This window comes from Saimiri boliviensis, chromosome 10 (genome assembly GCF_048565385.1).
Source record: "Saimiri boliviensis isolate mSaiBol1 chromosome 10, mSaiBol1.pri, whole genome shotgun sequence".
Taxonomy (NCBI): Eukaryota; Metazoa; Chordata; class Mammalia; order Primates; family Cebidae; genus Saimiri; species Saimiri boliviensis.
The window spans coordinates 33235233-33379411 of record NC_133458.1 but is presented as its reverse complement, the minus strand read 5'-3'; the positions used below and the strand labels follow the sequence as shown (position 1 = coordinate 33379411).

The 144179-nt window shown below is 36.7% G+C and overlaps 2 protein-coding genes and 1 long non-coding RNA gene across 3 annotated transcripts; 2 read left to right on the top strand and 1 right to left on the bottom strand.

The window, feature by feature from the left end:
* The first annotated feature begins 7585 nt into the window (after positions 1-7585).
* Positions 7586-15974, top strand: LMOD2 (leiomodin 2). Its single transcript, XM_003921032.4, has 3 exons — positions 7586-7972; positions 13624-14961; positions 15501-15974. Exons 1-3 carry the CDS (start codon positions 7700-7702, stop codon positions 15525-15527), a joined length of 1638 nt encoding a protein of 545 aa, XP_003921081.1. The 5' UTR covers positions 7586-7699; the 3' UTR covers positions 15528-15974.
* Positions 15975-28725: 12751 nt separating this feature from the next.
* On the bottom strand, positions 28726-96454 carry WASL (WASP like actin nucleation promoting factor). The gene is made up of 11 exons (XM_003921031.4): positions 96008-96454; positions 61439-61573; positions 58773-58859; positions 58310-58406; positions 54908-54931; positions 48244-48412; positions 47484-47526; positions 46394-46547; positions 43711-44237; positions 40135-40243; positions 28726-35777 (listed from the first exon to the last, which is right to left on the bottom strand). The coding sequence occupies exons 1-11, from the start codon at positions 96122-96124 to the stop codon at positions 35716-35718; spliced, it is 1524 nt and encodes a 507-aa protein (XP_003921080.1). The 5' UTR covers positions 96125-96454; the 3' UTR covers positions 28726-35715.
* Positions 96455-96518: 64 nt separating this feature from the next.
* Positions 96519-103042, top strand: LOC141580046 (uncharacterized). Its single transcript, XR_012512037.1, has 2 exons — positions 96519-97095; positions 99325-103042. It is a non-coding gene; the product is annotated as an uncharacterized LOC141580046 (long non-coding RNA).
* The last annotated feature ends 41137 nt before the right edge of the window (positions 103043-144179 follow it).

Sequence of the window (144179 nt, the reverse complement as noted above, 5' to 3'; positions counted from 1 at the left end):
ATTTGTGTTTTAAAAGGTTAACTCTGGCTGCATTGTGGTAAAGGGGAAAGATCATGCAGCAATGCATCAGGGAGACTGCTAGTCCATCATGACCATCATACAAGAAAATGAGGACAGCAGCTTAGATTCAAGCAGGGGGAACAGCAAGAAATGAAGTAAGATTCAAGAGCTGTCTAAAACATAAGAGCTTAGGCTTCCAGCAGAATACAATGATGTAGGTGAAGGCAGGAGACAAAGGTAGCACAAAGACTGCAGCCTTTGTGGATGAGGATACTATTTTCAGAAATGTGGAAGCTGATTACCTGAGTGACAAATTATCTGTACACCAAACCCCTGCAACATGCAATTTACCCATGTAGCAAACCTACACATGTACCCCTTGAACCTAAGATAAAAGTTGGAAAGAATAAAAAAATGACAACAGAAACAAAAAAAGGAAAAAAGGAAAGAAACATGGAAGGCTAGGAAAGTGGGTGGGGAAAGTATAAAGGGAAATGTAAATACTGGTTTGGGGCAGGTTGAGTTTTAGTTACCAGTGATATACTCAGATGGAGAGTCTCTTCCTCTCTCCCCACTCTTTCCTGTCATTGAAAATACATATATTAAATCTGTGAGTCATAAAAGGCTATAGGAGGCCAGGTGTGGTGGCTAACGTCTGTAATCCCAACACTTTAGGAGGCTGAAACAGGCAGATCACTAGAGGCCATGAGTTTGAGACCAGCCAACATGCAGAAACCCTGTCTCTACTAAAAATACAAAAATTAGTTGGCGTGGTGGCCGGCGCCTATAATCCCAGCTACTCGGGAGGCTGAGGCAGGAGAATCACTTGAACCTGGGAGGTACAGGCTGCGGTTAGCCGAGATCGCGCCACTGCATTCCAACTTGGGCAACAGAGTAGATTCTGTCTCAAAAAATAAAATGAAATAAAAGAAAAATATAAGACTATAGTAGAATAAAGCAGAGGATCAGTGGAAATGAGGATTTTAATTAAATACAAAATATATATTACATATGATATATTATATATAATTAAATATATTTGTATAATATATTCATTTAATTCTGTTTTGTAGATAATCTGTTTTGTGGATAATAGGAATGCCTAAACAAATATTTTAGGAATAGTTTCTGAAATTACCAAATTATTCTTCTTGAAATACGGGTATTAATAAAGTAAGAAAACAAAGAAATATTTGGTAGGGCCTCTCAGATCTTCTAAACATTAGCTGCCACAAGAGCATAGCTGCAAGCAAAGCGACTCATTTATAGGAAGTGGGAGTCTCCTTCCATAGAGAGTATTAGGCTGAAGTAGGAATTACATACATATATATTTAGAAGCTCTCTCTGATCACTCTATAAATACTCTTTGTGGAAATATAAGATCTGGTACTGCTGATTTTTGGAGGAACTGACGAGTTTTTGCCACTCTCTTAGTTGAGTCTCCATTAAATCAGGACACTTGCCAAAGTGAACAGTGTCCTATTAGGCAATTACAGCTAATTATGGCTATGAATGATGGCTACGGGGTAATGTTAGTGATGTCCACCTAACACTAGATGGTAAGAAAGTCTAAAAGTCTTTGGCACGGCCTAGGAAGCCCTTCAAATAAAGAAAAATTCAACATATATAAGTACCTACCACGTGAAGGGCATGATGCTGGTTGCTATTAAGAGGGAGGAGGGGGAGGCCGGGCGCGGTGGCTCAAGCCTGTAATCCCAGCACTTCGGGAGGCCGAGGCGGGTGGATCACGAGGTCAAGAGATCGAAACCATCCTGGTCAACATGGTGAAACCCCGTCTCTACTAAAAATACAAAAAATTAGCTGGGCATGGTGGCGCGTGCCTGTAATCCCAGCTACTCAGGAGGCTGAGGCAGGAGAATTGCCTGAGCCCGGGAGGCGGAGGTTGCAGTGAGCCGAGATCGCGCCATTGCACTCCAGCCTGGATAACAAGGGCGAAACTCTGTCTCAAAAAAAAAATAATAAATAAATAAATAAATAAATAAATAAAGAGGGAGGAGGGGTAGATATCCAAAGCCAGTTTAAAAAAATTGTACATGAATCAGGGCCAGTTTCTGCCTCCTCTCCACCTACTTTGTACCCCTATGCCAAACAAAGTCTGATTTTTGTTTTTGTTTTCATGCTCCTGCACGTTTGCTCAGGGGCTGCTCTTTTAGCCTGGAAAGTTCTATCGGATTCTGGACTTTCTCAGACTCCACTCACATAGGCAATATTGCTTCTTTATTATCTGTGCCTCAGGGTTCTTCCCTCCCTGGCGCCTGGCTAGCGGTGGCACTGCACTATGTCATTGTCAGCTGTCTGCCTCTCTCCCAGGAGTGTGAACTCCTTGAGGGCAGAGACTTGATCAATTTCCATTTTCTGTTTATAATCCCAGCTTCCAGCACAGACTTGTTCTATAGAAGGTAGTTGGTAAATGTGTGTTGAATAAAAAAACCAACAAACAAATGATAGTGTTTTCAGGAGGAAATCAAAAGGAAAAAAAGTTGAAAGGGAAGCTCTGATTTCACTAAAAAGGGAATTACCAATATACTGGGAGACAGTATGTATCTGAGTGTATCTGCATATATCTGATTGGGAAGCCAGAACTACGAAGAAATTCTTCACAGAATTTCTATGTAGAATTTTTTTTTCACAAAAAATGTTAATCTTCAAAAGACTTTTAATATTATTGACTGTAAAAACAATTCTATTCAAAAACAAGATGTGACCAAGTAAAAATCTCAAAATACAAAATGCTAATGCTTGGAACATATATGTGACTGGATTTTTTTCAATGTAGACAAGGTTCCAAAGAAATCTCAATTATTCACCATATTTAATTCTCGTCAAGGTCAGGTGGGTAGTGTTTGATCACTCAGCATAAGCATATCTAAGAGATTTAAAGTTTGCGAAGGATCCTTACAGGGGGAACCAGGAAATATCCAACCTATTTGAACCAACTAATAAGATCATTCATGAGTTATGATTATTATCATAATCGGAATGATTTGCCACAAATATAATAGGATATCTAAATGACCATTGTTTTTAAGACAGTGTGTTTGAGAGGCCATAATGCTTTTTTCCCGTGATGTTGCCACACGGCAAAGACACAAACAAACAAAAGGCATTAAGCCTTCTCTTTTGCAGCCATTTTCAGAGTCACTCATGGGACACATAAGATTTGGGAAAATAAATCGTTGTGAGACGATATTTATTCTGGGTTGTTCCAATGAGAAAATTTTAAATATGTGGATTTTTCAAGAGAATAGTTTCAAAACAATAAAACAAAATTCTGAAGATTTGAGTCATTCAACTATGAAATGAGCTTTTGAAAATGTGCTATTTTCACTAAAGATGTTTAAGCAAATACTAGATGATCATGTATAGAAGTGATAGAAAATTCAATGTATTTCAAAGTCTTTTTGAAATCTGAGAACCTATGATTCTAAAATATCTGAATAATTATTCTATAGCCACACTAAATGTATATTATAGTCTGCATGTATCAAGCCCAGGTCTGTGTTCAAATGTTACCTTAATACAGAGATCTTCCTAGATGAAATATTACTCCCATTATCTTCCTTCCCTTTTACGCTGCTCTATTTTTCTCCATAGAACTTTTCTCGAATGTGTTCTATATTTACATGTTTGTCTAGACATTGTCTGTCTCTCCCAACTAGAATGTAAGCTCTATGGAGGAAAGAACTTTGTTGATTGTGTTCACTTCTCTAACCCAAGCAACTAAATTAGAATCTAGCATGTAATATGTATTTAGTCAATTGTTTAATAAAAATCAGCAAAAAAAAAAAAAAAAAGATGTTAGAGAACAACTGCAAACATGACAGAGATACGATAAAACACAATTCTAGTGCTTTTTGCTCCTATTTATATGCCCTAAACTTGCACAGTAGTCAACATATCACATATGGCCAATATATAATTGTCAAAAGAATGAACTCGTGCTATCATTTATATGTCTTTTCTTCTTTTTTTCCCCCAAATCACATAGATTTTTACATGGTTGTAATCCTTATTCATTTTTTTACCTAAAATGTGATACCACAGCTGAATATCTCATTTCATGCATCAGATTTTGACTATCATGACTTGATGTCATTGCCAAAAATCAAACCCATTCAAATACAAAAGATGTGTCCTCACTGAGCTGAGGTTACACAAAAGCATATGCTACAGACTGTAAATAAATAAATAAACTCATTATTTCTTTTTTCTTTTTATTTTCTTTTTCTTTTTCTTTTTTTTTTTGTGACAGAGTTTTGCTCTTGTTACCCAGGCTGGAGTGCAATGGCGTGATCTCAGCTCACTGCAACCTCTGCCTCCTGGGTTCAGGCAATTCTCCTGCCTCAGCCTCCCGAGTAGCTGGGATTACAGGCACGCACCACGATGCCCAGCTAATTTTTTGTATTTTTAATAGAGACTGGGTTTCACCATGTTGACCAGGATGGTTTCGATCTCTTGACCTTGTGATCCGCCTGCCTCGGTCTCCCAAAGTGCTGGGATTACAGGCGTGAGCCACCGCGCCCAGCCCATAAACTCATTATTTCTAATTTGATCATCATCTTTCTCATTAGCATCAGTGAGAAGTGTCATAGTTATTTTTGGAGTAGAATATCCTACTGAGTTAAGATAAAAACAGCCAAAACATTCTTGCAAGAGAGCAAAATCAGAAAGACTTATACACATCCTGATTTCAAAACTTATTATAAAGCTATAGTAATTAAGACCATGTCATATTGGCATAAGGATAGATATATACAGATTAATAGAACAGAATTGACTGTCTAGAAATATTTATGGTCAGTTAATTTTCCACAAAGCTGCCAAGGTCATTCAATAGAAGAAAGGATAGTTTTTTCAACAAACGATATTAGGAGAATTGAATATCTGTGTGCAAAAAGAGAAATTTGGACCAGGTGTTGTCACTCATGCCTGTAGTCCCAGCATTTTGGGAGGCTGAGGCGGGGGGTACCACTTGAGTGCATGAGTTTGAATCCAACCTAGGCAACATGGCAAAACTGTGTCTCTACAAAAAATTTTAAAAAAGGAAGCAGATGGGGTGGCTTGCTGTCTATAGTCTCACTACTCCAAAGGTCGAGGTGGGAGGATCACCTGAGCCCCAAAGGTAGAGGCTACGGTGAGCTATGATGGTGTCATTGCACTCCAGCCTGGGCAACAGAGTCAGACCCTGCCTCAAGAAAAAAAAGATGATGAATATATACCTTTACCTTTACCTTACATATACACACGAATAAGTCAAAATGGGTAGGAAGCCTAAATAAACCTAAAACTATAAAACTTTTAGAAGAAAATAGAAGTAAATCTCTGTGGCCCTGGGTTGGAAAAAATTTTTTCTTTCTTGTTTTTTTGTGAGACAGAGTCTCGCTCTATCACCCAAGCTGGACAGCAATGGTGCCATCTCGGCTCACTGCAGCCTCCACATCCAGGATTCAAGTGATTTTCCCACTTCAGCCTCCTCAGTAGCTGGGATAACAGGTGCCTACCACCAGCCTCGGCTAATTTTTATATTTTTAGTAGAGACAGGGTTTTGCCATGTTGGCCAGGCTTGTCTCGAACTCCTGGCCTCAACTGATCTGCTCAACTCAGCTTCCCAAAGCACTGGGATTACAGGCGTGAGCCACTGTGCCTGGCCAGAAAATGACTTCTTAACTCTAACACCAAGCAGCACAAGAAAAAAAAAATTGTCAAACTGGACTTGGACTTCATCAAAATTTAAAAAGTTTGCTCTTCAAAATGAATCAAAAGACAAGCCCCAGAATACAAGAAAATATTATACACCTGAAAAAATAATTGTCTTCAGAATATATAAAGATTCTTACAATTCTATATAAAGAGACAGTTAACCCAATTTTAAAACGGGCATAAACAAGAGACTGAGGCTGCAGTGAGCTATGATTACTCCACTGCACTCCAGCCTGGGTGGCAGAGTAAGATCCTGTATTGAAAAAAGTTTTTTTTAAAGGGGGAGGTAAGATTTGAATAAATATTTCACCAAAGATGATGTAAGCTAGCCAAAAACACATGAAATGGTAAACATCATTAGTTACTAGGAAAATGAAAATTAAAACTTATCATTTGACACCCGCTAAAATGACTATAATAGAAAGACAAGCAATAATAGGTGAGAATGTCAAGAAACTGGAATTCTCATTCATTGTTGATTGGAATGTAAATTGGTGCAGCCATTTTGGAAAGCAGTTTTTTTTTACAGTTTCTTAAAATTTACCATATAACCCAGTAATTCCGCTCCTACATGCCTACTCAAAATAAATGAAAACCTGAGGTCACTCAAACACTTGCATGTAAATTCATAGAAAATTATTCATAGATAAAAGTTAGAAACCCAAAGCCAGAAACAACCCAAATATTCACCAGTTGCTGAAGGTATAATCAGAATATCATGTACTATACATGTATTGATAAATGTATTTTTGTATGCATATTTTAATAGATTTTACATATCTGTATGCTAAGATATATTTATTAAGTCCTATAAATTATGGATTTAACACATATATAATAATATGCTCATATATAATTTTTAAAAATTTATACAAATTTATGGAGTACATGAGAAAATCTGTTACATACACATAATACATAGTGATCATGTCATATATATAATTTCAAATTCACATCTCTTCCATTTTCAGGCTAGGTACAAATCTGGGCTCAGATTCTAGCTCTCTCACTTCTTAGCTCTGCACTTCCATGTTAGTGACTTAACCTCTCTGAGTGTGTGCTAGTAAAGTATGGGCACTAATGTCCACCTTACAGGATTGTGGAACTAAAGGAGATAATGCTTAACACTGAAATGGCATAATGTCAGTCTTTAACAAATTATATCCAGTACTACTGTTTGTCTTTTTTGAGTGTTACCTGGAAGTCTAGTTTTTTACTAATAATCATGGTGAGAAGGAGGAAGCATTGTGGTCAATGGAGAGACACCTCTCTGTACTTTCAGCTCTCCGACATCTGACTTTTCACTTAATCTCTGAGAGCCTCAGTTGCCAACATCTATAAATGAGAATCATGTTATTTATCTCACAGGATTTATGAATAGAAAAATTTATTAAAGTGCTTTGTAAACTGTGAAGTAAAACAAAATTATGAAACACTATATTACTATGACCTTCTGTCTCCATCAATACCACCCGCAGTATGTTTATAGAAGAACCAGAATAACTACCCATGGAGTATTGTGCAGACACTTCTCAACCCTAAGATTACAATGAAAGAATCTTTTCATGGCTGTGGTGGTGGCGGCAAAATAAATTTTATTCTCTGTTGTTTGAATACAAAGTGAGAACTGTGTACTCCTTATCTGAAACACTCTGCCTGTCCTCATGAGCTATCAGGCTCAGCTAAATATGGCCCTGGCCAGTATGTTAATAATCCCCACTGGTTCTGAGACCTCCATCCACCACCGATGTGACATTCTTTGTGTTCAAATGTCTAGCTGACGTCTGATGCTTAAAACAGCCCATGCCTTCACCCCTCTCTGCATTGTCACAGCCCTGTATCACCACTCTTAAAAGGCTCCCACAGGCACTCCTAGCACCAGTTGTTGACCAGCCTGCCACTTGCCTCCCTGCCTGCTTCTGGCTGCCTTGAATGCCTGGTCCTTCAAGCTCCTTCTGGGTCTGACAAAACAGGGACCATGTCCACCTTTGGCTACCGAAGAGGACTCAGTAAATATGAATCCATTGATGAGGATGAACTCCTCGCCTCCCTGTCAGCTGAGGAGCTGAAGGAGTTAGAGAGAGAGTTGGAAGACATTGAACCTGATCGCAACCTTCCCGTGGGGCTAAGGCAAAAGAGCCTGACGGAGAAAACCCCCACGGGGACATTCAGCAGAGAGGCACTGATGGCCTATTGGGAAAAGGAGTCCCAAAAACTCTTGGAGAAGGAGAGGCTGGGGGAGTGTGGAAAGGTAGGCTCTTGACTTTTTCTTGGCTAACCTCACCTCCCCATCACCCCACCACAAACCCAGATACTTGTTTTCCCTAATTTCTCAATTCTCATCACTTGAGTTTTCCTGTAACTCATTTATACTTGCTACTAAAACATTTTTCAGGCTGAAATAGTCATATAAATGCTACGGCCACCCAATGGATCATAATATGTAAAATTCTTAGTTGGAGCTAATTGATTAAAAATGGAAAGCTCAAGAGGAAAATAATTCACAACCAGGGTATGGAATTCAGTATTTTGCCAAACATAAGTCTTGTTTGAGCTATAAGCTGGGAATGTGGCATAATATTTATTCCTAAGATATATGTATATATATATAACATGTACACTTTTTTTTTTCATTTAAGTACATTTATTTTCTCCTATAAAGACATAAGTGGGAATGCTGGTTGCTTTGACTGTGATAGTAGCTATAGTGAAATAGGTTCTTTTTTGCCAACACCAAGAAGTATCGGGTGATGGGAAGTACATGACACTGTCACAGGGCCTTGTTACTAGTCCTTGCTCTGTTCCCACATAGTCAGGCCTTGAATAATCACTTCTACAGGGTTCTCTTTCTCTCTGGACTTGGAGGGAGTTAAGAGACAGTATTTCTTTTGTGAATCAAGAACCCCTTTGAGATTTTGATAAGTTATGGACCTTCTCCTTAAGAAAATATCTCTGGGCTTGTGCAAAATACACCTTTGGCATAGATTTTTCAAAATAACACATCCTGAAACCTATCTGAGGACTCATTGCAGCATAACTGTATAGACGATCTCTAAGATTTCTGTCTCCTTTACGATGATGATTCTGAGGTTAGGAAATGTGCTTATATCAGAGTTCAGGTCTGTAAAGCTCTTGTGTACTGCCTAGTAAACAGTTTCTTTGAATTTGCCAAATGAGTCATTATCAGAAGGAAGTCAAAAAGACTATTATTCTCTGGGAAAATAGTAATGATAATAAAGTTTCCATGTAACAACAAAAAAAAATTCTTCCTGAATTACGGAAGAATACAGGTCAGGAAAAACAGTTTAAAACCCTTGCATTCTGTTGGAATCATCTAAAATCAAAATGGCCTAAAGCCAATGGCAAGACTTCCACAGTACTAATCTAGGGCTGTTAGATGATCTTGATGATAGGGTTTTGTGGGCCACAGTTGCAGCAAGGTATGTGTGAACTTTGTCCATGTCAATCATTGCAGGAAGGGCCCCTGGGATCCGGCCAGAGTCTGCCAAGGCCACAGTATTGAGGAACTAGAAGGGGAGTTAGAAGGAAGGACACATACAAGTCAGTACTTGGGCAGGTCAATTCCTCCACAACCATCATTTTTAGAGGGATTTTGTTTTCTTTGATGTGATAATAAGTGTCAAAATAGTAATGAAATTATCACAATTATTTAAAACTCTCTTTAATAAAATAAAACTGGCCAGGTATGGTGGCTCATGCCTGTAATCCCAAAACTTTTTTGGGAGGCTGAGGCAGGAGAATCACTTGAGCCTAGGAGTTCGAGACCAGTTCTGGCAATATGGTGAGGAAAAAAGAATTAAATGGGTATGGTGGCACGTACCTGTAGTCCCAGCTGCTCAGGATGCTGAGGTGGGAGGACAACTTATGCATGGGAGGTTGAGGCTGCCGTGAGCCATGGTTGTGCTACTGCACTCAGTCTGAGCCACAAAGTGAGACTTTGTCTCATTAAAAAGAAAAAAGAATAAAACTGTCTCAGAATATCCAGGCTATACAATCAGTCTATCAGTATTAGAACAAATGCTTTTCAATGCCACAGAGACATGATAGTGGTGGGAACCAAGGGGCAAAACGTATCGTCAGCTGGACAGACCCACCATCCCTGCCAATGGCTTATCAGCTCAATTAGAGAGGCTGCTGTAATTATGGACTTCAGTTCCTTTCTTTCTTTCTTTTTTTTTAATAAGGAAAAGAGGTTTAATTGGCTCACAGTTCCACAGGCTGTACAGGAACCATGGCTGAGAGTGCCTCAGGAAACTTACAATCATGATGGAAGGTGAAGGGGAACCAGGCACATTTTATGTGGAAGGAGCAGTCTAGGCTAGTTAACTTTTCCCCCACCACACTTTTCCTGCTGGCCAACTGTCTGTAGTTGCACGGTGTGATGAGCAGAAGCTTGCTGATGGAGGGTGCAAATCCACTTTGCAGCACAGGAAAAATCTCCAAGCAGCTCTGGGGTGGTTGGGGGAGCAAGGGAGCTGTGTAAGTGAAGAGCCGCAGAGTAGGAACCCTGAGAAGGAGCCGAGGGTCTTGACTGATCATCAGGTGGCTGGCTCTGTAAAGGCTTATAAAGAGCAGATGCAGTACCTGTTGAATGCCAGTCTTTCTGCCCACCTGGGCTCACACAAACTTATGCCACACTGGAGCTCCCAGGGACACTAGAACCCCAAAGGTCTAGACCCTCTATTGAGCAGTGGCTAAATCTCAGCACAGGTGCCAATGAGTTTCTCCCCTTAACTCACTTCATTCTTTCTGCACTTGAGAACTGAGACAAGGTGAGGTCAAAAAACTCATTAGAGGTTAATAGCTTGTACATAGAAGTGAAAATTAAAGAACATATCAAATTTGTGGGCACCCAGTCAGCAGCATCAGCATTACCTGGGATCTTCTTAGAATTGCAAATTCTAGAGCTCCCCTCAATCTGAATGAGAAACCTGGGGATGGGACCTGACAATTGGTGCTCTCACAACTCCTGAACAACACGGGGGTCAGGCAAACCAACTCCTGCCCTGCAGCATCCAAAATTCATGTATAACTTTTGACTCCCCCAAACCTTAACTAATAAATAGACTACTGTGGATCAGAAACCTTAAGAATAACATAAACTGTCAATTAACACATACGTTGCATGTGCTATGTACATACATAACGTTAGGGAGGCGATCAGGAGAAATGAATGGCCACTCTTCTCATTACGTGATTCATTTTCCAAGTTTACTAACATTCCCCTTCTCCCTGTCCAGTACCTTGCCATCCTACCTCCCACCTCTTCATTCTACACCCTTCTTCCAACCTCCATTCTCCCAAGAATCAGGGTTAACGCTAACGCAGTGGCATATATCAAATCTGGAATAAAAGAGGCCCCTTAGCGACAGAATAATTTATAAAGTAAGCAAAGTCTGTTTTTTGCATCCTCTCACCTTGCCTCTATCGACACCTTTTCCCCTTTTATTGTTCTTCCCCCAGATGTCCCCCATCTAGAGTGACTAATCATCTCAGATTATTCAGGACTATCTAGGTTTCATAACTAAAAATCCTGGGAAACCCTTCAGGCTCAGGCAAACTGGGAGGGTTTGTCACCTTACCCCACCAGGCTTTATCAGTACTTTCTCCTGTGTCTAGTCCTAACTCTCAGTTGCTGTTAACCAATGTCAACTTAGAGCCATTCGGTAAACAAATATTTATTGAGTTCCAACTACATGTTAAGCACTGCGCCAGGTAAGCAAAGCAGACATGGTCCACTGCTCTCAACAGCTAACAACTAAGTCTGCTAGGAAAAACAAGTGACCAAAATAAAGTATGTGACAGGTATTTTATGGGTGGGGGGGTACAATGCTTTGGGAATGCATCGGAGGGATAATTGCGGGGGGGATGTCAAAGGCGGCTTTCTGGGAGAGCTATCATTTAGATGCTATACGACAACTCACAGTTTCAGGTATTATCTTTCCAGGTACATTATGAGGGGGAAAAGGGCTCTTGCAGATAGAGCCAGAGTGTCTTAAAAAAACCAAAAGGAATAAAAATACAACGGTGTCATACAAGGCTGTATACCTTGGATTTTGAGACAGGCCCCTTTCCTCCAAATACTAAAACAGGTAAAAAGAAAACCACACACACATAAACACATGAATACACACAGCTTTACAGGGGCTAGAATTATAAGGAATTTGGAATGGAATGGGGGTGAGGAGAAGTCAGGTTAATCCATTTGCTCCACTGCTGGGTAGGGAAGGCTTACTCTCTCCCCTCATATTTGCCAGGAGACTTGGCTAGAGCCTCATGCTTTCTTGGGTTGTTGCTTTGTGATTTGCAACCAGCTGCCACCAAACATTTCTCCCTCTCTCTCTCACACACACGCACGCACGCACGCACACGGACACACAGAGTATCCCTCTCTTTCCCTCCCTGTTCCCAAAGAAGTGAGTAAATTAAGACTGGACAAGTCATTCCAGGAGTGGCTGACCCCTTCCCCAGGCCATCGCTCGGTGCCTGCCACTCCAAACAGTGGATAACTGGAGACTATTTTGTGATACCAACTGGGCAAACAAACCTGGAGACAAGTGCAGTGTTTTCCAAAGCTAGATCCACATGCCTCAGGCGGCGGGTGCCCTTGGGGTTAAAAAAAAAAAAAAAGTTGCCAATATAGAGAAGAATCAGGGCTTGGAGGACAGGGCAGGGCCCCAGGTCTGCAGAGAAAATAAAGAGAAAGGACTACAAATACAGCAGGAGAAAAAAATAAGACTCTGTCAGCAATTTCTAGACTTTTATTATTTTTTTTAATCAGGAAAGACAGCAAGAAAAAGAGAAGGGATCGCTTGAGCTTCTTTGTACAGCAAATCTTGTAAATAGGAAAGACAAAGATAGAATGAAGTTGTGTTTGCCTGAAAGTCTTTCATAATTGATACATGCTAAATAATTTAAGACCATAAAGCTGGGCAATGGCTTACCTCAAGATTTTCTACTGTTCTCTGCTGTTCCATCCACGTTACTGGTTAGAAGCTAGTGGGTGCCAAGGGTGATTTTCTTTCCCACTTGGTCTTCTGCAGTCTGTCTCATTTAACCCTGAACTAGCTGGAGGTTTCAAGTTGATTTTCCCAAAAGGATGACTTGAATGTTTTCTCTGCATCACACTGGATTTTGACCTCCTACTGTCCTGAGCAGCAGCCCTGCCTCTAGGCTTCCCTTCCCCACGTCAGGGGCAGGTACAGAGGCAGCTTTCAGGTGATGCAGAGTCTCTGAATCCCTGTGCTGGCCACAGAAGCAGATACATGCTGGAGGAGCAAATTACAGGTCTGCTTCTGTCTACATGGAGGCAAGGCCTGGCAGAGAGCACTTGACTCCTGTCACATCTGCTATAAGGATGGCAATGTGGGAATGTCTGAACGTTAAAAAAGGGAACTCATAAACATATTGTATGTTTTTGTTGTCATTTGATTGCTTGAGATGGAGAAATAAAAAAGGACAGAGTGAGTCCAGAAGGGGGGGGCTGAATTTGCTACATTCTAAGTAAATGGAGAGTAATGCAGTTAAGAGTCCATCTTCAGGAGATGGACAAATTCATCAAGGGTTTTCTAAAGCCGAAGTTCTGACTTATTTGTTCAGATTGGCAAAATGATTATATATTTTTATTCGATAAGTTGAATTCTGGATATTCTGCAGAAAACAAGAGAAATTTCTATAGCAAAAGCTATTACTATTTATTGCAATATAATGCCAGCCTTGGTCATGAGAACTAGTGAAATCAGAAGCAGAGAATTGTTAAATTTTTTTTTTTTGTTATAAGGTTATATCACTTGCCAGTTGCTACTTTTGCAAGTTAAAAAAATGTAGTTAAAATTATGATACCATTTTTAAGATGCTTAATGATAATATAATACTCTTTAGGTTGCAGAAGAAGAAAAAGAGGAAAGTGAGGAAGAGCTTATCTTTACTGAAAGTAACAGTGAGGTTTCTGAGGAAGTGTATACAGAGGAGGAGGAGGAGGACTCCCAGGAGGAAGAGGAGGAAGAAGACAGCGAAGAAGAGGAAAGAACAATTGAAACTGCAAAAGGGATTAATGGAACTGTGAATTATGACAGTGTCAATTCTGATAACTCTAAGCCAAAGATATTTAAAAGTCAAATAGAGAACATAAATTTGACCAATGGCAGCAATGGGAGGAACACAGAGTCCCCAGCTGCCATTCACCCCTGTGGAAATCCTACAGTGATTGAGGACGCTTTGGACAAGATTAAAAGCAATGACCCTGACACGACAGAAATCAATTTGAACAACATTGAGAACATCACAACACAGACCCTTACCCGCTTTGCTGAAGCCCTCAAAGACAACACTGTGGTAAAGACTTTCAGTCTGGCCAATACACACGCTGATGACAGTGCAGCCATGGCCATTGCGGAGATGCTTAAAGTCAATAAGCACATCACCAACATAAACGTCGAGTCCAATTTCATAACGGGAAAGGGGATCCTGGCCATCATGAGAGCTCTGCAGCACAACACGGTGCTCACAGAGCTGCGTTTCCACAACCAGAGGCACATCATGGGCAGCCAGGTGGAGATGGAGATTGTCAAGCTGCTGAAGGAGAACACAACAGTGCTGAGGCTGGGGTACCATTTTGAGCTCCCAGGACCAAGAATGAGCATGACGAGCATTTTGACAAGAAATATGGATAAACAGAGGCAAAAACGTTTGCAGGAGCAAAAACTGCAGGAGGGATATGATGCAGGACACAATCTTAGGACCAAAGTCTGGCAAAAAGGAACACCTAGCTCTTCACCTTATGTGTCTCCCAGGCACTCACCCTGGTCATCCCCAAAACTCCCCAAAAAAGTCCGGACTGTGAGGAGCCGCCCTCTGTCTCCTGTGGCCATACCTCCTCCTCCTCCTCCTCCTCCCCCTCCTCCTCCCCAAAGGCTGCCACCACCACCTCCCCCTCCCCCTCCTCCACTCCCAGAGAAAAAGCTCATTACCAGAAACATCGCAGAAGTCATCAAACAACAGGAGAGTGCCCAACGGGCTTTACAAAATGGACAGAAAAAGAAAAAAGGGAAAAAGGTTAAGAAACAGCCAAACAATATCCTAAAGGAAATAAAAAATTCTCTGAGGTCAGTGCAAGAGAAGAAAATGGAAGATAGTTCCCGACCTTCTACCCCACAGAGATCAGCTCATGAGAATCTCATGGAAGCAATTCGGGGAAGCAGCATCAAACAGCTAAAGCGGGTAAGTAACCAGAGTACAGACACAGAGGCACAGATGTATTAACTGAGTTGTCCTCCATTGCATGATGCTACCAAAGTCACCTCTCACAATACTTACCAATACTTTCAATATTTTAGTGTGCGAGAGCAAACACACCAAGTTTGAAACATCAGGAGCAGGCACACAAGTGAACACATTTCCATTTGAGGGGAATGCCTGGGCCACTTTCCCAGCCTCTTAGTCATATAAGGGCCAGGACCATTTTAAGACACTCCAGGATATACATGTCCCAATTTCCTTAAGAAGAAAAGCAGGGAATATAATCTAAATTTCCCAAGGATTCATCAATGTCAAACATTTTGCCACAGAGTTGTGATGGATTTGATACCTAATTTATAACATAAAATGTATAACATGGTAACAAAAATTATTACCATGCAACAATAATCAGCCTATACTTGAGCTCTTCTCAGAGGATACTGCTAGAGACATATCCTATGGATATTTTTCACTTTATCATGTGTGTTGTTTCATTGAGAGAAAATCCCCTATTTTTGTAGGTGGAAGTTCCAGAAGCCCTGCGATAAAAACATGATCTTTAGAAGAGGATGTGCAACTGTTCACATTCACTGTGAGATGTTTCTAAAATACTTCTTCAATTCAAAATGATCCCTGACTTTAAAAATAATCTCACCCATTAATTCCAAAGAGAATTTTAAGAAACAATCAGCATCTTTCTTCTGTAAACATGAAAATAAACTTTTTTATGTTGTGAGATTTGTATTGGCAAGAAGCAGTTAATTTAAAGACGCTCTTTGTATCTATGGATGTATTGCTAACTCCAAGTTGTAATGAGTTCATGAAATGTGCTGTTATTTTTGTAATCTCAATAAATGTGGATTGAAGTTTTTTCCCTTTTTTAAAAAAGCCAAACTAATATTTTTCTGAGTTGATACATCTGTCAGGTGTGTATATAGCATTACTGGATATTAAAAAATATAATATTCTCACCCAAAAAGGGTTTGGGTCCTAAACATTTGCCTTTGTTTTCTTTTGTTCAAGAAAATCTGATCAGATCTCTTTCCAAAGGACTGGGAGCAAGAATTTTTTTTGTTTTGTTTTTGAGACAGAGTCTTGCTCTGTTACCCAGGAGTCCAGTGGCACAATCATAGCTCACTGCAGCCTCACACTCTGAGGCTCCACTGATTCTTCTGCCTCAGCCTCTGGAGTCCCTAGGACTACAGGCATTTACCACCACACCTGGATAACAATTTTTTTGTAGAGACGGGGTCTCACTGTGTTGCCTAGGCTGGTTTCCAACTCCTGGGCTCAAGAGATCCTCCCATCTGGGGTTCACAAACCACTGGGATTTCAGGCATGAGCCAGTGTGCCCAGTAAGAACTTTCTTAAAACTTTCCTTTGGTAGTGAGATAAAAGGTTGTGAAAAGATCCCCAATGTGGTCATTATCTAGATTCATTGATGCTAGCTAGACCCAGGATGGTAGCCGATGCTTCCATATTTCCATAAATCCTATAGGTACCCAGATGTCGATTCACTCATTTATTATAAAAATGAGTAATTTCTGAAAGTAATAAAATTGAAGTTTCTTGATAGGAAGGAAGTAAGTGCTAGAAGAATACTGGAAGATAAGACCCCTAAATTCAAAGCTACCTTTTGGCTGATGCTAAGGATGGACCACTCAAGTCTCTCTTTGAACTCCCCTTGGATAAGCCTTAGTCTAGTGGGTATCTATGCAAATCATGATGATGCCAACATTCACAAAATACACATGGGGACATAAGGCACATGCAGGTGAAATCTCCAGCTATCCTTCTATCCCTGTCACTCAAGAAGTGTCTGAATTCAAATAAGAAAAAGATATACTGAATTATCTTCACTCCACTCTAGTGCTCCACTAGAGCACTTTCTAATTTATGAAAGTTATAAATCCCTCTAAACTCCTTTGTATTAACTATGATTAGCGATATACCCTTTGTGTCCTACAGATTATAACAGTGGTCTTGGCAAACTCTTGAGAGTCACCCAGTAAATAATTGTTTGCTTCATATACAGAGCTTTGGATTGTCTCCAATCAAAAAGATTGTGTTTCACTAGAAAATCTTTCCCATAGTCCTTTGGCCTGGCTCTTTGAATCTGTTTCAACTGTTCAGCCATTCTCTTACAGAATAAGAACAACTGACATAATCACTTAAAGAGGATTCCAGTGGCCCATCAGTTAGTAGATACCCTGACTCCATGTGAGGGAGGGGAGGTGACTTGACATTTTCTGAACTAAGTTGTCTCATGTTTTCACAACAACATTAAAAGGTGCTATCACAATTTTATAGATGAATAAACTGAGGTACAGAGAGGGTAAGGCTGGTATCTCTGACTGCAAAGCCCATGCTCCTTCTGTGTCATTACACCTCTCTTCTTCCATCCAGACTCAACCTCCCAAAGGTTTGTTGTTCTTAGAACAATGGAGATCTTATTTCCTTTGGTAGAGACTTCACTATTTTCACCTCTTCACTATTTTCACTAGTGTTCAAAATTACACTCATTCTTGTTGTTCAAGGAAATAAAAGGTGACATGTAGGTTTTTAAAAGGCATATATGTGTGCATGTGTGTGAATTTAGAACAGAAAGCCAAGGCAGGTCTTCCCTTCTTCTGACCCCTGTGAGTGCATGAAGACAGGGCTTTTCTAAATCAAAGGGCTGTGGGAGGTGAACCCTCCAATATGATGAGGCAGAGGAGCAAAAGTTTGCCGATAAACAGGGTCATTGATTAAACCATGCAGAAATCCCAGGAGTAGGGTGTGGCAGCCCTCCTGAATAAAGAGGAAAAGGCTAGCAAGAGCATGACCAAGAGCGGATTGGGCTGGGGAGATGGGCCAACCCTTCTCACCAGAAGGGAGTGATGAGGAGACATGTTTTCTCCTTTGCATTTTAACAGGCTGCCTTACTGTGGCTTTCTGTGCCTTAAGAGAGAGCAACATGTACTTATTAGGCACTTCACAATGTTTAAATGGAGATACAGGCTCTCACATCAATCTAAGAAACAAAGTTATAAATCACTTAATAAGACAAGTATAATATGGTCAGATTCTAAGTGGATACATTTATCATTATAAAAATAAATTCTAGAATGCATTATTTCAGAATCCAGTACTGAAAACATGCAAAGTATTATGATGATCATTATTCAGCACAGGACGGGCACCCTGGTCCATCCTCCCTGGAAATTCATAGAGCTGATACGAAACTAATTAGTTCATCCTCTATTAAGAGCTTTCAACTCACTGTGAGAGAGACTGTCCAAGACCAGATGAAGTGTTTAGGCTATGATTAATGTGGGTATGTTAATCTCTGAAAGTACAGCTCACCCTGATTGAAACGGGGCCAGGATGCTGAGTCCCTCTGCTTCATGAGCCCTGCTGCCACAGGTATTTAATAACTCAGTGTCAGCAGGATCTTGATTTAATACCTGCCTTGAGATAGTTGTTACCACTGGGTGAAAGGAAGAGGTAATTACAGGCAGCAATGTCTATATACAGATGCACTAAAGACAGGGGTAAATCAACCTGCTCTTGAAAAGATCTCATAACTACTTCCCTTCTAGACACAGGTAAAGCTGCCTCTTTCTTGTTTATCTGGAGTTCTTAAAGTGGACTTCCACAAATTGCCAAATGTATGATGTAAAAGACTAAGAATTGATCTAAAACTTACAAAACTAAGAAATATGGTACCAATACTGGTGCACATAACATCCACAAATATTTTCTGAGTGCCTGCTATGTTCCAAATACTCTTCCAAACACTGGAGATAAACAATGAGCAAAGGCAATAGAACACCTGTCCTAATGTAACTTACATTCTAGTGTAAGGAGAAAGCTTACATCACTCCTTGCATTCTGCATTTATTTATTAAGTGGTTCCTATGGACAAGGTATTCTCCTCTAGGCTGGGGAGACCAAGCTGAATTAGAAAGTGTCCTCTGCCTCAGAGCAGTAGGAATTTTAAGGAAACCAACTCTTCCAGAAGAGTAAAAATTTTCTTAGTTTAGGCTGTACAAAAATAGGTGCTGGATGGCTTCGGCCTGTGAATCAAATTTCACCATACATCCCTGACCTACAGCAGACACTGGATCAAGGAAAGCTTTGCAGAGAATGTGACAATCAGAATTTTTAAACAATAGTTACCAGGCTAGAAAAAAAAGTTTCCTCGGTGTGAGGACTGGGAAAGACATTTCAATTTGAGGGAAAAGGCTAGTATAAAAAATGGTTGGAAACCATCGGATTTAATGTCATTGTGTAAAAAATAATTCTGTAAAAAGTTAATATTTTAGGTTTTTTTTTTCTAGTATTGATAATTTTGGTGGACTAAGAATATAAATATTGTATAGTTTCTGTATGGTCTTTTCTTTCTAGAAAAATGGTGTGTGATCATTAAGAAGAATCAGTACATACAGATAAACAGAAGAACACAAAGAACCCCATAATCCCATCCACACAAAACGAGTACTGGTAACTCTAGTGCATACCTTTTACTTAATTTTTTAATTTTTCTCTGAGAGTCTTTCTCTGTCACCCAGGCTAGAGTGCAGTGGCGCAATCTCACTGCAACCTAGGCCTTCCAGATTCAAAGATTCTCATGCCTCAGGCTCCCGAGTAGCTGGGATTACAGGCATGCGCCACTATGCCTGGCTAATTTTAAAAGTATTTTTAGTATAGACACAGTTTCTCTATGTTGGCTAGACTAATCTGGAACTCCTGGCCTCAAGTGATCTGCCCGCCTTCACCTCCCAAAGTGCTGGGATTACAGGCATGAGCCACTGTGCCTGGCCTAGCGCACATCTTTAAAAATTCTTCTTAATATATATTTGAACATACACATAACTTTTTTTCCTTCAAAAAGGGGAAGACAGTTTCATACCATTAAACTCCTGTTTTATTTAAGCAATTTCAAGAACTGTTGGATATTTAGATTATTTTTATTAGACCTGTCTCTGGTGTTATATAGTTTGTTTGTCCCAGCTCTTTCCTTACTATTTAGGTATTCTAACTTTTAATTTTTCCAGAAGCCCTTTGAAGAAGTGATTGGCTGACAAACCACAGCTAAAAAGCCATCCCCCAGACAGACTATAGGGTTGTGTGGCATCATTGTGGTACACCAAAACTGGAAATTAGGTTTCAACTAAACTGTCAAGTTTACCAAGTTTCTCTCAGACAAATTATACGACGATCTGAACCACAGAGCATGTATTTGTAAGATGCATTTTAAAAAGCCAGTACAGGGGCCGGGCGCGGGGGCTCACACCTGTAATCCCAGCACTCTGGGAGGCCGAGGCGGGTGGATCATGAGGTCAAGAGATCGAGACCATCCTGGTCAACATGGTGAAACCCTATCTCTACTAAAAATACAAAAAATTAGCTGGGCATGGTGGCACGTGCCTGTAATCCCAGCTACTCAGGAGGCTGAGGCAGGAGAATTGCCTGAACCCAGGAGGCCGAGGTTGTGGTGAGCCGAGATCGCGCCATTGCACTCCAGCCTGGGTAACAAGAGAGAAACTCCGTCTAAAAAAAATAAAAAAATAAAAATAAAAATAAAAAATAAAAAGCCAGTAAAGTTTTCTATATCTGAGTAAGAAGACTCGTATGGGCTGAGCATCACAGGAGTCTGTCCTGAGCAACTTAGTGTAAGCTAAGGAATGTGGACTTAATTAATTATGAAAAGCCAAGAGGAGCAACAAAGGAGTTCAAGAGGAGGAGTGACGTGATATTTACATAGGTTTTAAAAACATGACTTCTGTAACCAACATAAGAATGGATTCAGTGAGGCCTAGGCTGGTGGTAGGAAATCAGTTAGGAGACCCCTGTAATCATCTAAGAATGAAGTGATGCAGATTTGAACAATGAACTGTGTAGAAGTGAAGAGGCTAGAACTGAAAAGAGACCAAGAAAGCATAAACTTTCCAGAATTGTTACTAGTTAGCTGTAGGGGGCAGGTGGGGAGGCAAGAAAAGAGAGGGAGACTTGCATTCCTAGCTGGGCCATCTGGGCCAAATGCCATAAAATGGGGTAGGAAATATAAAAGGAGTAGGTATGGGAGGCGGGAAAGATGAGTTTAGCTTAAAACACATGGTCTGAGGTACTTGTCCATTTGAACGTGTGGGTCTAGAATTGTGGGGGTGGGATTTGTGCTGGAAGTAAGGATGTGCGGGTCATGTGTTATGCAGGGTAATTTAAGGCTAGGAGTTTGGAAGAGGTCACTCAGAAAGAGTGTAGAGAACGACAGAGGCTGAGTATGACCAGAGAGGGCAGAGTAGCCAGTCATGTTGCAAAGCAGAGTACTGCATTAAGAGAGGCGCGGTCAGCAGCATAAAATGCCTCAGTGAGTCCTAGAGCTAGAAAGCGTTTACCTGAATATTGACCTTGGTGACAGCAAGTTTATCGGACAGTAGAGGTGGAAATCAGATTGTAGGGTTGGTGTGGCAAAACTCACCAAGACGAAGAGGGTAGTGTAATCCTTCAAAAAATGAGTACACTGCTCTGCTGGAGAGTCAGAGGGACCCAAAGTCTCAGGATAAAAAAGGTGTATCTTCTAGTATGTCATTGTACTTGACATGAGAAAAAATATTTCTCATATAAAGGTATATAAACTTATATCTAAGATCCAAATAAATTTGACTGAAAACTTCATTCCCTCCATGATAGCTTAAAGTCTAATGCAAGATTTCTGAGAATTCCTGGATGGAGGGTGGGGGCTGAATGCTTGTATGCTCATAGTCCTCTTCAGCTTCACACTCCAAACATGCCTCTTGAAAACTTATGATTAATGCCACTATTCCAAACTACACTGACCACATTAGCCCTCATTCTTAACTTCCACAGATTCAATGCTACGTGAAATTTTGGGAAAAGAAGAGGAGGCTGACATTATAGCAACACAAACAACTTCAAATTGAATATTAGGTGCCCTGTGATAAAAAAAAATCCTCTGGCTAACTTATCACTAAAATTTATTCCCACTGGCTATTTTGTTTTCTTGTTTTATCCCTTCTTTCTTCTCATGATTCTGCTTCATTACCACCCTCCTAGATTACTCTTGAGAATCCTGAATTCTTTCACTCTTTCGTGTATTCCAAGTTCAGCTCTTTCCACCCTCCTCCCAAAGGCAGATCGGGCTCTATTGTTGCATACAGAAATGGGTAAATATGATCAGCAGATACATCTTTATTTAATAGGAGCCACGCTAAAGTTGTAGCTGTGAATAAAATTTTCTTCCCTTTGGAAAATGGTACACATCCTTGGTCACTACAAAAACTCTTGCAAAGTCACTCATAATCTGTTATCTGGACTACTGCATAGCTGTTGCTGCCTAACTGATTTCTCTATCTCCATCCTTTTCTTTTTTTTTTTTTTTCTTTTGAGACAGGGTCTTGCTCTGTTACCCAGGCTGCAGTGCAGGGGCATGATCACAGCTCACAGCAACTTCGAATTCCTGGGCTCAAGTGATCCTCCCCGATCAGCCTCCTGAGTAGCTAAGACCACAGGGACATAACATCACGCCCAGATAATTTTCAAATTTTTTGTAGAGAAGGGGGTCTCACTGTGTTGCCCAGGCTGGTTTTAAACTCCTACTAGACTCAATAAATCCTCCTCCCATGGCCTCCCAAACTGCTAAGATTACAGGCATTGGCCACTGCACTCAGTCTATCTCCATTTTTATTCACCCCCAATTTTTCTTCAACATGCCAGAGTGATATTTTTCCAAAATTCAACTCTGATCACATCAGTCAGTCACCTGCTTAAAATACTTCAATGGTAACTCATATTCTACAGAATAAAGTTCAGATTCTTTAGCATGGCAAATATGATCCTGATCATTTTTCTGCCTCATCTTCCATCGCTTGTCCTAATATACCTTGTACTTAAGCCATACTGAGTTACTTACAGTTCACTTAACAAGTGATAGTCCCTCTTGACACACATCTTTACATTTATCATCTACCTTTTTGGAATTCTCTTTCACTCTCCAAATCTGGTTAATGCCTACTCATCTTTCAAAAGGCACTTGGAAGGATGAGTATCTTACTGATTTAAGGAGATGGGGAAAAAGGAATGATTCAAAAGAGCCTGTGCTCTTCTCCACCCTCTCCCTCAGGTGACCTGATCCAGGCCTCTATCATGAAATACCATCTATCACATGACCCCCCAAGTCTTTACTCCAGCACGAAGTCTATCTCTACAATTCTACACCCACACACCCAAATGGAAAAGCACTTCAGACACAAAAATATATTTAAACTTGAACTCATCTTCCTCTTCCAAAATCTTCTGCTATATCCCAGTCTTACACATAACTCACTGTACAGCCTTCTCTATCCCTATCCCTCTGTCTTCCCACTGGACTTGTCTTTGATTTCCACACTCTCAGCATTGATGGAGTTTTAACAGAACATTTGCCACATAAGCTGTTTAGAGATATTAACTATGTCTGATCTTATTAGTGCTCCACGGCCAAATACCAAATACATTTGGTAAATGTTTGTTGAATAAATGGCTCCTAGAAAATGCACACTGCTCACATGGCAGTCTTACTGATAACGGAATTTTGTATTTCTGATATCATACAAAGGCTACAATTTGCCTGATAGAAAATGCCTTTAGTTCATTCAACACCTTTAGTTAGCATGAAACTCGGGTGTTGCTCTTCAAACACCATTCAGGCTTCCCCATCTCGTTTTTGTTCACAGTGTCTCTTCAATTCAGAATTTTCTTTTTAACATCTTGGGTCAATAAGCTACTCATCTTTTAAGGTTCACTTCTGTGAAATTTACCTGTTCCATTCTTCCCTCTGAGTCTTCTTTGTTCTTCCCTCAAACTTTTCTTTTGGTATCTACTATATTTTGCATTGCATTATACTATTTGCATACATGTCTTTTCTTCCTACTAACCTACTGGATTGATATCCTGGGGATCAGGCACTATATCTTATCTTTGCGCCTTAAAAACACAAGGTCTCAATACATATATTTGATTAGATGGAGATAATTAGCTACTTACCAACAACGAAGAGACATCATGACAGTACCCTTCACCACTCCTCCAGTATGGTCAACAGTGGTATGGGATGCTTTTCCATTGTGCAATCACTAGCTATTATATGAATGGTGCTGCTCAGCTATAAAGCCCCATCCTGTCACTCCTTTTGGAGCTTCATGATTGAGTGAAAATTCTTTACTTGGAAAATCACACAATTAGATGACACGTTGATATACTAAAACGTTTCCAAGCCAAAAACGGAGGATAGGTTTAAGTATTTTACCCTCAAACACTTTAAGTATAATATTACTGGACTCTGCAGTAACATGGTAAGTGCCCCAACAAAGTGAACTACTAGAATTGCTGTATTCCATGGCTTCTACCTCCTGAAGAAAGATACTGAGATCTGTAGATCAACCTATGATCAATGATGGGCAAGCCAGACAGAAATGCCCCTGAGTCAGAGAACCAACAGCCCATTTGGATGGTCAGATGTTGGGGGAAATCCGGTCAGCAAAGAATAATTCTTGTGTAGGTAGGAGAGTCATTACCACCTGGCCCTTGTCGTAGTGGTGGTGCTGGAGTTGGGTGAACGTGTGGGACATGTACCCATGGGGTCCAACCAGAGCAAGAAGTGACTCAGACTCTGGCAATGGGGCATAAGGCACTTGACTACACCCTCAACAGGGCAGGAAAGCTATATGTTAGCTTTCCTAAAGTTATACGGCAAGGGAAGCTATACTGCATATCTGAACTAAAGGACAGGCAAGGAGCTAAAGGAGTGGCTCAGAGTGGTATCTAGGAACAAGAGTACTAGTCACTGGTCCTGTCTGGACAGTTCAAAAGAAAAATGGCCTAGCGCTCCTTATAGAAACATGGCTCTCCCAGTGGAGGTGGAGGGATTGCAAAATGATGCAACAGGAAAGAAATGTATCGAAGTCTTGGCTTGCTGTGTATAACAAATCAGTTATCTTCAATTTTGCTTTTACTTACAAATATTTATTTTGATGCAGAATTTTTACATTGATCAAAAAGGATTGTGGTTGAGAAATGAGGTTCTAGAGGCAAGAGTGGCCTCAAGGTCTAGGACAGGGCAGGATCTACGCATGGAGGCTAAGGGGCTCCAGGGAGCATGTCAATAAGGAGCAGCCAATGTAGGCATTTTACTCTACCATCTTACTCTAACATTGGCACATTTTAGGGCCAGGTTCTAAGAATATCTGCATTCACTCGTGTTTACCCTCGTCCCTCAAAGACTCCACCCCTTTTCTATGTGTGATCTGGGGCAGAGGTCAGGCTGTGTAGTCAGGAGTTGCTGTGTGGGCTTCAGCTGGGAGAGTGTTTGGAAAAGCCGAGGTTGACAACTGGAAAATGGAAGTTTGGTTCTCTCAACAATCTAACCTGAGGTGCAATTATTATCTTTAAAACCTTAACTCTTGAGTTCATTAGACAAATTTGCAATCTACAGCTGAGGGTTTCATTTTGACATATCTGTACACTGACAATGCTGCATGAATTTTCAGATGACTAATCGCTTGTTCCAGAATGAAACACTGTGTGACCAGCTGTATAGCCTTTAGAACAAGTTAAACAGTTTGTTAGCAACACAGTTTTTTTTTTGGAACCATATACTTAGAATGTTTTAAAAATTAGGCATGTTATTGAAACGTGTATCAATCTTCTCGCATCACAATACTGTAGTCTTTAGACTAATTGCTAAATTTCTCCTTCTCCCTAAATAGAATCTCAAAGATCCATTAATCACTGTTACATAAACACAAAAACAAATTATCTAAAGCCACTCTCAGGTTACAGTTTGCAAGTTGTCCGTCCTTCCTGAATTTATCGTGAAATAATTCCCTGTCAAGCTGGGGTGGCTGGCGGCAGCACCCAGATTAAAAGCCAATACATTCCTGCAAACAAATTATCCAACAAATAGCAGCTCAAAGGGATGCTTCACACTGAGGCAAAATTGGAAAAATACAGCTTTTTTTTTTTTTCTTAAATTACATTTAAGGGGAAGAGTCAGAGGGAAAATATATTGATTGATACCTATTTGTGAACGTCTCTGGAAGTTAACACTGCAATCTTCTGCAGTTCTTGCTTTTTCAACATGTTACCAATTGGGAGTTGTGGTGACTATGCAGGAAACCAGCAGATAGTTGAAAATATCACATTCAAGACAAGTAAGGTAATACCAACTTTTTCTCTAAGTGCTGCCAAGAATTTCTGGTGACTCTGCAGAGACACTCATAGAAAACTTAATAGGACTCTTGACCTGTTAGAACTTGCTAGGATGGATTAAAATCCTTTTTGCCCCAGAAGCTGTCACTAATAAAAGGTGTTTTCAAAGAAATAGTTTTTTTTAAAAGCAACAAATCCAAGTTGTTCCTGACCTCCTTAAAACTCACCATTGGGTTCACTCATAAGTATGAAATAAATAGGAAATACTTAAGAAGACACATTGGCAGAGATTACTCTAAATTCACAGAGAAAACTCTGAGGTAATGCCAAATAAATTCTTATGTAATCATTTATTAAGCATGTGGGATTACTCAAACATACCAGTTACCTAATCTTTCAAGTGGAAAAAATACTTCATTGGTGATGAAGTAGGGAATGGGAATGAGGGATGAGCAAACCAGAGAAAATATTTTTAAAATTCTATTCATGTACTCCAAAAATCTGGGGCTATCCTAATCTCGAAACTTGCCTTAGTGACTACCAGTTTACTTGCATGATTATAATGTATTTTCCTTTCTGTTGCCTTTTTTTTTTTTTTAAATCAAAGCGTGATTTCATATTTTTCTGCATAAGCATAAAAATCCCAAGCCTTCCACATTTAAAGTAGATACTGGAGTAACCATTTTATTATTGCATCCAGATCATCTCTGGTGTCTTAATGCTAACTGGTAGGCAGGATACTATAGTGGTGAAGGGTTTGTATTAACACAGACTTGATTTTGAAGCCCATCTCTGCCATTTACTAGCTACTGAACTGTGTGCAAATTATTTAAGTTTCATTTGCCTTGGCTGAAATATTGGGATATTTTGCTCATATAAACCATTTCATGTAGTGCACAACACTTAATAAGCAACACTTAATAAGTGCTCCAATAAATACTAGTTAGTATAAGAATTCTTTTCACCATGATTTTCCTCAAAGGAAAAATATTTTGGTGACAAAAGGTCTGGGAGTGGAGTGAACAGCCATGGGGCTTTTGGAAGCCCCTCTAAATGGCTTCATCACTGTCATAAAAAAGTAGTCTAGTTTGAACCTAGGTGAGAGCCCATACAACCACCTCTGTAGAAAGGAGACAGGGCAAGAAGATGACACCCTGAGGAAATCAGAGAGCAGTCTACACTGGGAAATGCAAACTAAGTGGCTCAACTGTGCCCTCCGGAAAGTGTTATTAGAAAAACACCACTATGGACAGATACACACACATATTGCTACTGCAGAGCAGGACAAATATTTGAAGGTGTTCTTGTTATTACTAATAAGAAGTCCATGAAACTTTTACTGTGCTCCCCATCCTCCAATATCTATTCTCTTACAAGTTATAGAACCCACACACACAAATAAAACAAATCCTTCTCTGTGCATTTTATATCCCTCCCCACTACATTGCCCTCTTAATACCTGCACCTGAAAATTAGTACTCATTGTTGTAACAAGGGATGGAAGTAGGAGGGAATGGCAGGAACTATAAAACAAAATTGCATTGGATAAGCAGAATGAAGGTTATTCCCAGAATATTTAGAGAAAAAGCAAAGCAACGCTTTGAAGAGAGACAGTAACTGAAGACTGAGAAGCAATGCCGTAATTCTCTCAAACCTGTTGTTTCTTCTAGTTTTCTGTTCAACATCGTGCAGTTTCTATCTTTTGAGATGCTGCAGGGGGAAAAAATGCCATTAGAAATTTAGGCCTTGAAATCAAACACTTGAGAAAAAAAGTTTTCTACATTTTGAATTTTATAAAGCACTATTTATGTTCCTCCAGAATAGAGCCAGAACAGCTCTAGAAAGTTGACTGATCCTATTGCCAAAGTGCTTATTTAGTCAGGCAGGCCAGTTGTTCCAGAAGAAATAGATATTCATCTAAAATGCCACCTGTACCTACATTTCTCAGTAGCATGTTAGACACAGAGACTTCTGCACGTCCAAAATTCCATGGTTAATGGTCTCTTTTCTCAATTATAATAGATGATTTAGCTTTGACAAAAAGATTAAAGGATATGCAAATATTTCTTACATCAGTGACTTAAAACTCTCATATTTAGAAATAAATTATGTAGCAACTTGATATGAACCATCCTGCATAAAACAGCCTGTAGTCACCAAATCTTCCAGCTAGCCTGTTTACATCACTTAACCCATTATCAGTCTTGTGGGTAACAATTACAAATATAAATCTCCTCTTTACCCTTTTGTTTTACCAACATTTGCTCATTAGATTAGATGCTGAGTACAGTCACATAAACCTCACAAGAATCATGACCTATAGATAAAAAGCTATTTCTCTACCTAAATGGACTAAGCCACAGAATAATTTATGCACTAATTCCTTCTCTTTGTACTTAGCAAGTTGTTTTAAATCTCCACAGGTCATGGTGGTTCTATAAATATTTTATATACATCAATATACATAAATGTTCTTGCCCATGCATGCTAGGACAATTTCTAAATAATATCAAGTAGCTCCAAGACTGGTCTCTCCAGTGACCTGCTAATGCAGACTTTGTTTTTGCACATTTGGAAGTGGCCTCAGCTGTTGGTACACTCATCACTGTCTCTCTCCAACAGTGTGTCAAGCTTTTCCAGCTGTCCTTTACTTCTCCACCAACGCATGCCTTTTTGCCATTCTTTCATAACTGGTTGTGTGTACAACTTCTATCCCAAATCCTACTGTGTCAAGGGAACTTAATAAACCATAAAAACTTTCTAAGAAGTGACAGAAGAAAAAAAAAAAGCCTGATTTCTCATGGGACTTATGTACTCACATGATCTTAGAGATGTATTACTATGTAGAATGAGGTATTTGTTTTATTCTGGGGTCTATTTCCAACTTACAATAATAATCATTTAAAATAGTTTGCTTTAGTATAGGACATTAGACTAATACTTGCATTCAAGTTCATTTATCCATTGACTTTGAAAGTAAATCATACTTCTGGAAATTTCTGATGACTCAAGAATATATAGGAGAACATTTCCTTATGTTTCTTTCTTGCTTTAGTCACCATTTCCCATTAATATTTAAGAAACATGTATATTTAAAAGCTTTCTGGGGAAACCCCTCAAAAAATTCCTTTATAGTTTTTCAATGCCTTAGTCTCAATTTTGTGGAAAATCTTACCAATGTGAAGATACACTGATAGTTTTTCACAAGTTGAAAGACCCCAGGGTTTATTATGTCAAGTAGTTCTTATCTGGGATCATTACCGCAATCCTAGTATCACAAAGCAACAAGATTCAAAGATGAGGCTACACTTAAGTGTTAACCTGCTATGCAGTGGAAAGGGCAACTATCTTTTCCAACAACCTATTAAATACCATTTAATAGTAGTGATAATGGTTAGTGAAGTTGGCTTTGCAAAGTCTTTACAGAATCAAAACTGAACTCAAATGGACAATCTATTTGTTTTTCCTAAGCTGGTCTAATAATCTTGGTTAGTATGATTTAGATAGCTTGGAAACAAAAACACATGAAAAATAAGAGTGATTCCCATAACAAATCAGTTTTTCTGCTGCTTTGAGTTTTGGAAAACAAAGTGATAAAAGTGCTAAAGCAAACAGGGTGTTAAATTTGGGCTCTGGTAGTATGCAGAGACTCTCTCTCTTTGCACAGTCTAACTGGTCTAAACCATGTCAAGTTGGTGCAGCATGTTGGCTACAGAACTTTTGGGCACTGGTGCAGATTTAAAGCAACTATCTGGCTCAGAATCTATTTGAACTTCCTAAACATCTCTGGGCAGCAAGTCCATTATAAGCAGGTTCTATAGCACCCAGATATCAACCATGGCCAAAACAAAGCCACTTTAATAGAATCATGAGGTCCATTTACTGGTGGCTTGGAAAGGAAGTGATTGAAATACTAGGGCTATGCTTATATTTACAGCTAAGTTCAGAAAACTAAAAAAAAAAAAAAAAAACTAAAAAAAAAAAAAAAACAAAAGAAAGAAAAGAAAAATCCCTTACACTTGAATGATCGAGTGTAGTTTTGAGCTTTAGCTAATACAATTAAGAAAAAAGTTTGGTTCTTATGCATTCACATCCTTGCTCAATAAACAAACAAAAAACAAATATGAGTTTCTTCCTGTAGAACTAGTTTTCATTCCTAAAAATGGAGATTCAAATATATTTCTTAATTCTACTTGCTCAGCTTTCTCCCGATCACCAAAATATACTTATAAACACAAACTCTCTTTTCTGTTCTCTGCCTCCTTAGATTCCCAACCTAGCTTAAAAAAGTTTCTTTTTAGGTCAGACGCTGATTTAAGGAGTTAAATTATACTTGCCCTTAAGACAACTATAGAATTGAGACATGAACATCTTTGTTTTCCCATAAATGGACATGATAATGCCTTTTCATTTGTTTCTTTCAACATCACAAATACAAGATCCACGTTTTATTTTCCTGCCTCTTTTCCAGTAAGGCTGAAGTACATGGAACCCAATGAGGATCTCCCCCTCTCCCATCAATAATACAGCCAGGAAGCTGGATTTGAAGCATTGTTTGTCCTTGCGGTCCTTGGAAGAACTCCTGGTCTTTAAATTCACAGTGCAGCTGTTGATCAAAAAATTATTCAGAGAGATTAATATATTCTCAAACTAATATTCTGTCAGACAAGTTGATTGTGAAGACTTATAAAATACTTATGTCTAAGTAAAAACAATGCCTATTTACAACTGTAAGAAACTAACAAAAATAATTTAATGTAGAATGAAAAGCTCAACCTCATTTCAACTCTGTACTAGATGACAGAAGTGCTCTGTGATGACCAAATGCTTGGGCAATGTAGGGTGATTGCCGCCATTGAGCCAAAATACAATCACATGCATCAGAGTCAGAGGCTGGCTCCTCAAAGCAAGCCAGCTTTTCTGGCTAGAGATGGACACAGAATGTTAGGGGCTTCTTCAAACACCCAGATGATATGTGAGAAATGGTGACATTTGCAGCCATACACCTTTCAGAAACAAACTAAATCTGCAGTTTATCCTTAATTTAAGAAAAAGAAAGGAATACAATAGGATTAAAGTACATGAAAAAGAGCAGCTGAACTAGTCAGATTTGGCTTCTACTATTAGTTCTAATTAACCTCGGGCAGACCCCACAAACCCTGTGCACATGAATGACTACCCTCACCTGTGAAATGAGAATAGGCGTGGTGACATCCATGTGCTTCTGTTCTCATATCACTCAATGGTCTCCAAACATCTTCCATTTATGAAATAAGTATTTTAGAGTTAAACGATGTAGATGTGGGTGGTGAACCTATCCTACTCCACTGTCGTATCTTAAGGTCTACCACATATTTAGTTCATAATTTTTTAAATATGGTGATACTGATGCTTTAAAAATCCTTAGAATTAGGGCTTGATGAAAATCTACACAATCTAGCAATCACTAAGACAAGACAAAATTTAGGTCATGAAATGCCAACCAATTCAATAGTGTTTTGTTCAAGTTCAATAATGCAATCTGATACTGCTGAAATTCAACTTTCTCTTAAATAGAAACATTAAAAAAAAAAAAATTCTAAGGTAGATTTTTTTGTGGTTGTTATTCACGGACTACTTCAAATTTACTAGAAATGCCCCAACACACAAATATCTGATTAAACTGAAAACCACCTATAAACTACAATCTGTTATGCTTTACTCAAAATAATTACATGCTATTCACATCTTGATTTGCCAATTTTGATAATGGTGTGCACGGCCAATTTAGAGTTACACTGGACTTATATAACAGCAAATACTGTATCAACAGTTAACACAATCCGTGATGCTTTTTATCTTTTTTTAGAAAAACCTAAGGCAGACACATCTGGAGACAAATTTTTCAATAGGCTCCTCGTGGCAATGGAGGATGCTACATATCACATACAGAAGTAAAGGCAGTAGCTGCAAAGCATGCTCCCTAGCATATTCACAACGGTGTATTATATCCTTCCCAGAGGCTTCCCTAGAAAGCAAAGTTGTTTTTTATTTTTTTAATACACAAATAAATGACCAAGAGATTTTAAAGAATGCTGTGTTTTGGAGGTGAGACATGACAATGTCAATAAATGTAGAAGGTAAAATTTCGCAACTTTTCCATACAGGATTTTCCACTGTACTATATATAAGCCTTCTCTCTATACTTGTCCTTTAGGAACTCTATTCCTAAAGCAGAGTTATCTCAAGAATCCCCTCTTTTGATTAGATAAAAATGTTTTTATCTAATCTATCTATCTAAGAAACAATTCTTAGGCACGTTTCACTTCTCTTTAAAAAATTCTTTTAAAAGTTTAATATTCTTAAGTATTCACAATTGTACAACAGAAACAACTTTTTAATAGAATGTATTATTCTTGAAATGGTTGTTAAATTTGACCAAGGCTCTTAAAAGGAATTTTGCAGCATCCTACACTCTGAATTCCCCAACTCAGTTTAATCTTCAGACACCCACTTGTGCCAGGGTCAGTGAAACAGAAAATTCTATTTATCAAAAACAGTTTCCTGTTTAAAACGAGCACCCTCTTTGATATCACTCATTAAAAGCTACTTATGTTCCATACAAACTGGTATATTTGGCATTTATTGAAACTACCAGTAAACTCCAGTATTATTCTTCTTTAGAAAACTTCAACATTTTTGGTATGTGGAAGAGTTCCAAACAGTTTGACCTTGCAATGTGAACGCTCTGTTAACCACAGCAGTGGCTTCTAGGAGAGCCGCTGAGCAGCTGTCGTGTTTCCCAACAGAACAGGGTGTAACATTCTTCTGCTCACCATGTTTATTTAATGGCACACTCTAACTCTCAGGGCATGCAGTCTGCTGAAAACATCAACCTATTATCACTGACTGCTGTGTACCCTTTGCAATAAAGTTACTCTCTTAACAATAAACAAATAAAACACACTATTTTATACTATTGGGTCAAATTAATTTTATTATGCTCCATGATGAATTGCCACCAGTGCAACATCCTATTCACTATACATTTCAAAAAAAAAAAAAAAAAAAAAAAAAAAATTCACATACTAAACAAAATTTCAGTTGTTTGAAAATGAAATGATTGAAAGTCTTTATGAATCTCATACATACAATATGTGGCTAGCTGAAATTGTCTATCACGTAGTATTTAGATATAAAAAGCCTCATGCTAGTTTGTTAAATGCAAAGGCTACCAGACAACCATATAGCTGGAGAATATACGGAGGCTTTCAGACAATGCACAGGTATAGTGCTGCTCACAGTGCAAGATGGTAGAGGACTGAAACATGCAACCTTACACCTTACTTGGTAAAGCAGATTTAGTCTTCATGCCTGGACTGAACTCCACAGCTGCTGTGTTTCAACCAATAGTAATTTAGACTTTGTGCAACAACAACCAAAGTCTTTTTTTTTCTTTAAGAAAAAAAGAATAAATTCAATTACCTTTGGCAAATTATATATCCATCTTACATGTTTAAAATTGTGCTTCGACTTCAAAGAATGGATACTCTCTGCTGAGACAAGTTCCTGATAAATATTTATTATACCAAAGTTAGCTCAAAAATCTAGAATTCCTTGGCCAAAAGTTAAGAGAGATCTTAAATTGGCATTACCTTGAAGACATTTCTAGGAAATTTAAAATGTTTTCATATTGTAAAAAAGAAAAAAAATTAATTAACATTACTTAAAATAATTATAATGTCCCATTTAACTTTTGTACAAATTCCTGATTTTATTGGTTAGTAGTTGTTCAGCCTCATCTGCACCAGATTCACTGAGCTCAAGCCACAAAAAAATGATAGTTAAGTAGAAAAAGGTTTCTAGCAGCAGAGGGCACTGTTGTTGCAAGAAACAAAAAGTCTAGAATCTTTCCCATGTGCTTAAATTACTCTTGCAAGAAAGATAATGTTCTTTGAATAACTTAACTGTTTTACTGCACCACTTACTGCTTTCAGCAACAAAACCTTTTAAATTATTTCTTATGATAACTAGATGCATGATCACTATAGATTATGTACTAAATGGTTAAAATTCAAGCCACATCTTGCAGGTCCAGCCTGTCAAGATCTGCCAATACTAGATTTTTTTGGTCGGTACAATTCTAGATAGCGTAATTTTTAGTTGGATATTGCGACTATAGTAATGAAATACATTTGGAACTACATTATGTGTATGACTCAATGTGAGAAAAATATGTGTCTGTATTTAAATCAGATAATTTTCTACCTAAAATTTAAAGTAGGTAGGTATGATAATTAGCATTATAAATATGAAACAACCACCTTTAGGCAGATTAGTGTATCGCAGAGAGGCAAAGAAACCCTAATTTTAACATACCATTTAGTATACATAACAAATGTGCAGGTTGTAAAGTTTTATCTTTAAAAAGAATCTATCACTCAGTTACGTGTTTCAAGAAATTTGACACTGAGATCACTAATCTTTTTTTAAAAAAATGTAACCCTTCACTTGCTATTTGACAAAAACTGTCAAAAATTATCAAAATAAATGCATGTGAGGTCCTGCATTTCAGTGCATATCTTTGCCAACTAGATTAAATTTTTAGTTGGTATTTTTGAATACCTCAATCCACACAAAGTGCAAAATAAAAATGCTGAAATTCCACACTATTTTAGTACTATTCTGATTTGTATAGCTTTTTTAACCAAATATTGAAGTAACCATAATATGACTTCAGTTCACACAGAATGGAAAGTACTCCCTAAATCCCCCAAACTTCAACTTGCTTCAGAATAATACCCAAAAAATTTTCAAAAATTTTGCCAAAAAGAGCCTGCCACATTTGCCACAGCATCAAAATAACCTCAGTCAATAATGAGTATGTAAGGGCTCCTTATGATTCCAGCCTGCAAATACCACTGCTATCCCAATAACAGGCAGTATTGCTGTAAGAGGTGTGTTACTCATCTTCCCCAGTAGTATCTCTGCAGTGATTTTATGTAGAGCATATTGCTAAAATTTGAGAAACTGCATCAGTATAGTGATGTCTAGAGAACTGTGCAATGTATCAGCTTCAACATTCATATGTAGTGTTGTATTCAAAATAAAGGGGCTAAAGAAACTAAAGTTTGCATCACTTAAGAAAGAATGTAGTGCTATACTAGATTTTTTTTTTTTAAGAAAATTTAGGTACAGAAAAAGTAGGGTATGAAAATAGTGTTTTCCTTCTGGCATTATAAGTAAATTACATTAAGGTTTTTGTCAGTCTCACATATAGTATTTAAACTCCCTTGTTGATGGAATGAAAAATATTCACAAATCAAGTGAGCATCCTGGTGTAAACTTGCACACAATAACAGGGAGTAGCTTTGTAGAGGATTATGACAAACCTTTACAGATTAAATGAGGTATTGCACAGATTAATTAAAAAAAAAAAAGCAAAAAAGGCAACAAAAATATACAGCAAATTGGTAGAACATTTACATGATAATTTTACAGAATCCACAGAAAGAAAGTAGTGTTTAGTATTTCACCTTAAAAATATATATATATATAATATATAGATCAGTCTTCCCACTCATCATCATCCTCAAAATCTTCTTCATCATCTTCATCTTCATCTTCATCTAGAAGAAAATTGAGACACACAATTAAAATATATGCATAAATAAAACAACATTACATAATTCTTGGGTGATTTCTCCAATTATCTAACTCCTGAAACATAGATAATCTGACTCCCAGAAGAATCTAGTTACTAAAATAGTTTAAAGTGAAGCTAAAGAAATATATCTATAGAGTACGACAGTAAACTAAAGATTAAAACAGGACTCAGAAGACGAGGGTTCTAATTCCTTAGTATCTATGTGACAAATTTCAAACTGTGTTAATGTATAAAATCACATCTGGGTTGACCTTTCTGTCACAAATCCAACTGCCTTCTTGTACTCTTCATGTAGATTCTCAAACTCAAAACTTCTAACTTTTATCTCCTTCCCCAATCTTCTTTTCCTGCTCCATACGGGTCTGCTCCATCTCAATAAATGGCACCACCGTCCTGTCACATAATCAGGCCAAAAACCTAGAAATTATGATTATTTCCTCCTTCTTCACCATCCAATGATCAAGCCTGCTCTCTTTCACTTTTTTCATTATTACTCTCCACACCACCATCACATCCTGCTTGGATTAGTGCAACTCTAGAGTCTATTTGCCTCACAGCAAATGGAGTGATATTATTTAAATTCCAACTTTAAAAACATCATGTTGCTACCCTCCTTTAAGTCCTCCTGTGGCTACCTACCACTGCTATCTGAATGAATCTGATGCTCCCTACCTCTAAAAGACTCTACATGATTTGCCCAGTTACTGTTTCTCCGCATCCCCCAAGCTTTTCTCACAACGCACTCTCCCTTCAAGTCACTATCTCTATTAAGATGGCCTCCTTTCTGTCCCTTAAACTTACCAAGCTTATTCTGGCTTTAAAGCTTCTGCAGTAGCTATTTCTTCCGTTAAACTAATCTTCTCATCATTTAGGACCCACTCAAAAACTACTTCCTCAGAAAGGCCTTTCCTGACCATCATACATAAAGTAGAGCCCTTCCCCACAATCAGTAACTGCCTATCCCATTTTATTTCCTCCTATCACTTACTAATATCTAAAATTATTGTACTTTATTAAGCTCCATGACAGCAGGTACCCTGCCTATCTTATTTTTCACTGTATCCTCAACACCAAAAACAGTGCTACTAATCAGCTGTTTAATAAATATTTGTTGAAGGAATATTTAGATGGCATTATATTTTATATACATACTTCTATATTATACAGACTTTCCATATTTAACCTCTTAAATATATATACCTCAGAGGACCTATGAAGACCATGTATATACAGTGACATAGTAGCTGAGTAACTGCACTTGATAATGATAAACAGGCAGTAAGACTATGTGACATACGTGTGGGTTACATGTAGAGAACACAGAACAAACTTTTTCTTCCATTTTTCTCCACATAAAATTGATTGTCTTAGTATCTGAAAAAGTACTTGAGCTCTAGTATTAAAACTTGAAAATTAACAGAAGCCAAAGAGGGGCAAATTTATCTTTTCTTGGCCCCAAAGAAAGTTGTAACTTATTTTTATTTTTCATTTTTTGAGATGGAGTTTGACTCTTGTTGCCTAGGCTGGAGTGCAATGGCGCAATCTTGGCTCATTGCAACCTCCACCTCCCGGGTTCATGTCATTCTCCAGCCTCAGCCTCCCGAGTAGCTGGGATTACAGGCGCCGACCCCATGCTTGGCTAATTTTTGTATTTTTAGTAGACATGGGGTTTCAGTATGTTGGCCAGGCTGGTCTCGAACTCCTGACCTCAGGTGATCCACCTGCCTAGGCCTCCCAAAGTGTTGGGATTACAGGTGTGAGGTGCCATGCCTGGCCTAAGTTGTTACTTTTATAACAATAACTATTTATTATTTATTTATGTCTGATGGTCAGCTCTAAATTGTTATAGAATTTATTTGGAAAGGAGTTCAACTGACTTCATGTTAACTTCTGTGTTTACTTTTCTAGCAAGGGAAATAATTTGCTACCAGCTTTTGCTAGACATGCTTTACAAAATTTACCTGAATGAAAAGCGTCAAAGACACTCAACTATGCTGGTATTTACAGAGTGACAAAAAACAGAAATTTATCAGTATCTATGGTGAAGAGGAGGAAGTAGCTAATAATTCCATCATGAGATACTACCACAGAAATACTAATAGTTAAATAGTTAAGAGCTAATAGCTAACAAGTCTGAAAAAAGTAAAAACAATCCTATACTGTCATTATATTAGCATGACTATTATATATTGTTTAAAAAAAAACTTAATTGTAGGGAAATGTTTAACAGAACTCACAGATACCAGCATAGGATAAATTCTTTTTCAGAATCATGTATTTCACAGAAGGCATTCTCTTATCTGGAAAGAATGAAGATCTTTATCTCTTCCTAGCAAGCAACCTTTAAACTAAGCTTGAGATTTTTAGATGTCATTCCTGTGACATAAGAAATTCAGGCGCTTTGCCTCATCTGTGAGGATTAGGGCTAAGAATTCAGGTAATTTTCACTGTTTCTAGAGTTTCCAAAAAAACAGTATACCATAGACATATTATGCTTTAAATACTGTGTCTATGTATATCCTATTGACATACAATTTAGCAATTCAGACCTCTCTTACGACTTCCAGACTCATAACCAAATGCTACTCCATATCTATATTTGAATTATTAGATATCTCAAATTTAATATGTAAAACCAAACTCCTAATCTTCCCTTTCAAACTTTTTCTTCCTAAGTGTCCCTTTTCCAGATGTTCAAGTCAAAAACCTTGGAGTCATCTTGCACTCTTCCCTTTATTTCTACCTTCACTTTCAAACCACCAGCAAACCCAGTGATGTCCACATTCAAAATATAAGTAATATTTAACCACTGCTTCTTGGTGCTATAAATCTGGTTCAAGCCTCCATCATTTCTTGCTTGGATCATTACTACACCTCTGCTAAAAACCCTCCAAAGGCTTCCCATCACATTCAGAATAAAAGCTACTGTCAGGGGTCTCCAAAGCCTTATTACTACTTGTATTTCATTCCTTACTACTCTTTCCCTCCCTCCCTTGCAAGCTTCCTGATCTCTTCATTGTTTCTCAACCTCAGACTTTATATTTGTTGTTCTTTCCATTGGATACACTTTCCCTGGTTTTCTACATGGTTCACTTCCTGAACTTCTAGTCTTTCCTCAAATGTCACCTCAGTTAGGCTTTATTGTCCCATTTCAAAATGAACTTCCCTGTCAACAGTCTGTAACTCCTCATTTCCCTTTTCTATTAGACTTTTGTCCTTTGTTCATGTCACCACTTAACATACCGTATGTTCTTCTAGTTTGCTTTGTTTATTGCTTGTCTCTCTCTCTCTCTCATTAGACCTAATGCATGTCCATGAAGGCAGAGATTTTTGCTGTTTTGTTAAAATTTATTATTATTCCACAATACATATTTATCTCCATTTCTGTAATGCAGGATAGGAACAAATATGCCTATTTAAGGAAAACAAACACTGCTCAAGGATCTAAAGACATGCACATCCTTACAGAGAAACAAAGAAAAGGAAGATAACATTTAGTGAGCACCTACTATGTGCTAGGCAATCTACTGATTAGTGACATACTACTTAATTCTCACATATATCATGTGCTTTGTGAATTCTCTCAATGTAATAAATGAGAAACTGAGGCTCACAGAGACTAAATAAATCTGGTAAGATCTGACTCTAGCACATCACGTTGGAAAAGCTATTTAGCAAACCTCAAACACTCCAATCAGCAAAACCCATATCCTTGTTCTTTCTTTAAAGCGATATTCATTTATATGATGGTATGTGTATGTTTAATAATAACCTCAAAATAGGTACTGGTTTATTCAAATAACCTTTTAGAAAATGATAAAGAGAGGTTTAAGAAAATTTAGTATTTTTTAACAAACTCTAGAAACAGTGAAAATTATAAATTCTTAGCTCTAATCCTCATAGATGAGGTAAAGAGCCTGAATTTTTTACGTCATAGTAGTATCACAGGAATGAAATCTAAAAATCTCAAGTTCTGTTTAGCAGTGCAGTTGTTTGGTAGGAAGTCTCTGAGCATTTTCTGATACAGGAAACAAAACTGTCAATTTTCCCAAAGCTGTTCTTTCAATTTATGGCTATGGCTGTGGTGGTGTTGCATCTGTCATGTTTCAGACAGACTAGTCAAAGAGGCAACAACTTTTAAGACACACCCTAGAATCTCTATCAGTAGTTACTCAATTAGCAGAAAGCTAGCAACGACAGTCATAAAATTAAAAAAAAAATTGAACTTCAAACATCGAAATTTATTAAATACACATTCACACACACACACTCTCTCTCTCTCTCTCTCTCTCTCTTTCACTCTCTCCCTCTCGCTCTACCTGAAGAATGAATGGCTTTGCTCCTTTTCTGCATCACTTCCATTAATGCACCCACAATTCCTGAAGTGGGTGCAGGTGTTGGTGGTGTAGACTCTTGGCCATCAGACACCTTGGAAAATAAAGTTAGCAAAACTCAGTAATAAATCTTTGGCAAAGAATCTTGTCTCCAAAAAGTCTTACTTTCTTAGAATCACTTTTTATCTAAAAGACAAAAAAGATATCAAACTAGCAAGCCCAGGACAAGATTAATTAAATTAACAAGAAACAAAGTGCTGCCTTAAAGATATTATTCAAAAATATTTCCTTTCCATCTTAATGTATAAGCCAACAAGCTATTTCCAAATCTATGTTTATATTTAGATAAAACACCCTTTCCTGAATAATACTTGCTGGGTTACCTCTGTTTATTACAGCACATAAAGACTTAGATGATCAACTTTAAAGCTATTATCAAGGGAACTCATTTTATAAAGAGAGGGTAATACTTATTTAGACTCCAGAGTTATTATGTGGAAAGAACACTAGAGATATTGAAAAACAACTGTGGAAATATATGTTTGCCTACAAAAACTCAGCTTTACAACTTTATCTTATATTTATACCTTCAAAATGAACCTCTTTTCTCATAGTATATAATTTCTTTTTAGGAGATGAAATGAGCAGCTTTCAAAATATATCTGCCTCACTAGGAAACTAACAGTCCCTAACTTAGCTGTGCCAAAGTGCATTCAAGAAAAAAGAATTATAATTATAGATGAAACAGCATAGCTGTAACTAAATGATTACCTATGTTTCATATGTTTTTATATATATTTAAAAATTTTTATATATATTTGAAACTCTTAATCGATTATTTCTCAAAGGCAATTCAACTTTTCATTTTGATCTGTACAACTCTTCCTCTAATACTCCTTGTTCTTTCTGGACTAAACATCTTTTTTTAAAAAAATTCAAAGTGACTCCCCCTAAGATACAGATTCAACGCTTAGTATTTTGGCTTTAAAGACTGTGTATTAACTATTTCTCGTATAGAAGTACCACAAATGAAGAAGATAACAGTTTAAGAGCTTTGTATTTCTGCGCAAGGCTCTCTAAGTACAACAACAGTAGGGACATTTAGACTACCTTTAGGCAATGGAATAATGTAAAGCAGAGAGCACATAGCAGAGGTAAGCACACTCTCGGCAAACATAGTTTTTGAAGTTACTTGAACAAGGTACTATTTGAGGTCTGAAACCAGGGAATTTAAAACATATATGTGAGTACTTCATGCTTCCTACTAGCTCTTTAATCTACGTTTTATGTTAATCATATTTATCACAGAATAAATTGATGACTTACTTAAAGGAAACATAGCCATAGAAATTTCAACCACAAAATGGTTTTTATAAAAAAATAATTATAAACTCAGATTACATGTATAACATGCCAGTAGTTCACTGATTATGCACTCTATGGTTGCACTGAAAGCAATCAAAAAAGGAAGGTGATTATTTAGGATAAAAATGGCCCCCCATCCAATACGTAAGAATAGAAAATATTTTTCTTTCTAAAAGATATTAACAGGTTTTTTGGGGGGGAAAGAAAGAAAGCATTGGGATTGGAGTAAGTTATGGAGAAAGTAAATAGAAAATTTAACTTTAACTTTTCAAAATAAATGAGGATACAACTTTATTCATTAAAAATTTAAAATCACCTTATAGCTAAATGAGAGAAAGAAACGAAGTTCGTTGTAAAAAGGAAATAGAAAAGGGAAAGCAAAAAGTGGAAGACATAGGAATGAGAGTGACACAGGAACTAGCACAGATTTCAAGGCAAAAGCTGGACTGCGGTCATTTTTTTTTTGAGACTCAGTCTCACTCCGGCACCCAGGCTGGAGTGCAGTGGCATGATCTTGGCTCACTGCAACCTCTACCTCCTGGGTTCACGTGACTCTCCTGCCTCAGCCTCCCAAGTAGCTGGGACTACAGGCATGTGCCACCATGCCGGGCTAATTTTTTGTATTTTTAGTAGGGACGGGTTTCACCATGTTAGTCGGGATGGTCTTGATCTCCTGACCTCGTGATAGGCCCGCCTCAGCCTCCCAAAGTGCTGGGATTACAGGCATGAGCCACCCCACCCAGCTGGCTGTGGTCATTTTGACATTAATTCTCCCCACTAACCAGTCTTTAAAGTTCGTAAACTGCTTCTGAGAGAGCTTTAGTCTGATCTAAATGGGGAAAGAGAACAGAAACGATTGTTCACAAATTTATTTAACTGTCATCCTGAATACATGCAAAGAAAAGATCTAAATATATTTTAAAGATCAAAGTCTTCTTAAATCTATGCTAATGTTTACATGTTTTCATTCAATTCGTGTGTTTCCTATCTATCACTCTCCTTTTAGACAAAGCTTCTGAGATCTAGAAAGTTACTTTAATCCCTACACCGGAAAATAATTTTCAATTAAAACGTCCTCTGTCGCTCCGTTTACTTCACAGAAAAATCTATCGTCCATAACCTGCCTGAAGTCCTGGAGAACATGTTATAAAAGACTCCAAAGTAAGTATGTAAATGTAGACAGGTTAGGCTACAGATGGGTAGGAGTCAGCAAACTGTAGCCCATGGGACAAATCCAGCCTGTTCTTTGACTTTTTTTTAAACAATCTAAAAACTAAGTTTGAATTTACATTTTAAAACGGTTCAAAGAAAATAAAAAGAGTACTTTTTATATGTGAAAGTTATATAAAATTCAAATTTCAGTATCCAAATACAGTTTTACAGAACACAAGCATGTCCATTCATTTACGTAGTAGCTGTGATGTTTCTGTGGTAAAACAGCAGAGTGGTCATTACAAGAGGCCATATCGTCTATATAAGCCTAAATTTTTACTACCTTATCCTTTACAGAAAAATGTTTCCTGAACTCTAGAAGATTAAATGACCTATAAGATTAAATGGTTATCTCATCCGAATCAGATAACCCTAAATTTATTTGCCATCACTGTCAGAAATTTTATTAAAACTCTTTCAATGTCTGTGAGTCTGATTCTCTACTAATTTAAATTTTAGAACATGAAAACTTCAGAACATGATCACTGGTTTAGATTTCCTAAAGTGATAGCAACTGGTTTCAAGTAGGGCTATTTTTAATTCTCAGAACTTAATAAGGATTTTTCTTTAAATTACCTTTTATTAGAAAGTAAAGTCTAGAACAATGAATTGCAAACATACTATAAAATTCCATTCATATGAAGTTCCAGAATAGGCAAAACTAATCTGTATTTAGATCGGTGATTGTTTATGGAAAAATTAACTGGGAAGACACATGAGAAAACCTTCCGGGGTGATAGAAATGTCCTACATTTGGATTTAGAGATATGGGTTACGCGGCTATAGAGATGTATCAAAGCTCAACTAAAAATTTATGCATGTCATTGCATGTAAAAATATTTTCAAATTTGTAGTGTTAAGAGTAAATCAGCAAGAGAAAAATAAAGTATAAACTTTTCAAAAATGTCTTTCAATAAACTACTTTAAAATTCCATTATCATAGATGATCTAAAATGAAAAAAAAAAAAAAAAAAGCTTACTTACAGACTTTAGTTGGATACCCTGTCGTATCTGGTCTAATAGTGCATCTCGTCCAGAGCAGGACACTGGCCGACTGTTCTGCTCCACTTTTTTTAGCTGAGCACCTTCTCTAATTTGATCTAAAAGAGCTGCTTTGTTTCCTGCAGTAGTTGGAACCTGATGGTCCCCGTCAGAAGACAGGCCAAGGCCAGCGAGGGGCGGTGGCCCAGGTGGAGGTGGAGGTGGAGGTGGTGGCGGTGGTGCCACTGGCCCTACCCCCAACACAGATGGAGGTGGTGGTGGAGGCCCTGAAGGTGCTGAGGAGGGAAGGGCTGGAGGTGGAGGAGGGTATATCCTATTTGGCGGTGGTGGAGGGACTGCTACACTTGGCCTGGAAGGAGGCGGTGGTGGAGGTGCAGCTGTGGGAGCTCTTGAAGGCGGTGGGGGAGGAGCGCCTCTTCCCCTGGCAGGAGGAGGAGGAGGACCTGAGTTGTGTGGAGGGGGAGGGGGAGGCGGTGGCCCTCCCCTTGATGGTGGTGGAGGTGGTGGTGCTGAAATGCAAACAGAAAAAAAGAAGACACGCATTTTTCTTCTTTCAAATATCACACTGAAAAGCGATTCATTTAAACTTGTATAAAAACCAAATAATATCATTAAAGGGCCTCATCTTCACATTTTATTTTACAAAAGATACCCGAGCACAGATGATCTCACAATTTTATTTGAGAATTGTAGGCCTAAAGATCACTTTCTTATTGTTTCTTAAAAAAAATATGAGCTAAAACAGAACAGTTTACTTTTTAGGAATCAGTATCAGTTCTGAAGGAGAATAAACACTTCCTACTTTACAAACTAATAATGAAAATATACCAATGAAATTAAACTACTTTAAAATTAAACATTTTGTTAATCAGCATTATTTTACATTTTAATAAAAATAAATGAATACCACCTTCTTTAAAAAGAATCAAGTACACTTAGTTTTTTTTAAATAAAATCAATTCACATTTAGAATTACATAGTGTAGCATAACTAATAGCATTCATTCATATTACTCTGAGCTAAAGCCCAAATATAACGCTTTTCTTTCAAAATGTAAGCCTTTGTCATCTAATTTACAATTGTACTTTCATAGTATAATGTCTTAAAATAGTCTGCAATTCTAGTAATGGCCCTATGGGAGGCTGGTTGCTTGGTTGAAATGCTCAATTGCTTATTCAAGAGACATGAACAGATAATTACCAAATTAACTGAGAATTTCTATATACTGCAAAATTAAAGTTAATAACAAAAATTACTATTATTCTAGTAGTAATGATATTAGCATTCTTAGCCTACATAAGTGGAAATGTTAAGATAGAATAGGAAAATGAACTTGGCTGAGTGTGGTGGCTCATGGCTGTAATCCCAGCACTCTGGGAGGCCAAAGCAGGAGGATCACTTGAGACCAAGAGTTTGAGACCAGCCTGGCAAACAGGGTAAAACTCTGTTTCTATTAAAAATATAGTAATTAGTGGGGTGTGTGGTAGTGCATGTGCCTGTAATACCAGCTACTTGGGTGGCTGAAGCATGAGAATCACCTGAACCCAGGAGGTATTGGTTACAATGAGCCAAGATGGTACAACTGTACTCCAGCCTGGATGACAGAGCAAGACTGTGTCTCAAAAGAAAGGAAAAAAAAAAAAAAAAAAAAAAAAAAAGAGCACTACAGAATTTGGAAATAGATTTTTTGCAAAGTAAATTAGCATCATGCTAGTTTCAGTGGAACTAGCATTGTGTTTCCACAATACCAATTATGATCTTATGCTCATTTACATATTGGTTTCCATACGAGACTCTTAAGATTTTTGATGGCAGAAACCTTATCTTTACATATAAATATCCTGAGACCAGTACTGGCATAACAATGTTTACAAACTATATGAGTCAATCAATGAATCAAAGATTAAATGAACATTGGCAGTGAAAAAGACACAAGTAAACCAAATGCCTAATTTAAAATGACAGTTAAGTTTTTTAGAAGAATGTTTTAACTGGAGTTTTTACTCAACTACAATATTGTGAGTATGCAAAAACTATGAAGAAGAAAAGAAAGCAGTCCTAAATGAGTAAGGTAGGAAAAAGATGATTGTTATATTGGAAAATTTAGAGTATTTTATCTGCATTTTACTGTGACAATTATTAAGACAAAACTAAAATACAAGGTGCTTTAAAAGAAATATCAAATCTTAAAAGGTTGTAAATTGTGTTCTCAGGTACACAAGAAAATTTTATGCTTTATCCAAGAAAAAGAATTTGTATTTCAAAATTAATAGATTTGTATTATTTATATTCTGAAAATGTTTATATTACTAATTAGAAAGTAATTATGTTTAAATTACTACTTCTGAATTACAATTAAATCTGGTGGTTTACAGTATTCCTTAAGTAAAACATTTAGGCAACTCTTAAGTTTTTACTTTAAAATAGAAAAGCTGGAAGATTTTGAATGGATTTTTATAAATAATAAACAAATCCTTAGAAATTTTTTTAGTTATAATAAAATAATGTTAAGACATAGTATGATGGGCCAAATCAGTTTTTCATAAACCTCAACATTCTGCTCAAGGAAAGGTTCACATGTATGAATGTACCTGTTTTCCATGAAACCGACCTCAAAAGATTAAAAACCAAACCAAACAGAATGCTGAATAGAAATATAAGTTACCTTGCCTTCGTAGTTCATTTTTAACAGCTTCAACGCCTCCTGTTTTTTCAATAAAGTCATATATAACTTTTGATGTTTCTCTGTCTTTAAGCTGTGCCTCTGAGATTCCACACATATCGAAAAGATTCTTCAATTCTGGATCCAAATTGTTCAACTACAAAAGAAGGTAACTGCTAACTATAAAAATATATCTCAATTTTAAAAAAACATAATTTTAAGGCTCATCTGTGTCCTTATGAAATTATTTTACCTTTACAAACTTTTAACATTACTTACATGCTAACTAAAAGATCTTATTTTAAAAAACTGAACAGATACATTTCCTATTTTGTTCTTTTTTGTTCCCTGCCTTTCAAAAAACGACATCTCACTTAGATTTCCATTAGCCTATTCATAATTCAGACATCTCCAATGCTCATCTATTCCACCTTGTCCTAAGTAAGTATGTAAAATTAGGAATAAACACAAAAAAAGTAAATTAGAAAATCTGAGAGCAAGGATCTTGCTGTAATTCCAAGCACCTTGCACAATGCCCAGCACAAAGAGGTGCTCAGTATGTTTGCAGAGTTAACATTGTAGCTATAACAAAAATAACCAAAAGGATTTTTTACTCCAATGACAAAACAAATTTCTCTCTAAAATAATGTATCCAAACTGATTAATTTTTGCCAGCAGTTTCACAGCACTATAAAACAATGGCAAAACTGCCAAAAAGAATAGGAGAATGAAAAAATCTAGATAATTCAACAACTGAATATTCAGAATTTGATTATATTCCTTTCTAGTACTTTGGCATACATTCCTCTGAAATTATTACTTAGCAGAAATGATTTTCTTCTCTTGGCTTTCAAAGCACAAGGATTTTATTTATACAGTGTATAAAGCCAAGGTACACAAAACTGTCTAAGTCTTAATAAAGACTTAGCCATGAATGACATAACAATAATATGGGTTGTATATATACACAAAACACAAAACACATTCAAATAGATACTAGAAACCCCAAAACGAATAATAAAAATAAAATTCTAGGCCAATATATTTCCACATATTTAGAGTTATAATGTATATGACTTGAAAACATACTTACATCAAAGCCTGTATTTGGATCCCAACCAACATGTCCAATGTGCCTAAAATAGAAAATAGAAAGAATTAGAAAAACAAAATTCACAAAGGGCATTATAAATACAATATATATGAAACTCAATCTATATTTGGCTTTGAATTTTTGGCTGAACTAACAGTTCTCACAAACATAACCATATTATGATAAAAACTATGTACAAGGAGTCAGAAGAACAGGATTCTAGCCCTGACTCTGCCACTAACTGAAACTTAAAATTTTTGGACAATCTCTCTGAGCATCTATTTCCTTAACTGTCAAATTAGCGTAAGAGTCCAAGCATTATACATATGAAAGGATAGGGGTTTCATAATGAGCAAATAAAATAATGCATATTAAACTTCTTGAAATATATTATATAAATATCAGAGCTTTTTACTGCCCCTAGGCAGTATCTGTAGAAAATTCCTAAGTGCTATTTATAGAGCAAAGTGAGAAATCATTTTTATGTCCAACAATTAGCTGAAGAAACAACTTCATCTAATTTTTCTTTTCTGATAGTTGAAAAAGTAAATAAACTGTAAGGTACAAATAACATCTATCAAGCAACTGCCTTAAAACACACACACACAAAAATGCTAATCAAGTGCATAGCTAAAAAGGTATTCAAGTGATGAATGAAAGTACCCTCCCAAGAGGAAAAGAAAATCTTTTAACAAGTTAAAAATCAAGAGCAGCCATGAGTAAATCAGAAGTGAAGATAAGAGCAAAAGAATTGTCTTACTGGAAATTGCTTGGTGTTCCTATATCTGCCTTGGTTAATCTCTTCTTTTTAGCTTTTCCTTTCTTCTTTTCTTTGGTATGGGAGATGTTGTTAACTTGTGGACCATAAAATCTATTTGTTGTGATTTCTGGATTTTTTATGTCAACTGTAGCCATGGGTAGATTAGGACCTGCAAATAAAACCAAAATAATATGAAAGGGATTAATTTAAGATAACAATGATATCTAACCACAAATTTAGAATGTAAATCTATTTCCTGAAGTAGGAACACTTTATTATAAATTATTTCTATTTTAAACTTGCACATTAATTTTTTCATAAAGTGCTGCCTAAATTTCTAAAACCTGTAAGTTCCTAAAGAAATTAATGTAGATGCACTATTTTAAAGCAAACTTACATTTTTATAACATTAAATTTCATAAAGAACATGAACTTCCAGCTAGAATTTAAATATAATTAGTCTGATCAGTTAAATTTTGATTATAATAGCCTCATACCAAACACATTGCTCAATGGTTAAGTGAAACATATCTCATAACAAGGATAATGAAAATAAAATACGTATCTACTTTGTTTTAAATTTAACAAAAAATATAGGCTTAACTCTTTGCTTCAACTTGATTAGTCAAGAGGAAAAAGGGTACTTATACAAAATTATTACTATTTTTTCCAAAACTGGCATACTTAAGTCCAATGATATTTTCCCCACCAGTACACATACGCCTTGACTACCAGAAGTACAGAATTTAAAAACTTAAAAATGCAAACATTCTCAAAGCACTCATCTTGTGCAAGAATCAACAGTAAAAATATCAAAGGGACCTTTCCATATTATTAATAGTATCTTCAGAAGTGGTACTAAATGTAGCACAAAACTTGTCTTACAATTCAAAATAAAATTCTTGATCTTAAAAGTATGAAAGTCTGTATGCAAAGCATTCAACTGAAAAATTTCTTAAAAATTCAACTATAAGGGCAACACATGTTCCTTCAAGATCCTATTTTTATATATAATTCTCTGACAAATCCTCCGATGAGACCAAGTTCCTCTGAGGTGACTACATTAACAACAACTTCCAAAATGTATGAAGTACCAACATCGTTGTGTAGAAAAGAGTTTAACACAGCACACTTGAGACTGCTCTCCTTAGAAAGGGCCACCTGCAAGGCTGGCCCTCAGTTGACCCATTTGGGAACTTGGATAGGGTTCCCACTATTTCCTGATGAGGTGGGCTTATTGTGCTTAAATTGTTTGTGCTAACAATGCAGTTTATGTTGAACATCAACTTTCCTTCTGGGAGTCTGGAATCTTGGTAACTGCAAGATAGGGGGATATCTATGTAACTAGCCCTCCAACAAAAACCCTGGGCACCAAGTCTCAAACAAACTTTTCCTTTAGACAACATTTCACATGTTGTCACAATTCATTATTGGAGGAATTAGGTGCAACCTCTGTTACTCCACCTTCATCCCATGTGTCTTTCCCTTTGCTGATTTTGTTTTATATTTTTTCACTATAATAAATCTTTGCCATGAGTACAACTATATATTGATTGAGTCCTGTAAGTCCTTCGGGTGAATCACCACCTCTGAGGATGGTCTTGGGGATCCCCAACATAATCAATAAATGGCAAATAGAAATCTCAAGGCTAATGTATATTAGGTGATCCTTAAATTCCAATTTGACTGTAATTCTTTAATTATGCCCCAAATCACCAATATATCCTACTTACTAAAATTATCTGGAAAAAAATGTTCATTTACATGGGTAAACTGTATATAACCTATTTTTCCCCAACTCTACTATTAAAGACAAAACAGAGCTAAAACAAATTTATGAAAGCCATGTCACCTCATCAAAAAAGTAAATAATTTGAAAATTTAATATTACCAAAATTGAACCCTTACCCGTTAATATTCAAACTCTTTATATATAAATATAATATGTAAATAATCCCAAAGTTTTATGTATAATTTCATTAAAAAATTTCAAGAGAAGTTGCTGATATTGATTAAAAAAAAAATGAAAGCTAGTGAATAATATGGATAAAATCATTAAAAGCTTTTTCATTGTCCAGGAATACTCTGAAAAATTAGATCAAGAAGTAACAGTGAGTTAAACAATACAGAATGACCTGAAAGCCTGATTAGGAGATTAGAATGTGAATTTTCAAAGTTGTTCAGGCACCAGATTTCAGCATTTACTGTAGTTATACAAAATAAAGTACTTTCTGAGAATACCCATAATGTGGGGGCTAGAAGGTTGAACTGGGGTTACACTCAGACCTTCATAGACTTATCTGGTGGTCTGCTTTTACTTTTCATTCCTTCCTTTCTCACCTCTCCTTCTAACTTATCTTTACCAATCAGTATCAGCAACACTATCCACAATAAGATGCTACAAATAACTTTTACCTTCTTATCTTTGTATCTTAGTAAAATTTAAGAATTAAGACAGAATATGGAGTATTAGAATTAGGAACTCTTTATTCATAAGATCTTTCCTGAACTAAGTAGTCAAACAGCAACTATAAAGAACAATCAGATTCACCAGTAAAACATAAAAGCAAAAAACAAGAAAAATATTTTCTGCCACTTTAGCTTATGTAAAAGCCACCTATTTATTATACTACAGATGACTAACATGGAAACAGAGTTGCATAAAGTTAAGTTTAATGATTTAAATTATCCAAGCTAGTATATTTTTGAAAGATAAGCTTCTTATAACCTTGATTTATAACTCACTAGAGAAAGTAATTCAGCTATCTCTGAAGAAGATTCAAGAATATGGATAAGGACAAATATAGGTGTTATGTGGAATGAATAACTCCTACTGTAGTCAGACTCCTCTTCCATCTACCCAAAAATCAGGCATGGACATATTGTTATGCATCAACATGATCTCTTTAAGTCATTATAGATGAACTTCATCAGTACTAGTTAAACATTGTTTAAGTAAGTCTATATAGAAAAATCTAGATTACAGAGATAAATAGAAAATTAGTATTAAATGTAAAATTAGTTTCTTTTCAAAATCACCTTCCATTAATGAAAACGAAGGACAGTAAGAGTCAGGTTATCTTTATAAAGTCATGCAATTAGTGACAGAAGAAAACGTGTACTCCAGTATCTTGGTTCCTAGTCTACTACTCTTCCAATTAACTATTCTACCTCTTACATGAAAGTGACACCACAAAGGGGATGACACTGCTAATTTTACAAATGCCATAATACATTATTTCTTTATCAATTTATCAGTTTCGTTGGTCTATGGTCCAACAACTATTCAATAAATGTTCACTAACAACTTCCAGAATTTAGAAAAAATGGATTCCTATACATTCAAGAGTTTAGTTACCTGGTTATTTCTGTTGACAATAGTTATTTACTTTAGAGTTTGAAGATGTCAGGAAATAAGTTTAAAATGGTATTCTAAAGCCAAACTGAGTATGTTTCAAGTGACACACTAAAAAGAAGTGATAACCTATTTAAGGTATAGAGCCATTTTTTAACATAAAGGATATAAAAGATTTGGTAACAGATGTACACACTAAAGTCATTTCTAGTAAAGTTTAATTATTTCATTTATGAAATTATACTCATCCTAAGAACAACTACTATGTACGTATATAATGAAGGGGGGCTGTTTTTCTTCTTTTTCAAAAAACAAATGACAAATTATCTCCTTCTGATTAAGGACAACCGTTGCAGAAAAAGGTTTTTAAATATTCTTGTGAACAGCTATGTCTAGTTAATTTTGAATCTAAAAGAACTCAAGTTTCCCATTAATCACATAAAGAGCAAAGAAGTCTCACCAAGGTAAAACAATTGAAAAACAGGTGGCCTAGAGGCCTCGCATGTCAAGGCAGTCATGAAGCTGAAAATAAATCATTGGATAGTATATATGCTAAAATGTGAAGTTGACCAATAGATAGCAAGAAAGTTAAGTAAGTAAAGATAGATAGTAAGTAAAGATAAATAAGAAAGATACTGAACTGCATTTTAGGAATGTATGTAAATTCTATGTAAAGTATCTTTTTAGTAGTTACAATTTGAAAAGGTCTGGTAAACTGATAATCTAAATAAGGATCTGGGACAAAGCACCTGCATAGCTACTGCAGGACATGGTCCAGGGGACCACTGCCACCTAGCGGTGGTGCACCAAATACAGTATAGTAATAATGCTGCCTCCCAAACAGTGGTCTCCATTTAGTGAGGAAAGAAAGATAGTATTTATTTTATTCTTTATGTATATAACATGTTAATGCCATATTATATGAATATTTTATAAGTATACAAGTATTGGTAATACATGCTGTATAGTTTTTCCCTTTAACAACACTATTTTAAAAAACTCTCCATTTATTTAATGAGGTCTGAAACCACTGAACCAAATGATTAAAACTAAAGATGTAAAACCAATAGCCAACTCAGAGAAAGAAACTACATTTAATTCTAAGTGGTCCTCTTAGTGGGGAAACAAAATTACGAAAAAACACTGTTACATAAAGAATTTGAAAATTCTATCTATTCATGGAAACTATGTGCCTCTTCAGAAATTTATTTTATAAATGATTTTGAGAAATAAAGTACAGTCAGTCCTCCATATTCACAGTTCCATATCCATGAGTTACACATCCACGGATTCGACCAACTGGGATCAAAAAAAAAAAAATGGATGGGCGCCTCTGTTCTGAACATGTACAGATCTTTCTTTCTTGCTATTATTCCCCAGACAATACAGTATAACAACTATTTACCCAGCACCGCTTCTCAGTCTTTTGGCTAAGATGAAATATTATGTAGCATGCATTTACATTGTATTAGGTATTATGAGTCATCTAGAGAGGATCAGAAGCATATAGGAGAATGTGTAGTTATATGCAAATACTATGTAATTTTGTATCACAGACTTGAGTGTTTGTAAAGTTTTATATCCATGGTGGGGGGATCCTGGAACTGATCCAACATGGATATATGTTTTTACAACCTTAATTCTATTATTTCTACAGCATCTACACTTTAAAATCTGGGGTACTTTCTCCAGAGTGTTTGAATAGCACTACTAGAAAGTCTTTTTTGTTGGTACTCAATACTCTCCAAACTCAAAATAATGTAACAAATTCAAAAAGGTTAACACACCGGGCTTACATCAAAGAAAATTTCTAATACTACATTAAAAGTTCACAGATGAACAACTTGTAACTCAGCTGCCTCTGTTTCTTTTGCCTCTGCCATGTATGTACTAGTTTATATATCCTGAGACATGATATTTACCCTGTGTCTCAGTTTTGCCTTCAAAATCACCTTGACATAACAGTGGTTAAGGAGCCAGGCTCTAGAGTCAAATCATCTGATACTGAATCTTGCTTCACTACTTACTAGTTATGAGACCATGAGAGAGTTACCTATCTGTGCCTCAGTTTCCTTATCTATAAAAGAGAGATAATGGAGCGACTTCAGAACGTTTCTGAATAGTGCCTGGCAGGTAGTAAAAGATCATTAAATAGTAGTTGCTATTATTATTGTCATTATCGTCATCAGGATAACTAACATTTATTAAGCACTATGCTAAGTTTTGATTGCCTCAATTCCCACAGCAGCACTAAATTTCTATTCAAAAGAGAAGTGAAACTATACAATATTTGGTACCTGTTAAGCACTACTGAAGGTAGTCATGCATTTAAAAAAACTAGTAAGGTAAATAACCCAAAATTTAATACAGCAACATCTGGTTCATGTTTCTATATCAGGAAAAGTAATTTAAGAACAAAATCAAAAGGCAACATATCTTTAAAAGAAACCCCAACAATCACCAATAGCTATCATATATTAAGAAGTCTGTATGTAACTGTTCCTTGAATAATCATTCTAGGTTCTGATAAGAGGATCTGAGATAGGCTTTTAAAAAGAAGCAGGTATTTTCTCTATTATAATGAAGCGTCATGGAGAATGTTCTTTAACTTCATAGAATCGGAGACCTCATTTAAATACAATGAAAGCCATAGATCCTCTCTCTCCAAAGAAAAGAACATATTTGGCACATAATTTCAGGGACTTTATGAAGTCTAGGGCAAGAATTTCTACCCCTAAGACCTTATCTTTTACATCTTGGTATTCTGCTTTTACTCTCTGGTATTCAATTTTTTAAAAAATGAATTCATAATACTTCAAGTGATCATTATTAAATTAAAGAGCATTATATGCAGCTAAATTAGTTCTAAATATACTACAGCAGTAGGTGTTCATTCTGAAAGGGGCTTCATATAACACATAAACAGTGTGAAATAATATTTTGAAATAAGAATAAAGGATAAATCTTAAAGTAGGAAATTAACAAATATGCTAGACAAAATGTACTGCCTCTGGGAAAAATTTTAAGGTCAGATTGTATACTTAGTCAAATGTGAACCCAGAATTAAGATTTAAGTATTAGTGATCTTCATCTTCACCCTAAGTATTCTTTCTTCATGTTAGAAAAATACGAAGAATATTGTTCCCTAAGTCTCATTTGTCATGTCATTAATTAAAAATGAGAACATAAGAAATTGTATACTTTGATCATAGATACTAAATATAACTTACTAATGTATGGTACATGTTACCACAAGGATTAAACTGTAATCTAAAATCTTAAAAGATTAATAATTACCAAAAAGCTTACCATTTGGGGGGTCTCGTCTTTTCTCTGTTAGAAAATAAATTAGAAGAACGTTATTAAATATATTAAATATATGTAACATCAACATAAAAAAAAATTCACTTAAACTCTCATTCCTAAATTGATGTATGAGTGACGAAGAAAGGTTTTTCAGAAGACCTGACATTTAAACAGAGATCTAAATAAAATAAGGAGGGAACCATATATTTAAAGGCCCCAAAGAGGGTGCAACGTGAAAGAACCTCAGGAAGACTGGACTGGAGTGAGCAAGAGACACAGTGAAAGGAGACAAGTCAGAAGGAAAGTTGGGGACTGGATCATACAGGGTTCCACTGGCTATGGTTAAGGACTACAGATTTTATGTGTGTATGACAGGATGCTCTTATAGAATTTTAAATTAAATAGAGAAAGTGATATAATCTAATCTACATTTCTAAAAGTTTATTCTGGCTACTGCATAGAAAAGAGATAGTAAAAAGGATTGAGAAGAAGCAGTCAGAGAGCTAGTGTGGCAGTCCATCTGACAGATCAGGATGGTAGCAGAAAAAGTGGTCAGATAGGACATATTTTTGAAAGCAGAGCCAATAAGACTCTGATAGGATATTTATAACGAACCATGGTGAGCCTGGGAGATAAGATGGAATAAATGCCTTTTACTGAGACAAGGAAAATTAGTAGAAGAACAAGAACAGGTGAGTGGGGTTGGGGTTCAGGATATAGGACATGGATCAAATATTCTCCTCACACATGTTAAGTCTAAAGGCTATTCTCCCACCTAACTATTCTGAAGGTCAGAGACGCTGTGTCAGTATTGAAGACAAAACTTTGGGAATCATCAGCATAGAGTTTTCAGACCCGTAAGACTGGATGAAAGCACAAAGGGAATGAGAATACTCAGAGCTCTAAGCACTGAGACAGACCAGAAAACTGCTGAAAGCTACAACCAATAAGGTAAGAGAAAAATTTGGGAAGTTTCCATCAATTAATTGCATTCATACTCTTACATATCATGATTACATACCAGTATTGCATTCATACTCTTAATACCAAAACACTATTTCGGCTTTAAGAAAGTTCAAAAGTAGAAGGATTTTTAAAAAATGTAATTTCCAAAGATTTTCTAACATAAAATTCACTGAAATTATATAAATAAATGATGCAATAAGATAATTAGCTTATAAATGACCATAAACCAAAATCGGTAGGATTTATTTAGTAGACAAGTTAAAAACCTTAGCAATGGGATATATAACTGTATTACTCTGATAATCAATCTGATTAAGTAGCTTTCTGAAACGTTTGAAATAAGCAAGTCCTCTCTGTATCAATACCTATCAATCACCAATTTCCAAGGTGATGTTATTTATGTACTCATGTTTAAGCTGGTGGATGACACAAATAGGAAAATATACTAAGATAAATATAAAGGTTTAGAGTATACCTTCTAAGACGCAATTAGATACATGACACCATCCTACTTGATGGCAATATATGTGAAAAAAAGGGGGGATGGTTGGTTGAACAAATCAGAATGGGGGATAATGGTATAAGGCATTTGCTAGAAATATTAGTAGAACTGTGTTTAATTAAATCAAGGGATGTATTGGTCAGACTACATAATGGAGTACTGTGTTCAAATTTGAATACCATATGCTGAAAAAGACATCAAAGCTATTGTAGATTCAGAGCACAGTACTCAAGATGAAAAAGACTATAAACTGTATTATAAGAATGTTTCAAGAAAGTAGGACTGATTAGGCTAAATATGAGAAGAAAACAAGGAGGACAGGATGGGTGGCTTCCGCTACTAAATGACTACTGTTGGGAAAATTAAATAGATGAATTCTTTGTTGCTCCACAAGCTGGACACCATGTGTCTCAGTTAAAGAAGGGTAAAGATGGAGTTTGACTCAATATGAAGGGTTACCCCAAAGTAACTCAGCTGCTTTCCTAATGTTATCATTTTCTGGTTTTGGAACACTTTGCCTAAAAATGTAGAAACCATATAAAATAGAATTCCTGTGCCAGGTGAAAGACACCTTTAACTTACCAATTCTAAAACCAATTACTTTATATTTTCAGAAATAGTTTTACTCTTTTGTACACTGAAAATGTCATGTTTTGACTGAAAGGAACCCAGAAAGCTCCTGGCTTACCACCACGGCATGCCACTGAAATAGGCATTGAATTATTCCTAAAGTTGAATTTCAGTATCACAGCATTAAATCCTTTCCTAGCATGAAATCAAGTGGTAAATGCCATTGGTCCCCAAAAATAACAAAAATAATGGGCCCCTAATAATTCTCCTATTCACTCATTATGAGTAGAATATCGTAAGATGGCAATAGTAAAGCAACAACTAAGCTCACTTTATTTTCATTTTTACCTCATCTCCCTCTTGGAAACCTACTAAAATAACAATAAACATATATAAAGTAGAGAGAACATGTTTTTATGTTGATGTTTTTCAGATACGTTTCCTTTTTCTTGGCCTCCTTTTCCTTTTATTGGTAAAGCACACCTTAAATACAGTGATCTTTAAATTGGGGTAACATGTACCCCTGGATGTACAGAAAGACTTTTCAAAGAGTACATATGGGCATGGCTAGTTTTAAGGGCACCTATTTGTCAATGTCAACTCCCACATGTTCTTTCTCCGGAAACTGATCTGTTGAAGATGATTTTGGAGAGGTTCTCCTTTCCTAGTCACTCTTCTTCACTTACAAAAGAAAGGCCTGGTACACTGTCGTCAAACAATAGTTCCATACCAATCAGTTTAAAGCTTAACATTATCCTGCATTGTTCTATAACTGCTTTATATGTGCTGGAGTTGTCTCACACACTAAACTAAGTTCCTTATGGGTTTTATAGTATACAGTATTAAGAACAAAATAGAGAGACAAGGCATTGTTTATAGATATTGTTAGCAACTCTGCTTATTTGCTTCTAAGCCTGCCTAAAGTCTTTGTTTACAAAGTATAAAATACTCTTAAAACTTTATATTACAATGTTATTACAAATGCAAATTAAAAGTCAATATATATGAAATTTTATCAACAAAAAAGGTTATTGAAATCAGTCCTTCAGTAAATCTAAAAAAAATAGTTCTTAACAAAAATATTATTTATTTTAAGGTAAGGACCACCAAATTTTCTTGTAAATAGTAAATATTTTAGGCTTTGAGGACCATTTATTTAACTGTGTATATTTAACTATGTATAACTACTTTAACTGTGTTGTGGGGAAAAAAAAAAAAGTAGCCAAAGACAACATGCAAACCAATGAATACAGCTGAGTTTCAATAAACCTTTATTTACAAAACAAGAAGTGGACCACACTTGTCCCATGTGCATTAGTTTGCTGGCTCAATATAAGTAATTTAAAAAAGAAAAAAAAAAGGGTTACCAGATTTCCTTTGTCGGCGGCCCAACAGGTCTGTAACTGCTTTTCGGAATTTTTTTGCTTCTTCTTCATTGGCAAAATTAAGAGCAACTTGACAAGTCTGAAATATTTTCATCAAAAAAGGCAAACAACAAAATGTACAAATTTAGCTTTATATCATAAAAACAACGAGCAATAGAAGTATATTCTAAAGAAGGAAAGGTTAACTTTACTAGCAGGTAAGACATTATTCTATGATCTGAATAACTTAACACAAAAAGCATGGAGAAGGTCAAGTAAAAGATTACTATTAGAGAAGTTACCCATCATAGCAGACACAAATACTAATTTGAGTATTTCGTCTTCAGCAAAAACATAAAATAGTACAGTGAATTTGATCTTTCATTAAGGCTCTATAAATAATTTGGATTAGAAAAGGCAAGCAATGAGAAAAGTAAAGATGGCGATAAAGAAAAATATGACTTACATCTCCAGCAAAGGTATGAAAATATCCTCTAGGACTATTATATACAAAGTTATTGTATAGCTCTTGTTCCCACAATAGTTTCCCATCCTAGAAAAAAGTCAAAATATTTTAAAAAGAACTACCAAAACATAATCTCTAGGAATAAAATGAAGCAGATGACTCCTATTAAGATAACTTTATATTAAAAATAACTTTTACATGCACGCATATAACATTTACAAGTGGTGTCATATAATTTAATCAGTAATCTTAAAAGTGTAACACTGAATAACCTATCTTTCATCAAACCTACATATTAAGTGAATTTAATTCAGCTAAGATATAATCTCACTAACCAACTATTTCCAAATTCAGTTACTTGGTCAAACACATAACCAGAATAATTACTAGGTCATCGATGCTACATAGAAAGAATGCATACTTTTGTACATGCACTGATTACGAAAGCACAGTTCCAACAGCAATACTTAGATGATGTACTATCAAATATATTACAGGGATACTTTTATGTTCTTTTTCTCAATTTTATAGATGCGGGAGGGTCAAATATATCTTCCTTGTACTGCTCATTAACCATCTTCAAATTTTTAACTTCTACAGAGTAGCCTTCTAATTTTATACTGGTATAAGTAGTAGTAATCATGATGCAGAAAGAGACTGATAATTAAAATGCATCAAAGTTAAACTATGGACAAGTGTCATGATGACTGCCATATCTATTGCCATAGTACAAAAAATATGTTTAACCTTAATACCAAAGGTGACTAATTAATGAGTGTTCAGCAGTAGTTATCTACAATTGGAAATAAGTGGTTAGAGAAAGATAAGTCATTGCCCTATTCAGAAATGCAAGGTTCTATCTAGACCACAATTAAAAAATATGTAAAATCCACTGTTCACACATTATATTACCACTGCAATGGAATTCCTTTCTTCTTAGTGGAGCGGTATGCCAATATGGGTATGCCATTTCTGAATAGTGCTTCTCAATGACTATGAGAAATATGTCAAAGCACTTAGGGATTTCTTTCAAACTATGTATGTGTTCCCCACCCCCTAGAATCCCCATCCCCAACATAGTATGTGTTTAGTAAGCCATAGTAAGCCACTGCTAGTGACAGGAGCATGCCATATCGCTCAACTCTCTTGGAAGCAGACATTAAGAAGCACTAATTTAAGCACTAATTTAGTCCAGGACTGGTGGCTCAGGCCTGTAATCCCAGCACTTTGGGAGCCTGAGGCAGGAGGCTCACTTGAGTCCAGGAGTTTGAAACCAGCCTGGACAAAACAGCAGAATCCCATCTCTACAAAAAAAAATACTAAAATTAGCCAGGTTTGGTGGCATTCAGCTGTAGTCCTAGCTACTCAGGAGGCTGAGGTGGGAGGACTGCTTGGGCCCAGGAGATCAAGGTTGCAGTAAGCTGTGACTCTAGCCTGGGTGACAGAGCAAGACCCTGTCTCAAGAAATAAATCAACAACAAAAAAGAAGTACTAATTTACCGAATATCGTAACTGAGATCTTATTTAATCTCAGTGAAATTCTTTGTAACAGACCAAATATTGTTATCTCATTTTACAAATAAAGCTGAGGCCAGAGTGTAAAAATCTCTGACTATTATTCAGATCATATTAGTGCCCAGGAGTTTAGAGGCAGTTTTAGTTTTTTTACAATTAAAATCTCATTACACTTATTGCCGCATGTAAGTATTAATCATGGAGGCTTACTTACAGAAAGGTTTTTTTAAAAAATAATGGAGACTTCATCTTAGCAAAATGATAGTTTTATGACAACTGCAAGAAATGAGTACATAACAAAGGGTAACCAATCTATAGCAATGTGATTTATGATTGGGAGTGAGGGATATAAAGCTATGAAAATCTGAATATATCTATCATGAAAAACAACATGAGAGTAGGAAACAGATTTTGACAGATACTGAAATGTTTTAAACTTGGGCTCAATAATAGTACATACTGAGCTAAAATATTATTTTGTTGTTCCCTGAAGAGAGTATGTGTGCTATTCTATAACGAACAAGATAGAATAACAGTATAATTTAAAAAATCTAGTGTGTGGAGAAAGCCCAAGACCCAACAGGCATAATTTTTAAAAAAGTCTTAATGCATGGTAGTAGTAGAAAGATAAATTAGAAAACTATTCACATGCTGGCTTAGGACATGCTCCCATATGGTCATGATTTCCGTCTGCCAAAATCTAAAAATCAAGCTTCCCTCTTCTTTTTTTTTTTTTTTTGAGACGAAGTTTCGCTCTCGTTGCCCAAGCTGGAGTGCAATGGCGCGATCTGTGCTCACCAAAACGTCCACCTCTGGGGTTCAAGCAATTATCCTGCCTCAGCCCCCCCAAGCAGCTGTGATTACAGGCATAAGCCACTACACTCAGCTAATTTGGTATTTTTAGTAAAGACGGAGTTTCTCCATGTTGGTCAGGCTGGTCTCGATCTCCCAACCTCAGGTGATCCTTCTGCCTTGGCCTCTCAAAGGGCTGGGATTACAGGTGTGAGCCACCAAGCCCGGCCACTTCACTCTTCTAATATTAGTTTATGTACAATTTTAAATATCACATAAAGGATAAACAAATCTAAGTTATAATTGACACAGAAAACTTAATCACCTCGAGTTTAAAGTAAAAGCAAAAGAAAACCCACCTTAATGTCAAATATTCTTAAAAAATAAGATCTCTGTGGATTGTCCTTAACAAGACAAGCAACACCACTGCACTTCTTTGACCACATACAGTTCCGATCTGCTGCATATAACTGCACCACTGCTGAAGACATAGTCTGCAAAATATAAAATTTATAATGCTTAGTTTCAAAATAATATGTAGATGATCACATCCCCTGCTGACAGCTTGACTGCAACCACCCAGCTAAGCTACCGCTGAATTTCTGACTGACAGAAACAAGGAGATAATAAACATGTATTGTTATTTTAAGCCACTAGTTTTTTAATTTCTTATGCAATAATAATTAACTAATACAATAATCATATAACAGTTACTGAAAACTAACATTTATTGATGCTTAAAATGTGTTAGGAAATGTGTTAATCACTTTTAAATATAGCCTCATTTAATTTTTATTACTATGACAACTTCATTTTATACTTGAGAAACTTGACACTAAAGAGGGTAATTTGCCCAATACCACATAGCTAAATGGCACATCTAAAATTCCAAGTCCAGGTAATTTGTGACTTCAAATCTAGTATTCTTACGTCCCCTATTATACTGTTTCCCAATAAAGTAAACATTTAAGCAATGAAGTAGTAATATTAGTAACGGCTGACTTCTATAAAGCAGTTAAACACCTTAGATAACAACTGAATCAAACTTGAAAGCAGTATTACCATCCTGGAAGGCAGACTATAATATCTGCTTTCTAAAGTGAGTTTAAGATTGCAAGTGATTTGCACAAGGCGCCTCACAGTTTTAATGCTCTACTGAAGATATGAAAAAGGTATGAGTGACTATTGTCTCAATTTTACCCAGGATAGTCCTTAAAACCCTTTCAGGTGTATAGGAGGGAAGCTAACTCGTTACCGGCAATGGACACTTTAGGGCATGAGGATTTTCCAGTACACCGTGTTGCCACCTTCCTCCTATAACATGAAAGGGTATAAACTAAATTTGTTCTAAATTTTCTTTTATAACCTAGCATGTAAGTATTCAACCTTAGTTTCTACAAAAGTGATATACACATAAACTAATAAAACACTTAGAAATCCTTTGAAAGCCATAATTATATTTTCTGATCCAGTAATTTCACTTCAAAACTGGAAATTAAGGAAATCATTTAGAATATAACAAATACTTCATATTTTAATGTAAATATAAAAATATTTCATATGTATATTATTTTATTTTAAAGAGGAATAATTGAAATAACTCAAAATAGGAACCAATTAAGTAACTGTGGTACTCTGGTTCAATGGAATCTGAACTTTTTAATACAAAATAGACCACATTAAGATTTAGAGATGCGCTGTTTTAGGTTAACTTAACTATACCTGAGGGCTGCCCTCTTTCGGTAAGAGGAATTCCAAAGAACAATTATATGCATGAATCTTTTGTAACAATACTGAAGTCAGAAATGTAAGATCAGTGCACCATTAGGATCAAAAGTTCATAAAGACTTGCCCAGATAACAACATTCAATGTTATATTTTTAACATTAGACCAAACCCAACCTTGAACTTCATACACAGTACTGAGCAGGACATAAAGAAGTGGGAAAATTTCTACAAGAGTCATTAAAAATTATGATAACTTAGAAACAAAAATGTGTATACTGGGTCACTGGGTTTGAGAGAGACTGAGGAATGCAGGATACTTTTTGGCCTGCTCAAAACATACCTATGCTTGCAAGTATACAATAATCTCAGGATGATAGCACCATATGCATTCTGACCCCAGCACTGAAAACTTCAGAAAAATTGTTCCTGCATACACTATCTAAATGTATCAAATATCAGCCTGAAGAATTCAAAAATCAAACAAGCAAATTTATTTTCTAAAAATAACTCATATAAATTAAATTAAAGCCTTTTTTAGTATGGTACTGTCAAAATACATTCATTTCTAAAAAGGAAAGTATTAAGGAAATTAGATGTACCAAAATGAAGATCTAAACACCAGAGATCAGGAACAGCTTGCAAAAAAAGAAGTTATTAATAGGGTCTGAAATTCCATTATGAAAATCTCCTTGCTAGCCAAAGGACTAAATATTCATGTTGTAAAACCTCATGTGGTTATATATGTGAATTTGAAAAGACAAAACAAAAAACCCAAATTAAAACAACATATAAACCTTTAAATTCTTAAAACACTTGCTTAAGAAAAAAAGAGTAACAATGCTATAATTTTTCACAGACACGATATTGCAGTATAAACAGTATTAAAACTAAAAAACTGAACTATTGAAAAGCAATTTTCAGTAACTGGATTTTCAAAAATCTGCTGTACTCTTATTATCAGTCTAAGTGTCTACTTCATTTCTTCTTACCTCTATGTATCAGTCTGAAAATGAGATACCACAGTACTTTGTAAGGCCTTTTCTGACTAATTCAGAATAATTACAGTGAATATGAGGGTAACTAGTGTACATTTAATACAGTATATTAATGCTAGACAATATAAAAACAGTAACTAACAACCAAATTCCAGATTGACAGTGACTTAATTAAGTTTTTAAAAACATTCCTTCCATTCTTCTAGGTAATTGCAATGAATCAATTCCATTCCTTCTTGTGTTTTGTAATTAAGAAGATATTAATGAAAAACAACCTAAGAACAAGGGCTTAGGAAGGGAAATCTATTTCTTATTAGCCTAATAATGTTAAGTTTAAAATCTGCTAATTAAAAGGGGGAAAAAGGACAGTATCGACTTTGGTACAAACAGAACCTGTCGTATCTTGTGTATTCCTGATATTTCAGTACTGAGTAACTGTAATAACATATTCACTCTCAGAACTCTGATGGTCAAGGGCAGGAAGAACATGGGGGATGTTTTCTACGAAGTGAATTCCCTCCCGCTGTCCTTCTGCATGGCATTTCCACCTCTCTGAGCCTGACTCTGCACCAGTTGAGAAGTATTTCCCTGATTCCTTAGTTGAAATGACTGCTTTTTTTTCCCTCACATTTCTAGAGTACTTGTTTATGTACCTTGTGTTACTCTGTTACTCCACTGATTTTATTCTAAATCAGAATAATTTTCTGTATTGCTTTCTTGACCACTAAAAAGGCTGCAATTCCCATAAGCACTTAAAGTAGTTTTGCAAGCTTATACTTTTACTCCACCTATACTCTGTCCCCAAGTGAACAAACGTGTTAAAAACTGCATGTTCTGGCCGGGCGCAGTGGCTCATGCCTGTAATCCCAGCACTTTGGGAGGCCGAGGCGGGTAGATCACGAGGTCAAGAGATCGAGACCATTCTGGTCAACATGGTGAAACCCCGTTTCTATTAAAAATACAAAACATTAGCTGGGCATGGTGGCACATGCCTGTAATCCCAGCTACTCAGGAGGCTGAGGCAGGAGAATTGCCTGAACCCAGGAGGCGGAGGCTGCGGTGAGCCGAGGTCGAGCCATTGCACTCCACCCTGGGTAACAAGAGCAAAACTCCGCCTCAAAAAAAAAAATAAAAATAAAAAACAAACAAACAAAAAAACCCTGCATGTTCTGATTTTGATAATGATACTATGATAATAAGAGATTTTAGGATATTCTGATTTTAGGATATATAGCCTGAAATTAAGAGGTATTACTTCTGCAACTTCTCACATTATTCAGAATAAAATAACATGCATGTATACCCATACATATAGAGAAAAAAACATGGTAAATGTAATAAACATTTGGCAAATCTGGATGAAGGATATATGGAAATTCTTTATACTGTATCTACAAGTATGAAATTATTTCTAACTTTAAGAAGAACAAATGATTCATTAAAATGTATGATGCTTAGCTCTCTTTCATAACCACAGCAATCTCAAGAAGGTGGTCCTCTCCTCAGAGCCATTACTGCCTCTATATATGTTAGCCACTGCCGCAACGGCCCAAAACCAAGAAAACTGCTGTTTCCTCCTGCTCCCACTATATGTATACCAACTTTCTTTCTTAAAAGGCACTCTATCCTGAGTAGGACTTAAACCACAAACATTTCAGCACTTCTACTGTTTAAATTCCTTTCACATTTTCAGAATAACCACATTATGTAACTGGTCAGAATAAGAATTTTAGATTGGGAAAATAGGTGTTTTTTGGACTACAGAATCAGCTAGACAAGGAAAAGACTAGAAAATACTAGGAGTCACAGGGATCCTTGTTTTTAGCAATCAACTGCCTACAACAAATAATAAGATGACTTAATATTGAATAGCTGTCTACCATAATTATTTTTAATAATCTAATAAATATACTATGCTGTTAAAGAAAATATTTAAAAATATTTTCTCTTTTTCGAGACTAGGTCTTGCTCTGTCATCCAGGTAGAAGTGCAGTGTCAAGATCATAACTCAATGCAGAATCAAACCCCTAGGTTCAAGTGATTCTCCTATCTCACTCAGCCTTCTGAGTAGCTGGGACTACCAGCACACACCACCATGCCTTGCTAATTTTCTAATTTTTTTTGTAGAGATGCGGTCTATATTGTCCAGGATGGTCTCAAACTCCTGACCTCAACTGATCCTCCTACCTTGGCCTCCAAAAGTGTTGGGATTACAGATGTGAGCCACAGTGCCTGGCCAAAAATATATTTTCAATAAATAGCCAAAATACACTAAATGTGAGGAGGAAAAAAAAAAATCATATGACGTAATAAAATAAAATCTCTTCCATGATCATGTTGGCCTAGATTAACAGTCAAATACTCCAACTCTTATATGTACACATGTGTCTTAGTGTGTATTTGGCCTCAAATGTCTGAAAACTAAGATAAGAAAATCCATTCTAAGTTTTCTTATTATATAAAAGCTAAGATTTAAACACATTTCTAGATGTTCTCATGATATATTCACATGAATTGACCTATTATTACTCTGAATATACAGCTGGTCCTTGAACAACACAGGTTTGAACTGTATGGGCCCACTTACATGCAGATATTTTTCACTAAATACATTCAGGACTCCGTATCGCAGAGTTCTGCATCGACCACCAAAGGTGGACTGAAAAATACGGTTATTAGCAGGATGAGACACCCACGTAAGAGTAGGGCAGACTTTTCATATGGGTGGGTTCTGAAGGACCTGAGTATATGTGGACTTTGGTATCCGTGGGTGGCCCTGGAACCAATCCCCCATGGATACCAAGAGATGACTGTAAAATTTTAATCTATATATTATAAAAGAAAGTATAAAAGTAAAGAAATGGCAAAGAATTTGGTTGAATTCCTATAGTTAATTATGCAGTGATCTCAAGGAGTTAAAGTAGCAACACCTGTTATTTGCCCACCTCAAAACCCAGTGCAGAAATCATAAATTTAAAAGATAAACACAATGTATCTGGCAGGGAACAAGAACTCCTGAGTGGTGAGTATCAGTAAGAACTATCCAGGAAAAGAAAATACAAAAATTCACTGAGGAAAGAAGGGATCTTATCCCCTGGTAATTTCTAACAAGAAAACAAAAGAGAAAACAAAAACAGTACAGGTTTTAAAAAGAACATGGCAATGACAAAAAACTCCATAAGAAATAGCTAATTTTTTTAAAAAGCAAAGCTGGAGGAATGAAGGAGGAAAACCACAAAAGCAAAAAGTAACAAACAGAATCCCAAAAGTGAAGAAAAAACAGAGCCAGATAAAAACAGCTGCTACCTTAGGAACCAAACACAAAGAATCTTTTAGATCTTAGCAGCTTTTTAAGAAAACTACTGTGCCAGACACATTTGTTCACCAAATGTTTATAAAGAACCTACTATGTACCAGGGACTGGGATAACTGTGGGTGAGGACAGGAATAAAGATGAGGAGAAGTACAAAAATGAATTAGACAGGGTACTGGTTTTGGAAACCACTTAAAATGGTTTTGGAACCATTTAAAGAATCACTTTATATACAATCACTTTATAAAACATCTAGTTAATGGAGAGGCTGGAGTTAATAACTATTACAAATGTTACTAGGAAAAATTAGTATGCAAGAAAAATGTAAAATCTAACTAGTGTAGAAAGGCTTCTCTAAAGTGACATCTTACCTGACGGATGAGTCAGGTGAACAAAGAGTTCAAGAATGATAGGAAAGTTTGGTGAACTGTGTGGAGTGGGGAATAAGAAAGAGAAGAGTGGCACGGAATGAAGACACAGATTTAATGTTAAAGTAATATAAAACACCGCCAAATTCTGTGATTTAAAGAGATAAACAGCCATATACAGTTTGGAAACCTTGACTGGAGATGTGGTACAGTAGTACATCATTCCTATAACGGCCCTTGATCCAAGTTCTTGTAAGTTCTCTCTTCCTCCACTTAGGCGGATTTGTCTATGTGACTTGTTTTGACCAAAAAGACATTGGTAAATTCAAGAATTGTGAATACTTGTTTGTACCTTGTGGCTTGCCCTCTTGGAAGTGGTGCCCTAAAACCTGGAATCAAAGACCACATGGAAAGCAAGGCCCTAGCCGATTTCAACTGTCCTTTCTGAACCCAGTTCCTACGTTCTGGTGACATCAGTCACCAGCAGACTAATCACTCAGTCAATCCACAGAATGAGAAATATGTTGATTACTGCTTTAAGTCACAAAGTCATTAGGTGGTTTGTTTGCAACAACCGGTAACAGATGTAGGGGATTGTTTTAATATACCAGAAGACATACGACCTGTAAGAAATGGCCCTATCTCTTCCTCCATTCCACGTCTACTAGTATAGTTATGACAAATTTTTGGTTAAAATCATAAAAGTTGTAGGCCTCACCTTCATGATCAGTGCACATTCTTGTTTGGAACCATTTAAGAAATCACTTTATATACAAAAGCCATATGAAAGGTGTGTGCTAGCCAGTAGGCTGTCATTCACAACCACACACCAATCTTATATACTGCTCATGATTTAAATTAATACAACTAGAAAATTGTAAATTATTATGTGGCACACACCTTTAGCATTATCAGTAAACAATCACCGGTACAGATGTTAAAAGTATAAACGGCAAGGCTTAGTGTATTCTCCTTAATTTTCTACTACTTGAAGGACAGTCATACACAGATAAAGCAAAGAGGAATACTGATCTCATTACAGACTAGATTTCATTTGCAAATGGGTGAGGACACTGTGTTAAAAAGGGAGGCTCATAAGTGTGGCTTGCTCTCTTCTGCCCTACCCTGTAACTTAAGTGGAAGGAGATTTTCCTCTCTTCTCTCCTGTCTCCTTTTCCTTGTTTCTTGCAAATTTGGTTGGATTACAGTAAAACCTGAAATGTGGGTCTGGATTTCCAGGGAATAAAGTTGGAAAGAAGGTCCCCTAGGATCCTAGGATTCCCACCTCACTCACCACAGTTTGTTGTTGTTGTTTGAGACGGAGTCTCACTCTGTCGCCCAGGTTGGAGTACAATGGCATAATCTCGGCTCACAGCAACCTCTGACTCCCAAGTTCAAGCGAGTCTCCCACCCCAGCCTCCCGAGTAGCTGGGATTATAGGTACCCACCATCATGCCTGGCTAATTTTTGTATTTTTGTAGAGATGTGGTTTTACCATGTTGGCCAGACTAGTCTTAACTCCTGACCTCAGGCAATCCACCTGCCTTAGCCTCCCAAAGTGCTGGGATTACAGACATAAGCCATCATGCCCGGCCCAATGTCTAAGATTACTAGTGGAGCCCCAAGTCCTGATAACAAGAGAGAAAGAATAGAGGGAGAGAGGAAGGGAAAGTGTGAATGTAGAATGGAGAGAGAGAGAGAGGAAAGGAGGGAGAGACAGAGAGGGAGGCAGGAAAAGAGGGGGAGAGAAAGAGAGAGAGATTGATTTTTGTTTTTTAACTTTGCTACTACTCTTCTGTGGGAACAGTTTGGGATGAGAGGGTAGAAAAGTAGTTACCACAGTTGCTAGTGGCATTTGGGTATTCCTGAACTCTAGAACCAAACAGCATTTACCAACATTTCACCATATATTTTATCAAGCCTATAATCCAATCCCCCCATTTTACAGATGAGCTCAATTTATTTGCCAGAGGTCACATATTATACAGCTTTGGATGAATTTCCTAATCAGCTACTTCTACATTCAACATATACTACTACATACTCGGTGATTCATCCCAGTTCCTAATTTGCCATCCTCAAAGAATGATATATCCTTAATATAGTTTTACTTCTCTATTGGTCCCTTTTGGTTTGTTTTTTACCTTAATTTGGGGGCAGGGAAAAGGGCAGGGCGGGGAGAGCTTGTAGTAGTGGTTGCAGAAAGTAAAGGATTGCTGGTGCATGAGAAAAAAAGACGTTTATGAAGGGAAACACTCCAAAAAGACATTAAGTTGTTCGTCCTGGGAAAAGAGCTGAATTACCATGAAGCCAATTAAGTTTAAGTTTCAGGATCCTTTACTTGGTAGAGTCCCTTACAAGGCTTAGTGTTTTCTCCTTTGGGACACAGGATCAGCAACAACTGCAGCCTCATGCCTGAGGCTCCTCTTTAGCTATCCCTGAAGATGATCAAGATACTTCTATCAAGGATGCAACTATCTCTGTATTTGCCTAGCTCCTAGCAGTAATGTCCTGTCCCTCTTGGACCACATGATGCATCCACACTCAATCTTTAACCCAAGGATTTGCATGAATGTTGCCCAGTTCCTGCTAGGTGTGATATACTATGATCAAACTACGTGGACACTTCTGGGGTTCAAGGGCAGTGGTCCAAACAAATGAGATGTAAAGTTCTCCCCAGGCAAGAAACAGAAGCTAGTAATGAAAAGACTAATATTTCTTTTATTTTCAGTATATTGGTCAATTAAAGCTCAGGCTTCCAAAAATAAGAAAGATATACTCACACTTTCACTATGTGCAAATCTCAGATTGGAGCTATAACTAAAAAAGCACTTCAGTACAGTAGAGAGTAAATATTCTGAACAATGTCACCTAAAGCAAGTTTAGGTCAGTGAGAAACCAATAAAAAATCATGTAGTATATTTTAATAGGATTTTTGCTGGCTTGTATATATATCAGGTACTTCTCGTTCGTTACCCAACTCCAATAACTTCCAGTGTCAGAGACTTATTGCCTCTCTCCTGGGACAAGCACTTGTGCTAAGCTCAATCAATTAAATTAAGATCCTCTCCCAAGAATTCAGAATTCTAAACTGGGACCTAGGACTGATGGGCTTAGTAAGGGAAGAGAGGCTTGGAGTTCAGAGAAGTTCCACCAACTCCTGCTGCTTTTCTCAGAGCTTCCCAGCCTCCTGCTGTTACTGAAACTTCCTTGTTCAATTCTGTTTTGGATTCCATGGGATCCTCTGGTAGCCAAAAAATTTCTTTTTGGTTGAGCCAGCCAAAATTAGTTCATTTTATTTGCACAAAAAGAAGCTTAGCTAACAATACACTTCTTAATGTATATATATTGTGTATATTCTCACATCTCTGAAATCTTAATGGAATTCAATGAGAAATGACACACTTTTTCATTATATGTATATGCTATTATATACAAGTGTGTAAGTGAGATCTGAAATTTATACCTTGCTTTGGCCTGAAGTGTTGTAATAGCTCTCCCCTCCCAAGAGGAGACACTGCCTCTATTTTACTCCCTTTCATAAATGCTTGTCAATTATCTTTTAGTATACAGATTAATATTCAAAAATGTAACAGGTTTCCATTTGATAAAAATAAAATCCAAACTCTTCTTCAAGAATTCAAGCTATTTCTTAGTCTGAGGCAATCAACATTTTGACACTTGTTATTAACCCAATATACATCAGGGATAGCAGCCAAATAATCTGCAGGCCCCAAACATAACATACTTCTCAGCTTATGGTGTTCACGCTACTGAAATATCATGTTGGAACCTTTTCAAACTCCATATATGCACTTCAAATATCACATTCAATCAAGTTTTTTCAATTTCCTCAAGCAAATATTTCTTCCTTTCTGTATTCTCATAATATTTCATTTATATATCCAATAAAGCACTTATGGAATGACTTGTAAGTTCCTATGTGGGGTCTGTTTCACCAAAACACTGTTCACCCTCTAAAGACAAGGACCACATGCTCTTGAACTATTACCTTTAGCCTCCAGCACAGTATTTTATATGCATTTTGCATTCATTTATTTGCTGGATTGAACTGAATGCGGGGGGAGGGGGGAGCCTTTCTTAGAATCTTCCTGATTACTGTTTTGCTATCAAAATTGTCTTAAAATAATTTTTCAGAATGTTACAAACTGCTAATCTGTGGTATTAAAATTATTTTTAGAAGAAGAATGATACTTTTCTTCTTGGCACTTCAATTAATCATAAACATTTACATGACATGATGAAAAATCTCAGTTAATGCATCTCCCTTCCTGTTTTAAATGCCACAACAATTTGCTTCCACAACAGCTTCCTCAATTGAAGAAAGTAGTGAGAGTTTGGGGCCAGAACAGAGCATACCAAAGAACATACATTTTTAAAAAGAATGTACTTTTCCCACTAATTCTCAAAGCTTCCCTGATAGAAGGAAGTAGTGAGTTTGGGGGCAAAAAAGAGCACACCAAAGTCAACATACATTTTAAAAAATATACTTTCCCCAATAATTTTCAAAGTACAAGGTCAGTAAGTCAGATGAGCACAGAAGCACGAAAACAATTTTCAGTACTTTTGGTTAACTGAACAATTTTGTGGTTTTCAAGATATTCTTAAAAACAGATGGCATTCCATCTTTTATACATTGTTGTGCTACACACGCTATATGTAAATTTAATGTTCTATTACTCAATAAATATTAAGTATGCCCATCACTACTGTGCTATGAAAATACACAGCACTTTTACTCAAGATGCTAATCTGTTTTTTAAAAAAGGACAGATATAATTTGAAAACTGTAAAACTATGCAAAGATAAAAATTAGAACACATGCCTCTGAAACCTATTTCTAAACCCTTCTTTTTTTTTAAGACAGAGATTTCCTCTTGTTGCCCAGGCTGAAAAGCAGTGGCACAATCTCAGCTGACTGCAACCTCCACCTCCAAGACTCAAGTGATTCTCCTGCCTCAGCCTCCTGAATAGCCTGGATTACAGGATCCCATCACCACACCAGGCTAATTTTTGTATTTTTATTAGAGACGGGGTTTCACCATGTTGGCCAGGTTGGTCTGCCCACCTTGGCCTCCCAAAGTTAAGTGCTGGAATTACAAACATGAGACACCACGCCTAAGTCTGTAAGAATCCCTAACAGTTAATTCTGGTCACAAGAAAAGATGATAAACAGTGTTCTAAAGCAAACATAATTTCACTGTTAAATATTACCTAGAGATATGAAGAATATTTTCAAAGCTCTTGCAAAGCCGGCATTAACCCTGTTAGCAAAATCCTGCTCAAAACAAAGATATTACAAGAAAAGAAAATTTTAGAGCAATATTCTTCATGCATATGAATGTGAAAAATCCAAAATATTAGCATGTTAGACACAGCAATTCATAAAAATCAATTAAAATGGCCACATGGGGTTTAACTCAGGAATGCAAGGTTGGCTTAACATTTAAAAACTGATGTACTTCGCCATATTAACAGAAAGAAGAAAAAAAACCTGTATGATCAATTCAACACAGAAAAATCACGTTACAAAATTTAACATCCATTAATGATAAAAGTCCTCAACAAACTAGACTCAGAAGGGAACTTCCTCAATCTGATAAAAGGTATTTACAAAAAATACTGTTTTGCCCCACAAATGTCGAGAACAAGGTTAAGATGTCTGTCTTTAACACTTCTATTCAACATTGTATCGGAAGTCCAAGCCAGGGAAATAAGGCAAGAACAATTAAGTAAAAAACATAAAGGGGGACAAGGAAGAAGTAAACCTGACATTATTTACAGAAAGCATGGTTATGTGCATAAAAAAATGTTACAGATTGCACAAGTTTTGGCACGTATGCACGTGCACACAACTACACACACACACACACACACACACACACACACACACTATAGAGCTACAAATAAGCTACTGGAACTAATTACTGAATTTAGCAAAGTTGGAGGATTCAAGAACAAAATACAATATAGTTATATGTATTAGCAACTTAATTAAAAACAAAATTTTACAATAGTATGGAAAAATTAATTCCTAGCAATAAATATTAAGATATGTTATATTCATGGATTGGAAAACTCACTATTATTACCATACTCATTGTGTCCAAATTGATCACTAGATCAACACAATCCTAATCAAAATCCCAGTAGACTTTCTGTTACAAGTTTGAAACACTCATGAAAAATTGAAAGGACCTAGAATAGCCCAATCTTGAAATGATAAAAAAGTTGACTCACCATACCTGATTTTAGATTTATGATAAATCTACAATAATCATATCAATAATATATTAATGTAAGGATAGAAAAACAAATTAATGGAACAGGTCAGGCTCCAAAAATAAATCTAAACGTATAAGGTCAAAAATTATTAAAAAGGCTTCCAAGTTAATTCAATGACAAAAGATAATGCTTTATTACCAAATGGTGCTGTATCAAATGGGTAACTATATAAGGAAAAAATAAACCTGTAAAAGAAAAATTCGTATGGTCGTCTCATATGACCATTTTTGCACTTTATATAACACAAAAAAAATTTTGAAATGGATCATAAACCTCAAGTTAGAACCACAAAGCTCCCAGAAGAAGCAGAAGGAAGACTGTGTCTGTGACCCCCTGGGCCATAGACCAAGATTTCTCAGACTACAAATGCATTTCCTAGAAAAGGAAAAAAAAAAAAAAAAAAAAAAAAAAAAAAAAAAAAAAAAAAAAAAAAGATAAATTAGTCCTCATCAAAACTAAAAAAATCCAGCCCATCAAAAAACATCATAAAAAAATCATTAGGGCCAGGCACAGTGGCTCATGCCTGTAATCCCAGTACTTTGGGAGGCCAAGGCACAGGGATCACTTGAGGTCAGGAGTTCAAGATCAGCTGGCCAACATGGTGAAACCCCCATCTCTACTAAAAATATAAAAAGTAGCAGAGTGTGGTAGCATGTGTAATCCCAGATGCTCCAGAGGCTGAGACTGAAGAACTGCTTGAACCAGGAGGCAGAGGTTGCAGTGAGCTGAGATCATACCATTGCACTCCAGCTTGGGTGACAGAGTGAGACTTCATCTCAAACAATAATAATAATGATGATAATAATTAGGCAAGCCACAGACTGGGAGAAAATATCTAAAGTACATATCTCTAACAATAATCTTGTGTCAAGCATATATAAAGCATCCCCAAAAATCATTAATAAAGAACAACCCACTGAATCTATATGCGAAAAACCCGAAGTGCTACATAAAAAATAAAGACACATAAATGGCCAATAAGCACATGAGAGAGGGAAAGAACACCATTAACCACCAAGGAAATACAATCAAAAGCCACATTGAGATGCCGTTTCACATCCACTAAAATGGCCAAAAACAAAAGGACTGACCACATAAAATGTTAGCGATGTGGAGCAATGGGAAGTCTCATACACCGTTGGAAGTGCAAAGACTGCACAACCACTTGGAGAACTATCTGAATGTTTCGTATAAAAACAAACGTTTATCTTTCCAATGACAATATAATTCCTTAGCTATTTGCCCAAAAGAAATAAAAATATGTGCCCCCCCCCCCAACAAAACCTTACATAAGAACACAGGAGCCTTATTCATAATAGTCAAAAACTAAAAACTCAAATATCCATTAATAGAAGAACAGACAAATTTTGGTATATTCATGGCCAATACTGATCGACTAATAAAAAAAAGAATGAACATGTGTGTAATAACATAGATGAATCTCAAAAACATGTTAAATGAAGAGGCCAGTACAGGCAAAACTAAGCCATCATGACAGAAATCACAAAGTGAATGCAAAGGGTGGATGAAGAAGGGAGAGAGGCAGGTATTAGAAAGAAACTAGCTGGTTAGAGACCCAAGGGAGCTTTCCGAGGTATTACAAATATTCTAAACCTTATTTTGGAGATATGGTTATACTGTGTATCACTTGTCAAAATTCATCAAATATTTAATATCTGTGTATTTTATTATACATCAATTATATCACCATTTTCTAAGTGAAAAAAGAACTGTTAAGATAAAGAAGTGTTAAAGCAAACCACCAAACACAAATGACTTCTTATGTTTGACAGACTTCATTTCATGATAGCTAAATTAGAAAGTTCTTATTAACAATAAATATTACTGTAACCTTACTTTATTTGAAAAGAAATGTACCTCACTTACAAAGGAGACAAGAAAGCTTAATTGTAAAATACACTGCTGTATTCATCATCTCATTCACCCACTTTTATTTTCAAATTGAGATGTTTCTAAGACTCTTAAAAAGCATAGCCAGCATTCAGAAAGATCACATTTTAAAATTCAGAGCATTTTACAGAATTAAATATAAAAACAAAAAACCCGACATATTTGTTTAACATTATCTGGGGACTGGTAATGTTAAACAAATATGAAGAACTATAAAGAAGGTCAGGCGAGGTGCCTCACACCTGTAATCCCAGCACTTTGGGAGGCCGAGGAAGGTGGCTCACCTGAGGCCAGGAGTTCGAGACCAGCCTGACCAACATGGTAAAATCCTGTCTCTATTAAAAATACAAAAGTTAGTTGGGTGTGGTGGCACATGTCTGTAATTCCAGCTACTTGGGAGGCTGAGGCAGGAGAATAGCTTGAACCCAGGAGGCGACAGCCGCAGTGAACTGAGATTGTGCCACTGCACTCCAACCTGGAAAACAAGAGCAAAATTTCATCTGGAAAAAAAAAAAAAAAAACTACAAAGAAAGCACAGACTATCATTATAAAAGGTACAGATTATTGGAAAATGCAATTTGGCAAGGCAAAAATTCAATTTAAAACTAAGCAAACTTATTGCTTAGAATTACCATTAAAAAACAGATCAAGTCTGCTGAAGACAGATGAAGAGCACGTATGGACTCCCAACATTATGTTAGGGAGTACAAAAAAAGAAAAGGTCGGTTAAAAAAAAAACCCAACAGCTGTTCATCTCTAGGAAATTGCTAAGTCCATACAATGTGTCCACTGATTATGGTATATTTACTGACAAGAAACAAAGTCCATAAAACATTAATGTCAGTTGGGCACAGTGGCTCAAACCTGTAATTCCAGCATTTTGGGAGGCCGAGGTGGGTGGATCACGAGGTCAGGAGTTCGAAACCAGGCTGGCCAATACAGTGAAACCCCATCTCTACCAAAAATGCAAAAAAATTAACCAGGCGTGGTGGTGGGCACCTGTAATCCCTGCTAATCAGGAAGCTGAGGCAGGAGACTCATTTGAACCTGGGAGGTGGAAGATGCCGTGAGCCAAGATCAAGTGACCGCACTCCAGCCGGGGTGACTCCATTATACCTAAGTATAACTGCTGTTAGTTGTCTGAAGACTCCGTCTCAAAAAAAAAAGAAATAATAATAATAATGTCTATGCCTGTGATTGTGTGTTTGCTGAGAGTAAGTACATACATGTATAGTTATTCAATGATTCATTTAAAACAAAACCTAGGGGGATTTGGACAAAAATGTTAGTGTTATTTCTGGGTGATAAGGTTTATAGATAATTTGTACTGTATCATTATTACTCTGTACACTGCTTAAGTCTGCAGTATCCATTGGAAATATAATGCAAGCCAATAATCAATTTCAATTTTTTTGTACCCAACTTGTAAATAAAACGTGAAATTAATTTTATTTAACTGAATATATTAAAATTCTACCATTTCAACATGTAATCAATATTAAATGAAATAGTTCACTTTTTTTTTGCAGTAAGTCTTAGAAATCCAGTGTGTATTTTAGAGTTACTGAACATCTCAATTTGAATTAATTACATTTCAACTGCTCAACAGCCCATGTGGCTAGTGGTTACCAAGTACCATACTGGACCGTACAGGATTAAGTCTAATAATCAGCACTATATTTTTAATGAGCAAGACACAGTATTTTCTAAATAAGTCACTTGACTGATATCAGAGCTTTTTCCAAAGTTTCACAGCTGTGTATTATATAATTTTTTGGATTACTCCAAACTGTTTCCTAGCATTCCATGGAAGATTGTTTTTGGAAATGAACAGGTTGATGTAAGATTATGGAATAAAGAGCTATAACAACATAAAAATCAATCTACAGTGTAGCACTAAAATAAGTCTTCCACAGATATGTATGTGGGTGTATACATGAAGCCAATCACTAATTTCTAGGTTTTCTAACAATGAATTTATGACAGTTAAATTCAATAAATAATTACTGAATATTCTATAACCATTGAGCTCTCTTAATATGAGATTATGATCATTTGGTGTATGTTTAATAAAATAAAGTTAAAAGCTTCTCCAACTTTCCTAGCTATTTCTCAAAATAGGAAAAAGATAATAATTAGGTACATTAAACAAGGCTCAAAATGTTAAGATTCATTCTGTATGCCTTCAATAAACCTAAAAACTCCTATGGAAGGAAATTTTCTTCTCCTGTGGAGGAAAAAGAATTACATTGGACTTCTCTTTAGATGTCATGCAAATGAGGACAGAGTGTAGTGAAAGAGTGAAGTAAAATATTTAAAATGTTGAAGAAAAAAATACAACCTAAAATTCTGTATCCAGCAAAATTATCCTTCAAACATAAAGGAGAAATAATTTTTCAAATGAAAATTGAGGAAATTTGTTACTGATATGCCTAGCAAGAAATGTTTAAAATTTTTTAGTGAAAGAAAATGATAGAGGTCAGAAACTTGAATATACATGCAGAAAAAAATATTTTTAGAGAAGGGATAAATAGTAAATACTTTTTTCTTTTTAATTGATCTAGTAGATCAATTTGATTAAAATAGCAATAGCAACAATGCATTCAGTAATTATAGCTTTTAGATAAATAAAATTAAAGACAGCAATGTTATAAGGGATGGGAGGAAGAAAATGGGAATATTCTGTACTAAGATACTTCCACTATCCACAAAACACTACAGTATAATTTGAAAATAGATAAAGATTAGTTGTACATACATATTGCAAATTACAGGGTAACCACTTAAAAAATGTTAAACCTAAGTATAACTGCTGTCAGGAAAAGAGAGACAATGCAAACATATAAAATGCTCAATTAAAACCTAAGAGCAGAAGAAGAATAAAAAGAGCAAGGACAACAAAAATAGTTATAGTTGATATTGATTCAACTATCAATAATTATATGTGAATGGTCTAAATACACCAATTAAAAGAAGACTGTCAAAATGAGTCAAAAAATAACAACCCAATTCTATATCATCCACAAGGAAACTATTTTATTACTTTAACTTTATTTTAGGTTCAGGGAATACATGTGTAGGTTTGTTACATGGGTAAACTGCATGTCACAGGGGTTTGGTGTACAGGTAATTGTTACCCAGGTAATCAGCATAGTAACCCATTGGTAGTTTTTAAATCTTCATCCTTCTCCCACCCCCCCCAGCCCTCCTCAAATAGGCCTTGGTGTCTGTTGTTTGTTCCCTTCTTTGCATCCATGTGTACTCAATGAAGACAACCATTATAAATATAAAGACACACAGATAAATTAATAGCAAAGGGATAGAGAAAGATACACCATGCTAACACTAATTGAAAGAAAGCTGGAGCAGCTGTATTAATTTCAGGCAAAGTATGCTTCAGAGTAAATATGTATACACACACATACACATGTATCAAGGATAAAAAGGGACACTACATAATGATAAAAGGGTCAATTATACAAAAAGACATAACAATTGGTAATATGCATGCAGCTAACATAATAGAGTGCCAAAATACATGAGGCAAAAGCCCATAAAACTACAAGGACAAATATAGTTAGATTCTCTATTTTAGTTAGAAACTTCAACACCCCTCTATCAGTAATTGACAAGTGGGCAAAAAATCAGGAAGGATAGCATTGAACTACGCAGCACCAATCAACTGTATCCAGTTGACACACAGAATGCAGCATCTAACAACAGCATAATACACATTCTTCTCAAGCACATATGGAACAATCACCAAGACAGACCCTATTCTGGGCCATAAAACACACCTTAACAAATTTAAAAGAATAAAAATCGCCGGGCGCGGTGGCTCAAGCCTGTAATCCTAGCACTTTGGGAGGCCGAGGCGGGTGGATCACGAGGTCAAGAGATTGAGACCATCCTGGTCAACATGGTGAAACCCTGTCTCTACTAAAAATACAATAAATTAGCTAGGCGTGGTGGTGCGTGCCTGTAATTCCAGCTACTCAGGAGGCTGAGGCAGAAGAATTGCCTGAACCCAGGAGGCAGAGGTTGTGGTGAGCCAAGATCACGCCATTGCACTCCAGCCTGGGTAACAAGGGCGAAACTCCGTCTCAAAAAAAAAAAAAAAGAATAAAAATCATACAAAGTATGCTCTCAGACCGTAATAGAATAAAACTATAAATTAGCAACAGACAGTAGAAAAATTTGGAAATATTTCTAAACACACTTCTAAGTAACTCATGAGTCAAAGAAGTCTCAAGAGAAATTTTAAAATATTCTAAACTAAATGAAGATGAAAATATAACTCATGAAAGTGTGAGCAATGCAGCCAACATAGAAATGTGCTAGAAATGAAAAAGGATCTAAAGTCAATAACCTAAGCATCTAACTTAGGAAACTAGAAAAGGAAGAACAAATTAAACTCAAAGTTAGCAGATGAAAAAAGTAATGATAGCAGAAATCAATGCAACTGAAAATAGGAAATCAATACATAAATGAAAAGTCAATAAAACTGATAAGCTTCTAACCAGCTTAACCAAGAAAAAGAGTAAAGACACAAATTACTAATATAAAAGCAGAAGAGGACTATCACTACTGATCCTTCAGATATTAAAAGACTAACAAGGAATACTGTGAAAAACTCTATGCCTATAAATTTTAGTAATCTAGAATAAATGGGCCAATTCCTGGAAAGACACAATCTATCAAAATTTACACAAGAATTAGACAATCTGAATAGGCTTATGACTATTTAAAAATTGAATTATTTATTAACAACTTTCCAAAGCAAAAAACACCAGAGCAGACAGTTTCACTGGTGAATTCTTCTAAAAAATATAAGGAATACATGAAACAAATTATCTACAGTCTCTTCTAGAAATGGAAGCAGAAGGACTACTTCGTAACTGTTTTGTAAAGCCAGTATTAAGCTAATACCAACACCAGACAAAGACTTAACAAAAAGGGAAAATTGCAAACCGTATCTCTCATGAACAAAAGGGAAAAAAAAAATCAACAATATATTAGCAAATTAAACCCAACAATATATAAGAATAATTATACATCAAAACTAAGTGAAATTTATTTCAGGTATGCAATGTTGGCTTAACATTCAAAAATCAACCAATGCAACCTATCCTATCAATAGGCTAAAGAAAATCCAAATGATCATATGAACAGATACAGTAAAAGCATCTGACAAAACCCAATACCCATTCATTAAAAAAAAAAAAAACAACAACAACAACTCAAGAATAGCAGGAAACTTCTTCAACTTGATAAAGCATATCCATAAATAACCTGTAGCTAACCTTATACTAATAGAGAAAAAGTAGATTTTTCTTCCCTAATACTGGAAACAAAGTAAAAATATTTCCTCTCACCACTCTATTCCATATAATTCTAGAAGTTCTAGCTAATGCAACACAATAAAATAAATGGTATGCAGATTGAGAAGGAAGAAATAAAACTGTCTTTGTTTGCAGACGACACAATTATCCATGGAGAAAATCCTAAAGAATCAAAGAAACAAAAAATTTGTGGGAACTAACAAGCTTTTATATAAAGTAAGTTTGTAGGATACAAGGTTAACATACAAAATCATTTGCTTTCCTGTGTACCAGCAATGAACAACTAATATCTGAAAGTAAAAACAGCACCACTTGTATTAGTACCAACAAAAGGAAATACTTCTCTATAAATCTAAAAAGTAGAAGATCTACATGACTACAAAATTTTGATAAAAGAAATAAAAGATGACCTAAACAAGAGATATTGCAGGTTCACAAAGGAAAAATACTGCTCAAACGTCAATTTTCCACAAATGGATCTATAGATTCAATAGAACTCCAGTCAAAATCCTAGTAAGTTATTTTGTGGATATCAAAAAACTGAAAGATAGGGAAAGGAAAAAGACTCAGAATAAGAGTCTTATGCTGAAGAATAAGAAGAACATCAGAGGACTGACACTACCTGTCTTCAAGACTTACTATAAAGCTACAGTGATCAAGGCAGTTTGGACTTGTTGAGAAAACAAAACAGACTGGTGGCCCAGAAGTAGACCCATACAAATGCAGTCAAATGATCTTTAACAAAGGAGCAAAGGCAATCCAATAACTGATAATAATCTTCTTAATAACTGGTAAAAAGCTAGACATTACGTGCAAAAAAAAAAAAAAAAAATCAAATCCAGGCACTGACCTTACATCTTACACAGCAATTAACTCAAAATGGATTAAAGATCTAGGTATCAATTGCAAAACTATAAAAGTTCTAGAAGAGAACGTAAAACAAAACCTGGGTGACCTTGGGGTCAGTGATGACTTTTTAGATACAATACCAAAAACGTGATATATGAAAGAAAAAGCTCATGAATTGAACTTCACTAAAATTAAAAACTTCCTTTCTGTCAAAGACACTAAGAAAAGAATGAAAAGGCAAGCCACAGACTGGGAGAAAAATACATGCAAAACACAGCTGATAGAGGAATTGATTCTGAAACAGACAAACAACTCTTAAAACTCACCACTAAGACATAAACAAACCCAATAAAAAATTGGACAAAGGACCTGGAAATCTTAGCAAAGAAGATATACAGATGGCAAATAGTCATATGAAAAGATTGTCAATATCATATGGCATTAGGGAATTGCAAAAGCAATGAGATAGGACAGCAAAACTATTAAAATAACTAAAAATCCAAAATACTGGTAAAACCAAATGCTGGTGTGAATGTGCAACAGGAACAGGGAGCCAGTCAGCCAGTCTGTAAAGGATACATACTGTCTGATCCCAACTACATGACATTCTGGAAAAGGCAAAACTATAAATTATGTTTTTTTAAAAGAGGAGGAGGAGTAAGTGCAGCACGAGGTATTTTTAGGGCAGATAAACTATTCTGGTATGTCACTATAATGGTAAACACGATGCTATGTACTTGTGAAGCCAAAACCCAATAATCTATACAATACAAAGAGTTAAAACTAATGTAAACTATGGACTTTACTTAATAATAATGTATCCATACTGGATCATCAATTCTAACAAATTTACCTAATACAAAATGTTATTAATAGGAGAAACTGAAGAGCGAGTAGGGAAGGAGACAGTATGAACCCTTTGGACTTTCTGCACAATGCTCCTGCAAATGTAAAACTGCTCTAAAAAATAAGTCTATTTTATTTTTTTTTTAAATGCAAGCCAGCTGCCTATATTGTGCAAGCAGTCCTTCAAATATGAAAATAAACCAGGAGCAAAGAGCAGAGGGACTACAATGAATACAATGTAAGTGACACTGACAAAGACAAAAACAAAAATTCAACAGAAATTTTAAAAAATTAATTTGTATCTTCAGAAATATTTAATTGTTATTATAAAAAACACAATAGAACAGAAGGCTGCTATTAAAATAGATCAATTAGCAATCATAGAAATGACCTCATGGAAAATTAATTTAAAAAAAAACCTTCCTACTATCAAAAATTCAAGACTGATCAAAAAAGTTAAGGTAAATTTTACAAAATCAGGCATTCAATCAAAAATTGACAAACATGCAAAACAAACAAAAAAACAGGAAAATATGACCCATAGTGAACAAAGGAATAAAACAAAAACTAACTCAGATGATAGCAGACAGGAGATTAGAACAGTTGTTGTATCTGTAGTCCATATATTTAAAAATGTAGCTAGAGGAAACACTGAACATATATTTTAAAAACACCCAAATTAAACTTCTAGAAATGAAAACTACGATGTCTAAAATGAAAAATACAGTGAATAGTTTTAATGGCAGATTAGATATTGTAGACAAAATATTTGTTAATTTAAGGATATAGCAACAGATGATATCCAAATGAAACACAAAAAAGGAAAAATGGGAGACAGAGAGGAAAAAAAACCTATACAGCAGTGAGGTACTGGACAACGTCAAGGAGTCTAACATATCTGAAACACAGGTCTAGCATGTCCAGGGGAAGAAAAGTAGATATTTGAAAAAATTATGTCTGAAAATTTACCAAACTTGATATGAACTTAGTTAAAATCTAGCACGATAAAGAATAAGAAAACTGCAAGGAGGCACATCATAATCAGATCCCTTCAAATGAGTAATAAAGAGAAAAATCAGAAACACAGAGAAAAAAGATACATTATGTACAGAAGATTAAAGAAAAAAACAATGGCAGATTCCTCGTCAGAAATAATGTAAACCACAAGATACTGGAGCAGTAGTATCTTTAAAGAACAGAAAGAAAAACCTATCAACCTATAATTCTATACCCAGATAAAATGTCTTTCAAGAAATGGGGTAAAATTTAGACTTTTTCAGTTATATCAAGCTGAAAGAATTTATAAGTAGAAGACCTGCATTACAAGAAACATTTTAAATTAAGGAAAGAAAAAAATACTTCTCATTGAAAGAAAATGATACCAGAGAAAAACCTTGATCTAGACAGATGAATTAAGGGTAACAAAAATGATAACTAAGTGAATAAATATAATGTTTTTTCCTTACTATTTAAATTTCTTTAAAAGATAACTGAAACTGTACTGCAAACACTATAAAAATGTATCATGAAATTTATAACATTTGTAGAACTAAAATACATGGGAAGGGTACAGCATAATGGCCGGTAAGGCTACATCACTGGGCGATGGGGATTTTTCTGCTTGATTGTAATCTTATGGGGCCTTTCATGTGATCCATCACTGACTAAAACACCATTACGTGATACATGACTGTAACTGGGTATTATTTTATATTTCAAAAAAATGTTAAAGAAATGGGAAGTATATATGAAAATTACAAAACTACAGAAGGAAACAAGACAAATAAAAATTCTTGTTTTTCAATGGAAAGCCTCAATATGTCAATTCTTCCCAAATTAATCTATAAATCCAATGCTATTCCAAATCAAACCAATTTTTTTTTTGGTAGAGGGTAAGGCCTTAAAAAAAACACTAAGCATATACATATTAAAATAGCCAGAATATATTGAAGACTAATAAGAGACATACTGAAATCAAATTTTATCATCATTATGAAGCTACACTAATGAAAATCCAGTATACTGGCCAAGAAATAAACAAATAGCTAATGAGCTTTAAAAAAATTGCCAAAAAAAAAAATCTCATAATCTTTTAAGACTGCTTAAAAATTTGGGGGGGGGGGGGCTGCATTCAAAACCATCCTGGGCCATGTGTAGCCCATGGGCCATGGGTTGGAAAAGGTTGGTCTACACAGTCCCTGTAATTTAGTAAATTATAAAAGTAGCATTTCAATATGAGTGGGAGAAAATAAATTGTTCAATAAATGGTGTTGGGACAACTAGCCATTTATAAAAATATAAAGCTGAATTTCTGTTATACTCATTTTCCAAATTCACTTCAAGAAAGATTAAAGATTAAACATTCAAAATATAACCAGAAAAATGTGAGTAAATATTTTTGCAATTCTGAGCCAGGGAACTTGATATGATAATAAAAAGATGTTTACATGTAACTATAAAAGCTGTTAAACCTGTATAATGACCAAAAACAAATACCTGTCAAAAGACAAGTGACAACCCACCAAAAATCCCCACAATATAGAATTATTATCTTTAGTACATAAAGTGCTCCTCCAAATCACTAAAACAGAGACAAATAATCCAATAGAAAATTGGTCTAAGGACAAAAAGAGGCAATTCACAGAAGAAATATAAATGGCCAGTAGACCACGAAAAGATGTTCAACTTCTCTAAAAACCATGAATTGAACAATGAGATGTCTTCAACAGTGTGAGGCTGTCTACAGTGAAAACTGTTACACCCATCAATATAGGTTAATAAATTACCCAGAAATATAACTTGGTGTGAGGTAGTAATATATTAATAAAAATGATGCAATCAATATATATAAACGAACATGGAAATATACAAAATATATATTAATAAAAATGAAAAAGTTGCTGAACGATACGTATACCATTTTTATTAGTAAATTAAAGAGAACAGCACTTTCAACTCCTTAGCCAAAGCCATTCTCTTCCAATGCTGGTCAGGTAAAACATGAACAAGACTGTTCCCCTCTGTAATCTTGAGCTTGACACCTTCAGAGATCTAATTCCACTCCCACAGCTGCAATAATCAACAGCAGAGTCCAAAGCTCTGGTTTCTATTATCTAGTCATTTCTAGTATGAGGTTCTGTTGTCATCCAGAATTCACAAATCAATTAAATATTGCCAAATTTTTCTTCACAATGTTTCTGCTATCTAGCCTTGGAATGACACTTAGATTTCATCTATTGTGAACTTGTGGTTGCCTCTAGGAATACAATAAATAGTCAGAGACCATGTCTTAACTCAGTAGAAAAAAAGTGCTGTGATTGCTGGTATCTGCCATGGATACACAGATCAAGGACTTACTCTGTTTTTTGCTATAGAGGTATCCTATCTTTTGGCTTCCCTGGGCCATACTGGAAGAAGAATTATCTTGGGCCACACACAAAATCCACTAACACTAACACCACTCTCACTAGCTGATGAGAAAAAAAAATCTCACTATATTTTAAGAAAGTTTACAAATTTGTGTTGGGCCACCTTCAAAGCCGACCTGGGCCACAGGTTGGACAAGGTTGCTCTAGAAGCTGCCACGATCCAGGTTTCTTAGTTAGATCTGATGTGCTGAACCAATAAATAAGAAATTTAGTAAACATTAAACTATTAATTATTTCTATTGTGAATAATAATTTCCAATTTTCCCCTTCTCCAGATCCTTCCTACCTTGAAATTTTTTGAAGGAATCTTAGTATTTCCTTACTGTCTAGTGAATAAAATTCAATTCTTAAGATTTGAAGTTCAAAGATCATCTAAAATCTAGCCTCCATATGCCCTTCAAACTTACCATCCACTATCTCCCAAGCAAGTATCATTCTCAATTCTAGCCAACCAGTCTACTCAATACCTCCTAAAATTCTATACACATTTTCTATCCCAAACTTTCGTTTACACCAGGTGTCCCCAAACTGTGGCCCCCTGAGGCCATTTATCCGGCCCCCCCCCACACTTCAGGAAGGGGCACCTCTTTCATTGGCGGTCAGTGAGAGGAGCACAGTATGTGGCGGTCCTCCAACGGTCTGAGGGACAGTGAACTGGCCCCCTGTATAAAAAGTTTGGGGATGCCTGGTTTACACATTTCCCTATATAAACACTCCCCAACTAACGATGGTTCTACTCACAATTTTTCAGCTTTACAATGGTGAGAAAGCAATATGTATTCAGTAGAAACTATACTTTGAGTACCCATGCAACCATTTAGTTTTATGCTTTCAGTGCTGTAGTCAATAAATTATATAAAATATTCAACACTTTATTGTAAAACGGGCTTTGTGTTACATGATGTTGCCCAAGTGTAGGCTATTGTAAATGTTCTGAGCAGATTTAAGGAAAGCTAGGCTAAGCTATAATGCTTGGTAGGTTAGGTGTGTTAAATGCATTTTTGACAACAGTATTTTCAACTTACAATAGGTTAATCAGGACATAATTTGTATAAGTAGTAGAGAATCTGTACCTGATAAGTTGCTACCTTTTATCTGACATCAATTCTACAGGCTATTTAAGGTCTTTATATTCAAGTCCCACAATGATATACTATTACTCAAATTGTGTGTGTGTGTGTGTGTGTGTGTGTGTGTGTGTGTGCGTGCGTGTTACAGCTAGTTTACAGCATATTATCTTTTTGTGCCTAATTTTTGTCTTCCTCAGCTATACAGTGAATAACTGAGGGGATAAAGCCTGGATTTTCCTTACCACTCCCTCATATTCCAAGATACTGGGGGTTGTTATATACTCAGTAAAGTCCTCAAGACTTGATTATGTTTTACTAATAAAAATTATTTTAGTTTCTAACTAGTTTATGCATCCATTTATGTATTAGTAAAGAAGCTGATTAAGTCATATATATGTCAGACATATATATATTATCTTTTATATATATATTTCATTTGATCACATTTGTGTAAGGGGCTTTTCTGATTTACCTCTTCAACGTTACTCTACATTTAACTAATTAGTCTCTTTAAAAAAGGGTTACAATTCCTCTACCATGCATTCACTCCAAAGAGAAAATGTTTTCTAATTAATTTTACTCTGCTATATGCTATTATATCACTATAAATCTCTTAATACTTCTGAAACTACTAACATAGATGCAATAAATAAGATTTATTTTGTATTATACTGTATTTATGAATATGATTAAGTATGCCAAATGTCTTCTAATTACTAAATACTTAATACAGCAGATGCTCAAATAACATCCTTTTGTTCAATGTCATTTCATTCAATGTCCTTTCACCATAACTTTTTTTTTTTTATTTTTTTTTTAGAGAACAGGTCTTGCTCTGTTGCCCATGTTGGAATGCCATGCTATTATCATGGCTTACTGCATCCCTGAATTCCTGGGCTCAAGTGAACTTCCTGCATCAGCTTCTAGAGTAGCTGGGACTACAGGCATGAGCCACCACTAACCAGCTACTTTTTCTTGTACAGATTAGGTCTATGTTGCCCATGCTGGTCTCAAACTCCTGGCTCCAAGTGATCTTCCTGCCTCAGCCTCACAAAGCACTGAAGTTAAAGGTGTGAACCACCACACCCAGCCCATAATTTTCCTTTGATGAAGAAAAAAAAAAGTCCATTTCCAGCTGGGGCCACTGTCTGTGTGGAGTCTGCAGTTACTCCCCACATCTATATGGGTTCTATGGGTACTAGGATTTCCTCCCACATCCCAAAAACATGCACATAAGTTTCACTGGTGTGTCTACATTATCCCAGGATGAGTGAGTGTGGGTGTTATGTGTGAGTGCACCTGCGACGGGATGATGTCTTGTCCAGGACTGGTTCTTGCCTTGTAACCTGAGCTGCCAGGATAGGCTCTAGCTACCCGAGACTTAAGTGAAGTAACTGGGTAAATAATTATTTTGTTTTTATTACTTTCTTAAATGTGCTACAACTCACATTTATTTCAATAAATAATATTAGAAGTGTTTTTGGCCTTATTTAGAAGTTTGGTGATACATCTGTGACCATAAATATGCTATAGAAACTTAACTCTTATTTATATAAATTACCCTGTGGTAAAACTGGTTTCATTATGTGTTGTGTTTTACCTAAAGTCACAGTTTCCAAGAATCCATCAACAATACTAGGTGACCAATAAGAATTATATTTATAGTTAACAATGTATAGTCTATTACTGTGATTAAGAATGTATAAACTTGTTTTGTTTCTAGAACCTTTATAGTAACAGTGAACACTATTAATAAAGCTATGACTTCCAGACAGAATAACTTATAACAAAGCTCAACTCCTATCTGCTCTTTTAAAATATTTCTACTCAAAAATAGAATGGGCTACCATCATTTCAATTAAGATGATTTATTTTAAAAATCTATAGGATATGGACAAAAGTGAAATAAACGAGGCTACTACAAACATGTGTTTCCTTTGGAAAATGTTGATCTTACCAATTTTTATAAAGACTTTTAGAAAATCTTCCTATAGAAGACCAGAATACTGATATACACGGTAGGAGTGTGGCTCAGCAGCGAAACAAGTAGAACCCGGCTCCTCTGTACTTCGGCCAATGCTTAAGCAGCTCCAATTCTACACGTTATGAGGAATCTTGAATGTCCTAATCAAATCTACTTTCTAATCAAGACTTTATTTCTATACTCTAAAATTTTATATTACTTATAGATACAATTTTTACATTAAGTAAAAGATAACTTTTTAAAACAATACTGTATTTTAAATAAAATCCCTACAACTGTCCACAACAGAGAGATGCCAAACAGTGACTGGCAGAACTTGGTATATGGGACACTGCTCAGAGGGCCCAACCACATCTTTCCTAAGAAATGTGCTTTCTAATATCCAAAGCACAGCAAGAACAGAAGTTGAGTAAGCAAGGAAGAGAGTAAAAGACAAAACCTAGCCCTTGGCATCTTAAAAGGCTGCCTAATTTACACATTCACTTAGGTTTCAGAAAAGTTCTGTCAAAGGTTCTATTGTCTCTGGTATGCTGCTTCAGGAACACAAAATTCACTAATATAATAAGTCATAATTCTAGCACGTTGTCCTGTACATTAAATTTTTTTTTAAAAAGCAAAGATTATTTTAATCACATGAATGAATCCACATAGTAACCTCAATTTTGAATCAGTCTCTAAAACAACCAAGTCAAGTCAATTCACTATAACTAGTAACTCTACCACTTAAACTAAAAACCTATTTTTGTAATACTGGAAAATAAGCTGCAACATGTAACACCTATAACATCACTAACACAATTTCATCTAGAATTAGGATTCTAGATGGAATTGGTTAACAAAAGAGAAAGTCTTAAAAATAACTCCCATCTTAATCAAAAAAGTAGCTTCTAATAACCCAAAATACATTATAATTACAAATAATAATTCTAAGTTAGCTAAGAGTTGATAATTCTATTACTAATGCCTTTTAATTCTGTTCACCTTGGTGTTTTAAAAGTGAAATGACTATTTAAAAAGCTGAATTAAAAATAGGAGTTTTCAATGAAATAATTTGGGATTATCTATATTTTGCTTAGACATATGCTATCTTTGTCTCTTAACATTAGGGCTGTCCTTTCCCTGGTAGAGTCCCTGCCATCTAGAATAGTCAAACTGTTTAAATATTAAAGCTGAGAAGACTGGAATTATCTTGGCCAACCCTTCATTTTCAAATTAGAAAAGTGAAGTTCAGGAAGGCAGAGATGGCTGGGCGCGGTGGCTTACGCTGGTATTCCCAGCACTTTGGAAGACCCCGGAGGGCAGATCACCTGAGGTCAGGAGTTCAAGACCAGCCTGGCCAGTGAAACCCTGTCTCTACTAAAAATATAAAAATTAGCCAGGGGTTAGTGGCACATGCCTGTAGCACCAGCTACTTGGGAGGCTGAGGCGGGAGAATCATCTCAGTTTCCCAAGTAGCTAGTGCTACAGGTATGCCCCACTAGAAGAGGTTGCAGTGAACCAAGATCGCGCCACTGCACTGCAGCCTGGACAACAGAAAGAAAAAGGAACGCAAAAATTCCTGTTCACATTCACAATTTATGGTAACAGAGCATGGACTAAAATACAAGACCTCCTAACTTTTTCACCAGGACCCCTTTCTTCCTCTCAGGCTGCCCACTCTCAAAGAGAGATATTCAAGCTTCTCCTCAACTTTTAATCTTTTAATTTATACACTCTACAATTAACTGACTTTAAAATTGTTAGAAATAATGAACCTAAGTCAAAACAAATACAATATAGAGTTGAAAATTTTACTCTAAATCCTCCCTGACAATAACAGAAAACCTAAACTAAGCACTGGATAGTATTAATAACAACTTCCTTTCAGATACGCCTCCAAACTCCCAGAATACTTTGTGTTATGAACTCTAAGCACTTTCCATAATTATTGTATTACTCTTAGAAATCCTTTACTAAGCCCACTTTACAAATCTGGACATGAAGGCTGAGACTAGTTAAGAAATGTTCCTATCTTACAGAGCTAAGAATAACCAGAAACAAAATTCATAATCCAACCCTGTTGAATGCTCCTGAATCTCTTCTTGTGCTTACAGCTACCTTGCATCACATACATTTTTGTGCTAATCTTTTTGTTCTATACCAGACAAGTTTATCTTTTCATCTTTGTATATTCCAAATCCAGTGAATTTTAACTTTTATCTTTCCTTACTACTCAAGGTGAAATATATACCCAGCCCAAACCTTCCACCAGTGGTGCCTTACTCAGGCCATCATCAATAATACAATGATCCCTCTATGCATGTCTTCCCCTCTATGCCTATTTACGAATCCCTATCCAAATGGTCTGATTTAGAACAGAAACCACTGTTAGACAACTATTAGCACCTAGATTCGTTCAGCAAAAAGAATTAAACCACTTTGGTTGCTTAATAAATGAAGACTAAAGTCCAGATACCATGTGCATTACAAACTGAAGGTCTTAATAACCTGATCAAACAATGAAAAATGCAGAATCAGTTCCTAAAAAATAAACAAGTGAGCATTTATAATTATTTAATCAATAAGTATTTACTGATCTGTGTGCTAGAAGTTATGAAAATTATAGAAGACTAAAAAGGCATAAAGTCTATCTCCAAGAATTATATATAAAGTGGGGGAGGGGAACTAAAGAAAATAAGCAAGTTAAAATAAGTGCTGAGGAATTAAAGGATATAAAGATTAAAGTTGATTAATAAAATGGCTTAAGTATCACTAAATCTAGAAAATCAACAAACCAGGTGAGTGCGGCAGGGAAAGATAATGGTTAGTAACAACTCAAATACATATAGACCAGAGATGGCTGTAGAGGCATAGTTTAATGCTTTATTTTTTCCTAATCCTTAGTCTGTCACTTATTCAGGACTATATATGTTGAACTCCACTTAGCAAGATTGCACAAATTCTTCATATAAAATTAATTGTATCACACTACATGAAAGACAACAGATCTAACTTAGTAACCTTGTTTATAACCTTCTTAAATTTGCTCCCATAATACTATCAGCTAATGAATGGTATCAGAACTATTTGTATAAAAGTACTTATCATATATTTACATATTACAATGAAACCTCAATTTTCACAAAATATATTTTTAGAAACTGCAGTAAAACAATAGGCTTACTCCTCCATGAAGCCAATCACCAATCCAGAGTCTCATTAGCATTTAGGCATATTTGCAGCGAATGAGAATAAAAATTATGTTTCTGTGTACTTTTTCTGTTGCGGTTATAATGTCTGCCTTTATTGAAATTACCTTCCCTCACCTTCTATATATAACTGGGACTAATTTCTGCTGGAGACTTTAATTGTCCTTGAATTCCCAAAGCACTCTCTTAATTCGGGACCTCATCATATTTCACTGGTACAACTATAAAACAACTATCTGATTTCCTTTGTCTTTCCCTCACAATCCTCAATCCACCTTCTATACTGCCTCCACCTTTCCCCTGAAAACTTTCTAAGTCAAATACGATCTCGTGAGTACCCATTAAATAGTGCAATACTTCCTCAACTGTATCTCCTTCTTAGTTGTGAAATGTACACTGAGATCTTAAGAGGTCAGAGAAATGCTATACTTAAAGTATTTGGTTTAACTTAATTTAGCTTCAATATGCGAAGTATAGACCAAAAATTGAAGGAAAATCTATTAATTTCCAGCGTGCTCAAGGATTATCCTATCAGACAACGTGGACTTCAGCAGTGGTTTTCAAACTGTGACATACTTTAGAATCTTCTGTCAAGTTTGCTGAAGATAGACATGGCCAAGCTTCGCCTCAGACCCAGTGATTCTGAGTATTATCTAGGAATTGGGCCTAGATATACGCATTTCTCATAATCTCTACTATGATTCCAATGCATACCTAAATCTGACAGCCCAAGAAGCCCTCCTTGCTCCCTAACAAACTTTTCCTAATTTTTCAAGCTGTTTCGTACCTCTCATCAACCTGGGGAGTACCTGTTAATATAAATATTCAGTTACGATCCATTCTAAAAAGCTTTTACTCATCCTCTCTCCCACCATTCTCTCCTTCAATCCTCTAAACCTTTATAAAAATAGTTTCCATACATTTACACACAGTCTTAATCCACACAACTACCCCATGAGAAAGCATCCTTGTTTTACAGACGAGAAAACCAAATCTAGGACAGGAAGCTTAAGAAACTTGTCCCAAGTGACCCCCAGTTTGAACCCACATTTGCTGATTACAAAGCCACGGCATTTTCTATTGTAACGAGTAGCCTCTTACATATCACTCTGAAGCACTGACTTATTTTTCTGTTTACACATTTCCTTTTTTAGACATAGGAAGCTCCCTGAAGACAATTATCAGCCCTTCCAGATTTTGACCTCAATATTTAGTCAATAAATGTTTCTTGAATGAAAGAAGAAATGAAGCTCCTCCAAAGCTCTGACTATAACTACTTCTGTTTTAGTTCTTGAATTCTTAGATAGACCTTTGAGTATACTTCTGCCTAACACATTTAGTCTGACCTGTAAACTTTATTACTGGATTAATTATGAGACAATGTATTTCAGTAATGTTTTAAACAACAACAAGAAAAAACAAACAAACAAACTGCACAATCAGCAAAGGGAGGAAAAGATTATTTTAAAAATTAAAATATCACTTTTACTTTACTATTAACTAGAGACTTCAAATTTTAAAATTAATATTTGCAATGACTTCATCCCAGAAAAGCAGGCAACGGAAACAGTGTAGTTTTAAATGACAGAAATTCAAAAGGTAAAGTTGGATAATAAAAGATGGCATAAAGAAATTAAGCACTGAATACTGACAGCCTATTCAACAATCCACTTATGCTAAGCAACGTGCAATACCATTTTTCTCTATCACAATATTTTTCCCCATCTGTCTTTTTTGAAACCAGTAAAGCTATAGGTAAGCACAGGAACAATTAATATACTTGTGTATAAATGTAATGTCCTTCCTGCCTAATGTGTCTGGTATGTAGAACACAGTAAAACTACTTCCTTTTTGATACAGATTACATAGTTAATATAGTAAACCAGCAACAGAATTTTTTTTTCATTGGAGGTAACTACCATTCAAAGTGCTGGAGATTTTCCTAAACTGAACATTCCCAAACATGAGTGGTGCGTTAACAATCTAGTATTTTAATTGTATTAGTTTTTGGTGAAAAAGGCAAAGTGGTTATTCCTTTAACACCACTTTTAGAAATAAATCAGGAACAAGAAAAAAAAATACCCTTCTAAACCAACATGACGTAGTGGAAAGTACAACGGGAAGGGACTAGACATGAGGAATCCTGGTATTCTAGTTCTGGTTACATTACAAATTGCTGCATGACTTGGGCTCACTGGCTCGGTTTTCTCATTTCTTGAAAAAAGCGTGTGTGGATGGGGAGGAGCTTGCTTATCTTTAAAGTTGTTACCCCAAATTCTCATTTAGAGCCACTATCCTTGTTTCATTCTTCCAATCAATAAACTCAATGTTCCTTAAGGTCTAAATTCTGAAAATATGAAACAAATCTGAAATTGAATGGAACAATTCAATCTCCAACCGGACAGCACAAAATACAAAGGGTGGACTCCTACGAAGTTAACAATTAATCCAAGAACTTTCCAGAAATTCACTAATCCTAACTTCTTAAAGCAGCAGATGAAATCTGGTTTGGCATACCTAACATTACTTTAAAAAGTTATTAAATGGTATTGCTCTGTTGAAATTTCCGTGTTTTCTGGGTTCCAGTGGCACATACTCTGCAGGTGCTAGCAAGCAAAGTGGAAAGAGACCCAGCCAGTATTTCAACAAACCACACTTCAACCCAGTCACCGCAGTATGATCCCGAAAAGGCCTACACCACAAAGCAGAACCTCCCCACCCCCAGAAGTGCCAGCAGCCAATGTAATGAATGCTTCCGTCAACAACACACATTCCCCTTCCCACAGCAGAACTGCTCGCTCCCAACCGGCCATCTGGGGTTGGAATTGGCCGCACGGCACCAAACTAAGAATCCTTCTCGGCCCCAAAAGCCAAGAACTACCAGAGGCTGAGGTTTCCCTGCGCATGGCTGCGGGGAGAGCAGCACCCGCTCCCATCAATGCGGGAAAAAAATCAGTGGGAAGGAGTAGAAACCAGGTCTAGGCAAGGTTGCTGGAGAAATAAATCTTGTTTCTCTTCAACGAAGAGCAGTAACATTTCTTGCCCTCTCTCTAATCCGAAGAGAGCCCAAGATCTTGTACTGGACTTCATTCCCTCCTGGAATCCTAATGAGAGATTAAAAACCACCTTCCTTCCGCGATCTACCCACTCCTCAAACCTGGCACTGTTAAGGAAGGTACCCCCAGATCAAGCAGGAGGAGGTGAAGTGAGAGCTAGAACAAGGGCCCAGCTTTTCGGACCAAGCAGCTCGTGCAAAAAAAAAAAAAATCCCCTTGTGGCCGGAGAGTAAAGTTTTAACCAGCAGCACGGGCGCGGACCGAGGCTCGGCCAGGCTGGAGGACAGGCCTGAGGAGGTGACACTCCCTTGTTCTCCAGCAGCTCGGGAAGGCGGCGCCCGACCGCCCCGGCTCGCACCCAGGGAGCAGGGCTAGGGCGCCGACGCCGGGCCCGGGCTGGGGCCGAGGCCGGCGGGAGGCCTGGCCGACAGCGGGACCCTCCCCACTCGGCTCCCGCCTCCTTCCCCACTCCCACTTCCCGGACCCCCAAGCCCGGGCCCGTGAGGTAACGTCAGGGGTGGCGACGCGGGTCTTGGCCACTGACCACACATTTCTTGCCGAGGAAAGTGAAGAGGGACTCGTTCTCCTGCGGGGTGAGCAGCAAGGACCCCACGTTGGTGACCCTCCGCGGCGGTGGCGGCTGCTGCTGGACGGAGCTCATGGTTTCGCCGGCGGGGCTGGGAGTCCAGGGCCGTCTCCTCCGGCGAGTGGACGAGAGCTCGTTCCCCCTCTCAGTGACAGGGGCGGGGAGGAGCGGAGTCAGAGGCGCCGCATCTCGCAGCTCCTCCGGCGCGGGGAGGAGGAGGAGGAGGAGGTCGAGGGACGCAGGCGCTGACAGCGAGCCACCTTCGGGCCGCGCCGAGAGAAGGGAGCTCCCAGCTCCCGCCCGGTCAGGCTAGGGCCGGATGGTCGTTGTCCTCGCACTCCGGCGACTGCGCTAAACTCCCAACTCCTCCCCCAACCTTCCCGCAGCGGCGGCGGCGGCCGCACAATCCAACATGGCAGCAGGGGCGGGCGAGACCACAGGACGGAGGGCGCGGGGGAGCGCGCCGGAAACGCGCGGCGGGAGGAACCCCCCACTCGGCAGCGCGCCTCGCCGCGCCGGCCCGAGGCCACGCCCCCTTCCGGCCGACGCCGGGACGCGCGGAGCTAAGTGGGATCCCGGTTGGCTCCGGGCGCGGGCTTCCGATTTCGTTCTCTGGCCTCTGGCGTCTCGGCTGGTCTGTTGGGTACCCGGACCCAGCTACTACTGCTTGGAGAAAGAATGTATGGAGACTTGCCGCCGCCGCTACGCCGCCAGCCTTCCGTGGCCGGACGCACACCTTTACGAAGCGTCTATGAGGACCCAGGGCCCCTCCTTGGAATAGCTCTTACTTCTCAGGCGCACCGCGGCTTAGAGAGGCCTGCAATCTGAAGACTGAAACCTAGGAAGATGCGCTCTGCCCTGTGCCGGCTGCGATAGGAGCCGCAGGTGCCTGGGATTTTCTCAGACTTTGTCCCAAACTTCAGCTGTGGGAGTGGAAGAACAAACAGGCCTCTCCCATAATTGTGAAAGAGAGCTCCCTGATGGATGTAACAAAAACAAATGCACTTGACTTCCACCGCCTGCCTGGCATGTCACGTGGGTTCAATGTATGTGTCACATTTAAATTCAAAGTATTTTCTTCTAAGGGCTCTGGACACTTTTTTCTCCCTATATCGTGAATTGGAAAATATCCCAGCATATTACAAGTTACCTAAGATAACTCCCTTTGTTCTGTAAGTTAAATACTAAACGGTTGAAACAAAATTTTGTAATATAGAGATGATGCAGACTGCAGTGAATTATCAAATATGCATCTCACTGTTCTCCACGTTAAACATATTAACACTTGTTGCATAGATTCATGTCTGCTAATTGCTAAATTTCAATTACGTTATACGTTAAACTTAAGACACCTGTAACAATTACACTGTGGTAAAATTGTTTGATGTTAAACATCTCTGATAGCTCCCAATAGAAATCTCTAATATACTTACCAGACTGATAAGCCACTATCAATGCACTTTGAAAATACTATAAAATGTTAAAATTAAAGCTGCCCTTAATGAAATTGGCTGAACAGGAATAAATTTACAAAGGAAAATGAGAGTGGATAGCCTTGGGAGTTTCCACATAAAAGATGGAGATTTCAAAGTTAAACTTGATTAATAACATTAGGGTAAAAAGTGAATTAAAAAAACAACAGGACTATTTATAAAGTAAGTAGGTTTGGAAAGCAGTAGTAGAAATATAAGTCTGCCGTTGCCTCTGAATTACAGCTCTAACAAACCTAGAAGCTAAATCACTTTGTCTTTTACCAAAAATGCAACTCCCATAAGTTGAAAGCACAGTGACAACAGAAAGCATTACAAATTCTTGAGAATAAAAATTACAGCTCTTCTTTTAAAACCTTTGAACAATTATAGTACCAGAAGTATAAGACTTAAATAGGCTCAAGTTTTACTTCTTGTTGTGAGTCTTAACAACCTTATGAACTTTCGACAAGTTACTTCTCTGCGTCTCAGTTTCCTCATCTGTAAAATGAAAATAATTTGTGTCATACAGGTACAGTCTAAATGAGGGTAATTACACCTAAGTTGTGAAATACAAAATTACAACTAGATAGGTATAAGTTCTAGTGTTTCGTAGCACTGTAGGATGACTACAGTTAATACTGTATAGTTTCAAGTAGCTATGAAAGTATAAGTACAAGTACAAGTATAGTACCAGAAGTATAAGACTTAAATAGGCCCAAGTTTTACTTCTTGTTGTGAGTCTTAACAACCTTATGGACTTTCGACAAGTTACTTCTCTGCGTCTCAGTTTCCTCATCTGTAAAATGAAAATAATTTGTGTCATACAGGTACAGTCTAAATGAGGGTAATTACACCTACTTCAAAGTTGTGAAATACAAAATTACAACTAGATAGGTATAAGTTCTAGTGTTTCGTAGCACTGTAGGATGACTACAGTTAACAATACTGTATAGTTTCAAGTAGCTAGAAGGATATTGAATATTCCCAAAACAAAGACATTATAAGTTTTTGAGATGATGGATATGCTAATCACCCTGATCTAATCACTATACGTTTTATGTGTTGCAACATCACTATGTACCCCCATAAATATGTACGATTATTGTGTCTATTAAATTTTTTTAAAACTAAAATATTATGAGATATTTTTTAAAAGATACCACTTGTAAAGGACCTGATACATAGTGGTCACTTAAGTATTAGTTGTCTGCCACTGACAGTCCTTGCCTATGATCTGTTCTGCTTTCCCTAAGCTAAGGAGTCAAGATTTGATATATGTATTCTTACCTTTGTTCTAAGTCTGACTCTTGAAAAAATGTCCTTCAAATTTATAATTGTACATAATTTTTCAAAAATACAGTGGAGAAATTGATAGCAGAATTTCTGATTAGGCCATATATTATGCCAGATAGGCTACATATATTCCAGTGTGCCAAAATAAAACTTTTAAAACTGTAAATCTAGAGATAGAATTCTGTTAGCTTCTAATTAATAAAAACTCAAGAACAGCAAATTTTATGCTAGAAATACCAGCTTTTAGAACTTGTAGACCACCAAACTATTTTGCAAATAGGAAAGAGTAGTGGGAAAGGGCTGTGAAAAAAAAGCCGTGAGATGATAGGTAAATGGACAGTATCTGCATTGAAGAATCTTACCTCATTCTGAGAATTATTGAATACCAATCATTTCAAAACCTCTTACTAGCCTAGACTATTGTTTTATTGATTTTCTTTAAGGAATTTTATGACTTATCTAAATGTAATTTTTTTTTTTAACTATTTGCCCTTCTTCTGTTTTCTTTAGACTTGGAGATGGAAAATTAAGACCACAGTGACTTTTTTCCTCAGCTCCGACCTTTAATTTTTCTCCAAATTGTTAATATAGTACTTTGTCCATAGAATTGCAATTTAAATTCTTCTCTTGTACCCTTCATTGTTATTTTTGTTTTTCTGTCGGCTTTTTCTGACTCTTTGATGTTCTTAAAATGTGGAAAATGTAATCATGAACATTTCACTGGAAATATGACTTCCTTATTTAAGCCTGTGAACAAGCAGTATTTGGGGATTCCCCCCTTACCCTATATAAATGATTCTATTTTTTTCATACTCATCCTGATACCAAGCAGTACTCCCTGTTTTTGTTTCAAAAGTTTTAGAAAGTACTTTCTGGCCGGGCGCAGTGGCTCAAGCCTGTAATCCCAGCACTTTGGGAGGCCAAGGCGGGTGGACCACGAGGTCAAGAGATCGAGACCGTCCTGGTCAACATGGTGAAACCCCGTCTCTACTAAAAATACAAAAAATTAGCTGGGCATGGTGGTGCGTGCCTGTAATCCCAGCTACTCAGGAGGCTGAGACAGGAGAATTGCCCGAACCCAGGAAGCGGAGGTTGCGGTGAGCCGAGATCGCGCCATAGCACTCCAGCCTGGGCAACAAGAGCGAAACTCTGTCTCAAAAAAAAAAAAAAAAAAAAAAAAAAAGTAGTTTCTTTCATTCATTCTTGATAGCATATCCTCTATTTAGCAGAACACAAGATGTCTTTTCTCTGTGTTTTCTTTGGCAAGTTAATTCCTTATCTCAAATTCTTCTTACCCAGTTTGAGAGACTGGATTTTATCCAGGACATAAGCATTGTTTCTCTTCAACAGAGTATCTTGAAGTTTGTAAGCTCAGTTAAGAAGACTCCAGATTTAATCTAAATATATATGTGTGTGTGTATATATATATATATATATATATAATGCATATGCTAGAAATATCAGCTTTTAGAACTTGTAGACCACCAAACTATTTTGAAGACAGGAAAGAGTAGTGGGAGAAGGCTGTGAAAAAAAGCTTTATTGAGGTATATATGAATATAACCCAAAAAAGGCAATTTTTACATTTAATTTCTTCCATTTGACTTTCTTTACCTCAGCTAGAATCTGTGCTAGTACTTTATTTTCTTCTTTCTTTCTTTGGTAGGATCTTTTAAGGTAAAGCCCTCATTGTAACAGAAAACATTAGGGTAGCTTATTATGGAAATGAGGCCATATTTTCAGATACATTCCTGCTGTTATCCTTATGGGTACTTTGCAAGCTTTTCTTGTTCTGGTTCTTTGTTATCCATTTTTCTTCTTTACAGATGTCATTGTTTATGTACTGTTACAAGTCCTCTGAAACACCCTATTCCCCTTGCTAATGTTAATAATTTAAAATGTAGTGACATCCCTTACTGTGGGGAAATGTAAAGGTGGCTGAATGCACACAAGGGCATTCAGCAGCTATTGTAGCCATAATTGCTGCTTGGCTATGGTAGGACTGATTTATAGAGACAGAAAAACAGCAAATCTGAATACAGCAAATCTGGATTTGCAGAAAAAGTCCAGGGGCAATGAGTACTACTTCTCCCATGCAACCTCCACAAATGTCATGTGTTTAAAATGTTTATCTTGTAAAATATCTCTGCACAGTGTTATATAAATGTTGCATATAGCAATGCTTACAAGAATTTGTTCTAGTACATGTTATCCCAAGTTAAATGTTAATTGTTTTCTTTTTCGTCAACTAAAATCTGAAAAGTAGGCTAACACACCATTTTTTTCTGCCTCTCTTTTTAAAATTCATTTTAACTACAAACCTCTTTGGGGCTTTCTTTTTTAGGAATAAATAGTTTATTTACAAATCATTCTAATTTCTTATTGAAGTTGGTGGAAAATTGAACTCTTACTTATGCTACAGAATTACCAGTGATGGTTACTACCATTACATAGCCTAGTCTCCAGATGCCTAGTACTTACCTGTAATCAAGAAATGATTTGAAGAGCTAAGTATGTCATAGTTCCCTGAATGCTGCTTACTGGTTTTCTGGCTGCTGGTTTTTAATGTTAATGAATATTCAGTGGCTTATTATTCTAAATGAGAGATGAAAAACATTGGCTTCTTTATTGTAATGTGCTTTAGGTCAGTCTACACTACATTATAGATGAGTAGGTAAATTGGATACTTGGGATAATTTGAAGATGACACATGTCCCCCTTCCCCCATAGAAATTATTGGGGTCAAGGGTATGGTCTCTGGTACCACATAATGTTTTTAAAATCAATTTTTATTTTTAAACAAATGACAAATGCACGTAATTTTAAAAATCAAATTGTGTATGAAACGTTTAATAACATAAAACAGAAGTTACCTTCTTGTACCACTTTCACTTTGTTGGATTTTCCCTGCTCAGTAGTTTTCTTAAATTATATTTCTTTCATTTCTCCTATGTTAACAACTATAAAGTCCTTTCTTATCTTATTTTCCACATAATCAAGTATATCAGAAATCTATTAGATGCACTAATTTTAATCAGAGATCTGTCTCCCAAAGTCATTCATCATCCCATATTAATCTGGACTGTTGCTACATGGCTATTGTGTGGAATTGAGTTACTATCCTGGGATTTACCTTCATCTTTCCATGTTAGACCCTCTGTTTCTTGAAACCTATGTCATTTATATTGATATATTCCCTTGTTTTGGTAGTGTACATTCTTTAGTGGCTTCCTAAGAAAAAGTGCATAAATAGTAAAATTTTGAGACCTTGCATATCTGATTGTTTTATTCTAGTATCACCCTTGGTTGATTAGTTTAACAGGATAGAAAATTTCAGGTTGAATATTAGTTTCTTCAGAATTTGAAGGTGTTATTGATTTTGAATTTTCAACATTACTGTTGATATCTGATGTTATTCTGATTCTGATCTTTTGTATATCACTCTTTATGACCTCTAAAAGTTTTGAGAATCTTCCGTTTGTTCATGGAATTCTGAAAGTTGATGATGTACAATAGTGGAATACTTTTACATTTATTGTACTGCGTATTCCAAAGGCCTTTTTATCCAAAAACTCTTGTCTTTTAGTACTGGAAACTTTTCTTTTGTTATTTTCATATTTTTCTTCCCTTTAATATTTTTCTTTTTCTAGAATGCCTGTTGGTCAAATGTCAGATTTCCTGACTCATTCTATACAGTTAGAAACTACACCCAAGTTTCATTGTTGAACTACTCCAGTGAGCCCTTGACTGTTGTCATCTCTGGGCAGAGATACCATAAATTCACTGCTAACATTGGGAATTGAAAACTAGAATCTCTTCTGAGATTCTAAAAGCAAGATGTTTCTGCTGCCACCCTATGTCACATGCTCCTTCACTTTATGGGTTTTCGAATCACAGTTGCCCATGGGTGTGTCTGATTAGGGAAAGGTCACATACCTATACCCTACCTGCAGAAGAGCTGGAGATTTCAGGCTAAATGTTAAGAGTCTGAGATTCATAAGGTCAGGAATTCCATGAACGCAGAAAAGGTATTCAAAAGGTACTCAGCAGCTAGTGAATTTAAATAGAGACAGTTGGAACTTCAGGACACTAGATAACTGGAGAGGGTCTTTTTAAAGAAAAAGCAATAATATGAAAAATTAATGCTTTCCAGTATTATCAAGATGATAGCGTTTTTGTGTACTGAATTACATGCATGTTACATACATAATAAAATTGTAAAACTCTGTATCTTAGAAGTAAGCCGTCTTTATTTTTGCCTCCGTACAGTCTTTAATAAGAACTTTTATTCCCCACATGAACTAGGTTATTTGTCCTTGGAAAGTTGGTAACGGTTGAATGGGTTAGTATTATATGTTTATACATTTAGATATCATTTATAGATATCATTTATCTATAAATAGCTATTTGGCTGATTCATTAAAGAAAATTGAAGTGTAAGTCATTTTGGTATAATAATCAAATTTATTGTATATACAGTCAGTGATATACAGGCTTTTCATTTGTAAATTATAATTACTTTTTAGACGTTTGTCTCCTACATTAGCCTCAAGGCTCTCTAAGAGCTGGTATCGTGTCTTATTCATCTTTATATCTTTTTAGTCTTAACATTCAACTTATACATTATTCAATGTATATTTGTAGATCAAATGACCACCTTTGATTCAAATAAAAATATCTGAATTTTTTATCAGGTACAAAGATAGTGACACAGGATCTGAGATCAAATAAAGAGAAACTATAGGCTGGGCCTGGTGGCTCACACCTGTAATCCCAACACTTTGGGAGGCCAAGGTGGTTAGATCATGAAGTCAGTAGTCCAAGACCAGCCTGGCCAATATGGTGAGACCCCCATCTCTACTAAAAATAAAAAAAAATTAGCTGGGCGTGGTGGTGTGTACCTGTAGTCCCAGCTACTTGAGAGGCTGAAGCAGAAGAATTGCTTGAACCCAGGAGGTGGAGGTTGCAGTGAGCCAAGATGGTGCTACTGCACTTCAACCTAGGCGACAAAGTGAGACTCTGTCTCAAAAAAAAAAAAAAAAAAAAAAAAGAGAAACTACAGTCTTGTCCAAACTCTTCCACATAGTACTAAGCATGTGGTAGTCTGAGAGCACCTGGAAAGACAACACAATACATAAGAAACTGCACACAACTTAATGGGATCAGAAGCAGGGCTTGTGACAACAGCAATAGAAAGGAATGACCTTTACTTGAGATTACCCAGCAACCTAATTCAAGTCCAGAGGATAAAGTTATTTTTTTTTTTTTCCTGCGTGAGCTCAAGTGTCCAATCTGAGAAAAGAAAGGTGTTATATTTTAGGGATTTGGGGGAATAATAGTTTTTAGCATGATGTGATTTCAAAAACAGTAAGAAGTCTTGACATAAGCTTAGAAAGCAACTCTGGAAACATATGGAAGCAAATTCAGTATCCAGGAGCATTGGAAACTGAAGTGAAAAAAACAAAGACAAAAAGTAGGCTGGCATCCCAATGGACTGAGGGAGACTGGCCAGCAGTTCTCAAAGTGTGGTTCCCCCCTAGCAGCATTAGGATCATTTGGGAACATGTTAGAAATGCACATTCTCAGGCCCCACTCTTGACCCACTGAACCCGAAACTCTGGGGATAGGACTCTTCAGTCTATGTTTTAACAAGCCCTCATGGTGATTCCAATAAGCAGACCTTCAAGATGACATCCAGGGGATGAAATTTATCACCACCACCAGCCACCTTCCACCCTTCCCCAAGCATATAAGGCTTATAGCATTATACAAACTATGTTTGAATCATATTCCTTTTGGGGGATGGAACTTGTAACGAACCACTGGGATTTATTCTTGTCAGTTTAAGACTTAGATAGGATAGAGTCTGTAGGTGGAATGACTTCATTGTTCACACCTGGCAAAACCACTGCAAGGGCTATAGCTATTAGCTATAGCTTTTCTAATCTGAGTTTTGATAGTATCTAGCCATGTAATCTTAGTAAAGTCACTCAACCTCAGCATCCTTCTCTTTTTCATTTGTAAAATGAAAGGAATGACTTAATGATTGCTAAGGTCCTTTTCAGCTCAAAATTATATGATCAATCCCATGTTTTTTGGATTTAAAAAAAATCCTGCATTTTAAAAAGCAATGGGTAAAAGGCAGTGCATAAGGGAATATAAACAGTTTTGGTGGTATGAAAATGAATATATAAGCCTTATCATAAGCCTGACTCTGTTGAAAGAATACAATCCCCTGAACATAAAAATCCTACTTTTAATTACCTCAGAGCAGGAAGGAAGGTAATTGGTGACTGGTTTCATGGAATTATTAATCTAATATTTTCATTTATATTCAAAACTAGATAATACTTGATAGCTGTTACATCAGTTATGATTTTCAGTTCCTCATGCCTGGAAGTTAGTAGTACTCATTAATTTTTTTGTTTTGTTTTTTAATAGAGGAGGAAAACATTGAATATGCCAACTCAATGGTCACATTAGAATAAGTTCTAGTTTAGGAGTCATTCAGCTCAATATCTTTACTTAAAATCAGTTTAAAAGTTAAATTACATATTTGCTTTCTCACATTCCATTTTTCCTCCTTTTAGGAAGATATAATAGAATATTGCCACTTTTCTTTCACTTTGAACCTCTTCATAATGAAACTATTGTGTGTTTATGATATGTTCTGTTGGACTGGGTCTTTGAACTGATGAAAGAGGAAAGCTATAACAAGCATCAGGTTTGACTTGGTATGTTGACTCAGTTCCCATGTAATGATGGCATGTATATGCATGCGCATTATAATGTTGTGACACGCAGAAGAAAAATGTGTTACCCTGTCTAAATTTCCTGTTTTAATGCAAGTTCATACAACATCCCAATCTTTCTCAGACTCTCCAAGCACCCTTGACTTTACTGTGTCATAAGGGACAATTCACAGACTACTTCCCCTCAGCCTGAACTTACCTAGAGAGACTTCTTTCACTCTCAGTTCCATTCAGAGATAGCAGCATTGTGATAGTTGGGTAACTTGATTGAAACAAGGCACTCAACTGTGCCTTATTGTCGTAATCATCCAAAGAGGCCCACCAAGCATTGTTCTTGCTGGAAAGGCACAAAAGGAATAGCAACATGCCCTTCATTTGGAAGGACTTATTTTTATATGCCTCAGAACAACGGATGCCGAGAAACATCCCTGAGGTATCAGGCTCCTATATTTGATGGTCTTTATATCATCCAGCATTCATTTATGTGACCAAGGACCTAGTGTACTTGCAACTTCCTGCTGTGCAGGTCATTTCAGTATGATGTTATTTTGTACAATGAACTAGCCTGATATCAGGTGGAACAGGAAGATGGCCTAGGATAACTGACCTCTGCTTAAAAAATGAGCTGACCTGTGAGGGTCACAATATCCTTTCCAGAAATTCTCTTTTGCTTTAGCTAACCTGGGTCAGATTCTGTTATTTACAGAAACTCTAGGTGATTCTAAACTAGAAACCCTAGGTATTCTAAAATTTTACTATGAAGGTGGTTGCAGGCAACAGATCTTTCAGAAAACTGAGTCATTTGGCATTGTTTACCTGGCTGTAATGAGGCAAGAGGTGGTGAAACTCTCATATTCCAAGATGGAAAACTAGGATCAGACAACAGAGAATTACATTACTGCCTCTGGTTATTAGGATCTAGAAACTTCTGAGGTTCTAGAAAGCTTTAGGGCTGGGATCAGCAAACTATACTCCACCTGTAGTGTTGCCTGTTTTTGTAAATATATCTTTTGGGGGGACACAGCCATGCTCATTCTTTTAGTATTGTCTATAATTGCTTTCATACAACACAGCAGAGTTGAGTAGTTGTTCCAGAAACCTTATGACCTGTAAAGCCTCAAATATTTATTATCTGGCTATTCACAGAAAAAGTTTGCCAACCCTTGCTTTAGGTAACTTCATAGTTTTTGCCATCAAATAATACAAGCGTGAGGAATTCAAGAATTGTGAGATAGCATTAGATAAATTAACCAGTAAGAATGAATTGTTGCCTCTGAGGATAGCCTGCTACAGGGATATTTTATGACAATTCTGAAAAAAAAAAAAAAAATCTATCTCTGATCATTATAGGACCGAGATAGCAAAAGTGAAACTCATGATTTGATCCAGGGTTGCTAAACTAATGATTTATGAATTAAAGTGTCTTAAATACTGTACAATGAGATAGGAGATGACCATGAAAATAATTTATAACAAAGACATCCAGTCTATCTTTGTGTAAATTTCTTATAAGAATCATTAAACTTAGGATGTTACTTTAAAAAAAGAAAAAGACAACTATTCAAGTGTGCCAGTCTTTCCAGGGACAACAAATCACTGTTAGTAGATATTTCGGGAAAAAAAAAAAAAAGGAAGCACACATTTACTATATCCCTGAACTACTTTTCAAAAGAAACTTACATTCTCCAAAGCATATTTTGAAAACAGTTATTTGGAATCTTGTCCATCATTATATTACTTTAAAGTTCAAAATGCTAAAATATGCTTCCTGTAAAAACTTTTATTTCTAAACTTAAAAACAATCTTTTAAACTGTTTAAAATTTTTCAAAGTAAAAATGTTTTGGTATCTTTTCATTTGATGAAAATATGTTAATGAAATACTTCTCAGTTAGTTTGCAAGAAAATTACTATCAGAATTTTAGCAGATGAATACAATTGAAAAACATAAATATTATGCTTGAGTAAGGAAAATCATATGTACTTCTCCCAGGTAGATGTATCTTCATGCTTTTTTGTAAAGTGTCCTTTTCAGTTATGCTTACTGAAGTATAGTATAGACAAAACTCACTACTAAAATATAGTATAGCAAAACCTTTGGATCACATGTCAAACCTATAATATAGTATAGCAAAACCTTTGGATCACAGTGTTCTTTTCCGTTATGAGTACTAAAATACAATATAGAAAAAACTCACTACTAAAATATAGTATAGCAAAACCTTTGGATCCCATGTCAAACCTAAAATATAGTATAGCAAAACCTTTGGATCACAGTACCCTTTTTAGTTATGACTACCAAATTATAGTATAGCCAAACTCACTACTAAAATATAGTATAGCAAACCTTTGGATCACATGTCAAAAAAGCATTAAGCCAAATTTTCAAAAATTATGGAGCATATTCAATGACATTGCATGCATTAAAAACTATTTTCTTAATGTTTTTGGGAAAGCAAATAATTGTCTTGTTTTGTTTTACTATTTATTGGCCTTTTTACAGAAACTTCTTTTGGCATCATTGACATTCTTTATGGCTTTCTGTTTTCTATTTCTTTGATCTGTGGTCATTAAATATGATGCTAGATGCCATTTATTAAATTGAGGAAGTTCTTTTCTGTCCCAGCTTGCTGAGAGTTTTTCCTCATAAATTTTGTCAAATGATTTTTGTTTCTATTAAATAATTTGTTTAAATATTTAAATAATTATTTAAATATTTGTTTAAATAATTCTATTAAATATTTTGTTTCCTATTTATTCTGTTGATACAGTGAATTACACTGATTTTTATTTTTATTATACCTTAATTTCTGGGATACATGTGCAGAACGTGCAGGTTTGTTACATAGGTATGCACGTACCATGGTGGCTTGCTGCACCCATCAACCTATAATCTACATTAGGTATTTCTCCTAATACTATCCCTCCCCTTGTCCTCCACCCCCCAACAGGCCCCGATGTGTGATGCTCCCCTCCCTGTGTCCATGTGTTCTCGTTGTTCAACTCCCACTTAACGAGTGAGAACATGTGATGTTTGATTTTCTGTTCCTGGAATTATACTGATTTTTAAATGTTGAAACAGTGTTGTATTCCTGAGATAAACCCCAGTTGATTATAATATATTATCCTTTTTTATATATTGCTTAATTCCATTTGTTGATAATCTATTAAGGGTTTTTGTGCCTATAAAATATTGATCTAAAAAGATAGATCTCCTCTATCAACTCTACCAGCTGAAGGACTTTCAGCTCATGCTGATTTCCTGTATTTCCAAGTAATTTCAATTCCTCCATGCCCTGATTCTAAACACTCTGTTATTTCATGCTGAGCTTCCTTATAGTGGCCATTGTTAGGATCATCGTCTCCCTCAATACTAGGATCTGCCTTCTGAACTAGAACTTTCTCACAGTACCCGAAGCTGCACATGCCACCAGTTCCTGTTCATTCCCAGTGGAGAATTGATTTTCAGTTATTTCCCAGGTGCTCATACTGTTCTCTATCCTACTGTAGTTAGCACTCTCCCAATGTGGAATTCAGTAATTCTTTGACATCCTTGAAATTCTTCAAGTGGCAGTAAAGGTAACTCAAGCACCCGTTAGATCTGGCATCTCTGTACTCACTGAGTAAAGCGCTTTGCTCTTCCTGAGGCCTGCTTTACTGCGCTCTACATTTCCCTGTTTCCTTTTGCTCCACCAGTGATTCTGAGTCACCTTCTCGCCTATATGCATCGTTTTGTTTTCTCCATTGGCTCTGTCTGGTCAGTGTACAAATATGTTCAGTTATTTCTCAAATTAAAATAAAAACTAACTTCATTAAAACAATCAATTTAAATAAAGAAATACCTTGTTACTAATCTCTATTTTTCCTCTTCACAGCCAAGCTTCTAAAAAGAGTAATCTATACCCATTGTCTACATATTTTTTCCTTTCTCTTTCACTCCTCAGGCAATGTGAGCTTGTTTCTACCCCCAATATTTTAATGACTAAATTTGCCTATGACTTACTAACTACTAACCCCCTGAAAACATTGAAAGCCTTAGTTATGTGACATTTTTGTCACATAACTAAAGGCAATCGATCACTCATTTGCCTTTCTCTATGGCTCTACATCTTAAATATTAATTCCACCCAGAGTTCTATCATTTTGCCTCTTTTATTTGGCCTTGAATATAGTAGGGGTCCCCAGAGGATTTAGTGAATAGGTGAATTTTAGTTTCCTAATTTGATTAATCAGAGTAATATAAAGTAGCATCAGCGAGCACTTTCTACATGCCCAACACCATGCTGAATGCTTTAGATACATTTCCATTTTATTTAATTCTTTTGCAGTTTATAGGCGATATTATTAACAGCATGTTTCAGATTTAGAAAACTTGTACAAGATCAATGAGAGAGCCAACTCAAGTCTGGGTCTTTTGACAGCAGAGCCTATGCCCTTAACAGTGACACTATTCATGCCCATGGCTTTTATTGTCCTCTTTGTGATTCCCATATATTTCTCCAGACCTCTCTTCTGAGGTCTGGAACTATAGCTACAACTGGTAAGTTCCTCAAAGTCACTGTGTACAAATCTGTACTCAGGAGCTTTGTTCCAAATCTTTTCTGCGTTTCCTATCTTAGTGATTAATACCACCACACTCTTTTTTCCAGTTAGGAACCTCAAAATGCACCTTGCTCTCCTATTGCTTGCATTGTTCCTGCCTCTAATCTTCAGTCACCACCTCCCATCAATTTTACCTCCTATTAGCCCTCCACTGTTACTTCCTTCTCATCTCTTCTGCCTGCGCCCTAAGTCAAGCATCCTTCACACCTCACTTGTCTCCCTGGTTTTAATCTCACAATTCATCCAGCTCATCACTGCCAGCATGCAAGTGAGAATCTGATTATGTTACTCTCTCTCCCAAAAAACTCTTCAGAGGCTCCTAATTGCTTGCAATATAAGATTTGAGTTCTTTACTGTGACATGTAAGGCCCATTAATATCTCTTCCTTCCAACCTCTTCAGCCTCATCCTCCGGTAGCTCCTCCTTCCACCTCCAAACCCTTACACTTTACACTCTGTCAGTACTGGTAGTTTCCTGAACAGGCCACACTTTCTCACACCTTATTCCCACTCCTTGGAATTCCTTCTCTCCTGTTTCCCCAAGTTTGTCTGTCAGGCAGGCTTTCCATACATATATATATGTATTATATATATAGAATACATATATATTATATATATATAATACATATATATAATATATATGTATTCTATATATATAATACATGATTATATATAATACATGATTATATATATAATATATTATTATATATATAATACATTATTATATATATGTATTATATATAATACTATATAATATATACATATATAATATATATAATACATATATGTATATGTATATATATACATATATGTATTATATATGTAATATATATTATATATAATATACATATATGTATTATATTATATATAATATGTATATATAAATATATATAAAAAATAAAATTTTTAATTTTTATTTATTTATTTATATATTTTTTAGACACAGTCTCACTTCAAGGCCCAGGCTGGAATGTAGTGGTGAGATCATGGCTTATGCAGCCTTGACCTCCTTGGGTTCAGGTAATGTTCCCACGTCAGGCTCCTGAGTAGCTGGAACTACAGGCACCCATCACCATGCCTGGCTAATTATTTGTAGAGCTAGGATCTCACTGTGTTACCCAGGCTGGTCTTAAACTCCTGGGCTCAAGTGATCCTCCCACTTCAGCCTCCCAGTGCTGGAATTACAGGGGTGAGCCATCATGCCTGGCCTCCTTCAATATTTAGATCAGGTATTTACCACCTTGAGAAGCCTTCTCTGAATTTCCCGGGTGAGGTGTTCCTTGTTCTTCCATGCTCACATTGGAACTTGTATTTAATCCCCTCACATCTTAAAATTAACTTATTTGTACTTATCTGCTCCCTCATTTGACTCTAAGGAGGTGGATCCTGAATGTTTACAAGTATATGTTCCTGTATATGTATGTTTTTCATGAATATGATCCTCTACTGCCTACCACAGAGTCTCAGTAAGAATTAGTTCACTAATGATTAAAGCATATAGTAGGGAGAAGGGAGAAAAGAAAGGAATGGAATGAGTGACAAAGGGAAGATGGTTCTGAGTTTTAAGAAACTACTCTAGGTTCCTTGTAGCTCTCTATCTCTTTTTCTGCTAAATAATTTTGGATCTCCCAATGCTAAATATTTTATTTTAATCATGGCTGAGACTTCTGTTCTCACCTGTTTGGATATAAATGCCAAAGTCATCCTCTGTAGACAGGAAAGTGCCTTGAAAATTCTCCCACCTTCATTGGAAGATCTCTTGCCGGCTGCCAGCTTCCATTCCAATTTTAGTTCCTTTTTGTAAGGGTTATTGCTGAGTTTAAAATAAAGAAACTGAGGCCAGTATAAGAAAATTAAATGCTAATTTATTCAGCTCCCGGGCGAGGTTCTATCGTCCGGAGAAAGGGGCCAGAGAAGTCACGCTGACTTCCTGGGGTCTGGGTTTTTTGTGGCTATGGGTAACCCAGCAACAGCTGGGTGCTCTGATTGGCTCCAGGGGAGCGGGATTGGGACAGGGCGGGCGCTACTGGTTGGCGAGTTGTTGGGCGGGCTTTTCTAGTACAAAAGCCGGCTAGGGTTGCATCAGCCGGAGCCTTCCAGAGGAGCCATGCAGCAGAGCTAGGTGACGAGCGCAGAGCCTGCTGCTGGGTGCAGAGTCAGGTGCTGAGGGCAGAGGTGGGTATGTCGGGCCTCCCGGTGAGGCAACCGGCCTTACACTTTTTATGGAAACCCTTGATCCATAACAATATGATAAGCAAAGAAAACCAAATTTTCTTTTGAAAGTGTTAATGATAGTTAATGATAAAAATATATTCAACCAAAGTGTCAGATTGCCCAGGAATAACATATTATAATTAGTCTGTCTAAAGATATTTCTATTGCTAAAAATACTTAAATACTTAAGAGCTACTTATTTGGAACATTTTATTCATCGTTCAAAATCCGTATTAATTTTTAATTAAAAAACTTGTTAATTTCTCAAAGAAAAATATACTGAAAGTTTTTGCATTTTAACTCTTTTGAGTTAACAAAGCTATCAGTGATAAATAAAGAAAATAAATTGTCACTCTGAGAGTAAAGAAAGATGGTAAGATGATAACAGAGATGGCTTGTCTGTACAGAAAAATCTTGTTCTCTAAGCAAGTTTCTAAGGGAAGAGTGTTTGTGTCAGTGTAGGTAAGGAGAAAAATCGCATACAATTAACTATACATTAGGGATTTTTGCAAGTCAAGAGTTTAAAATGTAATCTTTAATTAGATAGAGAAATCCCCACTCTTGAGAGTATTAGATATCTCTTAGTTCTACGGGAAATGTGGAATGAGAATGACTTTAAGGTCCATTAGTCTAATAATCTGCCCTTAATTCCCTTCTTAGTTTTCATAAACTTTTCAGAAGTAAAATCTGCTAATGAAATAGTTTGTATTTTCATAAGTAATTCAGTAGAAGACATATATTTATGCAATAAAAGAAAAAAATAACTTTTAAATATTTACTTCATCAGAAACTAAACCTTTTGTAGTGTGCCTTTCTGCAGTCAGCATTTCAACTCCTCTGCTACTGGCAGTGCATGTCTTTATCTCAGTCTTATTCATTAAACCAAGGCTATACTAATTTATACCTAAAAATAGCAAACAATACACTCTTCCTGCTTCCTTAGTAGGAGAAATCATTGATCCAAGGACGTTTATTCACCAGATATGTTTATTCTCTGTGTGTTCTATCACTCTCTTGCGAGATTAGGTTTCAAGCAATATTGTTTTACTTTTCCTTAAGCTATTTGAATTTCCTCTCCAAAATATGCTTTAGAAAGCCTAACTTCGTATCTTTCTCTCACTTATCTCTTGCTGTTGTTCCATTGTATTACTTATTCTTTCTTCAGCAACTATTCTTGATTTCCCACTTTCCACTCCTATCCCTGTAATTCCTAATAGAAAAGGCCTACTGCACTTGGATTTCTAACAATGTACATTCTGTTCTAAGGGACATTATGCTGGTATCTTACCTATTGTGAAAGGTTCCTAATTGTAATTGCTACAGAATTCTTTGAATTACAAAAAGCCTTTTTTCTTTTTCTCATTAATAATAATTGTCTTTTGTTCTCTTGATTTTTCAAAGCATATGAATCCATTAGCAATATACAGCACCAGTATTCTAAAACCACCTCAGATAGCTAATTGTTTGCTATTCAGCTACTTTCAAAACCAAGTAAGAGATGTGGGGTTTATGAAAGTTTTCCATGTAAATGCTTTTCATTGAAACCCCTAGGTAGCCTAAGCTTTTTTTTCTTTTCCCCCATTAAATTAGAGCCCTGGAAGTCTGCATTGTTGTACCGTATTAACTTATATTTTATAGAACCAGTTGTACTAAAGTATATTTTTAAAACTGTTGACTTTAATGGAAGATTGTTACAAGAAAAAACATTAAAAATTTGTTTTTATATTGATGGTTTTGATTATAAAAGTATTGCAGAGGATATTTTTCTTAAGTAATAAAGGTTAACAGTCTTCATATAAGTAATAAATGAGAAATTTGTTTTGGAATTTGGCTGCAGAGAATAAATAGGTCTTCCAGAAATATTGACATAATTTTTCTTTTCTCATGATAGTTATAAAATAACGTATTTCTCTCCATTTCCTGCCCCAACCCTGAATGCTAGGTTACTCAGAGCAGAACGTGATATACAATCACATTAACAATGTCAATGCTTTCAAAATGTTGGACCTTGCATGATACCTTCATGATGTTTGCCATATCCTTATATTTCCAGAAGAATAATTTTTATTCTAATTTTGATCAAATCATGTTTTTACTTCAGCAAATGTCTTTTATAAGAATACTTGGGTATGATGTGCTAGCTATGTATTTAATTCACATTGAAATAGTATTAAACTATTAAAATAAAACAAATTATTATTTATATACGTTTAGAATCATCTCACATAGTATCAGTGGTACACATGTATTAGAAGACATTAAATTATGTTAACTTTTAGGATTGGCTTATTTTGTCCTCCTACATTTGGTTCCGATTTTTCTATTTAATAACTTTATTGTATATACCTCTCATTGCCTCAAAATATCTTTGCTAAAAGGGACTTTTGACAACAAATGGCAACAATTTAAATGTACTTGCTTATGGTTTTTGTTGTTGTTGTTGTTTGTTTGTTTTAAGTAAGTTGGATCTCTCTGTTCTAATAATGGAAAAGTCCAAGATAGACCTCTTCAGGCTTAGCTGGATCCAGGGTTTAATGACATCAGTAGGTCTCAGGCTTTATTCTTCATCTTTCAGCTTTATCCTGTGTAGCCACTATTTTTGGACAGACTCTTTTCATGTACTGGCTCCCTGAAGCTCCAGGACATATCACCAACCAGCTTAGCAATAATTTCAGGAAAAACAAGCAAGTAAAACAAGACAAAACAAACAAACAAAATCTCTCATCTTTTCTACAAAGAACAAAAATCTTAGGTCTGGCTCTCATTGTCCTGACCAGAGTCATGTGCCCATTACTGAACCAGTCACTGTGGCATGACATTGTAGTTAGGTTGATACAGCTTGGATCATGCACCTGTAAGAGATGGGTCAGTTCCACCCACACCACATGTATTAATAGTAGGGTGGATAGTCCTCTAAAGGAAAAAAGAGGTTTGGTTATGAGTGGTAGGGAAAATGATCAGTACTGGATAATCAAAAACATTAGGTATGCATCACAAAACAGGGTTGCCAGATTTAGAGGGAAAATAAAAAGCAGGACACCTGAGGACATTTACAGTTTAAGTAAACAATGAATAACTTTTAATATAAATATGTCCCATGCAACCTTTGGGACTGCTTATACTGAAAATTTATTTATTATTTATTATTAATTATCTTAAATTATTTGTTAAAAATTATTTGTTATTATTAATTATCTGAAATTCAAATTTAAGTGAGCATTCTGTATTTTATCTGACAACCCTACCACAAAGGTATATACATAAATTTAATTTTTAAAAAATGTAAGATTGAAATTAACTTTAAAAGAATAGGAAAATAAGCAATCTTATATTAGGCAGCCACTTTATCCATCTAGAATCATAGGTACTATAAACATAACCACAGTACTACATAACTACAGTAAAAATAAAAAACATTTACAATTAAATTTCCATTATTAAAATAAAAACCAAAGAATTTTATTTCAATAATTTAAGCAACCTGACCTCACTTTATTTACATAGATTTGGTTGATACAATTTCAATATCTATATTTTGTGTTTTCTGGTTTGTTTATCTGGGAAAGACCTATCTTATTAGGATATTTCCACTTGTTTAGCACTCCTGAAATGTGAAATTATAGGTCATTTTGTTTACATTTATTGGGCAATGGCTACTACAATGTTTTCTTGATTCATCCTCAGACTCAGAGTCTCAGGATGTTTATTTGCTGATGTCATCTGATAGACTTGTATTAGGCAGGCCGATTCATCAGTGTATACTGTACATCTGCACCACCCTTATGGCAGCACTTCCTCTGCCATCTGAGGAGGTACATCTTCTCTTGCTGCATGTAGTCTTGGTAGGATGGTCAGTTCAGTATCCTGCCATCTCTGACCAGGTGAGGGTGTGGCACAACTCATGCTAAGCAAACAATTTCTCCCTCAATTTTAAGTTTCAAGAGGAATTACTTTGGAGCCAAAAGAGGAGTTGATTCATTCTGATGAGCTAACTGAGGAGATTGTCCATTTGTTCTTTTTTTTGCTATGATTCCAGGCAAATGACATTGCCCCTGTTTCTGTCCTATGATTTGTATGAGCCTTCTAATAATTTCCTTTTTGTATGCTAGAGTCTGTTTTTATTTTCAGAGACCCATGGGCCTTTCTAAGTAAATGTCACATGATTTTGACATTTTAAATTGTATTTCTCATGTCATTTTATAAATTCAACATAAGAATATACTAATACTGAAGTAGAGTTTTTATGGTATTGTCACAGGGAGAGAAACACAAGTGAGTTCATTACCTATGTATGTTTAGTCTTCTTTTTTTTTTTTCCTAAGTAGAATTATGGGTTCAAGCAAGAAGATCTATCCTAAATAACCTTTCTAATTGTGTCAAGTACCTGTTCAAGATACAGTGTAAGGCTCTTGGGAAGATGTAAGGATTAAAAGCATAGTTCTGGATTTCAGTGAGTTAATAAAAAGATTGGGTTCTATAGGAAACCAACTCTGGGATGGAGTTTAGCAGTTAGGCTGTGTATAGGAATGTTTATGGGATCTGTACTTGTTAGAGAGAAGGGTAAGGAGGAAGCAGGAATAGGCAGAAGGAAAAGTTTGTGGAGCAGAACCAGCAACAGTTTTTCTGGTCTTAGGAAAACCTCTGGGGTTAGAATGGCCCTTCAGAGTATTCCCAACATTGTGTGAATTAGTCATTGGGTATGAGGTGCCAAGAAAGGGGCATGACCTTGACTGAGGTGGCTCTCTGCAATTGGAGCAATCCTGAAAAGGCTGTCAGCTGATGGCTCCTGACAACAGCCCTTCTAGCATGGGGGAAACAAATCCTCCTGGAAGGAGAATCTGAGTAATGCATCACAGTGTCCGCTACAATTCACCAAGTGCAAGAGACTATGCAATGCAAACATCTGTCTGCTCTATAGTTTAAATAGTCCTTTTGTAAATAATCTTATAGAGTAATAATAGCTGCCTCAAATCTGTAAGAGAAAGAGACTTGAAAAAAAAAAAATCATGAAACAAAAAGTTGACCACTTACCAATCCTAGGTAAAATGTTATATGAGGATTCTTCGATTTCGCAGTGAAATTTCTCTCAACAACTGAAATGCCAAACCCATGGTTACTAGCTTTTATTTTTGCCAAGTAAAGATTTTTTTTAACAATAATTAAAAAGAGGATATTTTAGTAAGAAAAGGCTGGGCATAACATTAGATAAAAGTTTAAACTGAATAAATATTCCATTGTAAAACATTCACTACATTATTCTTCATTTCATCATGGACAGGAGAAAAGTTTATCACTGATGGTTTGTCCATGTACTAGCATTTGGAAATTATTACCATAAGCGGGATATTAAAAAAAAATCCTACCATGGAAGTTCCAGGGAAAACCTGGTAGAAAAGGTAACATTAAAGCTGGAAAGATAGGTAACAAGATGAGTCAGTGAAGAGGTTTCTAGTTGAGTGAACAGTGTGAACAAAGACTCAGAGATGGGGAAGTGCAGGGAGTAATAACACAATGTAATCCTGCTCAAAGGAGCATTAGTCATGGAGAGGAGTGTTGAGAAATGAAACTAGAGTGCACTGGTATCAGATTATTCAGCGGACAATGGGAAGTAGTAGAGATTTTGGGGCAAATAATTTACATGATCTGAGTTGTGCTTTGAGAAAAGTAATTCATCAGTAAAAAGGTTTTATTTATGACATATGCTTTAAATGGATTATATGGAAGAGATTCTGTGTCTCGTTATGAAGCAATTGTTGTAGTCTGTGAAAGGCAAAAGGACGATATGAATTAAGGGTGGGCTACTGAGAATAAGGAGGAGGAAACGAATGTAAATACAGTAGAAAGAGAATCACCAGAGCTTGGCAATTTATTGGAGGGCTTATGGAGAAGGAAGAGGAAAAAACAATGGTAGCTTTATTAACAGGAAAAGAGAATGAGGAAGAGAGATTTTAGAAAGAAGATGAAAAGTTCAGTTAGTTCTAAGCATCCTAACTTTAAATAATCTGCCCTGGGAAGAACAGGCTAAAGAGAAGATCTATTTCTAAAACTACTTTCCTTTCTTGCTACAATCATGTACAGTAGAGCTTCAACTGACAAACAAATAAAAGCAGTCCTCATTTTGCATGGTACGATGTTAACTGAATCTCATATTTATTGAAATTATTTCCTTGCTATTCACTGAGTCCAAATCTCAGTCAACATGGTACTATCTGAAATGAGGAACACAGATTTCAAAAACTACATATCGGTGTTGCTGTACCTTAACACTATTAATATTTCAGACTGCATAATTCTTCGTTGAGGAGGCTGTCTGTGCATTGGGTGTTTAGCAACCTCTCTAACTTCTACCCACTAGATACCAGTAGCATGTAGTATCCAATTTCAGTTACCCAGCTTGTTATTCTTTTCAGCTTATCATTCATAGACACTGGCGATATTTTTCTTTCATAGTGCTTCTCTCCTTACTAATATCTTGTTGCAATTTAAAACCTTTTAGCTGTTATATTTTGGCATTTTCATTATGGGTAGTTTGTACATGATACAGATTACTTGATTTGATGGTTAGTGTGTCAACTTGACTGGCCACAGGGTGCCCAAGGTAAACATTATTTCTGAGAGTGTCTGTGAGGCGTTTCTGGATGAGATTAGTGTTTTGTGTGTGTGTATGTGTGTTTTTGTTTATTTGGTTTGAGTTTTCTTTTGTTTTTTTAACTTAGCCATCCAAGTAGACTTTAGCATTTGAACTAATGGACTCAGTAAAGTACATTGCCCAAGGTGGAGGGTATCGTATAGTCTGTTGCGGGCCTAGTAGAACAAAAGGCAACAGGAAGAGAAATTAACCACTTTTGCTGCCTGCCTGACTGCTTGAGCAGGGACACCTCACCTCATCTTTTCCAGCCCTCAGATTGGGATTTACATCAGCTACCCTGGGTCTCAGGCCTTTGAACTCAGATGACTGATCAGCTTTTCTGGGTCTCCAGCTTGCAGACAACAGATCATGGAACTTCTCAGTCTCCATAATCATGTGAGCCAATTCCTCAGAATAAATCTCCTTTTTTGTATATAAAAAGGGAGACCCAGGAAGTTCAAAGCTCTGATACGTGTATGTATTTCCTACTGGTTCTGTTTCTCTAGAGAACCTTGACTTATATACCTGGATTTGGATAGAAGTCACTAAGGCTGGAAGCAGAGCGGTTGGTGGATAGATTCCTTGGTAACAGCAACATCTAGTCATGGTTCAGGCAATAGATGGGCATCTCAGTGGGTGAGAACAGCATAATCATAATACCCATGTACCTGAGACATGTGACACTTTGGCATCTAGACATGTGACACAGGGGACTTGTCATCTCAGAGGCTTGTGCACAAATAACAGGATTTCCAACCATTGAAAACAATGTTTCTGGTACAAAAGGGTGCTTCATCTTAGTGGTGGGAATGAGTAAGTAGGCAAAAAACTGAGACTGAAACTAAGAAATAGGGACAAAGCAGCAGTCCAATTATTTGATGTACGTAGTGCAGTATGTATTGTGACTTGTGGAATAGTAAATGAAACCTGTGGGAAGGGAAGCATCTTTGAAATGGAATTACAGAAAATTGTCTTAAAGCCAAGCTCTGCCTGATGAAAGCTGCTTCTGCGCCTTTAGCCTCAAGTCAGAAGGAAGTGGGGTGGGACTGGAAGATCAAAGGGTGCAGAGGGCCATCTGCCAAGTGAGGGACAAGGACACTGATAGCAGATACTACAGTTAAAAAATGGAATCTTATGTTAGACCAGACCACACCCATGAAAAAGAACTGATAATGCTAGCTATTCATGGCACACAATATTGTCTCCTAAGATTCAGTGGTTGTCTTGATTTGGTTTCTTTCTTTTTTTTTTTTCTATGTCATTGGAACTGTATTCCATAGGAATATTTTTTGATGGTTTAAGTCTAACCTTGCCCATGGAAGCTCCTGGCAGTCTTCTGTTTTTTCCTGATTCTTATTCACACTTAGTTTTTGTTTCTTTATATTTTATAGTTAATTAAGGAGTTTTTGCTGCTAATGCAACAAATAGTCGAGGTGCTTTTCTTGTATGAGTTCCTTTTTGTGCTCTTATATGGGAAGGATAAACTGTGGTTTATCAGATTTGACTCTATTTCTGCATTTAAAAAAGTAAATATTTACTGTTTCATTTATTTAATACATATCTATTTATGAATAATAATTATGCTTTGTTATTTTCCTTAATTATTTTCTGTTTTCTATGGAACATTAAGATAAGAACAAATTAATCACTACCTGAAATTACATAATTGGTTTAAAAATTTCATGTTAGGGCCGGGCGCGGAGGCTCAAGCCTGTAATCCCAGCACTTTGGGAGGCCGAGGTGGGCGGATCACGAGGTTGAGAGATCAAGACCATCCTGGTGAACATGGTGAAACCCCGTCTCTACTAAAAATACAAAAAATTAGCTGGGCATGGTGGCACGTGCCTGTAATCCCAGCCACTCAGGAGGCTGAGGCAGGAGAATTGCCTGAACCCAGGAGAGGCAGAGGTTGCGGTGAGCCGAGATCGCGCCATTGCACTCCAGCCTGGATAACAAGAGCGAAACTCCGTCTCAAAAAAAAAAAAAAATCATGTTAGTTTATACTAGCTCAATTTATACTAGTTCAAACAGGGATAACTACAGGGTACCTATATACTTTAGCGATAAATTTTATCTCATAGCATGTTTTTATATAATGTACATGGTATTAGCTGTTAACAATTCAATTTCACGTTTGGGGTGGTTTGTGTGCATTTTCTTTACAGAAACCAACTCATTGAATTAAATCTTTACTGTTTGCCTAATTAAATCCCTAAAGCTCATGATTCAGAATTCAAAAATTATCTCAATCTAAAAGGGAATTTTTAAATTTTTCAAGTCGAACTTTTTTCTTAGGCAATGCTCATTTTTGTTTTCATCTCTCCCCTCAAGTTTCCTGCTTCTTAATAAATTCATTTAGTCAGTCAGTCAATAATTCCATATTCATCCATCCATTCATCAAACATTTGTTTTACACTCTGTTATGCATGGCAGTCTGCTACTCAGTGGAGAATCAAGGGTGAGTGAGATATGGTCTCACATGCTTCATTTAAAAAAATTTTTTCAATTTCTGCTTTTTTTTTTAAGAGGCAGAATGCTGTTCTGTTGCCCAGGCTGGAGTGCAGTGGCTTGATCATAAACTCATTGCAGCTTCAAAATCCTGGGCTCAATTCCTGGGCTCAAGTGATCCTTCCACTTCAGTCTCCCAAGTAGCCTGGGGTGCATAACACCATGCCCAGTTAATTTTTTAGAAACTTTTTAGAGACATGGGGTCTTGCTATGTTGCCCAGGCTGGTCTTAAACTCCTGGCTTCAAGCAGTCCTTCCACCTCAGCCTCTCAAAGTGCTGGGATGGTAGATGTGAGCCATCATGCCTAGTCACATGCTTAATTCTTGCTTCTATGTTTTGCTCAGTGTGGCATGCTCCCTTGCCTTGACCTTCAATTTGTCACAAAATCTTGTCAATTCTGCTTTTTTTTTTTTTTCCTGTGAAGTCTATCTCTTGCTTTTCTTACCATCCTCTGTTACCATCCTAGATCAGATATCTATTATGATTGGGATAGTGGCAACTGCTAATGAATGGATCGCTGTTTTTCCCCTAGTACATGGTCAGTGCTGTGGTCATAGGATCTCCTTGAAATGCAAAGCAGGCTGTCTCAAGCCACTCAAAAACCCTTCAATATTTTTCGTTTCCTTTATGATAAAAGTCCAGATTCCTAACATTCTTCAAGCCTTTTTCTGATCCGTCTCACATATATCTCATCTGCCTGTTTAGATCCTTGAACATATGTTCCCTCACCTCTGGGTCTTTGGAGGCACTGTCCCTTCTGACTCTTCGTGTCAATATTCTTTATCTCTCACTTTCTTCACTATGCTTCTCCTAGCTAATTCCAGCCAAATTTAAGTCTCACTACCCTCACTACTTCCAGGAAGCTTTCTCTGGGTTAGATATCTCTTCTATATGTACCTTTACCACAGACAGTACTAAAATTTCTTCTCTTTTTGTCCTGTTTCCTTCCACAAGCAACTTGAGAGCAGGGAAATATCCTTTCCTCTCTGGATACCTAGAGTCTAGCTTAGTGTTTGCTGTATTGTAGGTGCTAAATAAGCACTTGATTGAATAAGGCAACAACTCATGACATATTTTAAGAGAATACTTGTATATCTTTTAAAAATGCCTTAAGAGGCCAGGCATGGTGACTCATGCCTGTAATCCCAGCACATTGGGTAGACCACTTTGAGTGGTGGAAGCAGGAAGATTGCTTGAGGCCAGGAGTTTGAGACCAGCCTGGGCAACATCGCAAAAATGCATTTCTACAAAAAATTTAAAAATTAGGCATAGTGGGACATGCTTATAGTCCTAGCTACTCAAGAGGCTGAGGTGAGAGGATTGCATGAGCCTAGGAGTTTGAGGCTGCAGTGAGCTGTGATCACGCCATGGCACTCCATACTGAGAGCCAGAGCCAGATCCTGTCTCTAAAAAAAAAAAAAAGAGAAAAATACCATCAGGGTTCCTATTTTATATTTCATACTAAAACTATATGTTTAAAATCAGCAATGACTTGTTAGTCTTCAACCACATCTGGAATAAGACAAAAAGTAACAGCAAAGTCACTGTCCTTTGTGTCACATGTAAAATGCTGAGTGCAGTCCATTTGTGACAGGAACTTGAAGTAGCCTACTTTTTTCTAATATCTGAATTTTGTTTTATCTTTTTTTTCCTCTGCATTAAATGACACACCAAAAAGAGTTCCCTACTTTTTTTGGTCATTCTCTAGATGAATCTTTAAAATGGCACACTACCCTAGGCAATTGGTATAACAGGAAGTCCCCTAAACCAGAAGTTGGAAGACCTGTAGCTATCTGGAAATATAGAGCAGACCACGTGTATGTCACGTTTGCAAGCTCAAACTGGCCTGGCCACTTTAGTCATCTGGAAAATCAGAGGAACTGGGTTAGAGAAGATTTTCTCAGGCACACCCAACACTTGCCTTCTATAATCCATTTTAAATAGGAATTAATTAAGACAGTTTCAATTTATATAAAAGTTTCAAGAAAACATCTACTACAGAAAGTAAGATATCTTTCTATACGTCTCTGCTTATATGGCAGAGATCTCAGCATTAAATTGGACTGGGCCTACTGTTGGGACTCAGCATGACTGGGTGGCATTTGGGAACTGGTAGGACAAGCTTAAGAAGAGCATGGGTTTCATGGACTGATTGGCATGAAGACTTTTGGGCTGCAGGAAGTCTGAGGAAGCTTTATGCGTGGGAACCAGGGAGCTAGAAACCAATGCAATAAAGGGCAACATGCTGTCTCTTTATTGATCTTATATTAAATCAAGGCCCCTTGTGGAGAGGCATGTTAGGCGAAAGCTGCAGGTATGTGTTTTTTTGTTTTTTGAGATGGGGAAACACTCTGTTGCACAAGCTGGAGTGCAGCAGTGTGATAGTAGCTCACTGTAACCTCAAAATTCTGGGCTCCAGTGAGCCTTCTGCCTCAGTTTCCCAAGTAATTGGGACTACAGGTGGGCAACACCAGGCCTGGCTAATTTTAATTGTATTTGTATTTGTATTTATTTATTTATTTATTTATTTATTTTTGAGATGGCGTGTTTCTCTGTCACTCAGGCTAGAGTGCAGTGGCACAGTCTTGGCTCACTGCAACCTGTGCTTCCTGGGTTCAAGCGATTCTCCTGCCTCAGCCTCCTGAGTAGCTGGGATTACAGGCACCCGCCGTTGGGCCCAGCTAATTTTTGTATATTTAGTAGAGACGGGATTTCACCATGTTGGCCAGGCTAGTCTTGAACTCCTGACCTCGTGATCCACCTGCCTAGGCCTTTCAAAGTGCTGGGATTACAGGCGTGAGCTACTGCGCCCAGCCTTTATTTTTATATTTTGTAGAGATATTCTCTTGCTGTGTTGCACTAGGCTACTCACAAACTCTTGGCCTCAAGCTGTCCTCCCATGTTGGCCTCCCAAAGTGTTGTGATTGTAGGTGTGAACCACCATGCCTGGCTGAAGGTGCCATTTTCATGAGATAAGATGAGGTGTGGGAGAGGGACATGTCCTACATTTTGGGGCAGCACACACTACAGTGCTGGCACGAAGAGTTGTGAGGTGCTCTTTCCCATCTTTACACTGCAGATTTGGGACGTATTAGGAAACATGTCTTTTGACAGTGATGATGCTTCCCTTCAAGTGGCTTCTCAAGCAAGGTTGGTGAAAGGATCGATTGATTGTGACCATAGGCAAAATATCCCTGAAAACTCTCAAAAAATAATTATGGTGAAGGGAAATTATGCAACAGACCATTGTCCTGGGAAGTACATAGGAGAATAAGAAACTCACCAGGTTTGAGTAATTACAGTTAATAAAAACTCCTTGGCACCCCCATAGTGAGACCATTTTAAAGCCATACACCACCACCATTGTGCCATTTTTATGGAAGAATTCTCTTACCATTATTTACTTTTGCTCTGTGCCAAATGATGGCCACTGGCCATATGTGTCTGTTGACTACTTGAAATGTACCCAGATTGAATTCACATAAGCTATGAGTGTCAAATATACACTGGATTTCTGAAATAGTATAAAAAAGAATGTAAAATATTTTTCATTTTTATATCAATTACATGTTGAAATGATGTCTTGGATATATTGGGTTAAATAAAATATATTACTGAAATTATTCATATGATTCTTTTTACTTTAGTGTGATTAATAGAAAAGAAAATTAAAAATAGTACATGTAGCTCACAAAATTTTATTAGACAGAGATGACTGATACTTAACCTTTAAGTGCTAAATCATAAGCTGCTTATTTTAGTTTTTAATTCACATGTGCAAAAAGTTTTGGTTTGATAACATTATAAATTCCTTGAGGATAAATTCTATGTTTCTATTTTTCATTAGTCCAGATACCTAAGCACTATTAGCACCTGATTTCACTATATACTTATTGATTTGAATTAATTTTAAAAGATTTTAAAAAATTTCCATAAAACTATGAACCACTTTTAGATGGTGTCTTAGATAAGTGCATTTTGATTTTAAACCGAATTTTGTATTGCTATAAAAAGCATTCAGTTCAGAAAATGTGCTAATGAATAACAGAATAATTTGAATTCCATCATAAGCTTATTTTTCGATCTCCTTGTTTTATATTTCTAAAATAAGAAATTTAAGGAAGAAATCAGGGCATATTTCTTCATTAGCTTTTTTGTGCTTATTTCTATAAGATTTTGTTAATTTATAATTGAAAGAAATATTAACTGATTTTCTAAAATTCTAATTATTATTTTTATTTTTAGCTGCTTATTTTGAAATAATTTTCTCACAGAAGACTTGTAAGGACAGTGTAAGACAACTCCTATATACTTATCAAGCAGATTTATCAAAATTTTGCCACATTTGCTTTATTGTTCCATATCTATCTATCTATCAATCATCTATTCATATTATTTCATGAGTCATCTGAGAGATAGTTGCAGGCATTATACTTATTTACTCCAAAATACATCAATGAGCATTTCCTAAGAATAAATGTGTTCTTTTATAAAATCATAATAAACTGATAAATTTCATGACGTTTAACACTAATTCAATGCAATTATCCATTATACAATACATATCTAAATATAGCCAATTGATGGGGGGTCAATTCAAGATTACGCCTTGCATTTAATTGCCATGTCTTTTTTAGTTTTCTTTAATCAAGAATGGTTTCCAGCCCCTTTTTTTTTCACTTCTGTCTTTCATGGCAGTGATATTTTTAAGAGTGTGGGCCTCTTAAATTTAAATAATTTTTAATTGTTTTGTACAATGTGTTTTGATGTGAGTTTCCTGGTGATGAGATGCAGGTTATGAATCTTTTGGCAGGAGTGCAACATAAGTGATGCTGCGATCTCAGGCGCCACATCAGGAGCATTGGATCTTAGCTTCCCATTTTGGTGATGCCAGCTTGATTAAGATAATGTCCATAGATTTTTGTACTGTAAAATTTCAGGTTTTACCTTTGTAATTCATAGTCAGTAGAGAGATATTTTGACAATCCAAATATCTAAATATTCCTCTGCAAAATTTAACCTATATTTTTAGCCTATAATGATGAATCATACTTGAATTAATCATACTTCTGTATATTCTTTAGCCAAAGCAGTATATTGCAACAGTTTAAATGCAAAAGTAAATACGAGAGTCCAAATGAATTCTATTAAGCAGATATTGAAGAGATTTGTAAAAAGTAAAACAATGCCACTCTTCTCACTAGATTTTTTGTTTGTTTTGGAAAAATAAATATATTTACATACAAATATGTTACCCATGTTAATATGTAAGATACTTACGTAAGATTCCAGATTCCACATTTCAACTAAACTTTATTGTTATTTTAAAATAAATTAATAATAAATATTTAAAAAAATTTATCAGTATTAATTTCTAACATAGTAAACATCAATAGCTATAGCCCACGTAAACCAAGGCTCTCTGAGGTCCTCAACAAGTCTGATAATTAAAAGGGGTCTTGAGAAGAAAAAGGTTGAGAGCTATTGTCCAATACCAAATGAAATGCTGATCTCAGTGCCACAACGTAGACATTTCTTGAAAGCCGGCATTCTTCAATCATCTTCTGAACTGCTAAGTGAGAATTTCCATTGTGTGTTATTGTTCCCCAACAATACAACCTTATCATTCACATTATAGTTTCAGGAAAGGAGCTGTTAAGAATGGTGAGACTCCTTGAGCTGGAAAAATAAAAAGATATCATTATGTTTAAAATGCAAGTGATCTTCCTCTTCGTATCATCAACACAAATACTAATAGCAGATGTGTACTGACATAAAATAGTTTTATCTCTTGACCATATTAATATAGTTTCTTTTTTCAAAGTGTATTAAAAAAATTCTGTAAAAGTAGGGTAACCATACATCCTGATTTGCCTGGCAGGATCCCAGTTTATACCAGTTGTTCTGGTATAATTTATTAACTATCTCTTCCTTTCACTTTCAAAACTGTTTCAGTTTGGACAGTAAACTTCATGGTTCACCTTTCGTAATATCCTTATTGAAGATAGGATTTCTTGGTTTAATAACCTTGGGAAATAAATCATATTTAATTTCCTTCTTAGAAATTTACAACATATACTAGCTTCTGAGAAGTCATATAATAAATGTTTTTAACTTAGTGTAACTCAATGTTTCCTAAATTTATTTAATTATGAAACTCCTTTTTTCCTGTGACACATATAGCATCCCATGGAACACGCTTAAAATTAGTTTAACCATATTGAGAATTTTTCAGTGCCAGGTTTTTGACTAACAGGTTTCTACCATAGGAGGAATTACAATTTTTTGTTATTATGTAAATACATATGTAATCTTTATACAATAAGCCTCTTTGACTTTTTCTAAAGTAGCATTGATATGAGCAGATGTCTGTTTAAGGAAATGCTTTCCTTTTATTGGTGATCAGGAAATCTGAGTACCTGCTAATTTCAGTTAATTTCAATAAATATTCATCCCATGCATCCTGCACATCAAGCCCTGGCTAGTACTGATCATGCAAAGATGAATCAGACACAATCCCTTATGGATTAAGTTTTATAGAAAAATGTGCATTAGTTTGTCTTCTCTATGCAGGAACTTTTTTTTCCCCTATTTTTGTTGATTGGTTGTTATCATAATTGTATTTCTACATCTTATTGTATTATCAACATTCTATGAAGGTTAGTGGAATCAGTCTAGTGGTAGAACACACATGATTGTATTGAGACTTAATAGTTAAGTGATAGAACAAAACGTAAATGGAGTGATATTAAAACAGAAGGAATTACTCAGCTCTCTCCAGAATCACTAAAAAGGATTTCACCAAGGAGGTCCTAAGTGAGTGAAGCCTTGAAAAACATTAAAATGCTGACAGACACAGAAAGAGTTTAAGTATTTTCAGGCCAAGAGAGTTGTTTGCACAGTTAAAAACAATGCCAGTAGAGACCGTGTAGGCCCATGTTCATGCTGCTGGGAATAGGTTAGGGCGATGGGGGCAAATATAAGTTTAAAAAAATAATTGGGAACCAAATATAAAGTCTCTTTAAATTCAATTTAGGGAGAATGAAATGACCTATGATTTTAATGACTAAACTTTATGACCTTGATGAGTGCCTTTCAGTATTGGACAGCCAACTCTAACAGCCTGATGAGAAACTTTCATAGGTGTGTTAAATGTCTATCAAAGAAATAAAAAGTATGCTAAATTAGCACCACGTAAAACGGCTTTTGGTCACTCCCTTTCAATAAAATAATTGTCATACAATGTGTTTGTAATCTAATCTTACTATTTTAGCAAGAAGTTCTTCCAGTAAATACCTAGCCACTGTGTACATGTGTGTGTGTGTTCATGCAATAGCCACAGAACATATTTGTAAAAGAGAGTTTAATTCTTTTGTTCTGATATCTTTAGTTTCCCATCTGTCGAGTAAATAATTTTTGTGGTATTTTAAAGTATGTCTAGTCTTGATTAAAAAAAAGAAACTCTTTAATTTTAGCATATTTGTTAAAATAAGATGTTAGATAAGTGAGTTCAAACTATTTCTAACAAACCTATTAGTCATAAATTTAGCACAGACTTTTTGTATACTACATAATAGTAATATCATAATTGGTTTTCAAAACTCTTGAGATATTGACAATCTAGAACTTCACATTTTTCACCAGTTGAGAAGTTGCTTAATCCAACTAGAAAATATGACATAAGCCTTACACTGACCTCACTTAATGAACAGCCAAAGGAAAACAGAAGCTTAGAGGCTTCACAGCTGTTGACACGGAGTCCTTGGAAAGAATTATTTTGCAATATTCTTACTGTTGCTAAAGAAAGGAATTAGAAGGTCAGAAATAGGAAACCAGGAAGAAAACAAGCTTGTCAGCATTTGAAACTGATTACCAGGGAATTAGTTTGTGGTTAAAAATCCACAGTGTTTCAGTAACTTTATTTAGGAATGTTTATCTTAAAGGACTTTCTTTGCGTGTGTTTTGCTACAAATAAATTTGCTTACCTTAATTCTATAAAGAGGTCTACAAACCACATCTGCTCTGATTTGAATTTACTAGTTTTCACCACCACTACATACTCCACTGAAAACAAGGAGCCTTCCAGGATGTGGGAAGGACCTTGGCAGCCACAAGTTGGATTATGCGGTTGTTGCTTTTGTTACTGTACATATCTCAGAGTAAGTCAGAGATTGAGCTGTGTGACATCTGGAGCTAGCAACTAGAAACCTGCCTCTGTGTTGGGGATTTGTATGTTGAGCATCACAAAGGGAGAAGTGGTGTTTTTCTGATCTAAACCAGTTGGATAATTTATTTTCATTCTTCCATTTGCCTTGATACTTGTACCATAAACAATTATCAAAAAATTAAGTATGTATATATTTTTTGAGACTGATTCTCACTCTGCCAATCATGCTAGAGTACAATGGCATGATCATGGTTCACTGCAGCCTCCATTGACCACACTGCAGCCTCTACATCCTGTATTTAAAAGATCCTCTGGCCTCAGCATCCCAAGTAGCTGGGACTACAGGTGCGCACCACTATGCCTTGCTAATTTTTTTGATGATCTGTAGAGAATATGTCTCCCTGTGTTGCCCAGGTTGCTTTCAAACTTTTGGGCTCAAGTGATTCTCCCACCTTGACTTCCTAAAGTGCTGGGATTATAGGCATGAGCCACTGCACTGGGCCTAACTATATGGATTTCTTTAAACAAATTAAACATCTCTCACTTGGCTAGCTAGCCACTATGCCTGCTACATTAGGTAGTGGGCAGTATGTGAGCTGAGATTCAGAAGGCCTACACTCAGTCTTCTACTTATTTACTATTTGATTAACTTTGTCTAAAGCAGATTAACTTCTTAGTCTCAGTTTCACCACCTTTAAGAGTGGGGATGATGATACCTATACTGCAAAGAAGTGAGGAAAAGAGAGTGTAGATGCCACATATTTTATGAAAATAATAATGGGCTGCACTCTGCTGTTCTCCTTCATCTCCCATCCCTTCCACAAACACATTTTTACTTCCTGTTTGCTTCTTTAAGTTCTTTGAACTCAGAGCTGGATTAAGGCATGGGGACACACAGCCTCAGCTGAGTGCCACCTGATAAAAATGCCACCCAGCCCTGGATTACATTGAAAATGTATTGCCCGATCATGTAGGCTTTGATTTGCTATCCTAGGCAAAATGTAAGTTTATGGTTCCTTTCCTGGCAAAAGAAGTAAGCCCTTCAGTAGAAACAAGAAAACAAAAACATAACAAGCCAAAAAAAACAACTAAAACTTCTTGCTAGAGTCACCTCTCTTTTCTGAGCATTCTTGCACATGAACAGTTACAAGTAGCCCAAATCCCAAGGTCCAAAATGCAGGCCATAATACTGCTTAATAGGGACAAGATTCACCTTTTAATTTAAAATTTTAATCTCTGAATATGCTTCAAACTAAGTGGTCATATTTTTTCAAAACATGGATTGTGCTTTAAGCAGAAGTCAATCTGCAAAGAAATTTGTTTCTATGTAAAACATTTTTTAATATAATTTTTTCATACTTTACATAAGTGCTCAAAATGTAGTTTGGAGTGAAAGAGGTGTCAAATCACTTGCTTGCCAATGATGCTGAGATTTTCTTGCACTCACTATGATTTTTCTACGTTTCCACCTCCACACTTACTATCCTTACTCCACTTTGTTCGCTACTTATCTTTTAAGCCAATTGAAAAATCAATTCATCTATGCTACCTTCTTTTCTCTGTTATTTCCCTACAGGGAATTATGATGACTTCTTGATTCTGAAATGTCAGCTTTCTTTTCTTTGAAAATCAAAGCAAAACAAATAGAATATTAAAAGTATGCCTCAGTTTTAAGGCACATTCCAATGGAGAAACACTGAAGTAATCAAACAATTTTAAAGTCTAGGAAATGGGGTAGTTGCTCTGTCTACCACATTTGTTTTGCTGCAATGCTAGCGTATAATACATTCGCTATTTTGGTATGTATCACACTCATCTATCTATCTATCTTATATTTCTCTATCTGTCTAAACTGTAAGGGGTATGAATTCATTTCATGAGACTTGGGTGACATAAAACTGCATTACTGGCTGGGCGCGTTGGCTCATGCCTGTAACCCCGGCACTTTGGGAGGTTGAGATGGGCAAATCACCTGAGGTCAGAGTTTGGGACCTGCCTGGCCAATATGGCGAAACCCCGACTCTACTAAAAATAAAAAACTTACCCAGGCATGGTGGCGGGCACCTGTAATCCCAGCTACTTAGGAAGCTGAGGCAGGAGAATCGCTTGAATCCAGGAGGTAGCAGTTGCAGTGAGTCAGGATCGCAGCACTGCACTCTAGCCTGGGTGATAGGAGTGAAACTCTGTCTAAAAAAAAAGCTACATTATTTTATTTTGAAAAATCAGAATGTATCTCACTCTGAACTTCCTTGTCAGTGTGCCAGTGATTTACCAGAGGGCCCTTCCTTAGTATTCCTCAAGATTCCCAGGGGTATTATATAGTTCATCCCATGTTATTATGGAAGAAAAGATTCTTCTATATTTTAATTTTTTTTTTTTCTGTGACAGGGCAGCTGAGGAGAGGAAAGGATTCTTGACTTGAGTTCATTCTAGTTGCCTAACGTCATGCCCATTGCTCAAGCCCATGTGGCCTGTTTGAAGGTAGGCTGCGCTGCCGCTGGTGAAGTATCCTTCTCCATGCTCAGCTCAGCCTTAGTAGCTTTCACCAAAGCTTGCAAGGCCATGGCGGTACTGAGTCACCAGCTATCTATATGCATTTCTTATCAGCAGTCCTGCCACCTATTGGGATTCTGAGTGGGAATAAGACCCGAGTCCCTACCTACCTCAGGAAATCCTCTTTAGGGCATAGTCAACCGCCTCTTCAATTTCAAACAATAACCTCTATCCACTCTCCTTCAAAGGCAAGGAAGCATAATCTTCCTCAATGGGCCTGAAAAATCACAAACAGGGATTAAGTTAGTCTCTAAAGACTTCAGTGTATGTCTACTGAGTGGAGGAGAGGCAATTGCAGTGAGAGCAAACTTCGCCTGTTTGGATGAAAGACAAAAAAAGAGATAATTTATTTTATCATGGTGAGTCAACAGCAGGAAAAACTAAAAATAGCATTAAGCAGCAAACACAACTTACCAGTTGATTTGGTGTGTGTCCACCCCTCTCAATAGACATTGGTCTTGAGGATAAGAGCTTTGTTTCTTTCTAAATGGGTCTTCAGCACTCAACATAGTACATGTTATCAGCCAATAAATATTGGCTCAATGGCCAGGAGAGATGGCTCATGTCTGTATTTCCAGCACTTTGTGCACCAGGTGGGAAGATCACTTGAGCCCAGGGGTTCGAGACTAGCCTGGGCAACATAGTGAGACCTCATCTCTACTAAAATAAAATTTTGCACATTAAGCTGGGCATGGTGGCACACACCTATAGTCTTAGCTACTTGGGAGGCTGAGGTGGGAGGAATGCTTGAGCCCAGGCTGGACAATGTAGTGAGACTTTGTCTCAAAAAAAAAAAAATTCACTCAATGAACTGAATGTATTGTCAGTTATATTTGTGTCTTCTAGAATAATTCTGGTCTTAGAAACTTTTAGATGCATTAAAATATGAAACTGGTAGAATAGAACCCAAGAACAAATTTCTGTTCTCCAACCATAACATTTTGATAAATTTGCTCCCAAATGTACAAGGAATATTGGTTATCAAACATGCTAAATTAAAAATTTTAAATTCTGAGATCCAAAATAGATCTCAGCTCTGATTTTAACCCCTGAGAAGTCATTCTATCTCTGTACCACTGTGTCTCCTCACATATTGTGAAGTTACTGAAGTGTTCTGAATTTAGATGAAAAGTACACACTGTTCATGGAGGCTACAGGAATATTTTTAAAAGTAAAATATTTGATGGGTACAGACACTTTGCTTTTGTTACATATTTAGCAGTCAGTTTATATCACTGACAAATATCAAGAACATTTCATGTGAGAACAAGGAAGTACCTTGGTTACTGTGCAGATATCAGTGTACACATCAAAGTCTGTGCTATTTTACTACCTCTGTTCATAAAATTCCTTCATTAAAAATGTAATTGTAAGCCAATTTTCAAGCTTGTTCTTTAGATAGTTAAAGCCTCATGCTGCTGCTTTTCATCCTTTCACTATCTTATCAATATTCACCACCAGACCACCACCATACATTAAAGATTACAGTCTGTCCAATAGAAATTACTTATAGGACTTGTTATGGCACAAATCAGAGAGAAGAGATTGAATTTTGGAGACTGAAATGACTCATGAAGGTGTATTTATCCAGCACGTATCTATGAAGACATCTTCACAAGGAGCCATAGCGGGCTCTGATAAAAACTATGATTTATCAGTAAATGCTGCTTTCAAGAAGATTGTTATTTCTAGAGGTGGAAACAACACAAACACACAAATAACTGTAATTCAGGACCTGAAGTAATAAATAGTATAAGAGGAATGGAGTTTAGGAGAGGTAGTGACCATTTTCAGCTAGAGGAATTGAGCATTTCAGCTTAGAGGGGTCATTGAACTATGCTTTTGAGAATGAACTATAAGCCATTTGGAGAAGGGGTAACTGGGGAGGGAGGGAGGTAATATGATGTAAGGAACACCTTGAACAATGACACACACTCTGACCAAGACATGCAAATCAGCTGCTCCAAACAATAGTGAATAGTCATGTGTCATTGTATTTCCTGCTTGGGTGTATAAAATGTTCATGTTTCATTGAAATAATCAAAGATATAATTATGAAACATATGCTCTGTTATTTGCTACTTCATAAATATTCAAAAATGACTAACAGAAAATATATCCAGAGTAAAATAGTACTTTCTGAAGTCCTTTGGATTGCTATTCACATTTTTCTTGTCAAAGTAAGCTGTTAGCTCAGCTATTAGATTAGTCAGGGTTCTCTCGAGAAATAAAACCAATAGGATGTATATAAGAATACATATATGTATGTATATATACCCATATACACATTAGTACAAACATGTATGTGTGTGTGTGTGTGTGTGTGTGTGTGTACATCCTATTTGTTGGACAGAGAGATTGAGAGCCAGAGCAAAAGCGAGAATGAGTGAGCCAGAGAGAGATTGAGATAGAGAGAGAGAGAGAGAGAGAGAGAGAGAGAGAGAGAGCGATTTTAAGGAGCTGAATCACACGATTATGGGGGCTGGCAAGTCTGAAATTTGAAGGGCTGTTACGTAGGCTGAAAATTTTGGCAGGCATTTATCTTACAGTCTTGAGTCTGATGTAATTTGGAGGCAGAATTTCTTCTTTGAGGCAGAGGAAATCTGCGTCTTTTCTCTTAAGGCCTTCTACTGATTGGTTGAAGCCCTCCCACATTAGCCAGTTCAAGTTGACACATGAAATTGACCAACAGAGCTGTCATGAATCATGAAGATGTGGTAGTAATGAAAACAGGGAAAACAATAAAGTCTTTCATTTGCTTAGAGCTCGTTATATTTTGTAAATGTTTTTGCATATATAATCATTAAAAATCCTGAGACAAAAGAAGGGAGTATATTATAAACAGTTTCTAAATGACAGATCTGAGGCACAGATAAATTAATAATCTGAAAGTTTAGGGAGCTGTAAGTGGCACAGCTGACGTCAGAGTTAGAACTGATGTCTTTCAATTCATTATCTAGTGATCTTTCTGTTGTGCCATCTACTAGTTCCATAGCATTTATTATCTTTAATCCTCTCTTGAAACTTAGTGCCAAGTACCTTTATTGATATATATTCTATTCGTCCAACTAAATTCAAAGACATGCCTGTTTATGGCCAACCATATTGTGTCCTACATATAATTGAATATCAGTAAGGCTTTTTGTTTTGTTTTTTAGATGGAATGTCACTCTTTTTCTTTTTTTTTTTCTGTATCCACAAAAGTTAGAAAAAGCAAATTGCAGAGATACTCATATGCTATGATACTGTTTAAAGTTTTACATATGTCATCAAAATACAGATAAGCTTTAGGGGAATGATCATTACCAAACTTTTGGATAATGGTTTCTAGGGGTGGGCAGAGAGGGAGACACATTCATGAAGACGTGTGAAGAGGCTTTCAGCTCTTTGTAGTGTTTTATTTCTTCAGTCCCATGGTGGTTATATGATTCTCCACGCCCCTACCCTTGTTTTGTGTGTTTGTCTGGAATGTTTCCCTTATAAAAAGTGTGTGTGTTTCTTTCTTTCTTTCTTTCTTTCTTTCTTTTTTTTTTGAGAAAGAAAAAAAGAATAGTAAGAAAAAGAATAAAGAAGAGGAAGAAAGAGAAAGAGGAAGAGGGAGAGAGAATGGGGGTATTGCTTTATTGCCCGGGCTAGAATGCAGTCTACATATGGGTATGCCTGTAATTGTCCTTAATAATGGAGACATAAAAGAAAATGAGGGAAGAGAATAACAAACAAGGAGCCAACTAACATTTCGTTTAAACTGCTAAGTTGATATGATGTGGTACTGATAAGAGTGTATATTTTGTGTATTTAAAGTGGAGAGTTCTATAAACATTAATTACGTTTACTTGTTCCAGATCTGAGTTCAAGTCCTGGATATCGTTGTTAATTTTCTGTCTCATTGATCTGTCTAATATTAATGTTGAAGTCTCCCACTATTATTGTGTTGGAGTCTAAGTCTCTTTATTAGTCTTGTATGTCTGGGTATTCCTGTATTGGGTGCGTATATATTTAGGATCTTTAGCTCTTCTTGTTGTTGCATTGATGCTTTTATCATTATATAATGTCCTTCTTTGCTTCTTTTGATCTTTGCTGCTTTAACGACTATTTTATCAGAGGCAAAAATTGTAACTTCTGCTTTTTATTTATTTATTTTAGCTCTCTGTTTGGTTGGTAAATCTTTCTCCATCCCTTGTTTTGAGTCTTTGTGTATCCTTGAATGTGAGATGGGTCTGGATGCAGCATATTGATGGTTTTTAGTTTTTTATCCAAATTGCCTGTCTGTCTTTGGATTGGGGGATTTAGTCAATTTAAATTTAGAATTAATAATGATATATGTGAATTTAATACTGCCATTTAATATTAGCTGGCTATTTAGCTCATTAGTTGATGTAAATTCTTCATCATATTGATGCTCTTTACTTTTTGGTATTTTTTAGAAAGGCTGAAACTGTTCCTTTCTATGTGTAGTGGTTCTTTAAGAAGCTCTTGTAAAGCAGGCCTAGTGTTGATGAAATCTCTGAGTGCTTGCTTGTTCACAAAAAACTTTATTTTTTCTTCATTGTGAAGCTTAGTTTGGCTGGATGTGAAATTCTGGGTTGCAAGTTCTTTTCTTTAAGGATGTTGAATATTGGTCCCCACTCTCTTCTGGTTTGTAGGGTTTCTGCTGAGAGATCTGCTGTAAGTCTGATAGGCTTCCCTTTGTGGGTAACCTGACCTTTCTCTCTGGCTGCCCTTAGTATTTTCTCCTTTATTTCAACCCTGGTGAATCTGACGATTATGTGCCTTGGAGTTGCTCTTCTTGAGGAATATCTTTGTGTTGTTCTCTGTATTACCTGGAGTTGAATATTATCCTGCCTTACTAGGTTGGGAAAATTTTCCTGAATAATATCCTGAAGCGTATTTTCCAGCTTGGATTCATTCTCTTCATCACATTCAGGTACACCTATCAAGCGTAGATTAGGTCTTTCCACATAGTCCCATATTTCTTGGAGACTTTGCTCGTTCCTTTTTATCCTTTTTTCTCTAATTTTGTCTTCTTGTTTTATTTCATTGAGTTGGTCTTCAACCTCTGATATAGTTTCTTCTGCTTGATCAATTCGGCTGTTAAAACTTGTGCATACTTCACGTAGTTCTCGTATTGTGTTTTTCAGCTCCATCAATGCATTTATTTTCCTCTCTAAATTGTGTATTCTTGTTAACATTTTGTCAAACTTTTTTCAAAGTTCTTAGTTTCTTTGGATTGGATTAGAACAAGTTCTTTTAATTCACAGAAGTTTCTTATTATCCACATTTTGAAGCCTGCTCCTGTAGTTGGAACACACTCGTTCTCCAACAAGCCTTGTTCTGTTGCTGATGAGGAACTGTGATCCCCTGCTGAGGGAGAGGCATTCTGATCTTGGGTAGTCTCAGCCTTTTTTGACTGTTTTCTTCCCTTCGTTGTAGATTTATCCATCTGTGGTCTTTTTAATTACCATCTTTGTAATTGGGTTTCTGAGTGGACGTCCAACTTACTGATTCTCAGCGCCGAAATCTGAGCAACCCACTGCACCGACTAAATCAGCAGCGTCAAGATTGATGGTGCTTTTCTGACTCTGCACCAAGAACCGACGCTCCGAGGCTCCGGCAAAACCGCCTCCCTGGTCACAAGAGTCGCGCTGGTGACCCATGGGGCTCCTCCGCTGGGAATCTCCTGGTGCATGAACAACAAGAATTCATTTGAAGGTGTGGCGTCCTCTCGTTCTTTGCGCTTTCACTGGGAGCTACAATCTCCAGCTGCTAGTGATCAGCCATCTTGGATCTCTCTTGGAATTTCAATCTTTCACTCAGGCTAGAGTGAAGTGGCATGATCTTGACTCACTGCAACCTCTGCCCCACTAGGTTCAAGCAATTCTCCTGCCTCAACATGCCAAGTAGCCGGGATTATAGGTGCCCCCCACCATGCCTGGCTAATTTTTATATTTTTAGTAGAAACGGGGTTTCACCATGTTGGCCAGGCTGATCTCGAACTCCTGACCACAGGTAATTCACACACCTTAGCCTCCCAAAGTGCCGGGATTACAGGTGTGAGGCACTGCACTGATATCCACTGACCTGGATATCAGTATTTTTTTTTTTTAAAGAATAAATTTTGCTATACATCCTGTTTATGCTGGTAACAATTTGTTTATGCAGCCTGTGGTGACAGACTTGTTGAATTAGTTTTCACAGCATGTGGAGTTGTGCCACAGTGTTTGTCATAAATCTGGGCAGTCTGAAAGGCCTGAATTCCTTATATTTACAAAGGCTCATGAGTCGTGTCAACATGGGCAAGTTGGTCAAGTTTAAGGTCTAATTTCTTTATCTGTAAAAAAAGAATGATAATAGAACTTCAGTTATACCTCATGTAAACAGAACATGATTTACTATCTGTGTAAATTTATGAATAGCTTCTTGACACTCAAGATACAAGAGATGTTATTCTTTATTTTCTAGATAAAGTCATCTCCAAATCATAGCTTATTAGGGTCAATAACAAGCTCGATATTAGTGATTATCTGGGGTTATCCTCACTGGAACTTACAAAACCCCCGGGGCTTACATTTTCCTGGGAAAATGGGAAAGGACCTGGTTCTTGGTCCACAAGGATAACCATTTATCCCTTGGCTCCACTTGGGTGCTATGCACAGGGCCATTTTGTATACAACCTTCACAGACATGAATGGCAGCTCAGTCTTCCAAATGTTCAATAGTGGTCAAGCATGGTTTCTTTGCCATGCACTGGAGACGGTCTCCTTGGGAGAACTGGCCCAAAACTTCCTCAAAATTCCTCTGTGCTGACTGCTTAGTCACACATGTTTTAAAAAGATGCTCAAGACACAGCATTTAATGGCCAGTTCTCATCTGTATTCAAACACCTGTGCCCATACAAGGACTTATAACCTCCAGAATGCCAAGTACAAGCATATGAAGAAATTCACAGTCCTCCCAATTATTCCATCTGTGGAACCAACTACAGGGTTGGCCACTCTTTCAAAGCCTCTATTTTCATCTTTTTCGGGACAGTCCAGTTTAATTTCTTCATTGACTGAGGGCTTTGAAATGAGTTCTATGAACTCTCACTCTGAGGACAAGGGAAATCCAGATCTCAAAGGCATGGAGGCCTGACCTCATTGTTTCACTGATGAGAAGAAAATAACGGGGAAAAAAAAATCAATATTCTGATAAATTCCTCAGGAAGTCACACTGTTACAGAGGCAAATCACATAGCGTGTAGAAGTTGCTCACTTTAGGTTGTTTTTTATTGTTACTTAGAACACTGTACATGTTTATTGGTTATGCTCCACTGAACCTTCCATCTCTTGAGATGCTTTAAGGAGTGGGGGAAAGAGCCTGGCTTTTGGAGTCAGATAGCCTGGGTTTGCCTCTTATCTCTTTGCACTTATGCTGATTGCTTTACTGAGTTTCAGTTTCTCTTCTGTAAAATTAACTGTAAAGGTTAAATGTATCTAACACAGACAGCTGAAGGCTTTACTGGCCAGGGCATACAAATAGTCACATATATAATAATAGTCCAAATCTCAAGGCTTGGAGCCCACACCTGCTAGACTGGGTCTTTTGGTAGAAGCTCCTCCTGTTAATTTATTTTGCCTGGGAGGTCCCAGGGGTGAGGTTTGCCAAAAAGTTCCTTTGTTCTCATGTTCTTTCCCATCCCCAGACTGCTGATCTCTTGCTTTTCTCCCTCTTTGGACAGTAGCAAAAGTCTCTTAGAGTTTCATGATCAGAGATGTTTTTCACGGAAGAACAGTTAGGCCCCTAGAAACAGTTGTCACTGACATTCTACCTTCTCCTGTCATAATGCGCTGATGCTCAGGGGGAAGGGAGTAATATCAGGTAAGGTCAAGCACGGTCTCCTCCTACCATGGCCCTCTGACATTCAGGCAGGCTAACAGCTCAGGCCTGTTCTTCCAGACCTCCTCTCATAGGCTCGGAGGTCTCTTCAGGCTAGTCTTTTTCAGGGGATCCCAGTCTCTTAGACTGGTGTGTGGATGCCTTAACACCGTTGGTGGACCAGTGGACCAGGATTGAGCTCTCTTGTACAGCTATCACAACTAGTGCTTGTCACACAATAAGCTACTAATTTTGCCTTCTTTGCTTAGGAACAGTTTGAAGTATTTCCTAGGCAGTCATCTCTAAATATTTTGCCTTTATGCCAAGGTAACTGTTTTTACAGTGATAAAATCTGAGACTCAAATTTGTCTGTGTCATGTTATTACATAGAACATCTCAGAACTTGGGAGATTAGTATCTGACAGTGTTTGGTTATGTCCCCACCCAAATCTTGTCTTGAATTGTAGTTTCGATAATCTACATGTCATAGGAGGAACCTGGTGGAAAACAATTTAATCATGGGGGCCATTACTCTCATGTTCTCATGATAGTGAGTGAGTTCTCATGAGATCTGGTGGTTTCAGAAGGGACTTGTCCCGCTTTTGCTTGGCACTTTCTCCTTTCTGCCACCATGAGAAGAAGGATGTGTTTACTTCTCCTTCCTCCATGATTTTAAGTTTCCTGTGGCCTGTCCAGCTATACTGAACTGTGAATTCTTTTCTTTACAAATTACCCAGTCTCAGGTATGTCTTTATTAGCAATATGAGGATGGACGTGGTGCTCTGAGTCCCAGCTGCTTTAGTTCTAGCCATGACTTAATGGTGCTGCTGTAAAGATACCCAAAAATGTGAAAGTGACTTTGGAACTGGTTAACAGGCAGAGGTTGGAACCATTTGGAGGGCTCAGAAAGAGACAGGAAAATCTGGAAAAGTTTGGAACTTCCTAGAGACTTGGGGGGCTCGAAGACAGAAAGATGTGGGAAAGTTTGGAATTTCCTAGAGACTTATTGAATATGTTTGCCCAAAATGCTGATAGTGATATGGACAACAAAGTCCAGGCTGAAGTGGTCTCAGATGGAGATGAAGAACATTTTCAGAACGCAGTAAAGGTGACTGTTATGCTTTAGCCAAGAGACTGGTGGCATTTTGCCCCTGCCCTAGAAATCAGTGGAACTTTGAACTTGAGAGGGATGATTTAGGGTATCTGGTGGAAGAACTATGAAGTGGCAAAGTGTTCAAGAGGAAGCAGAGCATAAAAGTTTGAAAAATTGCAGCCTGAGGCCAGGTGCAGTGGCTCATGCCTGTAATCGCAGCACTTTGGGAGGCCGAGGCAGATCACAAGGTCAGGAGATCAAGACCAGCCTGGCCAACATGGTGAAACCCCATCTCTACTAAAAATACAAAAATTAGCTGGGAGTGGTGGCATGTGCATGTAATCCCAGCTACTTGGAAGGTTGAGGCAGGAGAATAATTTGAACCAGGGAGGCAGAGGTTGCAGTGAGCCGAGATCTGCCATTGCACTCCAGCCTGGGCAACAAGAGCAAAACTCTGTCACAAAAAAAAAAAAAAAAAAAGAAGAAAAAAGAAAAAAGAAAAATTGCAGCCTGACGATGTGATGGGAAAGAAAAACCTATTTTCTTGGGAGAAATTCAAGCTGGCTGCAGAAATTGGCATAAATAACAAGGAGTTGAATGTTAATCACCAAGACAATGGAGAAAATGTCTTCAGGGCATGTTGGAGATCTTTACATCAGTCCCTCCCATCATAGGCCTGGAGGCCTAGGAGGGAAAATTGGTTTTCTGGGCCAGGCCCAGGGCCCCCCTGCTCTATGCAGCCTTGAGACATGGTACTCTGAGTCCCCGCTACTTTAGCTCCAGCCATAGCTAAAAGGGGTCAACATATAGCTCAGGCCATTGCTTCAGAGGATGCAAGCCCCAAGCCTTGGTAGCCTACACATGGTTTGGAGCCTGTGGGTACACAGAAGTCAAGAACTGAGATTTGTGAACCTTTGCCTAGATTTCAGAGGATGTATGAAACACCTGGATGTTCAGGCAGAAGTTTGTTGCAGAGGGTGGAGCCCTCATGAAGAACATCTGCTATGGCAGTGCAGAAGGGAAATAAGGGGTCAGAGCCCCCACACATAGTCCCTACTGGGGTACTGCCTGGTGAAGCTGTGAGAAGAGGGCCACTGCCCTCCTGACCTCAGGATGGTAGATCCACTGACAGCTTCCACTTTGTCTCTGGAAAAACCACAGAAACTCAATGCTAGTCCCCGAAGACACCCAGGAATGAAACTGTACCTTGCAAAACCACAGGGGCTGAGCTGCCCAAGGCCGTGGGAGACCACCTCTTGCATTAGTGTGCCCTGGATGTGAGACATGGAGTCAAAGGAGATAATTTTGGAACTTTAAGATTTAATAACTGTGCTATTGGATTTTGGACTTGCATGCAACCTATAGCCCCTTTGTTTTCATCAATTTCTCCCATTTGGAATGGGTATATTTACTCAATGCCCATACCCCCATTGTATCTAGGAAGTAACTAACATACTTTTGATTTTACAGGCTCATAACCAGAAGGGACTTGCTTTGTTTCAGATGAGACTTTGGACTTGGACTTTTAAGTTATTGCTGGAATGAGTTAAGACTTTGTGGGGACTGTTGGAAGGGCATGATTGTGTTTTAAAATGTGAGTACGTGAGATTTGGGAGGGTCCAGGGGCAGAATTATGTTTTGATTGTGTCCCCATTCAAATCTCATTTGAATTGCAGTTCCCATAATCCTTATGTGTCATGGGAGGGGCCCAGTGGGAGGTAATTGAGTCATGGGGCAGTTACCTTCATGCTCTTCTCATGATAGTGAGTTCTCATGAGATCTGATGGTTTTATAAAGGGCTTTCCCCTATTTGGCTTGGCACTTCTTGTTGCCACCCTGTGAAAAAAGGATGTTTGTTTCCCCTTCCACCATGATTGTAAGTTTCCTGAGGCCTCCCTCGCCATGCTGAACTGTAAGTCAACTGAACCTCTTTCCTTTATAAATTACCTAGTATTCGGTATGTCTTTAGTAGCAGCATGAGAACAGACTAATACACTATCAATGTAACCTATGCAGCTATAAGCATGACTGGGTTGATCAGAAATGCTACTAGTGGAATGTTTAGTTACAAAGGAAGAGTCATAGTGCTGCATCATGGTGGGATCCATACAGCTTGGGCCCAACATGTGAAAGATTCTTACCCCAGTGGAGCAGAGTAAAACTGGTTCTTTGAGTGCTGTTTGACAGAGACACATAGGATAGGATGTTTGGTTTAAGAGTATAGGGCCAACCAAATAAATAAAAACTTTCCCCAGGGTTTATGAGAAAGCAGGAAGTCAATTATTTGCAAACTCTATTGCAGGGAAATAAAGCCTCTGTGAAGCTTGTATTTAGGCGAACTTTGAACTTTTGCCAATGCAAATAATAAGGACTATTTGTAAATCCCCAGAAGGCACTGAAGGAACCAAGCAACAATCCAAACACAGAACAGTGTGGGTTAGACAATACGGGAACAGAAAACAGTGGAGCCTCACAGGAAGAGTCGTCCAGACCTGGCCAACCTGAGACGGTTCCTTCTGTCACTCTGATTTAAGGATTCTCACAAAACCTTTAAAAAAGACAACCTGGAATTTTATTTAAAGAAACACTTATGTGGTATGGTGTTTAAAAGTATACTATGGCTCTTTCAAGTAGTAATTATTTAATCTCTAAAAGAATTATATGAGATGCTGTCAGTTCCATCTATAGATAAAAAAAAGCAGACATAATTTTCCCAAGACAACAGAACAAGCAACAACAACCAGGCTTAAAAATCAGGTAGTTTGTTTAAACACAGAGTTACCATATGACCTAGTAATTCCACTTCTAGGTGTATGTCCCAGATAAATGAAAACATGTGTCCACATAAAAACTTCTACACTAATGTTTATAGCAGCGCTATGCATAATAGCCGAAAGGTGGAAATAACCCAAAGGTCCACCAACAGATGAATAAACAGAATATAGTATATACCTACAATGTAATATTATTCAGCCATGAAAAAGAATGAAGTGCCAA

Excerpts from the sequence above, each read along its gene's own strand:
- LMOD2 (XM_003921032.4), top strand. The coding sequence starts at position 7,700 with ATGTCCACCTTTGGCTACCGAAGAGGACTCAGTAAATATGAATCCATT. Across the intron at positions 7,973-13,623 it reads GGCTGGGGGAGTGTGGAAAG|GTTGCAGAAGAAGAAAAAGA; the intron begins GTAGGCTCTTGA and ends AATACTCTTTAG. Across the intron at positions 14,962-15,500 it reads GCATCAAACAGCTAAAGCGG|GTGGAAGTTCCAGAAGCCCT; the intron begins GTAAGTAACCAG and ends CTATTTTTGTAG.
- WASL (XM_003921031.4), bottom strand. The coding sequence starts at position 96,124 with ATGAGCTCCGTCCAGCAGCAGCCGCCACCGCCGCGGAGGGTCACCAAC. Across the intron at positions 46,548-47,483 it reads ATCCAAATACAGGCTTTGAT|TTGAACAATTTGGATCCAGA; the intron begins GTAAGTATGTTT and ends CTTCTTTTGTAG. Across the intron at positions 40,244-43,710 it reads AGGGTATCCAACTAAAGTCT|GTGTCTGATGGCCAAGAGTC; the intron begins GTAAGTAAGCTT and ends TTATTTTCCAAG.